The following is a 144179-nucleotide window of genomic DNA, read 5'->3' as shown; positions in this document are numbered from 1 at the left end:
TTGTTTGGATGTCGAGTGTTAGTATTTTGTGGATTCTTCATTTGCCGAGTCATATGTGTGCAGTTTCCCATTGAGGTCAATCTTTGCATTTAATTTAGTGTTAGTTGTTTGCTATGAGTAAACTTGTGGCTTAGCCTAGCATTTAATATGAGAGTTTATTTAATGTTATTTGCAACAAGCTAACTTATGGTCATGCATTTATTTCAGAGACCTTGGTTAGAGTCTTAAAAAAAATTCATTTTAGAGAGGAAGAAAAATGTGAAGTTTTCATCAAAGATTGTAATTGAATTGATATATGTGGTCGTAACCCAAAAGGCCTTACAATTGGGCATGTAATTTATCTTTGGATGAATATATGAATGAAGGCTTTTATTTCCTCTATCTACCAAGTTGTTTGTATTTGTTTTTGTTTCTACAGTGTTGACTATGTGCAGGTGGCTTGAATAGTTGGGTGTGTCTTTGGCCCTAGTTCTTCATCTCTCTTTGCGTTAGATCTACTCAGTGGAATTAGTGCTTAGTGATGCTTATGGGAGCTCAATGGACATTCTTTCTCAGTAGGCCCGATGTATACTTGGTGTACTCAGTGGCTGCAGCTGACACTCAGTGGTATGGTTCATTGAATGGGTGTTCTAGGAGATTTGATTGGGTGACCTAGTGCATTTAATATATGTTGCACATGATCATGGTGTGGATCAATTGTGGGATGTGTGAGGACCTCTTTAGGGTTTTGGTTATTTGTTCTATGAGCATTTAATGATTATTGTAAGTCAACTAAGGCATATTATGTTTATTCGGGTTCTCTGTTATTCTATTTGTAACATGATGAGTTGTGGTCATGCAAGTATGAAATGATGAGGTGTTGAGTAGAGTTTTAGGCATGCATTAAGTGACAAAGATTCAAGAAGGGATCTAGAGCTATGAATTTGAGAGAAAAGCTAGTAGTTGAGTGTGAGCTTAGGCAAAAAGATGATTATTTAGTGGCTTGCGAGAACAAGTTTATATCTCTCTTGGAGTTTCTACCAAATTGTTGTGTTGTTACATATCTAGACTAGCTAGGTTTGGTTGGGTCCTGTTAGATCTTGCAAAATTATTACTATAACAGCTTTTGTATTTGGTCATAACTAGTAAGGCATTATAGTCCAACACATTGCATGTAATCATTTGTTTATAAATACAAGATTTTTTGATTAGATCTTGGTTGTGTGTTGTGGTTCTCTTATTGGGGACTTGGTCACCTCCATTTGGGGTTCACTCGGCCTTGCATTGCATCACCTCAGTAGACCCCCCATTTATTATGAGACTTGAGAACCATTCCTTGTTTCCTTGGAAGTCTATTCTTCTTCCTCTTGACCACTTTCCATCCTTCTTCCAATCTAACAACCATGACCTATCTCAAGACTAAAAGCTCACCAGGGTCAATCCCACATTCCTCCACCCCTAACCCTACCTCATTCATCAAAGGATCTTCCTATGCTACTTTGTCCAATAATTTTTATTCTATCATTCTTGATTTTTTACTTCTAGCCAATGTCTCCACCTCCACTTGAGTTACCTTCCCAACATCATTATTTATATTATAATTATCCTTCAACTTTGGTGAAGATAGATCCTGCGCAAGGGGCACCTCACAACCACCCTTTGTAGGCCCAACCTAAGAGAAACTATGATGTTTCTCAAATTTCTTCTCCACTAAATAATGTTGGGTCAATACATCCTTCCACCATGTAGGGTCTCAATGACTCTCCCCTATTCACATTTTGTAACCACATGACTTATTTGAAAGCATCCTTTGCATATCAGGGGAATCCCCTCATGATCCATTGATTGAATCCAACAATCCTTTGAAAATTTAATTGTGACTTCAAGAAGGAAATTATCGACAAAATCCATTTCAACTAGTATATGGGAAAAGGTAGAATGAAGAAGATTTGAAGAGCCATCATCAATCATTAGTAACACACCTAAAGTATTACGAATAGCCTCCAACATAGAATCAAACCAAAGATGGAGTAGATTTCGAAGCTTACCCAAAACATAACCTTATCAATTTTTTTAGTTTTTGAACATAAATATGGGTGCCATGGCTTCAACATCAATGGAAACTTATCTTGCCAACACTAAAAACCTTTACACAGAACCCTATTTTTATCATGAACATTTTTAAAAACAACAATAATTTTTTTTGTCATTGGGTAAATTTGAACACCTTGAGACTAATTTTACTTATCATTTCAATTTATCTCATATAAAGTTAAACATTTAAAATTTTTAAAGAAAAATTAAATTACAAAATACACACACACACACACACACACACACACACACACACACACACACACACACACACACACACACACACACACACACACACACACACACACACACACACACACACACACACACACACACACACACACACACACACACACACACACATATATATATATATATATATATATATATATATATATATATATATATATATATATATATATATATATATATATAGTTTTTGATAAGGAAAATGGGTTTTGAAGGGCTCGTGAAACCCTATACATAGCAAGAAATATATTCAATAAAAGCCTAGATCAATAGAAAGACAACGGATAAAAAGTCTAGCAAAAAAGGCCTATTGATCTAGGCTTTTATTGAATATATTTCGTGCTATGTATAGGGTTTCACGAGCCCTTCAAAATCCATTTTCCTTATCAGTTTTTGATAAGGAAAATGGGTTTTGAAGGGCTCGTGAAACCCTATACATAGCACGAAATATATTCAATAAAAGCCTAGATCAATAGAAAGACAACGGATAAAAAGTCCAGCAAAAAAGGCCATTAATAGAAGAATAGCCAAAAACAATAAAACAAAAACTAACAAAGCAAAGAGAACATTAATCCATATTCATAAGGAAATTCACAACCTCATTCTCCAACATGTCCATCTTCCCAACAATCTCTTTGATCTTTGTGAGCTCGTTGTTGTATTTTGAGGCTTTCTTCTTCTTGCTAGCTCTTGTCCTTTCCCCCGAGCCTTTAGTCTCTACCCTAGCACCACCTTCCTCTACAATGATCATCACCTTTTCCATTCCAATATCTTTCGATCTACTAAGAAGAGCCTTGAGGTTTTCATTGAACACCTTTAGAATTTGGTAGCTTTGATTAGCTATGTCCCTTAGAGTAGACTATGTAGCTTCAACTTCATTGGTAAGGTTCAATACCTTAGCTTCCAATCCATAGAAGGCAACCAGGTTCACATACTAGTTGGAATCAACACTCTCCCCCTCCCATGCTACCTTCTTTCCTTCCAACAGATTCATTCTTTCGTTCGACCCAACAATCTGGTGGAAAAGCCATTTTATGAACCTAAAATTGTCCATAATGTTGTTCTTAGCATTACTGAGAACATTAATGTTGTCTTCTTTACTAAATTCACTCATGATTATCATTGTAGGGTCAATAAGCTTCTGAAGATCAACCTTCCCTTTTAGATCCTAATGAATTTGGAGGTTGATTTTTTCTCTTGTTATTCCAAGTTAAATGCTCTCCATGGTCATATTTTTCCAAGTATTCACCCTCCCTTGAGCAGAGGTAGTGATAAAATTTGTTTGGTCTTTCATCATATCATCCATGGGATTAATAGGGCTTTCATTCCCCTATTGGTCTTCTAGACCCATTTCATTGATTGGGCTATGCTCCCTACCCTCTTTTGTTGTAATTGCCTCCTCTTAAATGGACCACTTCTCCTTTTGTTTAGGGGTCTTTCTTTTAACAATAGTGTCTTCCCGCACTTCCATATCCATCTCTTCTCCTTCATCATCCTCATCCTCAGAGGAGGACTCCCTCCCTTTTTTTTTTTCTTCAAGGGTTGCTTGGGATTACCTCTTTTCCTCTATCTTTTTATGGAGCTCATCTTCTCTGTAGTGTCCAACTCCTCCATATCTGTGTCCATGTCCTCATCACTAGCACTAAGCTTATTGTCATACTCACTAGGGTGGTTGAAATGTTTGCCCAGTGAAACTTTGGTAGTCCCTTTTTGTAGCTGGGCTTTGGAAGCTTTCCCCTTGGATATTTTCTTCTTTCTCTTATTTGGTTCAAAGTCCTCATTAGATTCAAGACCTTCACTGCCGTCCTCCTCTAAGGAGTCCTCATATTCTTAAAACTCATCCCCTTCTCCCTTAACATGTTTGGTCTCTATGAACTTCCCCATAATGTTGGCTTTGATATCCTCACAAATAAGGAGCATGAGGTCATTGTGAAGTGGGGGGTTGGTGATGTTGTGATCTCTTACTCCATTAATGTTATTGTTCAGCAAGGAGTAAAGATAAAAAGGAATATAGATCTTCACATTATGCCTAAAGTGATTTTTAAAGGACAAAATGATACAAATAAACCCTAGAAAATGTGCCATCAAGGGTGATGTAACAAAAATATCCCTAAGGATAAACCTCCAAATTTTCTTCAAACAATTGGGCTGGAAGTAAGTAATACCTTTTTTCTTGACCAGTTTCTTCCTCTCCTTGGGCGTCTTCAAGAAGGTTTCAACAATAGAGTCATAGATCTTCCTATCTCTGTAAAAATTCTTCCCTGCTATTAGAATGCCAATGATCTTGGAAATATACTCCTCTGTGATAGAGAAATTTCTTCCATTCACCGTCAAGAAGCCCTCATTCCAATTCTGCAAAAATAGTTGGGTGACTTGAGAATTTCCCTCGTGTAGCCTCTCCAAAAAGGTCAAAATGCCCCCTTTTCCCATCACATCCCAAATACACATTCTCATCCTCCATTTGTCACAGTTTGTTGGCTTCCATTGCCTTCTTTGACCCCCCATTCTCTTTGAAAAATTTGCAGAGCTAACTAAAATTCTTAAAGTGAAGGGAGAAGCAATGAATAAAACCAAAAGGACCCAAAATCTATGTGGAATAATAGCAGAGTGATTGTGAGTACCATCGCCAGCTCTCCCACACCTCGTGATAAAAAAATAAATCATGCTTAACATACATCACTGTCTTTAATAATGACCCCTTTAGTGCCTACCATCACATCATAATTGATCCTTGAAATGACAGGATCATACAAGCTTTCATTCCATTTTTTCAAATTGTGACACATCACAGCCATGTTGGCCATTACATTAGTGGCCACATTGGCTTCTTGATAGGTATGGCTTATAAAATAGTCCTCAAAGGTATTAAGGATAGAGATATTTTCCTTAATAATATTATATATGTTCCAAGAGGGAGTGAATAGGCCTTCAAGGCAATTGAAAATGTTGAGTGGGTCTCCCTCTAGCTAAAGCTTGGAAACACCCCTCTTTGGACAACTTAGCCAACCTAGGATTGCCCTTAGCTATCTCATCGAAATTCTCTTTACTCCACCCCGAAGAGGGAAAGGTCCACCGGTACTTAGCCCTTCCCTTAGTAGAGCCAAGCCCATTTCGTTTCTCTTGTAGAATCTACTGCCATCTTGAACAAGACACCTTTCCTGATTTGGCATTTTCCACAATGGCACTCATTACCTTAGAGGACACCACACCTAAGGGGAGGAGGAATCATGAAAGATCTTTTTGTTTCTTTCTTTCCAAAGTCCCCAAATAATATGAGGAAAGGAAAAGCCCCAGACATAGGAGAACAAGGGAGAAACAAAAGGGGGAGGGGCCCAATGGATAAAGTAGTCAGAGATGTTCCTCAAGAAGGACAAAAACACCCTAACTTTGGAAAAGAAATCAGACTAGACATATGAAGCAAAGGGATAATGGAGGAGCAAATGATCAACAGATTATGCTTCAACTTTACAAAGACAACACATATTAGGGACCATCATTCCCCTCTTGCACATATTATCCACTATAAGGATTCTATTATGCAACACCAACCAGAGAAGAACATTGATTTTAGGAGTGAGGTTGGAGTTCTACAATTTGTTCCAATTATAGGATCCATTCTACTCTCCAAGGCTAGCAAGATAGGTAGAGGCCACCAAGAATAATATCGAAGCATTGCCTTCCCAGATGATTGTTCTAGCTGATTGCTAATTGAAATAAAGTTCAAGAGCATCATAATCTAGTTTAAAGAGGGATCTATCTCTTCCAAATTAACCCAGGCCCCATCCACCCAATAGTCCTCCACTTTTGTTCCAAATCTTGCTTCACAAATGTCCTTCCAATCTTGCAAATTTTCAAAAGAATTGAGGGGGGCTCCAAGAAGCAAGTCATCCTCCCAGAACCTTATGAGGTTTCCCTTTCTAGATTTCAATTTACCGTCATGGTTCTCCTAACTTTCAAAAGGTTATTCCATATATGGATCCATTTGGGATCTCTTCAGAGTGAAGAAAATCAGTCAAACTTGGGGAGTTAAAAAGGTATTTAGACCTTAACACCCTAGACCATTCATCATCACCTGGAAAAATTCTCTAGGTCTACTTAGCAAGGAGTGCATTATTGAAAGGCCTTAATTTCCTAATCCCTAGTTCCCCCTCCTCTTAGGAAGGCACACTTTTTTTTCCAAGATATAAGGGGGATTATTTTATGGTCTTCAGCCCTTGACCAGAAGAACCTCTTTTGAATTTTTTCAATTGCTTCTACATATTTATTTGGAATTCAAAATAGACTTAGAGTATTAGTTGGGAGATTTTTAAGACTAGACTTTATCAATTGAATCTTTCGAGCTTGACTTAGGATAACTCCTTTCCACCCAGCTAGCTTCTTATTGAACCTATCCACTAGTTCTTCCCAAAATAAATCCAGGAGTTTAGCTCCTAGGGGAATTCCTAGATATATTGATGATAACTCTTTAACATCACATGACAAAATATCAGCATTGCTTCTTTGCCTACCTTGAGGTGTGTTGACAAAGAACAAGGCACTTTTATCCTAGTTGATGAGCTGACCTGAGGCCTTGCAGTAGCTATTTAAGAAATACTTTAAAATTATAGCTTCTTTGATGGAAGTCACACCCCCCAGGATAGTGTCATCTACAAATCGTTGATGGAAGAACACTTCAGAACTAGAGGAGGGTTGAATGCCTTCCAAAAAATTGTTGTTGATCTTATCTAAGATCATTCTCCCTAGGCCTTTCTCAAGTATGAAGAAGAGGATCAGGGATAGGGAATCCCCCTACCTAAGACCACATAATGGTTTAAAGAAGGAGGACAAGGATCCATTCACCAAGACCACTATGGAGGCAGAGGACACCAACTGGAGAACCAACTGACAGACATTGTCGTTGAACCCAAAAGAAGAGAGGACCTGCAAGAGGAGATCCAAATCCACCCTGTCATAAGCCTTAGAAAGGTCTAGCTTCAGAAGAAATATTTTCTTATTAACAACCATCATGGAATGGATGACTTCATGGATAAGAGAAATCGAGTCCAGAATCTACCTACCAAGGGTAAAGCCAAATTGTTGAGGAGAGATAATCAGAGGGAAGACTTTCAAGAACTTGGAAGTAAGAACCTTGAGATGATCTTATAGAAAGCATTATAAAGGTTGATGGGCCTAAATTTTTCCATGGACTTAGCTCCAACAACTTTCAGAACCAGAACCAAAAAGGTGGCATTAAGTTCTTTGAGAAGATTCCTCGATCCAAAGAGTTCTTACATTGGTTTCACCACATCCTCCCTAACAATGTCCCATAAATATTGAAAGAAGACCAAGGGGAAACCATTTAGACTAGGGGCATTATCACCATCAAAGGAAAATATCACCTCAACCACCTTCTTCTCCTTAGGAATAGCTTGTAAAGACATGTTAGCCTCATGATCAATAAGAGAATGAATGTTCCTTATAAGAAAATCCTGGTCATACATTGAGAGAGATAAATATGTAGATAGTAATGATTGGAAGAAACTCTTCACAACCATTCTGATGCCTTCCTCCTCCTTTAAGCTTCTACCATTACTCAACAACAAAGAAATGTGATTAGTTGCCTTGTGTTTAAGGGTAGTTAGATGAAAGAATCTCAAATTCTTGTCCCCCTCTGTAAGCCATTTGGTTCTTGATCTTTGCCTCCAAAACATCTCCTCCTTGATGACAATATCATGATAGTCAGAGAGAAGAGCCTTTTCCTTGGCCAAAGAATTATAATCGTACCCTTCTTTTTTGCACCGTTATCTAGATCTTGCTTATTTCATTCTATAATCTAGCCTTAGCTTCAAAGATATTTCCAAAGTCCATCCTGTTCTATACCTTGATATTTTCCTTTATATTCCTCAATTTTTTGGCAACTCAAAACATGGTTGATCCCTTGGTGTTGATAGAACACCATTCCATAATTTCATTTTTGAGACAAGGATGCTCCAACCACATTTTCTCAAATCTGAATAGGAATCTCTTTCTTCTGATAAGAGCTTCTATTCCTAGAGAAATTGGGGAATGATCTAAACCAATCTTGGTCATAGCTAAGAGAGAATAGGAAGAATCTGATAGCTAGTCGAGAGAGATAAGAACTCTATCAAGTCTACCCTGAGTACACTCCTTCCTAGATCTTTTATTAGTCCAAGTAAAATTTGCTTCTTGAAGATCCACATCCAAAAGAGCAAGATCATTTATAAAGCTCAAAAGGTCCATTTAGCTAGCAAGATTGCTTTCAGACCCCCTGCTTCTCATGATTTTTTAAAGGGGTATTAAAATCCCCCATCAAAATACACCTTCCTTCGTCCAAGTTCCCAAGAAGGCCCCTTAACTTATCCCAGTATCTAGCTCTTCCTCTTTTAGAGTTTGGAGCATAAATATTCAAAATAAATCAGCTATCCCTATCCCAAGAATTAACAAATTTCATCAATATGATAATGTACCCTCTAAAAGTAACATCACCATTAACTCAAAAAGAGTTCCAAAGGATAGCCAAGCCTCCTGAGGCTCCATCAAAGTTTGAGCCTAAACAAAAATAGTTCTTGCAGAGATTTAATCTCTCTAGTTTTTCCTTCTACATTTAGTTTTTTGTATCAAACAAACATCTGAATTATGGTCCCTAATAAGGTTCCTTAATATATCATGTTTATGTGGTCCATTCAAACCATGAATGTTCCAAGATATGATCTTCATTTCTTTTTTTGAGAGCAAGCCTCATGGATGGTGATTTGAATCCCATCTGCAATATTCCTATGTGCTTCCTTTTCTCTAATTAGACTGACCCTCTTTCTACCCAAGTGTCTTAGATCTAGCTCCCACATCAGCCTTATTTTTTCTCCTAGTGGTAGCTATTTAGACAAGGGAAGGGTCTCTATTACTTTTCTTCTTATGTTTCTTGGATGTTGCTATTTTCTAATAATTTGAAGGAAATGCCCCTCCCTCACTTTGGATATCACCGAAAACAACATCCTAGCTCAACCATGTATCTCCCAAGACATTACATCCCTGACCCTCCTAAAGCATGGACTGGGCATATCCACTCTCAATCATATCATCTTGGCCCCTGATCTCACCTTCTTCAGAGGTTTTCTCCCCAAGAGAATTTGGGACCACCGAGGGAGTGGCCTCTCCCATTGGGTTGGGAGACCCAACAGTACCCTCCCCTTCAACATTTTTACTGAAGGCATCATTGTCTTTCATAGCCTAGTCCATTATGATATGGTCTAGAATGTCCTTCTCAGGATGAGCAGGGTAGCCTGGAACTGACATTTCCTCAGTTTGATCCAACCCAGTCTCCTTGTAGGCTACCTTCTCCTTAATCCTCCATTCCTTCTTCTGAGCTCTTTTACTCTTCTTAATTTTCTTAATAAAGGGGTAGGCCTTAGCCATATGTCCAACTTTCTTCCAATGGAAGAAAGCAAAAGGAACACTCTCAAAGTCCACCTTCTAAATCCTCTTACCTAGCCTAGACTGGATCTCTACTGCTTTCGACATGTCCTTGCCTTGGTCTACCCCCACACAGATTCTTGCATACATAAGCCTTCTCCTAGAGGTAGTGATTGGGTCAATGGAGAGCAATTCCCCAAACGAGTATGTAATGCCTTTGAAGACATCCTCATACCAAAACTCCATTAGAAGTCCTGGAAATCAAACCCAAACAAGAGCTTGTTTAAAGAAAGAGTCATTAAGATCAAGATTAGTCATACACATTTGGAGTGAGAGGGAGGCCCTCCCTATCACCTAGGGACCCCCACACAATTTTTTGTCTAGATCTTCCTGGTAGGAAAAGTAGAAAGATAGGAACCCTTTTTCCATAGTTGAGATATCGACATTACCCTTAAGGTCTCATTTCTTCTTAGCAAAGATACAAATAACATCTATATTTTTCTTGGGCCTCAAAAATTTTCCTACCAAGGTTAGCTCCATTAAAGTGATATTAGGATCAATGAGCTCGTCAAGGCCTGCAATAACACACATTCCTTTATCAACTTCAAAAATGACCTTGACCTGGGGAAAGGATGACTTACCTATAGGTTTAACCCCCAAAAAGAGAAGACCATGGTTGAGAGCACACTCGCTCATCTCAAGAACATAATGGTCCCTTCTCTTCCCAATAGAATCAGTGTGCACCATGCCAGCACTAGGAATCTTATTAGGTATAGAGTTATCATCTTTTTCTAGGTCAAACTGTTGTAACTGATGGACCCCATCCACTGTTGTCTCCCTTGGTCCAGCTAACTCTGATCTAGTTGCATTCCCATCTCAACATCCTCTTGAATACTCACCTGCAACAATCATGCTCAAACTAGAATTCAAATTTCCATCCGCCATTATTCTTGGGTTGTTGCTATGATCACTATTTTTAACCAAAAAATTGTATTTAACATATATTCAAAATATTTTAGTATAAACATTATATTTCACTTAATTAAAAAATTGAACATTTTAATTTGTAATATTAATTTCATACTAATTTTTTAGTTATAAATATTAATTTGTCATACATATTATTTTTTTTCACTTTAATATTTTAGTTTAGAATGTAATAAAATATTTAATAACTTATTTAAACTAACTTTAAATAAAATTTTAGAAATAAAATGATTATAATAATATTTCATATTTATTTAATATATTTTCTCGATTGTATGCCTGTCATCATCCTTGTGCAGGGTCATGTTCATCTTCTCTCTGTTGTTTGAATTTTATGGGATGCCAAGTGAGATAATTTTAATATATTTTTATTTAAATCATAATATTTTTATAAAGAAAAAATAATAGCTATAAGTAAATAAAATCGTATGATTTTTTTTTTGATAGGTAAATGGTCAAAGCCTAGGTTATTTATTATTATTATTAAGATTAATTATTATTATGTGTTAATCACGAGTAGATTTGAACCCAAGACCTCCACGACAAGAGGCTCGCAATTTACGGATGCATTGTAGGCTCTTGCCTAAAATCATATGATTTTTTTACTATTTGTTAATATATAATTATTATATAATTAAAAATTAATTAAAAAATTAAAATATATATTATAGCATCATATATTTGTATTCAAATTCTAATATTCTCTTAAAATCAATAGTATAAATTAAAATAGAAAATTTTCATGAGAACTTGACAAAATTATTTTAAACAATAAATCTTTAAAAAAGAATTTCTAAATAATTCCTAGAAAGTTATTCATGTCTTTTTTTTTTAAATAAATAAATAAAATAAGATATGCTCTAAATTATAATTGGTGCAAATAATTTTCTTCAATCCTAGTTAAAATGTAATAATTGTTGGAACTATACTTGGAACAATTGTTATGTTGTCATTGATGTCAAATCTTATTGGTAAGACAGTTGCTATCTGAGTGGAGTGCCATATCAAGATGATTGATGAAGAGGATTTGAGAAGAAGAGATAACAAAAGGACCTAGAGGAAAAGTTATGAGAAACTCCAATGAGCACTTATTTAGTTAGACCTTGACAAGATAATGTGATTTTTTAATCATAACCTAAGTGGAGAAGATGGTTGTATTCAATCCTAGAAGGAATGATCAAAGAAAGACCAAATGCATAGGCTTGACTGAAAAAATAGCAGAAGATTAAGGAACTAGAAGTATATGCAAAGTGATGTTAGTATTGACTAAGCGATAGTACAAGCCAAGTAAAATATAGTGTCAATCGAGCATCAATATCGATAGTGTATTAGAAAGTGTGCTAAGAAGAATAGCCAATATTGACTTGGTAATTTAGTAACGACCAAGTGTTAGAAGACAATGTTGACCGAGTGACAACATTTGACAGTTTGTGAGGAAATCATGATTTCTAGCTAACACAATTGAATTCTTGGAGTATGTAAAATGTGTAGAAGATAAGGATGGATGACCTAAAGCATTTAATACATAATAAACTGTGTTTGAGTGTTTCTAGGCATGGATTTGAAGAGAGATTTGGAGAAGTTTCTAGAAGAGAAGGGAGGAAATGAAAAGATGGAAGGATTTGAAACCCCAAGATCAACGGTGGTGTTTAAGTGACAAAATATTAGGTCTACCTATTTAAGGAGGCATATGGGTAACCTAATCAAGGTGGAAAAGTAGATATTTTGTTGATGCTATTGACTGGCAAACTTAAGTAGGAGGCTGAGAAGTGAATTGTGATCGCTTGAAGGATTGCCAAGCATATCAGAGACAAATGATAATGGAGATCAATTAGTGGATCAACATATGAGCTACATTGTGATCTATATTTGCAAAAGTGGGTTGTATTTATTAGATCAACCTGCTATTACTTTCTAACCATTGTATTAGTATTAAAATCCTTTAATCAAGGTTGACCTAACAATCATTTATAAATCCTTTAATCAAGGTGACTTTCTAATGAAATGTTCTAAAGCCCTCTAACCAGGCCACTCCTAATAGGTGTGATTAAATCATTTAACAAGGTTACATTTAACAGTGTGTTTTGCAATCTTTAACGGGGTTGGTTCCTCACGGGGCTCACTTTAGAAGAGTGAAAATTGGTAGCATGTTACTGGTGAGTTTTTCCTAATTGGGTTTCCATGTTAAATCCTAGTGTCATACTTATGTATGTGGGTGTTATTTAAGATGTTTTATTGTTAATGTTTTACATTCTACAAAGTTTGTTATTACTAGGACAGTGGACTACAAGTTTTATATTGCTGATTATTTTCTATAGAGACCAAGCTACTTAATGATTATATTTGAAGTATTTGAAGTGATTAACAATTGAATTGATACATCCAGACCTAACGATAACTAATTGAACCCCCCCCCCCGTTATTCTAAATCATTCTAACAATTGGTATCAAAGCAAATAATCAAATATCGCATTTGTAGTTGAGATTTTTGCAAGATTTTTCTGCAAATCCTAAGGAGAATTACATTATGGCAGTGAAAAGAATACTAAGATATCTGAAAGGAACATGAGATTATGGACTATATTACAAAAAAGAATGACAAGTTTGAACTGAAAGTGTAAACATATGTCGATTGGGTAGGAAATGTTGATGACAAAAAAAGTACAAGTGGTGTAGCTTTCTTTCTAAGAAAGAGATTGGTTTCATGGACAAGCAAGAAGTAGAACTGTATTACACGATCAACATCAAAAGCTGAATATATAGCAGTAGTAGTCAATTATTCTAACATTGTATGGATCAAGCAATTTTTGAAAGGAATAAAGGAAGAGATCACTGATCTAGTCGTTATCTATTGTGATAACACAAGTGCTATAAATATATCAAAGAACCTTGTGATGCACACAGAGACCAAGCATATTGCTATCAAGTATCATTGCTTGAGGGAACTAGTTCAAGATAAAGAAGTAAGATTGGAGTATGTGAACACTAAGGAGAAAATAGTTGATATTTTCACTAAGGCTTTTTTTCTAAGGATGCACATAAGTATCTAAGAGGTAAATAGTGATTCCCCTAGCTGAGACTATTTAAAAGATGGAGCTCTGCATCAAATGTGTTGATCAAAATATCTTACAAGTTGATGCAAAAAGTCATACTTTAGGCGATGCCTGAAGTAGTGAAGAAAGATGAGAGATGAAGAACCAAAATTCAGAACACAAACACAAAGATATCTACATGGTGAAGATGTATGAGAAAGATGAAGTGTATTTGGAATTATTGTCAAACAGGGAGATATTATACAATTACCATATGAAGAAGAAAATAGAAAGAGATGTTGCAAAAAGAGAGAAAATATAAGTTACCATATAAAAGGAGAATGTATTAACAAAGCCAAATCAATGAATGGTGTTACCAACAATCAAAGAACTCAGAAGTTTAGGAGTTATATACCAAAGAGGGAGTTGATTGATTTCATGATCTAATATAATAGGAGTATGTGTGTTGCATATCAAAGCTAAATGGATGAGAATCAAAATGGAACTAAAAGAGAGATTATTAGACACTGAGATGATAATCAGAATGAAATTAAGGATATTAATGAAGATCTGATACTAAATATAGAGGGAGCTTCTTGGAGCAATTACATGTTTTGGATTGCATGGTAACTAGAGGTATTGCCATCAATGCCAAAAAGGGAGATTATTGGAACTACAATTGGAACAATTGTTATGTTGTCATTGATGTCAAACCTTATTGGTAAGATAGTTGCTATCTGAGTAGAGTACCGTATCAAGATAATTGATGAAGATGATTTGAGAAGAAGAGATAACAAAAGGACCTAGAGGATAGGTTGAGTTATGAGAAATTGTAATAAGAACTTAATTAGTTAGACCTTGACAAGATAATGTGATTGTTTGATCATAATCTAAGTGTAGAAGATAGTTGTATTGAAGTCTAGAAGGAATGATCAAAGAAAGACCAAATGCATAGGCTTGACTGAGCAAAGAGCAAATAATTAAGGAACTCAAAGTATACGTCGAATGATGCTAGCATTGACCAAGAGACAGTATAAGCCAAGTAGAATACAATGTCAACCAAGCATCAATATCAACCATGTATCAAAAAGTATGCTGAGAAAAATAGTTAGTATTGACAGAGTAATTTAGTAATGATTGAGTGTCAGAAGATAGTGTTGGCTGAGTGACAACATTTAGTTTGTGAGGAAGTATTTATTTCCAGCCAACATAATTGAATTCTTGGAGTATGTAAAATGTGTTGAAGACAAGGATGGATGACCTGGAGCATTTAATACATAACAAACCATTTTTGAGTGTTTCCAGGCATGGATTCAAAGAGAAGTTTGGAGAAGAATCTAGAAGAGAAACGAGGAAATGAAAAGATGGAAGGATTCAATGAATCTAACCAAACCCTAAGATCAATAGTGGTATTTAAGCAACAAAAGATCATATCTACCTATTTAAGGAGGCATAAGGGTAACCTAATCAAGGTGGACAAGTAAATTTTTTGTTGATGCTATTGATTGATGAACTTAAGCAGGGAACTGAGAAGAATTATGAATTAGTGAAGTATGATTGCTTGAAGGATAACCAAGCATATCAAAGACAAAGATGATAATGGAGGCCAGTCAGTGGATCAACATATGAGCTACATTGTGATATATATTTGCAAAAGTGAGTTGTATTTACCATATCAAACTATTGTTACATTCTAACCATTTTATCAATATTGAAATCCTTTAATCAAGGTTGACCTAACAGTCATTTGTAAATCCCATAATCAAGGTGACACTGTAATGGAATGTTTTAAATCCCTCTAACCATAGCACTCCTAACATGGTGATTAAATCCTTTAAGAAGGTCATATTTAACAGTGTGTTTTGTAACCTTTAACAAGGTTGACTCCTCACAGGTCTCACTTGAAGAGTGAAAATCGGTAGTATGTTACTGGTGGTTTTTCCCAAATTGGGTTTCTATGTTAAGTCCTTGTGTCATACTTGTGTGGATGTTATTTGAGATGTTTTACTATTAATGTTTTACATTCTTCGAAGTTTGTTATTACTAGGACAATGGACTGCAAGTTTTATGTTGTTAATTATTTTCTATAGAGACCAAGTTGCTTAATGATTAGATATGAAGTATTTGAAGTGATTAAAAGTTGAATTGGTACATCTAGACCTAAGGATAACTGGGTCACCCCTCCCCTCTCAGTTATTCTAAATCATTCTAACAATAATACTTGCTTAACTTAGTTTAACCACAACTACTAAACAAGTTTATCCACAATTACTAAACAAATTTATGTTTTATTTATTTATCTCAATCTTGTTTAACTAAATAAATTCTTTAATTTATTTATTTTTGAAAGAAAATAAAGTCTTTTAAAAATAAATAAAATCTTTATTTTCTTTATTTATCTGAGTTTTTTATAATTAAATATATTCTTTAATTTATTTAATTATTTAATTTTTCCATATAAAATAAAATCTCTTCTAAAAATTAAAAAATCTATCTTATATTTGTCTCATATCTTATCTAAATAAAAAAATAAGTTTTAAGAAAACAACTTCCTTAAAAATAAATAATTTTCATAATTAATAATTTTATTATTATTTAATGTTAATAATTCTATCACTTTCTCAAATAAAATAGTCAACTTTATTTGCTCTACCATTATCAAATATTGTCTTGTCAAAATAAATCAGTCTTCTAATCTTGTTGTCTATAGCCTGGAATTATAAAAGGGAGGTGATTCTTAATTATTGTGAAAAAAACCACATACATACCTTGAATTCGTATGCTATCAAACCAAGCGCTGAGAGCCCACAAATTGCATCAAAAGAAGAACTAGGTAGAATAAAAATCCTGTCATGTCTCCATATCATTGTTCTGAATTGAATTCATTTATTAGTTCCATGCAGAAATACTTATGCATCCATTATTTATGCTTATACATTATTAAATTGACCAATATAATTTTACTATTTTTTTCAGTTCAATAGTTTATTATGAAGTCTATTATTTTTAGCATATTTTTAAAATAGTAAAAATACTATTTATCTATGATTTCATTGGCTCCAAACAATAAAGGGAAGAAGAAAAATATTTTTTGCAACCAGAAATTAGGAAAAAAAAAAAAGATCAAACCCTGAGCAATTAAATTTGTATCGATTTTATTTAATGAAAGCATATTAGTTGTCCACCATGTACCATTACATTAACTATAGCTTTTGTTGGAAATTTTTTTAGTGCTCCCCTTGGTATTCATGACAAGGGCTTAATCATTTCTTGTGTACTATAAGTTGAGTGGTTGTATCGTGCATTAACAGATTAGTCTTTTGGTGCAACAACAACCCCATTCTAACAAGTGGTATCAAAGCTTGGTCACAGGTTCAAATCCTCAAACACTTGAGTAACGCTGAGGGGGAGATTGTTGAAAATTTGTTCAACGCTACCCTCAGGATTCTTGACAAGGGCTTAATCACCTCCTAGTTACTATAAGTTGAGTGGTTGTATCAGGCATTGATAGATTGGTCTTTTAGTGCAATGACAACCCCATTCTAAAAACTTTATGTTCTTTTTATTAAAAAGATCTTGTTTTTCTTTGTTATTTATGCTTTGAGGCTATGTGGGTAGCCTTTTGCAAGGTTTTGAATTTTTTTTATAAAATTATTAGTTACTACCCATAGGCAGGATATTATAGCATCTGATGAGATGCTTTTTCTTAACTTTTATTCAACCAATCAAATGCTTTAATTTTTATATGTTCCTATTCAAATATTATGTTTGTTTATATAGATGTTTTTCTTTATTTTTATGAAAATCTATTTATATGTAATTATATAAGTTTGTATAGTGAAGAGTCGTTGCTCAATTTTGTTTAAAGTTTTAATTGGTCAAATGATGAAATATTTATTCTCAATTTTTTTGTGCCTAGGTATCGCATAATGCATCCTCCTAATGGCATTGTAAATTACATAAACTCTAGCATCTCGAACATTCATGTACTGTGTTTAGTCTTCTCTATTCTCACCGTCTCTTATGTCAAGCTTTGTATATTATGCCATATCCATTTCCTAACAAAGATTGAGGTAAAAATTTCATACTTTCTCTCTATAGTTTTCTCTTTGAAGTATTTGGAATTTCAGAGCCATGGCTATGAAGGATTGTTTCAGAATACCATTTTTATTGTTACCAACTGTTGTGAGTGAAGGAAAAACATAAAAACAGAACAAATATTGTGGTAAGAAATTTGTGACACTTGAAGTTTTTTTCTTGATCTTCTTCTAATTTTTTAAAATTAGCATAGGAGTTGTTCATTCTTTTTTAAATGGTATTTTCTCATTTTCCTACTAACCAACTTAATATGCTCTATGTAGTTTTACCTCTTAAATATTTTAGATTTCAGAGAGATGGTTGCAATTATGATTACCAACTATTGTGGGGAATCCCAGATTAAAAAATAGTGTTATTGTACCAACAACTCAAAATTTTGTGCATATATTGGATTCTATCTCTTTATCATTGTTTATTGTTTGTTTTTGTTTTAGCTTGGTATAATTGTTATTACAAGACTGTGTAAATCATTTTCATAATTTGTAATAGTCTTTAGGTGAAATTTTAGAATATTTTCAAGGACTTTTTGAATTGGGTGATACATAATAAGGTGAGAAGCTCTTTTTTAAAAATTCCCTACAAGTTTTCGTGCAGTTAACTATAAAGTCTCAGGCATTTGTTGAATAGATGATCATTCTTTATCTATGTTTTTGAGGTGTCATACTTTTTTCAGCATTGGTGTCACAAAAAGCTCTAATTTCCCCTCTCCTTGCTCGGACGGTTTGCAATGTCATTTTCATTCAAATTCACAAGTTCTCAAAATTATTATATTCAATGTTTACAAAGCATCAAAATAGAAATCATTAAAGAACTATCTTAATTCACTCTTATTTCTTTAATTTTTATTTATCATTTTCAGTATAAATTATTCTAAAGAAATTGAATTCATAATTTTAAATGAAGCACAAGCACAAGCATTATTTCTCGAGTTGGTCTTGGCAAAACAAGTTAGCTTTCACAACATTCAGGTGGAAGGGCATTCCATGGTAATAATCACTGCTTGTATTAAAAGAGTATCCCATAGTTGGAAATTGGCTTATATCCTTCAACAAATTTGGCTCCTGTTAGACTCATTTGTCAAAGTCCTTATCTCACGTACCCTTCATGAAGGAACTGGTTTGGCTATTTTTTTAGCTAACAAGGGTTGTGACAGTTTTCATCAAGAAAGGACCATTCCACTTGGCAATACTATTCTTGATGAAGAATTTGATAAAGTGGTTACATCATATTTAAAAACTTGTAAGTAAGTGGGCTAATTTGACATTGAGTTCATTGCTAGTTGCAAATTTTATGTGACATGAGTTCTTATAGTGTATAGATCTAGAGGATTTTGTTTTGAGATGTTGTTGTTGGTTTTCTTGTAGCCAATATTGTAATGGGTGAATACTTTCTAACTCTTTTTATGTAATGTAATGCTTACCCCTAGTTGAATTTTCTTGTCATATTGTCAGATTCTTTTGGGCCTATTTTCTTATTATGTTTTATGATTATCGGTACTTGGTTACCAAATTAGATTAAATGTATTTCATACTCAATTGATTTATGCGATGAGTTATTTAGTTATTTCAGTTATTTCAGGATTATTTCGATGAGGATATGTTCATTTAGTGACTTTCAATTATTTCATGATGTTAGTTAGATGAATGATTTATATGCAGTTTTATGTATACTTACCCCATACTTGCATGTGTATGGTGAATGTGTATGTTTTAATTATGATTGACATTCTTGATGTGGTTGAGGAAGGGAGTCATAATCACCTGCTAGTCAGGATCTACATGATGTACCACTTCCTATCATTGCCTATTTAGTTTAGAATATATGTTTTTGTACATGTGTGGATTTTATGCAAATTGCAGGTATTGGGTATTGACTTCCTTGAATTGCCAGGATGAGTGTAACCTATCGCAGTATTTCAATGGTATAAGTGGGGAGATAATTCTTGAGTCTGAATCCTAAAACATAAGCCAATTGTCTTAGGAAGTAGGACAAGTATCTGAGTTGTTTACCCATTTGAATTCATCAAGTGACATAAATTCATGATTTTGACCCTTGAGTTGATTTAGTGTTATTTACTTTATTTTGGGTTTTTGTATTTAGTTGTGTGGGTGTGTGATGATTTTCAGTTATAATTAAATCAAATTAAAAGATAATTTAATGATTTAATTTAATGAATTTTTTATAAAGAAAATGTAATATTTAATTATATTTAATTAATTAAAAAATTAATTAAATAAAAGAATTAAATTTAAAAGATTATATTAAAGTTCTAATTTTGGTGTAATTATATTTATTTAATTTAATGATAATTATTTAAGAGTTTTATTTTAATAAAAAACTCTAAATAATGTTATTAATTTTATATCTATATATATATATATATATATATATATATATATATATATATATATATATATATATATTTGGATTGGTAAGAGGCCAAAGCCAAGATTAATTATTATGTGTTGTAATTAATTATTATTATTATTTATTAAGTGTGATTGCAAGTAGATTTGAACCCAAGACCTCTTCGATAAGAGGCTCACAATTTACCATTGTGTTGTAGGCTCTTGCCTAATTAATAAATATATTATTAAAAACATCTCGCAAATTAATTAAAGAGAGAAAGGAATTAATTTGATAAAGATATTTTAATTAAATTGCATAAAGGTTGTGCATGAAATTTAAAATATAATAAAATAATAAAAGATAAAGATCAACAAGTCTTCTCGTGTGATTACACAATCAAAGCCCTAAATTTAGGGGAGAACTCTTTATTAGAGATCTAGAGCTCATTTTGTAGGAATCAAAGGGGATTTGGAGGAGCAATTTCCAAAAAGAGGGTTTCGAAAAGAAAGGGAATTATTTTGCGAGTTTTGTGTGTCCGTCATTTAGCATCAGATCTAGGTAGGATCTTGTGGTTTTGTTCAGTAGTTGTTCGCTCTTTGATTTCTTTGTCTTCTCCATGTTTTCCAACCTATTTTCAAAATCGAATTGAATTTGAAACCCTTGTACGCGATTCTTATCATTCTTCATTCGAGAAACCCCTGTATATTGGAAGGATTGAAACCCTTGTTTGTGATATTATTGTTCTTCATTTTAAGATCATTTGTATGTAAATTAGAGATTTGAAACCCTCGTGTTGAAATTATTGCTTTTCGTGTCTTTAAGACATTTATGAATGAGATTAGTTATAAATACTTAGTTTGTTAATATGAGGATTTGTATATGGATTGTTAAAATCAGGTTATGGGGTTTGAATAGAATTAAAAAAATTGGTTATTTCGGTAGTTTATCTCAGGTTTATATATCATATCTAATTAGGAGATTCATTATATATATATCACAGCAATTTATAATTACTGTGATAATTATAAATATAATAAATTGTGAAATTTCTTTTGTGTGGGGGTTATGTTTGGTTATTGTTTATAAAATTAAATTTTAAAAAATTAAATTGTTTTGTGGAGGTAGGTCCCCAACCCCACCTTCCTTCTTTCTTTTTGGCAGTGACTTTGGATTTAAAAAAAGGTGTGTGTTTTGGTGGGCGGGGGCCACCAACCCCCCACCCACCTTCCTCCTTTTTCTCCCCCTACCTACAACATACAAGGCTACGCACGACAGGCCTATTGCCATTGCAGTAGGTACTACTAATGCAGGCCTGATGCGGTAGTAGCAGGGCTATCATGGCACTTGTGCCAAGTCTACGGGCTTTAAACTTGCACTGGGTAGGTTTTGAATTTAGTTTTTTTTTTTTTTTTAATATATTTAAAATTATTAAATTTTAAATATTTTAATAAATGGTTTTATTAATATAATTGTTGTTAATTAATTTAATTTTTTTAATATATTTTAAAATAAAAGGGGTAAAAACTTTATTAAACATTAGAACAAAGCATTACAAAACAAGAAAGGGCCAAAGCCCCAGGAACCAACAAAAACCACAAGAAAAGACAAGAATTAAATCAACCTCCCCAATACCACTCACATCCTCTGCAAGAATCCTCTCCAAATCCTGACATAACTCGTAGGACATCTACTTCCACCCATCAATCTTCCCACCATCTATATTCTCTGATGCCCATTTGGCCAGATAATCAGCCGCCCTATTCCATTCCCTTGGAATATGGACATAAGACACTGACTCCATCAAAGAGCTAAACTGTAATATGTGCTTCACCATCGTAGCCAACTACCAGCTAACATCAGAAGTCTTCCTCTCATGGATTGGATTGACCAAAACCAAAGAATCAGACTCACAAATCACCTTACGCCACCCTAAAGCATAAGCTCGCTTCAATGCATATAGAATAGCCAAGCCTTCCATCCTATTAATCATTTGTATCCCTTCATTAGCAGAAAAAATAAAAACTGTTGATCCAGAAGATTCCCTACCAATCCCGCCAATCCCAGAAGGTCCTAGATTACCTCTAGATGAGCCATCCATATTAATCTTCAAAAAATTAGCAAGAAGGGGCAGTCACCTCCCCACCCTTTAAACTTTTTGCCTCACACATCTACCTCTCCTAACGTAAGCAGAAGCCAAATATAGCCCCTGAATTCCAAACTGATCAACCATCTTAGCATCTTTTTTCTCTAATAGCAACACAATCTCACTTTTAGCTTCGATAGTTTTCTAGATCATTGTTGAGATAATGGGTGTTGCACACATTGCATAATATTGTTATTTTATTATGTTATTTTTATTATGTAATGTTGTACCTAGATGGACGTGCAACATGTAAAGATTTCCATGAAATATTCTTGATGAGTTGTATTGTACATTGTAAAAATATTTTATGTAATTATTTAATATTGGGGGAAAAGAATTAAATGCCCAATATTAAATGTGAGGTTAGTGGGATAGGTAGCACATGGTTTTAGCACATGGTTTATGTAATACCACTTGGTGGTTTTGTGGGACTTGCTACTATATAAGCATCCACAAGGGTAGTTGTTGTAAAGAGAGTGAGAGTGACAAAGAGAAGACAAAAGGCAAGAGTCGAGCGGGACAAGGCTTGACAGGTTAGCCAAAGGAGCATTTGTGAAGGTTGAAAGCATGGCATGGGATGTGTGGATTCATGCTTGTTCACATAGTTTGCTCGGTTGTGGCTATGGCCATGAAGGCTTCCATGGGTGTATGGCAATGGTATTTTTGCTGAATAATACATGATGATGGATGCTTTTGGAGGCTGGGTTTTTCCCTCAATGAGGGTTTCCCAGGGTATATCTTGTGTCACAATTTTGTGGGTATGTTGTCTATTCTCTTGCATGTGGATTTTAATTTCGTGTTTATTTCAGATCTATTATGGGTTATGTGGAAACGATTATATTCTTTGTTGCCAAGTTTCCTTACAAGTGGTATCAGAGCTATGGTTTTATTATTGTAACCCTAGATTGAATCCATGGGAATGCATGAGAGGATAAAAGAAAGGGCAAGATATATGAATGATTTATTGCAGATTTGAGGGTTTTGGATTTGTTGTTATGATGGGATGGTAAAAGATTTGGGCATGTGAAATTGTTGGACAAAAGAGTTTTTCGGATGTTTCATTTAAATAAGGGTTTTGGGTGGTACCTTGTAGAAATGACCTCCTGGGTAAAAATAGACCTCACCATTGGATCCGAATCGACATTTCCATAAATTTTGATATATAATATGCCCTAGTTTGGCCATGTTCAGAGGAAATGAAAGAGCTTTTTGGTTTTAGCCCATGATGGCCGTCAAATTTAATCACGTCAAAATTTTCGTCACTGAAAAAAAATAAAAAATGAAAAATTGTACTGAAAATGGTAAAAAGATTGTCTTAGTAAAACGGCCATAACTTTCTCTCAGAATATCGGATTTTAGAGTTTTTATAGGCGTTGGAAAGCTAATTTAGAGCACTACAACATGGTGTAGGTTTGGTTTTGTGATTTTGAGATTTTGTCAGGTTTTAAGAGCCCTAAAGTTAGATGTTGTTTATTTTGAGCACGGATTAGGGCATAACTTGGGCATATGGAGTCGGATTTTGGACTTCGAGTAGTCAACGGAAAGCTCTTGGAGAGCTCTACACATTGATTCAGATTTGGTGTAGGTTTGGCATGATTTATTTGTTGATATATTGATCTAAATAGTTTATAAATATATTTTGACTATGGTAACATTGTGAGTTTATGGCATTGGAGATTTAAGTTTTGATGTCATTGTATACTCAGCTCATATTTCAGATTGGTCTCATGATGATATCATTATTAGTGTTTGGTTTGGATATGCATGATGACTTGTTGGATCTACAAGTTGTGTAGTGTTGTAAGCGGTCTATACTTACAGGTTGCATTTATAGCTTGGTTATGGGTTGTCTTTACCCATTGATCTTTCATTATTGATGCATATTCAGATTGGTGACTTGGATTTGGGTTGTCTATGCCCTAAGTCACATGATTTTATCTTCATGTAGAAGGGATGAGATGTTGTTACCAAGTACAGTCATAGCAGAGGATTGTGGTTGACTATGCTGGCAGGTTGGACATATTGAGAGACAGATGCTCAGTTCATGGATGTGATCATGGTGTCATGGATTTTGGCATGACATGATTGGATATACAAATACATCCTTGATGTTCATTGGCTTGGATTTCTGATTTGGTTATGGTGGTATATCTTCTTGGTTGAGGATCATGGTTATTTGGTTTCTTTTGAGGAGCTCATGATGTGCACTTTGAGTTCTTTGATGGTTTGATGCCTTGGTTGATTCTCATGGTTAGAGGATGGTTTTTCATCATGATGTCATGGATAGCTCGGATACACGGTTTAGTGGGAGCTTGTGATAGTGATGGGGTGACAGTGCAGGATTAGTTCCTAGTTTGGTTTATATCTTCTTGGTTTGGAGAGGATGGATTTTATGATGCCATAGGCGACTTGGTACCACAGTTGAGTGGGAGTTGTTGGCATTGATATATTTATTGAGTGTTTGTAGATGTTGGAAGTTTGTCTTAGATCCTGTTGCTGCAGAAGCATCTTTGACATTTGCATGGTGCACTTGTTATCTTCATGGTGTATGAAGATGGTTAGATCTTGAGGACTCATGGAGTTCTTGGTTATCTTCATGGTATGTGGAGATGGTTCTTCCTGGTATGTGGAGATGGTTTTCTTCATGGTGTGTGGAGATGGTTGCATCTTGAGGACTCACAGGGTTCTTGGCAAAGGTGTGGTTTATATTTTTATTTGGCATGTTATCCTTGGTGTGAGGATGGTTTCATTATTATGTCATGGTATACTCTTGATACGCATTTAGAGTTGTGACATGTTATGGTGTGTTCATGTGGAGCATATTATCTCTTTAGTTGAGATGGTAAGATCATGTTGTAATGTTTATGTTCATGAGGCCATGGTTGGAACTTTGACATTGATCTTGGTTTAGTTTCTTGGTATTGAGTACATTGATCATAAGATGGATACTTCATGATATTGCTATGTTGCATTTGGAGTTGGCATGGATTGATTGGTTACAGGTGCTCATGGATACTTAGAGACGGTGGTGATGCTGATTTCTCTTGGATTAGAGAAGTATTTGTTGGGATGGTTGATGGTTTCAACAGGAAGTCCGAGGGGCAGTCACCTGATATGGACTTGAGAGGAGATTGTTCCTAGATGAGTCTTGGTTGGAGACTTGGGTATCTTGATGAGCATTGTCATTCCCCACTCTTGGTCTACTCGACAGTTTGCTACTTGAGAGGTATAGCCCATTATTTCTCTCAGTTGCATTATATTTATGCTTTTCTTTCATGGATATGGATCTTGAGCTATGGTACATGATTTAGTTCTGGAGGGTTCATTTGAGAGATGATTTAGCATTGGTTATCTCCATGTGCATATGTTGTTATGCTGGTTGAGTTTGGGAGATGGTTTTATATTGGGCATATTCCTTGGATTAGGAATGGTTATTCCTTGGTTTAGGAATGGTTTTATTGAGTTTGATCTTCTTGTGAGATGCTTACATCCATGATTAGTTATATGATATGGTTTGGGTGTTGTTGAGGCTTATTGTTGGGGTTTTATGGAGGAGATCATACTTGCACAGTTTACATCTAGAGGCATGTGTAGAAAGACATGATATAGATTATGATTTGCATGGTTTCTCTGGTCTTGGTTATCTTCCTGGATGTTTAGTTTTTGCCTACATTGGATTTGAGATTGGTTAGAGATTGTGATCACTGGTTTGTGCTCATGTATGTCATGTGAGAGATGACATGGTTATTCCTTTATCTCATTCCTCTGTTGGTTGTGGTGAACTTGGGAGAGCATTGGAGACTTGTTATGAGAGTTGTTCTTGCAGGATATTAGTTTATGTATGGTGGATGTCCTTGATACTACATGGATTCACTTCTTTGAGATGTGTTGAGTGGATTGGTCATAGATTTGACATTATCTTTTGTAGTGGGAGCTTCTTGGTATATATGTGGTAGGTATTGCTCTTGAGGCTTGTGATTGCAGGTTATAGATTGGATATGTCGGTGATATGAGATTCACTTGTTATACCTTCGAGGTATGGATAGTTGGATGGGTTTGACACTTGCTATGGGTGCTATTTTCAACTATGGATATTTTTGACAACTACGGATACATGTGATTACCTTTGGATCAGGTTATTTGTGCTTGGAATTTCAGTTGGTATAGAATTTTATGATCTTCTAATGCGACAGGTTGGGTGGCTTTCTCTTTGGATGGCTTCTATGTATGTCCAGTGGGAGTGGCATAATAGGAGGTGAGATCATTCATGTTCGAGATGCTGGATACTTTGATTTTGTTGCGGGTACCAGGATGGAGCACTTGATGTATTTTGATCCATGATGGTGGATGTGCTGGGAGGGATTGTTCCCTTGTTCATTTATGTGGCTACGGATTGACCCTATGCAATGTATACAACAAGTGGGAGATTGTTGAGATAATGGGTGTTGTACACATTGCATAATATTGTTATTTTATTATGTTATTTTTATTATGTAATGTTGTACCTAGATGGACGTGCAACATGTAAAGATTCCCATGAAATATTCTTGATGAGTTGTATTGTACATTGTAAAAATATTTTATGTAATTATTTAATATTGGGGGAAAAGAATTAAATGCCCAATATTAAATGTGGGGTTAGTGGGATAGGTAGCACATGGTTTTAGCACATGGTTTATGTAATACCACTTGGTGGTTTTGTGGGACTTGCTACTATATAAGCATCCACAAGGGTAGTTGTTGTAAAGAGAGTGAGAGTGACAAAGAGAAGACAAAAGGCAAGAGTCGAGTGGGACAAGGCTTGACAGGTTAGCCAAGGGAGCATTTGTGAAGGTTGAAAGCATGGCATGGGATGTGTGGATTCATGCTTGTTCACATAGTTTGCTCGGTTGTGGCTATGGCCATGAAGGCTTCCATGGGTGTATGGCAATGGTATTTTTGCTGAATAATACATGATGATGGATGCTTTTGGAGGCTGGGTTTTTCCCTCAATGAGGGTTTCCCAGGGTATATCTTGTGTCACAATTTTGTGGGTATGTTGTCTATTCTCTTGCATGTGGATTTTAATTCCGTGTTTATTTCAGATCTATTATGGGTTATGTGGAAACGGTTATATTCTTTGTTGCCAAGTTTCCTTACAATCATTCCCATAATTCTAAGCCAAACCTATTGAATCCCCAAATTTTCACCTCGAAAGATTCTCTGATTCCTTTCCAACCAAACTTGCTAGAGCAAAAAGATGGGTCCTACATGCCAAACATCTTGCAAGAAAGGGGTCAAGGAGGTGGGCCTCCCCAATCTAGTCTAAAACTCAACTAGGGAGGAGGAATAAATGCATGGGCTTTTCCAAACACCCCACAAAAAATGCTAGAGCTGTAGAGTGAAAGGACAAAGGAAGAAAAAGTGCAGAGAGTCCTCCTCCCCACAACCACAAAGAACACACCTTGATGGGCCAGAAAAACCCCTTTTCTAGATATTATCCTAAGTCAAACACCTATTCCAAGCCAAAGTCCAAATAAAGCAATTAGACTTTGGCGAAGAAACATTATTCCAAACTTTCTTCCACCAATGAACCCCCTCCCCCCCCCACAAGTTGCTAGGAAAGTAACTCCTGATACCCTGAAGAAACATTAATGTAAGTACCCTTGGGATTAGGAGACCAAGTCTACACATAATCATCCATAAGGGTGCTACAACTTCTATAGGAAAAAATTTAATGAAGCTCATTTCACTCCACCTCTACCGAGCCCTTCCCTATCAAGCTATAGCAAGGGATATCACTCTAAGGGATCCCTGGAAAGTACTTTTGAGTCAAAATTCTGGCCCACACTTGGTCCTATTCCACACACCATCGCCAATACAATTTAGCTACTAGAGTCGTGCCAGATAGCAATGACTGCCTTAATCCAAGACCACCAAACTATTTTGGGCTACATTCAACATCCCATTTAACAAGGCTCCACTTGGAAGATAATAAACTACTAGCCCATAAAATTTGTCTTGTTGAGGAATCAAGATCCCTAATAAAGCCCATCAGTGCAACCTGAATCATACACCTATAGAGAGGGAGAGCCTAAACCACAGATTAGAGTAGTTGCACCGATTCGCAAAAGATAACCAACGATGGATCCAATGAATGACTTTGACACAAAACTTTTCTAGAATAGCCTACCAAGAATCCCTAGACTACCTACCAACTGAAATAGGAAACCTAAGGTAGGTCAACGAGAGATCCCCAATCTAGAATCTAAGAATACGAGCAATTCTCCTCTATATGGAGGGTGGAGTGTTGAAGAAAAAAATGGAAGACTTGCCCTCGTTAATTAACTGGCCTGGAGTATTAAGATAAACATCCAACACCTTGCACATGTTTGAAGCCTCCCTCATGGTAGCCATACCCATCAAAGTCGTGTCATCCACAAACTGTAAGTGAGATTGCACAGGTAGGCCACCTCCCCATTGCCATTCCTGAATGGAACCCTCGTCCACATTCCTTTTTATTAGTTGACCCAAACTTTCCACCAAAAGAAGAAACAAGTAAGGAGAGAGGGGTTCATCTTGCTGTAAACCCCTAGAAGCACCAAAGAGTTTAGAGTGCTCCCCATTAATCAAAATTGAGAAAGAAACTGAAGTCACACAACTCATAATCCAACAAACCCATTCCTCCTCAAAACCAAAGGCCCCCAGGACCTTTTGGAGGAAGGACCATTGAACTCTGTCATAAGCCTTAGCCATGTCTAGCTTGATGAACATAACCTTATCTTTGGAATTGGCCATTTAATGAATGGTCTCAGTAGCTATAATTGCCCCATCCAAAATTTGGCAGCCCACCATAAAACCACTCTGCTCCTCAGAAATCAGTAGCATAAGCCACTTTTTTAACCTATTAGCAATCAACTTAGAGATAATTTTATAAATAACATTGCAAAGAGAGATAGGGTGAAATTGACTTAACCAATCAACCCCCTCACCCTTGGGGATGAGAGCAAGGAAGGTAGAGTTTAGGGCCCATAGCATTTGCTTATTCTTTTGAGATTCTTGAACAACTACCAATAAATCCATCTTGATAATCTGCCAAAATTCCTGGAAGAACTCAATCGGGAAGCCATCTGGACCAGGAGCTTTTCCTTTCTTCATCTAGAAAACAATCTTCTCCAACTCCTCCAAAGAAATGACACTCATAAGATGCTCCTTCATCTCCCAAGAAACTAAAGAAGAAATACAAGAGAGGACCTGAGTCTCTTCAAACGAGTCCCCCTGTGAGTCCTCCCTAAATAAAGAGGTAGAATACTAACCAACTTCATTTGAGATATCCTAAGTAGAAGAAAGAACCTCTCCCTTGCTAGTCACCAAAGTCGATATGGAATTACCATGTCGTCTAACCTTCACCAAATTGAAGAAAGCAATATTCTTATCTCCCTCCTAAAGCCACTCAATTTGAGATTTTTATTTCCAATAGATTTCCTCTCTCAACTCCCACTCCTCTAGAGTTTTTAGTGCCCTAGCCTCCTCCCGCAACAAATTCTCAGACACCCCATCCTCCCCAATCAACCTGATAATATCATTCAACTTAGCTTGTGCAACATGCTTCGCATGGTAAATGTTTCCAAAGCAATGTTGATTCCACTATTTAAGCTAATACTTAACATATTGAAGGAGCTTAGCAAAATTATACATTGTTGTACTATAAACAAGCCTACCATCCCTCTATCATTCAACAATACATCCATAAAGGTCAGGGTCACAAAGCCACATGAGTTGGAATTTGAAGGGTGGCTTCTGAGGCAACTAGGTAGAAGAAATATCTAGCTTTATAGGCCAGTGATTCAAACTTCTCTAGTCTAATATCTCAGAACTAGAGGACCAAAATCCCCCAACCCAAGCAATGCAATTGTCTCCCACCCTTTTGTTGTTCCAAGTAAATTGGCCATTGCTAGGTTTGATATCCACAAGATTGAGAGTTGATATATTACCCCAGAGTAACAATGAAGAGGGCTCAAGTCTTGCATTACCACCCCATTTTTTAGATAAATCAATAATAGCATTAAAGTCCCCAGCAATGATCCATTACAAATAAGAAAATAGGCTATGAATGAAATAAATATTATTCCATACAAGAAGTTTACTTTGGAACTCAATAAGAGCATAGACATTGGAGAAAAGAATAGACTCTCCTAACTTAGGACACAAAGAAACCATGGATAAGGAGGTCTTAAAGGATAACCACCGCAAAGGTTGAATCTTCTGAGGATTCCAAAGACAAGCCACACCCCCCGAAGATCCTTGAGCCCCAATGCACTGGCATTGACCATTCTGCCACAATTTAGGCACTAAACCCATCATGTATTCAATAGATACCTTGGTCTCCTAAAGAGAAAGAACATCAGGTGAATGACTTCTTACCAACTCTCGAATAACTTTTTGCCTAGGGCCGTTGTTCAAGCCCCTTATATTCCATGATATAATGATCATTCAAAGGAGTCAAAAAATGAGAATCCATAGTCTTAATAGACCCTAATTCCACCAAATTCTCCCCTATCATCTTAATCTTTTCCAAATATTTATTTCTGCCAGTTTTAACACCTTTCTTTGAAACCCCCTTCTTGTCATCCTTTTGCAGAATGCCTAGTTGAGGAGAAGACTTGCCACTCTTAGCCATATTTGAAACAACAAACCGTACAGGAAGAAAAGTGCCTCCATCTCCCTATCCCAATTCAACATTTGGACCCAATATCATTTATGCCTCAATCTACACATCCATGACCATAGGCATGGCAAATTCCTTCTATGAAGTAGGAGGAGGAATGGAAGTGTTATCCTCCAGGCCAGAACCCACCACACTCTAATCCACACTAATTAATCCTAGATTAACTTCTTGTTGACCCAAGTCATCCAGGACCTCAAACCTGTTAAAAGTATCCTCATCTTCTCTCTCCATTAAAGTCCTCTTATGACCTCTATTTTGATTTCGAGCCTTAACCAAAACAAAACCCTCAACATCCTTCCCCTCACCAAATACAAGATTCTTCCCTTTATCAACACCAGGAGTGTTATGAGGAGAAAGTGAAGGTTGTGGCTCCATAGTCTTAGCCTTCAAGCATCTATGCAACAGGTGGCCATATTCATGACAGAGGTGACACCAGAAAGGAAGGGTCTTGTAATCCAATTGTTGCACCCAAGAATGTGATTCGCACACATATTCACATCATTTGACAAAGGTCTTCTCAAGTCAAGCTCCACACAAATCCGAGAAAAAGTCATTACTTTCTTACCTAGGGTTTGAGTTGAAGACCCCACTAGCTTTCCAAGCATCAAAGCAAGCATGTGTAAAACATCCTCATGATAGTATTCAATTGGAAATTTGGGTAATCAAACCCACACTAGAACATGATTTGGAAGTTATTTTTAAATTATATTATTAATATTGTTAATTAATATTTTATTAATAAGATTGGTAATTATTTTATTAATAATTTAAAATAAGTTATTTCATTAATAGATGATTATAATCATTAATAATTTAATGATTTTTGATTAAATTTTAATAATATTTGATTAAATTTTTTAATTAATTTATTATTAAAATATATGTGTACAAGTTTATTGTGAATTGTAAATTGGGAAAAATGGTTATCTTTAGTAAACTTGGGTTGTGTTTGATGATTTGCTTTTATATGAAAATGATTTATATTTCTAGGGAAATTTTCTTATTTGAAACCCTTCATAATCAACATACTTTAAAAAGACGAAAATTGTTATGTTTATGTTTACTGAACTCTTATGTTTTGATAATGAATTGAACTATGAAACAGTGTTTAAACAACTTTATATGAATTGTTGAATCTTCTAGGATTCTAGTGAACTTGGAAACCTTAGTGAATCTGGCAACTAGAGAAATGGAAATTGAAATCCTGATTGAGACCGAAAACATTATGAATTGTAATATTTGGAAATGATAATGAAATTTTAAAACCATAGTGAAAATTAAACCTTGGTGTTTTCAAAACCTAACGAACTGAGAAGTTACATTGTATGTATTGTATGTGATGTGTGATTTACTGATGTTGGGGTTGACTTAGCTTTGGCTAGTCAGGATGTTTGCCAGAGGCTCGGGAGTCTTGTTCTATGATGTCATGATGATGTTTTATTACGATCTTTTATTCTTGACCATGGTGATGTGTCATGTGTGTGATATGATGAGTTTGACAGATATTTTGATGTGCTTTCCAGTTCTTGTGTGGAACTAAGGTGGATGGTGTGTCTTTCCTGATATAACTTTTGAGTCTTTAATCAGTTATCCTTGATTGCTTCCTAGTTGTTTGTATAGGATTAAGGTGATTAAATGATTTGTTTTTGGTGATGTCATGTTATGAAATGGATTTGGTTTATGTGTACTTGATTTTGGATCAGTCTTGTTAGGATGATCATATTGGTGGAATTTGTGATTATGATCAGTAATATTTTAGTACTTTCTAGTTGCTCATTTAAGAACTGATGTGTGGTTTATGGTCATTTGAGATCTTTTGCTTTTCCTAAGCTTAGGGTAGGTTATCTGTATGTCATGTTGGGAATTGACATGCAATGGAGGCTGAGGCCCTAAAGAGGGTGGTGGATAACCCATTGTAGGTTATTTTAATAAGTGATAACATTTCATTAAATGGGTTTAAAATGAATTAATAAGATATTGGTACCACAAAAAGTCACTAGGGGGCCAGAGTATTAAAAAACTACCAAGGTAACCTTAGAGCTAACTTGTTACTATGCCTTCTCCGTACGAAAGGATACTGATGCCACATAAAGACACTAGGGGGTCCGAAGTTCGTAGTGGTTGCCAGGGTAACCTTAGAGTTGGCTCATGCGATGACACTTGCCCACTTGCATAGTAGATTTCCTATGTGTCTGTGTTGCCTCTGGGATTAGTTGATTCTTGTGTCTTGGCACCCTTTGAGATAGTTTTCTTTTAGGTAATTCCTTGAACCTAGATGTTGGTTTTGACTTTTGTGTTTGTTATTTGTATGGGACTTGCGTTTATATAATTCACTTTCAGGTGATTCCTTGAACTTAGATGTTGGTTTTGAATTTTATGTTTGTTATCCATATGGGACTTCAGTTTATCTCCTCAACATGGTGGGAGTGGGCCATTCATGTTCCACAAGGTTGGGTGGTAGTGCATTTTCTTATACCATTAAGATCTGATAGTTCAATGTTGTTGTTGGAGTTCCATGTTCTATTTTATCTTTCATTCTATTCTTGTGTTCTATGATGGATGGTTATACCTGTGTGCTAAAATGTTGTCACACTTCTATGAATCATTACATATAAGAAAACTCAAGAATGAGCCCTCACAAATCGATCCATAGCTCTCTACTCATAGAGTGCAAGGGTTTGCAATGGAGGCCCTCAATTTGACCTATTTTTGTGCCCATGCAAGTACACCATGAGATGAGAGATTCAAAGAGGAAAAGCAAGAATGCTAGTCTCCATGATCTTCAAATATGCATGAAAATAAGATCTAATCTATGAAATCAAAATCTAATCTATAAATGCAAGATCTACGCTAAAAGCCCATGATGGGTGCAAGAGAGAAAAAGACTAGAAAATAGAAGTTCTCCACAAAAAGCTTTTGTATTCAAACTCTTTCAAAAATTGGTCTTCAAACCTGCAGCATAACGATAGCATAATCATGGGTGTCTAACATGAGGAGAGGGCTCTCCCTTATAAAGGAAATTATGGAGGTGAGAGGCTTCTCACAACCAATATGGGATAATAGAGCTTGATCCATGTGAGACAAAATTCCACCAATGAGAAAAGAGGAGTGGTTGAGAAGAAAGTGGTGATCCATGTGAGACAAGATTCCACCAATTAGAAAAGAGGAGTGGTTGAGAAGAAAGTGGTGATCCATGTGAGACAAGATTCCACCAATTAGGAAAGAGGAGTGGTTGAGGAGAAAGTGGAAAGATAAATCCCACTTAGATCACATTTTTAAGTGTAGAGAAATTAAATAAAAAGAATTTATTTTATTTCCTTTTGCCATCAAAAGAGATATTTAAGTGGGATTTTTATTTAATTAAAAGGGAGCAAGTTCTTTTTAATTAAATAGAAGATATTTAATTAAATTAAAAGAGAGGTTTTTCTCTTAATTAATTAAATGTGGATGAACTGTTTAATTAAAAGAGATGTTTTCTTTTAATTAAATGGGGATTTTATTTTATTTAATTAAAAGAGAAGATTTTCTTTTAATTAAATAAGAATTGGAATAAAATGATCAATCTTAGAAATTAAATAAATCGAATTTGATCAAGGAAATTGATTTGAATATATTACAAACCATTGATTCAGAAAATTTGATAAATTGATAAATTGAATAATGGGGGCCCATAGTCTAGGCGACCATTTTTGGGTGCATACAATACCTATTGTATTGTATTTTATTTCATGGATCTTAAGAGATGATGTAATTTATTATATGATGTATATTCTTTCAGCCTTTCATACCCTATGACCTGTACAGTGGATGATTGTGCATTTTGATTATTGTCAAGTGGCATTTGAGATAATTGTATATTATTTAAATGGATTCGTACGTATAATTATTCTTTAATGTGGTTGTGTTTTACATTGGTTTTAGTAATTATTAAACTTAAATGTGATTCAACGTCATGGGACCCTTAGGAGATGTAATTTGTTTATGATTGTTGTTATGTATGTGAGTTAATGCTTCTGCTATATTTTATCTTTTGTTGTTATTGTTTCTGCTATTTTATATCTATTGTTGTTAAGTTAGTATCTTTGAAAAAAATTGTTTGGCAAACTTAGTGAAACTTTAGGTTAATTTATTTTGGGTTCCCTAGAGGGGCATTATATGTAACATCAATGATGTTGGATTTTCTTTCCTGATTCTTTCCCAGTTAAGACTCTGAATTAGGTTTTATTATATATATATGTATATATATGTGTATATATATGTATATGTATATGTATATGTATATACATATACATATACATATGTGTATATACATATGTACATATACATATACATATGTGCATATACATATACATATATACATATATGTATATGTATATGTGTATATACATATGTATATATACATATGTATATGTGTATATACATATATGTATATGTGTATATACATATGTATATATACATATACATATATGTATATATATATATATGTATATACATACATATATATACATATATACATATATACATATATATATACATACATATATATACATATATACATATATATACATATATATATACATATATATATATATATACATACATACATACATATGTATATAGATATGTATATATATGTATACATATATACATATACATATACATATACATGTATATGTATATATATACGTATATATATGTATATATATATGTAGACATATATACATATACATATACATATATATATATACATATATATATATATATACATACATACATATATATATGTATATATATATACATATATACATACATACATATGTATACATATACATATATATACATACATATATATATATATGCCAGTCCACTTTTCTTTTAAAAAAAATTAAATATAGAAATAAGAATTCTTAATAGTTATGACTAAATTATATAACTTTTTTTTTTTTGATAAGTAACATTACATATATTATATTGATATAGAAGAGAGAAAATATAATTGAAAGTATGGCCATAAATCTTACTGCCTAGTTTCTACCCATCCCCTTGGCCATACACATTTCATTACAAAGTAACAGTGTATAAACACTTTTGCAAAAAGCACTAACCACCCAACCCAAGAACATAAAACACCATAGAGAAAACTACGCACATACGCTCAATGACCTCCACCACCAATTTTCTGAGACTAATCTTTAATCTTTAAACTAGTAGGTTGCCTCCTCATGAGTGAATGTTGGCGTAGAGTGGTTGTCCTGCATAGAGCTTGGCCTTGAAATACCCTGCTTAGCCTAATGACGCTTACTGCAGCCGCCTCCCTCTTCTTCAAGCAATGAGACATCCACTCACATTCCTTGTGTCAAGGATGCTCCCCCCTCCTGCTTCTTATTCTTTTCAAGTTGATGATGCAGGGCCTGCCCTGGAGCTAGCGTGCTCTTGTGTGGTGTAACCTTCATGAAACCTCATCTGCTCTCCTCCAAAACCCAGATTCTCCCTTGCAGAAAGTCCACAATTTTTTTCTAGCCTTGCTTTACAATTGGGACATGCACTTCCTTAGGACTTGTAGAGGATCATACAACCAGGGGTTGAACCGACGATTCCCCTCCACCGATCAATCTCCAAGGCTCCTCACCCATCTCAATGTCCACGCCCAAAATAACTCTTTCCAGAATTTCTTCCAACCCTTGTAGCCACTATCTATCCACACACGTCACAACTACTCGACAAATTTCCTCCTTTGTCTCAGTTACCATTAGTGCTAGTGCCACAAACAAAGACATCATATCCAAATTTGAGCACCTTTTCCAGTAATCATCCAAGTAATCCAACCCAAACATCTGCAGAACACCCTCCATGAAATCTGACTCTTTAAAAATAAATATGGTCTTAAGACACTAAATAGTGATCTTCCCATCATATGATTGTGTCTGGTTCTTAGAGCCTAAAGCAAAATTTGCCTCCATATCCATTGCCTTTGAAAAATTTCTATGCATTGCCTTGGCTTTCTCCTGAATTTAACTTGTTTCGAACCCTCTGGAAACAAGCAAGTGTTGGGGATGTTGATGAATGATTTAACAATTAGACACGTACTAAAGATTGGGATCTCTGCATGTGGTAGAATGATAAATGCCATCAAGGTTGGAGTCATGATGCCTTCCTCAATTGCTTGATGAGGATGAAAAATCATTGTTTTAATGTTTTCAAAACATAATATTTCTCTCTTTAACCTAACATGACAAATCTGAGGTCCTCAATATTTCATTCTAAGTTCCCATAGCAGCATGTGCGACCATGTTTCCAACATGTCCGCCACCTTATTTGCTTCTTGATAGGTGTGGGAGACCTTGAAATATTCAAATTCCAATAGCAATCCTTTGATCTGTTGAATATATTTATCGAGTTGCCATGCTTCTAATCTCCCTTTCTTGATGCCATTAATGATGATCTCCAAGTCTCCTTCCATATGGAGTTTTTGAATGCCTAGTTTAGCTCCTAATATGAGAACCTCTTTTGTTGCACAACATTCTACCACATTGTTCTTTCAAAAATCATTTAGATGTTTGGCCATGAATGCAAGAGTGTTGCCCTTGTAATCTCTTGCAACACAACCACACCTTGAGACCTTGAGATTTCCTCTAGCAGCTCCGTCAAAACTTATTTTGACCCATCCTTCCTCTTGGTGGCGACCATCATACCTTTCCCTCTTTGAAATAGGATAAACCCTACTAGTCCCATAAATGGGCCTAAGTTATATAACTATTATCAACATTTATATTTTTAAGCTCAAATATTAATATAATAATTTTGATATTTATAATTCAATAATATTTAATAAATTTTATTAAAATAAGAAATCTAATGTTTATTTTTAGAAGAGTTTTAAAGTATGATTGATGAATTATAGAACAAAGGTAACATCATCAAATATCATTTAAAATGTTATTTTTCTAAAAATTAATTTAAAAACAATAAGATATAATATTTCCTCACTCAAAAAATATTTTTTTCTTAAAACAATTTGACAGTTAACATATTGTATTACCTCAATTTCAAAAAAATACTATTGTAAAATTAAAAAAATTATTTTTACTTACGACTTAAGGATACAATATATTTTTATAAGATACCATTACTCTTTGGGGACATTTTGTAAATATTGTATTCAATGTTTAAGTTACATAGATACTTAGCACTTTAAGACTTGATCATGTATTTTCTTAATTATTATTATTTAAATTTTATATTAATTATTTAATATTATATTATTGTTTTAAGCTATAAATAATTTCAATCTATTCACAATTAATAATTAGTTTTATTTTTAAATTTTTAAAGTTATTTGTGATTTAATTTAAAAATAAATTATATGTATGTATATTTGTTTATATGTAGTTTATAAATTTTTATTATTATTTAAAAAACATTTTATGTAAATGATATAATAAAATAATATCTAAAAATACCTTTTAAATTTATAGAAACTTTAATTTTTTATTTTTTTGTCGGTAATAAGTTTATATATTATTGATATAATAAGATTTACAAAGATAACAAAAAGGTCCAAAATCTCTATCTTATAGGACCATTATATACAATATGCTTTTTTCCTCCTCTACGTCCATTACATAAACACCTCTTTATCCGACTTGTTACCTTTAATAATCACACTTAACAACTATATATTTACTAAATCTACTTACAAGGTCATGCTGACCTTAGCATTACTGAATCTAGCAAACTTTCACCATTTCAAACAATAAAAAATGATTTTTCTTTGTTTGCCTTCTGTTGCTCAGGTTTTTATGCCATGTACAGAGCCATTAATCCTACCTTTGCTCTACCTTCTGCTCCAAATGACCTTTTGATCCTGGCAAAACATGGTGTGTTCTTAAAACCACATTCCTTCATTGCCCTCAAAAATAATATCCCTCATTATCTTCCTTCCTGCAAAAAGGGGTTGCACTATCTTCAACAAAATTGTGTGTCCACCATTTTTTTTAGACTCTGCAAAATTTCCTTGCAAATCTCTTTTTCCTTGGGAAAGCTATAGGAAAAGTAGCCTTCCTCAATCGTTCATAATGAGATCGAATTGCAGTCTTTAGGCTTTCCCATGCCTAATGGCGTTCATTTATGTAAGCATCTCTGTGAACCTGCCCCCGTGGCTAGTTAACAAAGGGGAAAATCCCTTTCTCCCTCCCTTTGTTGTCATCTTCATAACCTTTGTTGAAATCAAAGGTCCACCCAAGGTGTGTCCACTCCAAAAGCGACTCCATTTATGGAATTAAGGCCTTTTCAAAAAGAGCCTCCTTTACCTAGGCCACATTCTGCTCGTGGTCACCCACATGTAGACCCCAAGCCATCAAAATCATCATAATATCCACTTGAACCTTCCATCGATGGTCTACCTATTGGAAGAGGGGACCCAAGGTTTCTTGCATTGTGCGAATGACTTCTTCTGATGGGCATTTCACCATCTGTTTCAATAGTCAATCTACCACCCTTCCAAAGAAACTTTCTGCTGCTTCTCTGTTTTGAAGGTAAATTTTGGCTCCATTGACACTTCACAATTGCTCTTTCTTAATTCAGAAGTGTGCTTTAATTAACTACCCTCCCTTCTTATTAAAAGAGCTCTTCACACGCTTTGCTGATGCAACTCTGTCAAGATTTAATGCATCGACGATCATTTCTAGGATTCACCTCTACTGCCGCACATTTTTCATTGCCCACACAAGCCAAAAAGGACCAATTTCACTTTTGAAATCTGCCTTTATTATCCTTTTCTGACTAAACCATCCTTTGAGAGCATTTCAATTAATATTTCCAATATTCCAAATTATTGCATCAATTGATTCCAATCCACCCCACACATTGGATACTCAATCCACACCATTCCATCATTTAAGGATGTTGCCCATTTTGATAGAGTGTTTGCCTCTATATTTCCTTCACGTTTGATATGAGTAATTTTAAAATCTTCAAAATTGCTCAATTCTTCTACAATTAAATCAATTACCATTTGGAGATGCCATGCGATAATTTGCATTTTTGAAATTGCCTACACTGCTATTAGAGAATCACCTTCTAGATGCAGCTTTTTCATCCCCTCCTTTCTTGCTAACAAAGCTACTTGACACTCTATTGCGTTATTGGTGCCTATGGGTAGCTTTTTTGCTCCTTTCAATAAAATGTGGCCTGCACTATCTTTCAAAACAATCCCAACACCTGAAGCTCTTGGATTGCCACTCGCAACTCCATCAAATTTCGATTTTACCCACCCTTCCATTGGAGCTTTCCATTCTATCTTGTTAGTCTTTAACTTTTTCTTATTGGTTACCAGTGCACTTGAGGGTGATTTAAATCTTATCCTTGGCCATGAAGATTGTAACACACTATCCTCTTTTGTATAAGGTATCTGCATTGCTTGCCTTTTTGTGGCCAAGGCACTTACTATCTCCTCTATAACATAAATAATTCTATTTAAACATCTTCTCAAATTCTCCTTTTCTCCTTGAAAAATTCTTCTATTACATTCTTTCCACAATTCCCATATAATTAGTGAGGGAGCAACTAACCAAATGCTTTAGAGAGTTGTTTTACTCTGCTCCCTTGGCCATCCATCAAAAGCCTCCTTGACATTTTGGGCTCTTGGCCCCTGCCATCTCAATTTAAATCGAACCAAATCCCAACATTTCCTTGCATACTTACATTGAACCAACATGTGATCTAATTTTTCCTCATTCTTCTCACACAAAGGGCGTCTTGATGGTCCTATTATGCCTATTTTCCTTAGCCTTTCCGTAGTTAGAATTTGACCATTGTAAGCTAACCATGCAAAGGCTTCTGCCTTAGGTAGTATATCCTTATTCCAGCATAGATCTTTTGAGATAAAAGCTTCACTATTTGTTTCACAAAATATTGTAGCCTAATTTGATTGAGTAATTACCTGATAGAGACCCACACCAAATCGTTTTATCCTTCTTTGTGCTCAAGAGCAATCTTCTTTCCTTTAAGATACTCTCCATTTGTTGCTTCTATTGTTTTGTCAGCTCCTCCCTTGAGACATCTTTCTAGCACCATTCCTCTCCTTCCAAACCCTCCTTTTATGCCACATAATCAGACACAAAATCCCCCCATCTATCTTTAAAGTAGGCTTTTAGCTCATTACAGTTTTCATCATTCCCCAAAACTTTAAGTCCATTCCAAGAGTCCTCACAAAATTTTGCTTGTTTCCCATCCCCTATACGCCAAGAAATATGTTTCATAATAATCTGTCTGCAAGAGAGCATGAAATTCCATATTGCTGACCCTTTCAATGGATCTCGCACTGTAAAAATCCTTTGATCCTCATCTCAATCTAAATATTTTCCTTTTAGAACTCTCACCTAGTAGAGTTGTGGGTTTTCATACATTGCCCATATTAGTTTAGCTCCCAATGCTTTATTCATGAATTGCTAGTTTCTAATCCCCGCTCCTCCCTTATCCTTTGGTCTACAAATCTTCTCCCATGCTAGTAAGGGAATTTTATCTCCTTCATTGGACCCATTTTAAAAGAATTTTCTCATCTTTCGCTCCAAAATGCGAACAACTTTCTTGGGAATATCTAAACACATCATTGTAAATACTAGCATGGCTGAGATTGCTGTTTGGAGCATACGAATTCGACCTATTGAAGACAACCATTTTCCTTTCCATCCTTCCATCTTCTTCTAGCATTTATCAATCAGATTATTTCATAGGTTTGCTTTATTTTTGCCTTCAAAAAATGTATCGCTAAATACTTACTTGGCATCAATCCAATTTTTATATTTATGATCTTGCAGATTCTAACTTTAACACATTGTGGGGTGTTAAAAAAGAAGAACTCTGATTTATTCCAATTAATGAACTGCCCTGATATTCTTCCATAAAGTTCTAGAGCATGCTTCATAGCCTTTGCTTCCTCAACATGTGTTATTCCTTCTAAAAAGGTGTCATCTAGAAATTGCAAATGAGTTTGGGTTTCTACTACCTCTGTTATTTTGATCCCTTTCCACCTCCCTTGTTCCCGTTGTCTATGAATTAACCTTCCCATTACCTCAACCATAATGATAAAGAGAAAAGGGGATAGGGGGTCCCCTTATCTGATGCCTTTTCCTTGTTCAAAGAATCCTTGAGGGCTTCCATTTATCAATACCAAGAAACGAGGGGTAAATATGCAACTTTCCACCCATTGCACCCATTCCTATCCAAACCCAAACCTCCGTAGCGCACTTAGCAAGAAACCTCTGTCAACTTCATCATAGGCATGTTTTATGTCTAATTTAACCATCATATTTTGCATTTTTGAGGCTCGAATTGTGTGGACTGCTTCATGTGCAACAACAACACCTTCAAAGATAGATCTTCCTGGTAAGAATCCACTCCGTTCTTTCGAAATGATTGAGCTTAAAACCAGTTTAAGTCTATTAGCCATGACCTTTGAAATAATCTTATATATTGTGTTACATAAAGATATTGTTCTAAATTCCTCAAAGGTCAATTGTGTGGCTTTTTTTGGCACTAGAGCTATGAAAGCGTCGTTGAAATCTTTAAGAATGAAGCCCCCCTTGTCTTGATTCCTCGATCACTTCCCACAATTCTTTTTGAAAAATAAACCCCAATTTCTAAAAGAACATTGCAGGAAATCCATCTAGGCCTGGTGTTTTATCCCCTCCTAAACCTTTTAAAGCTTCTGTGACTTCACACTCTGAGACTAGGGCCATCAGTGCTTTGTTCTGAGACCCAGTAATCAAAGTTAGGATCACACCCAAGACCTCTTCCACCTCATTCAAGTTCTGTTCTTCTTTTTGTCTCCTTTGAGAGAAGAAATTGACTGCCTCTAAATTGATCCCCTCACTATCTTGGATAAGATCCCCTTCTAGATTTTGAATCTCAAAAATTTTATTTTTGCCCTCCTAGTTTTTACCGAATTATGAAAATAAGGGTATTTCTATCACCCTCTTTTAACCATATTTCCCTTGATTTTTGCCTCCAGAAAGTTTCTTCTTTAGCTAGACACTTATCTAATTCCTTTCTCAGAACTTTCTCTTCCTTACAGTCCTCTTCAAACATGCCATTTTCAATGACTCTAAGGCTTAAAGTTTTTAGTTTCTCCTCTATGTCCTTTTTCTTTTCAAAAATATTTTCAAAGTGCTCTCTATTCCAAATCTTTAACTGATCCTTAAGATATTGAAGTTTTTTGAAAAAAATGAAAGCTTTGTTACCTTTTCTTGCTGGAGTTCTATTCCACCATTTAGTGATCAAATCAACAAAGCCAAGATGTTTTGAGCCACATAGCTTCAAATTTGAAAGGACATCTATCCGATGTTTTTTCATCTTGAATTCTCAGAAAGATGGGGAAATGATCAGATCCTTGAAAAGGGAGAATTTCTGCAGAGCAAGACCAATTTGCTTTCGCCTAATTGCCTACCACAAAAAATCTATCTAGCTTTTCAGCTATATGCACAAAACCTTCTCTTCTATTAGTCCATGTGAATTCACCTTCCTTGAAAAGGATTTCCACTAATCCACTATCATTAACAAAATTACTAAAATCTCATTAGCTCTATGAGCTCCACCCTTTCCCACCTTTTTTGTCTTCCGAGTTCAAAATAGCATTAAAGTCCCCTCCTAGAATTGCCACCTCATTATCTAAACCTTGCAATTTATCAATTATTGTCTGCCATAAGGTCCTCTTCTGAGCATTATTATTTGGATCATATATATTTATCACAGAAAAGGAACAGTGTAACTGTTTAACAATAACTTTAATCCATTGCCAATTTGTGTCAAGATGGGTAACTGTTACCTCTAGAAGATCTAATCTCCATAAAATAACCATACCCCCCGAAGCACCCTGAGCCCCTATCAACAAGCATTCTCATCTTCTAAATTTACTTTGAAACCTACAAAATCCTCTTCCTTAATCTTTGTTTCTTGTAAAAACACCAAATCGGGTTTCAATTGATTAAGACATCTTTTGATCAATCAAATCTTGTCAAGGGCATTGCAGCCCCCGACATTCCATGATAGTGTTTTCATGGCTCCTGGGAAAAGGCTAAACCCTTTCCCAATCTTAAATTTTTTGATTTACTAGCTGCATTGCCTGCCAATTCCAGTTTTAACTTGATAGATTTGGGAACTCTTTTCTTTTTGCTCCCTACATTTGGTTTCTGCTTTTTAGAGCTTGTTTTCTCTAGAGATCTTTCATCCAAAATACCTGGGTATTCCAGTAAACCTAAATCATTTAGGTTTTCCTCCCCTTCTAGCTCCTCCTGGGTTGATTCACTTGCATCTTTTGTGCTACTACTGTCCATTGTTTCCCCAAAGGAGTCACAAAGGTTTTGGCTTGGGGAGACCTCTATATCCTTATAGACTTTGTTTTCCTCTCCTTGCACTAGTCTCTTCCCTTTGATCTTGCATCATCAAGGGTGTCCCCATTATTGTTCCTAAAGTTCCTTTGGAATATGCATCTGTGTTTAAAGGCGAACTCTTATCTATTAGATTGCCAAACACCATGATTTTAGGGGGGGTTTCAATGACCTTTTCTGGCATATATGTTTTCTCCTCCATGCATTCTTTGCAGATCACCTCCCTTTTTTCCTTGCCATTGTTCTATAGGAGTTTCTTTAACCACTTGGGTTGAGACCTCATTGTCCTCTTGATTTCTCACCTCTGTTACCAAAACAACATTCTCCATAGCTACTGTCCTTATATTTCTTAAGCTTTCCTATTGTTTGTTGAGTTATTTAAAGTGGTTTTGTTTATTTAAGCTTTTCTCCATCTCTCTCTGGCATTCCCTCATTTTCAGCTCATCCAAAAGTTTGTCAGCTTCTAGTCCCTTCCCCCTTTGACATTCTACCATTCTGGATAACCTCTACCAGGATTGGGTTTTCCTCCCCTTCCCATACTTCTATAGGTTGTTTCCAAACTCCAAATTATCTGTGCATAAAGTGATATAGTCCGGGACAGGGTTTCCTTCCTTAAAATTAATTAGAACTCTTGGGTGTGAGGATGAGTCTTTTAAGTTTAGAACTTCCTTTGCTTTGATAAAAGATCTTATCACATTCCCAATCTGTGCTAAAACCTCCTCCCCCCAATATTCCGCTGGTAAATTATAGAGATTTATCCATATAGGATAAACCTGCATCTTTTCTTTACTTGGATCAAAATTTGGCTCCCAATCCTTTAGATAGATTCCTTGACCTTCTAAAAGGTAAGGGCCATTGTTTAAGATGTCATTTTTATCTTCTTTGCTAGGAGCAATCCCCATATAAAAACCATTTTTTAGGGTTTTTAGTCTACATTCCTTACCTCATATCGCCTTACACCCCATTCTTATCGTTACTACAGAAGGCCATGGACCTAGCCATTTGAGAAAGAAAGCTTTCTCTTGTAACTCTCCTATAGTTTCTTGCCATTTTACATTATCAATTTGAATGGAAGACATTACCTCATAGGTGATGTGATCAACTAGTTTTTGGGGAGGAACACTGATTGTCTCTACCATAGTTGCCTTGGCCTATTGATGTTGCTTAAGTCTATAGAACTTGTGAGTGATTCTTGTAAAGTCAAATCTATCAGACTTTGTGTAGATTGACTTTTTCCTTCATGCATGTTTTCCCCATTTCCTCTCATTCCCCCATTTTTGTTCGTAAATGCTTTGTGGTGGAATGAAATGATCACAATTCTGCTGATAGGGCTGAGCTCTCTGGTTTCTTGTTTGTTCATATCTCTTCAAAGACCATTGATTTCTGATCTGCTGCTCATAAGACCGTCCTTCATGCTATCTAAAGTCCAAGCGTGCATATGCTTGCCATCCATATTTTCTTGCCCCAGTTGCAAGTAACTGTTGCTGTCCTCGCCCTCGCCCAAATCACTCCCGCTCCTGCTCCATTCACTTTATTAAAAACTTTTAAATTACCATAAACAATTTTTTAACAATTTTATTTATTTGATTTAAAATTAAACATAATTTATATTTATATTTTATTTTTTATTTTATGGTAGATTTTATATTTATTATTAATTTTTAAAATAAATGAAAAGAAAAAATAATAGGTTTAAACAATTGATTTTAAAGTTTATATTTATTGAAAAATCTTTAAATAATATTTAGAAGTTTATTGAACTTTAATAATATTAAATTTAATTTTGTTAATTTTTTTATTTCAATTTTTTCAAAAGCTTTCATCAATATTTTGAAATAATTTCAATAATATTATATATTTAAAACATGCTATTTTAATACAAACTTTACCATTTATACTATCAAGTAATGATACAAGTATTAAATAATCAAAATTTAAAACTATTTTTATATTTACTAATAATGTATCATTTTATTTTTTAATTTATAAATTGGTGACTATTAAGTAGCAACTAAAACTTCAGCTTTAACAATTTTAATATATATCTCTTATAATAATTTGCTTCAAGTATGCTTTTAGTTTACACGACATCATTAGATAGACGATCAATATCTTTAATTTTTATAACAAGTAATTACCTCTATCATAACATAACATAACAAGCCACAAAGTGATTTGAATAGCTATTTTAATTCTCTCTCCAACATATATTTCAATTCATTTTAACACTCCATATTTCCTTTGGCTCCTCATTTTCCTTTTTCCATTGGGAGGAACTTTGATGCATTGTGTCTCTTGTGTCAATTACTGTGTATCCATTTCTTTTATTATGTGCTTTCTCTTTGAATCTCAAGAATTATTTAATTCATTTAAATTTAGTAAGTATCATACCTTTATTATTACTCTAATCCCTAAGCTATTATAATTATTGCTTAGTTGATTGCATCAATCAGCCTATAGATAGCTATGTAAAATGCATTTAATGAAACAAAAACAAAAACAAATGATGTTAATGGGTGGTTACTTTTTGCAAAGGATAAGGGCTTATGGACGAAAGGCCTAGGAATTAGGGTTTTAATTGTTTAGTGCGGGGAGCATGGAATAAGAATAACGTGTAAAAGAGAGTGGGCGACTACCTTTCCGAATTTAATACTTAAAATTCTACTTCATTTCTTCCTCCCATGGGAAGTCGATTTATGCTGCTGCAATCGCCCAGAACTTCTACATCATCATATTGCCTTGCGAAATCTCCCCCACTATCATTTGGTAAGCTCATTGATCCAGAATTGTTGAGATTTTATCATTTTTGCACTGAAACGCAAACATTTTTCATATTTTCAATTTGCAGTTCTGTTAATTCTTGAAATTTGCAGTCATATTCTCAGCGCACTCTTCCATGGTGATTGTCTCTTTGTAAGTAAACTGCAGTAATATCTTAGCGCACTCTTCAATGGTGCTTTTCTCCATTGCATCAAGCAGCTTCAGCTTGCCATACTGCGTGGCTTTGATGGAATAGACTTCATTTTCCTCAAACTCAGCACCTCCGATTCTAGTATCTGGAGTGCTTTTACTCAGAATAACTTTGTTCCCATCAATAACAAATTGCCGTATTTGATGGCTCAATACACCCGCAGCAATTTACAATCATATGCCGCTGCAACTCTTTGTATATGTATTTCAACGGAGATAACTTCTGTGTTCAGTCCAGTTGGTCCAAATTTGACGCTTGTGTCTGGGTGCAACACTTCAGCCTCAACACGTTCCACAGGCATTGTTCCAATGCCTTCAAATGCCTTGCAGGGCACAGACAAATTTTGCCTGATAACTTTCCTTAGGGCACAACTGTCCGTTCTCCAATTTGTCATCCACAAGCAGGGAATCACTTGAAACCGCAGCAACCTTTTCTTTAGCCACGATATTTGTAAAGGGCGATTTTTCAGTATTGGGCAGCCAAATAAGCTCCACAGAGCTCGATTTATGGTCTTCTTTCGTGTTTTCTCTATCATCTTTTGTATGCTCGGCAACGAACTCCATGGCCATCTCTGCGTCCTCAGCCTCTTCCATGGCTGTCGCCATGGGCTCTGCCTTCACCTCTGTTTCTACGGTAGTGACAGATTCTTGGGCCCTGGCTGCCTGGTTTAGCTTCTCTGCGGCCTTCTTTGGAGCCGATGAATCTGTGGCCTTCTTTGACAAGGGATTGCAGTTAGACTGACTCACAACCTCTACGCCACTATCAAAACCCTCTTGATCATTTCCATACCGCCCCCAAAACTGTGGGTCATTAGAATACTGCCACGAGTAAGAAATTTCGGCGGTATGAGTGGGAGCATTTCCTTGTTCACCATCCACTTTATCAATCACAGAGGGCGTCCTTCACTGCCCTTCAACAGCGGGCTTTAATTTATTCCAAACAGATAAATCTTCAGCAGGCTGCAAAACCTTGGCATTAGCATTGCCAAATCTCTCAAACATTAATGGCTTTTCCTCTGCAGTCAAGCTATCTGCAGCATCTCCTACTCCTCCATCGTCTGCACTTCTGCTAGACTCATAGCAAATAATAGTAATAGTCTCTGCAAATGACACCTTCTTTTGTTTCCAATTATCTACTATCTGAGGTGCAATATCCTTAAACCAGTGCTCATCAGAAGCCCCCTCAATCCCTCTACCGCTATCACTACTAGATTCTAACATGCCTATGAATTCCTCTATAACAGAATTAACTTCACTGCCTAATTCATAAAATAAATTCATCCGAGCAAAAAGTTCATCATCACTTTCTTGACAACCATAGGACATAGACATGAGAGCTCGAGCCCAATCAGGCAATTTTGATTCATCCATTTTCTTGAATTTTTTTTCTTTCACAATTTTCAACACTGAGATTCATTTCCCAGCTCTGATACCAATTGTTGATTAAGGAAAACAAAATAAAATAAAACCAGAGTTAACAAAGCACAAACACAAAGATACAAAAGACAATGAATTTTATAGTGGTTTACCTGTAAACAGGCTACCTCCACTCTCAACCTGGGATTTTCAGTTTTATGAATTTCTCAGAGTGCAATACAGCTGTTCATGGTCTATTTAACCAAATCTGGAATTAGTCTCCAGAAACGGAATGTGGAAGATGAAAAGGTTTTCAGCCCTAATATTTGCTTCAATGTAGTTGAACATATTTTGACTCAATCTAAAAATATTTTTATCCAAATCTTAAAGTTGAGCATTTGACTCTTTGATTTACTCTAATTCATCAACCAGTTTAAAATGGTCTTACTTTTACTGTCAAGGAAGCAAGATCGCTGCATCCCACTATGGAAAAATCTAATTTGTGCAGAATTTTTGATAAATACAAATAACTTGAATTAGTTTATATCTGAAATTAAGATATATACACCCAAACAGGGAAAATTCAGAGTTGCGCAGCATTTTTACAAATGTAAATAATTCTCAAATATATTAGTATTTCAAAATAAGAGATATACATGCTACAGTTGATATTTTAGAAAAAAACATCACATGCAGTACTCATATTTAAGTGTTTTTTTGCAATTCAAAAACATGAAAAGTACAGGTTATGTTTTTATGAAACTTTACTAAATGCTGAAAGGCTATTTAAATCCTTGTTGCCTATCTATAATTGAATGTTATAGGAGTCAGCAAACTCTCTTTGTATTCCATGTTTGTTATGTGCATTACCTAGAGTTTCCACAAGGTTTTGGTAAGATTTTTCACATGATGTTGACAATTTTGCTCTGGGGTTATAGGCATTGAAATTAGGCTGGGAAGTGATTCTCCTTGTATGCCTTTTTCATTTTTTGCAGTTTGTGGGTCATACATTTCTGGGAGGCCAGTGTTTGGACTCTATTCTTCATTGAGACAGGAAATTCCATGCAAAGGAGTAGCGGGTTTAGCCTCATTTCTGCCTCCAAAATACTCTATATTTGTGGATTCTGATTCTGTGGTTTCTGTTTTTTCTAACTTCAGCTTGCATTTCCAAGACTTGCATTGGAATCCTATCTGGAGGAGGACTGGTTGGAAGGGATCAAGAAGAGCAATTTTATCAAAGGCTATAACAACATCGGGTACTATGTCGGAGGAAATGGCATCTACAGATTCTGACCAAGGAGGAAACATTAATAATGTAAGTTTACAGTCAATATATTTCAAACTCTATAAGCATTTTTGGATTGTTGATAAACATATTGATGAATCTTTAGAATGAAATATCAATAATGTTTTCATCAAGATTTTTGTTATCTGTCATTAGCTATGTTTCGTTTACTGTGTAGTGCACTCTAGACATGTTAAATGGAACAAAGTGTTCCGAACATTACAAAAATATGATATTCATCAAGAGATAATGATTATCCAACCAATTCTGATGAAAACTGGCATCGAAATTTTAACAACCCTTAAAATGAGATCCAATTTTTTTTTTTTTAACAATTTCAATAAATTGTTGGAGACTTGTGAAGAATTACTTGTTCATTGAACTAACGTAAATGTTTGTTTGATTTAGGCTTAATTCTGTTTTCAAATTCTTTGTGTACAGTCATATTTACTTCCCTTATGAGCTGCATGATAAAATCAGACAACATAAACTTTTTTTGAATCAAAATAAGCTTTTAGAGCAACAGACATAAACTTTACTTAGATTTGATTAATTTGATTCTCACATTAATTAGCAAATTTCCTTTATCTCTATTAGATTGTAATGTAGCCTATGACAATTCAAATTAACTTAATTCAATTGTTTAACTTCTGAAAAGAGCACTTATAAAATAATTTTAACAGCTGCATTTGAACTATCCATTTACCAATTGTTTGTACTAAACTATGATTAATATATTCATATAAAACATATGAGGAGCCGATAGTTCACAACTAGGGAATATTGCTTTCCTTGTCTTATGTTTGAACAATAATTAATTGATCAGATTTGTATTTCTCCATTATAAGTACATTATTACAAGTTACATGTATAGACAACAACGATATAAATAGGACAATGTCAAATTCCTGTCCTTACAAATAGATAATAATGATGCCACATCAATATGTCCTACTTGAATGCTGTGCATCCATTCTCTGTATCTGCTAGTTGGAAGGAGATTGGTGGAAGACTGGCCTCAACCATTGGTGGCCTTTACCACATCTCAACCATAAGGCAGTCCTGAATAGAATCATAAGCTCCTATTTCGTTTAACCTCAAACTATGTTTCACACCTAGACATATATGCCAAATCTTGGCCATGGTGGTTAAAACTATTCATCAATAAAGTCGGAAGTCGCTTTGATATAGATCCTCCAGACCGAGCCCCTAATTAAGTAGGTGATTGACAGTAAGATTCTTATTTCTTGTACTAGAGGATATATAATAAAAGTAACTTCAAAATTGGATTCTTTATGATTGCCTTTGAACTTTTACCACTGGAGTCCTTTGTTTTTCGTCATGATGCTAACAATGATTAAAGAAACTCCTTCCACATCAATATCATGCCACAAGATTTGAATTGCTGGGTGCGGTACCATGATCATTTAGTAGCTCATTAAGATAGAGGCTAAACCCTCAATCATCTTTGCTTCATGATTTTGGAAGAGACCATTTGCCTTTGCAGGGATTGGTTTGCCTGCACTGGTCCATTAGCGTTAATTTGAAATAAAATAGTTTTGTTTATGTTTATTAAAACCCAATAGGATTGATGGGTTGAGAAAAGGAAAAGATTTAGAAAAACGAATCCAAGTTTTTTGCATCTAAATCAACATTTGCTTCTAGCTTATCATAAATTTTTACACTATTCCTATTCATTTCAATTCTTGATTTTGGAAGACATCCTTATTATTTACATGGAAAACTTTTTAAACTTTCTAAAACATTCATTCATCATCCTTAGTGAGTTCTCCTGCCTGGTTGCTCATACATATGACAATGCAACATCACATGCCTTATTTGTTGTATGCACCACAAGACTGAGAGTGGGCGGGGGGGTGGCAGGGGTGTTGAATTAGTCTTAAGCAAATCCTTAGCCTTTTTCAATCACTGACCTTTATCAATTATCTTTGACCAAGTAACCATCAGTGAAAGACAAAGCAATGAACACCAAACACATGAACACCATATTTCTGCATGGAAAACCCAATGTGGAGAATCACACTTGCTAAATGAATAACTAAATACAATGTATTAGGCAAAAGGCTAAGGTGCACAACCTTTGGGAAAGATACAATGGACTTGCAGGTTGAGATAAATCCCAAGACAAGATACAGAGGGACTTGAAAACTGAAGCTCACTACTCCGGGACAAGATATAGATCTGCACAAATTGCCAAAAGGACTCGCTATCCTCCAGCAGGCATAGAGAAATGATGAATTGAAATGACTAGGATCTCCCGATCGTGAAACTGCCCTTGAATCACTGAGTCAAGTGACCAATATCATGGCAAATGCAACACATACATCTGCTGCCTCAAAACTCAGACATACTGAAAATTTGATCATTGATGTGCATTACAAACTGATAAACACTTCTTTTTCATCACATACACCTCCACATCATTCACAATCTAGGTTACCAAATTCGCTCTGCAAACCCCAGAGTCGCAATTCAGTTTGCACTGAAGTCGGATGCAGTTCGTATTCCCAGGAAATTTATTTTTAAGTGATGAATTCACTTAAATTTACTATGTGAAACCCTGGACGAATTTCAGAAGAATGTGAGCTACTTTTCTTTCTAACACACAAGCCTAGAATAAATTCCACCGAATTTGGGTCCACGTCAGCTTTTTGTTGTCTTTTAATATTGTTTTTTTTTTTTTTGTCTTTTTAGGTCTATTCGACCTTTCAGACCTAAAACAGCTTGTCTATAAAGTTTTTTTCCCATGGCACTCTATAATAGAGACAGTGGAATGCAGCCTATAACAGAAACAATGACAACAAAACTATTAGTTGTTCGTCGGGCTCAAAATAGTTATCGGGCTCTTTAAAATGGCTTGAGTCCTGTCTGGATGTATGCTTTGAGAAGTCTTTTGTGTTTTCTGAGTAAGCTTCTTGCTTTCCTGTCAGCCCAATAAAGTTTGTATTCATTATACAGAGAAGGGAATTAATTTTTTGTCTCCAAGCTTTGTGTTTCGACAGAAGTTGAGTAATTAAACTGTCTCCAGATCTTCAAAATGTTTCTAGGAAATAGACAAACTCATTCTAATGAGACATTTGGTGAATGAGCAGTTAAAAAAAGTCCGGAGATGCCACGTAAAAAGTGGCTCATACTGTTTATTATGATTACCGTTTGTTTATTAAGGATTAATTGCACTTTTGATTTGAAAAAGTTGAAACTAACTTGAACTATCACCTGACATATATATATATATATATATATATAATTCTTTTACGGACAAAAACCCAAAACGAAACTGAACCTAGCCCAAAACATTTTGAGCGAATGTTGAACCCGCATCTGAACTGGCAATTTAGTTCACAATCAATCCACACACCAAATCAAATATTTGCTCATCTTTATATTAACTTATTCATTGAGGCTCATCTAGGTTGGCCACACATTGAATAAACATAATATACCCAAAGTCGTCCAGCATAGGAAATAAGGGAATTCAAATACATTAAAACACGTATTCTCAAGTGGATTCCAGTGAACCACACACAACAACACATCCTCCAAAGTCGGCATCTTCACACACCATGGTAGGACCCATAACCACCTCTTAAGTTGATCGCCAAATCTAGACTAAAGAAATGTAATCTAATCGAGATAACCAAGCCAGCTAGGGACCAACACAGACAACAGTGCCGGCACCAAACAATAGAACAAAATAACTTCTCTTGTGGATCAAACTAACACTTGAGTTCTGAATTGAAACACCACAGGAACCTTTGGAACATGTCCTCCAAGCCGCAACACTTGAAACAACATAGTGGAGCAGTGGAGAGCATTCTCCCATAAAGACTTCAAATACTCTTTGTTTCATATTCAAGCTTCCTGTACCATCACCCTTTAGAAATTCCAGAAATTTACTCAATATCACTATTAGACATCATAACAATATTTAAACACTTATTTATGGACTTCTATCAGTTACCATTCATCAGGTAGCAAACCACTCAATCAGGTTGACATTAATGACAACGCTGAACTCATATTGCTAACATTCTCTCCTCAACCTTTGCAAACATGGATGTTCTTTGCAGTTTATATTTTCCATCTGCTTGTTTCAACTGCAATATGGTGAGAACTTGGTCTAAATTGATTGATTACAAGCCTTTTGCTTTGATATTTTATTTTCAAAGGCTTTTTATTCTTAATTTCTTTGTAAAATAGCAGGCCTATTTGTTTCAACCTTGATAATTAATCTAGATATAATATGATGGTTAATGAATAAATGAATTGCACCATCGAGGCATAATTGTACTGTTAATTAATCAACTTTTTAATTTTTTATCCTCATAACTACAATTGAAGGAAGTGTGGTTGAATGAAGTGAGTGGATAACAAAAACACCATATCATAAAATTGATGCCATTTATTAGTGAAATATTTGTAACATCCAATTATATGTACATCTATTTAGAAGGCTTATAAACTAGCATAGATATGCTAAATACATCTATATAGATATCAGTGACTAGACTTCATTAAGTTCTATCTTAGAAGCATTAACAAAATGTTATTAGAAGATTACCACAATTTTATGTGGTGATTGTTAGCATACTTTTAGATTTCAAATAAGGTTTTATTTGCTTGAATTATCTGTTGTCTTTGTACAGGTTGTTATCGGAAATGGAAGTGTCAGGCAACAGTTATCAGGACTGGTGAAGGAAGCTCTAAAGGCAACAGTGCCTAATGACTCAAGTTTGGAGCCAATAATTACCATTTGTGGAGCAAAGTTTGGTGACTACCAGTGGTATGATTAAATTCTGTTTACTTATTGCAAATGAACAATTGGTAATATTGTTTTCCTTAAGAATATTTGGAAACCCCTGAAAAACTTTATATCTTGTAGTCTCTGGTGGTCCTGAACATGGCATGGGAAGTGGAAAAGATAAAATTTCCTTGTTTTTTTTCTACATTACTGTATCCACTAAAAAAAAGAAAATTCTGGCCATCTTTTAGTTATGACCTTTCTATTGCTGTTTATGGTCCATTCTTCCTGGTCTTCATTATTCTATATGAGGATGATAATGCTTTGTGATAGCCATTGAGATTTCTAAAATTTACCATGCAGCAATAATGCAATGGGAATATGGTCCAAGATTAAAGGACAAACAACTGAATTTAAGAATCCAAACTCTGTTGGGCAGGTACGTTTCAGTTTACTAACCACCAAAATCTTTGAATCTTTTTAAAGCATTTCATGTTTTTTTGAATAATAAATCGTGGATACTTTATTTTGTTTGAAAACATTGTTTTATGTTCTAGTAATTGTTTTGTCTAGAAGCATATGAACCAAGGTTGCATGGTTATGCATACCCAGACCCCTGAAACGTGTATCGGGTACTGGTACAAGTATCCCGTACAGGGTACTTGCTTGGGTACATACCCTGCAGCCAGAAATGCCATGTCAGCTCACAATTTTTTCCTCCCTTGCAAAACGTTAATAAAACTGCCAAGTAGATTAAGATGTCTGATTTTTTTGTTTCAGTTTTTCATTTGCATATCAGCTTAATTCAATATGTTATCAGTGTGAAACTTTGATACAATATTGATTAACAGTAAACTACCAATTTTTTTCTGATTTTTCCATTCAAGTTGGAACTAGATAATTATCTTTTGCAGTATGTCATCATATGATTTGTGATCTTCTTGATCATATTTAAAATTTGCCCTCTTTGGTATGCATCTAAAATTAAAGTTTAAACATTCAACATGTATATTACGAGTCATGAGTCATGAGTCATATTTTCAGATTTCTTGTTTTGAAAGCTCAATGTAATGACTCATGACTGATATTTTCAGATTTTCTATAAAATAAAAATATCAAAATTATATTAAAAAAATTAGGCCTACCCACGTACCCCAGCCCCTTGTTTTGAAAAATAGTTCTACCCGTACCCAAAGTACCCCCATACCCCTGCAACTGTGATATGAACATATGTGCTGAATTGGATATACGTGCTTAACATTTATGCTACATTAGTATGTGGCCAACTTGCCAAGAACTATATATGTTTTATTGTAATAATATTCATTATATATATATATTGTTGATATGAGATTGTTTTGAAGTGAAGAATCTGTAATGGAACAATCATTATTTTGTCACTGATGTCAAACTACTACTTGTTGGTAAGACAACTACTTAGTTGATGTGAGTACTATCATTTATTTGATTGATGGAGAGGATTTGATCAAATAAGATAACAAGAGCACCTAGAGGAAAGCTTGAGTTATGGTATGTAAAAGGAGTACAAAGATAAGTTAAAAAAATGATGACATAGTGTATTGTTTATCTACTTAAGGCTTCAAATGATGGATACATTGATTAAGTCTAAAAGAACAAGTAAGAAGAATTGAGTCTGCTAAGCTTGACTGAGTGGACAGTAGGTGTTGAGCAAAGTTAGTGCAAGCTGAGCAGAAAATCAGTTGGAGCTGAGCAAAGTGAAGATTTAGCGTGTGCCGAGTGAACTTAGTGTAAGCAAAGTAGAGTTTAGTTGATGCCAAGCACTAGTAAACTTTAGTGTTTGCTGAGTTAACTAGTGGAAGACGAGTGGAATAACAGTATGGAAGCCAAGTGACAACATATTGATGCCGAGTGCCAGTATTCATGTTAAATCATAGATTTGATGAATCTGAGTCAATTGTATTGTTTTCTTGAATTATGTGAAGCGTGTGGAAGATGACTATGATGAGCTGGTGGCATAGAATTCAAGGTAAACCGTTTTGTGGCGAATTCAAAGAGGATTGAGGAAGAAGTTTTTAGAGGAACCAAATGGAAAAGTGGGTAGATTCATTGTATCCTACCTAATCCTACTTAACCCTAAAATGAACGATTGATGTTAAACGACAAAAGATCTTAAATCTCTATTTATAGAGAGAGCTGGTCAGAAGCAAAGGTTGTCATGTGCGAAAATCTAAGAAAGACAAGGAGTCGAGGGTATTTGCTTCATTCAGTGGCCGAACATAAGTGATTGCAATTGGCATGCAAAGCAAGAAGGCGTAAGAGTATGAATGCTTGAAGGGTGAAGACTTAAGAGTATGAATGACATCAAGGATTGTGATTCTGCAAAAAAGATATGGGATACTCTGTGCACCATTTATGGAGGAGACACAAATGTCTTAAGAGACAAGTCTGAAAGTCTTAGAGGTAAGTTCGATGATATGAGGATGCAAGAAGGTGAGAATATTGCTCAATATTGCTCTAGAATATAAGAGGAGCTAATGGTATTATTGATGATGATACTGTATTGAGTAAAGTACTAAGAACATTGCTGCCCATCTATGCTATTAGAGTTTCTGCCATACAAGAACTGAGATGTATACCAGATTCAAATTTGCTTCTGGAAGGTTTGGTAAGTAGACTCATTGCCTTTGAGCTTTCTCTCTAATTTTGATAATTTTAAACCTGATAATGTTGAATCTGCTTTCAAAGCTAAGCCGTTATTGAAGGAACCTAAAGAGAATAAGAAAAAGGTCAAATATGTTTCTAGTGTCAGTGACAGATGAGGAGGATGTAGAACAACTTGAAGCACTACTAGCAAAGAGATTTCGCAGAGGCAAAGGAAAATTTAAAGTTAAGTCACCTATCATGTGTTTCAATTGCAACAAAGTTGGTCATATTGTTGTTAGATGTCTAGAGAAGAAGAACAATAGAAGTGGAGACAAATACAAAAGTAAAAGAGACGAGGACAACAAAGATTCCAAATACAAAGGCCAAAAGTTTTGCTACATTGCAGAAGAGGAAACCAAAGATGGATCTGATGAGCATGACGATGAAGTGGTGTATGTTACAATGAAGGATGATTTTGATGAGGATGAGGCAACTGCACTGGTATCTTATGTGAACAAGAGTGACAGATGGATCATTGAGAGTGGGTGTTCACATCACATGACTGGAGATAAAAGTAAGTTCATTACACTGAATTATTATGATGGAAATAGTGTAAGGTTTGGTAATGATGCACCCTGTCTAATAAAAGGAAAAGGTTCTATCAAACTCACAGAAAAGATTATGTGTGACAATGGTTACTATGTTGAAGGACTTAACTATAATTTGTTGAGTGTGTCAGAACTGAATAGTTGAGGTTGCAAGGTTGAGTTTGAGAACAAGATAGCTAAGATCTATGATATTGATGGGAAACTAATTGGAAAAGGTGATCAAACTAGAGGTAATCTATTTTCGCTTGATATGAATGATGCTACTTGTCTTGTTGTAGAATTTGATGATGTGTGGTTATGGCACAAGAGGTTATGTCATGTTAATTTTGATAACTTGGTTAGTATCAGTAAAATGAGGAGAGTCAGAGGTTTGCAAGATGACAAAATTTAGGTTTTAAGAGTGAGACTCACCCCTCTAAAGGAATTTTGGAGATTGTTCATACTGACTTGTGTGGACGAATCAATGTGCAAAGTTACAAGGGTGACAAGTACATTATGCTATTTGTTAATGATTATTCTAGGATGATAACAGTTATGTTTCTGAAACAAAAGTCTAATGCTTTTCAAACGCTTAAGTGGTATTTAGCAAGAGTTGAGAAGGAAATAGGTAAAAGCCTGAAATGTTTGAGATCTGACGGAGGAGAATTTACATCAAATGAGTTTGAGATGTTGTGTAATGATAGAGGAATCAAATGACAGACATCTGCACCTAGGACCCCTCCAGAAAATGGAATTGTTGAAATGACGAACAAATTGGTAATGGACTGAGCTACGACACTCATGATGGAGAAGAATGTTGCTTTGAAATACTGGAGAGAGGTTTTAAGTACAACTATCTATACCTTGAATCATGTGCAAGTCAAGAAAGGTACTCATTCAACACCTTTTGAATTACGGTAAGGATACTCACCCAATGTAAAATATTTTAAGGTATTTGGAAGCAAGTGCTACATGCTTAAGGATTTAAGGAATGGAAAATTAGATGCTAAAAGTGAAGAAGGTATATTCCTTGGTTATTCCACAAGAAGTAAAGTTTGTAAGTGTTTAAATACTAACACTAACAAAATTGTGGAAAGTGCAAATGTGAAGTTTGATGAATATATAGAGGTACATGAAGCTGAACCTATGAAGGAACCCAGGAAGAGTACAAATTTTTTGTATATTTTAATGAAGGTATGCTTGCTGATGAAGATGCTGTAAATCAAGTTGCAAATCAACAAGAAGTTTTAGTGACTGTCGAGTCACATACAATGAATGCCGAGCTCCATTCAGGAATCGAGCTGCAACCAGGTGTTGAGTTGCAGACTGAAGCTGAGACACATTCTAATTTTGAGATTAGTTTATATGAAAGAAATGTTGAATTACTTGATAGAGAAGTACATAGTGATTCAGAAGTTGACAAACCTAATGAGGAAGTTAGAGTAGAACCAAGATTGTCAAAGTATGTCAAGGGACATCACCCTTCTGAACAAATTATTGGAGATAAAGATGCTAGATTAATGCCAAGGAACGGGTTAAGAAGTGATGCATGTTTGTTGAGCATGCATGAGCCTAAGTCAGTGAAAGATGCCTTAGGAAATGTGGATTGGAGCAAAGCCATGAAAGAAGAAATTGAACAGATTGAGAAGAACAAAACATGGACTCTAGTTCCTAGACCAGAGGACAAAAATGTGATTGAAACCAAGTGGGTGTTTAGAAACAAGTTAGATGAAAATAGTGAAGTCACAAGAAATAAAGCAAGATAAGTTTGCAAGGGGTATGCACAAGAGGAAGGGCTAGACTATGGAGAAACATTTGCCCCTGTTGCAAGATTGGAAGGAGTAAGAACTGTACTTGCTTATTTTGCATACAAATGTTTCAAAGTTTATCAAATGGATGTGAAGTTAATATTTCTGAATAACATATTAGAAGAAGAGGTCTATATAGAACAACTAGAAGGATTTGTTGATGCTAATAATAAGAACATGGTATGTGGACTACACAAAACTTTATATGGTTTAAAGAAAACCCCAAGAGCATGGTATGAAAGGCTTCACAATTATCTTGTGAAGAGTGGATTTGAGAAGACTGATGATAACAACAATCTGTACTTGAAAACAAAAGGAGGTAAAGGTATTTTACTAGCTAAATTTTTTGTTGATGATATCATATTTGGAGGTCAAGATGGATTATGTAAAACATTTGCAAATGAGATGAAGAAAGAATTTGAGATGTCTATGTTTGGAGAGATCAAGTTCTTTGTTGGTTTGCAAGTATATCAGATGAAATATGGTACATATATCACTTAGTCTAAGTATGTAAAGGAAATATTGAAAACTTTTGGATTGGAAGATTCCAAACCAATTAGCACACCTATGGTGACAAGACACAAGTTGTCAAAGAATGATGATTCAGCTGATGTGAATCAAACATTGTACAGGTCTATGAATGGCAAATTGCAATATGTAGTGCATAGCAGAACTGACATTGCATTATTTGTTGGGATTGTTGCAAGATTCTTTGCTAATCCTAAGGAGAATCATTTGATGATTGTTAAGAGAATTATGAGAAATCTGAAAGGAATAGAGGACTATGGCCTATACAACAAGAAAAATCAGAAGTTTGAGTTAAATGCCTAAGCTGATGTTGATTGGGCTGGTAACATTGATGACAGGAAGAACACTAATTGAGGAGCATTTTGCTTAGGAAAGAGGTTGGTTACTTAGACCAGCAAGAAACAAAATTGCATATCTCAATCTACTGTTGAAGCTGAATATGTGGCTGTTGCAGTAATTGTACAAACATTATATGGTTCAAACAACTACTCAAAGGTATGAAGGAAGAAATCATTGAACTTATGATACTTTATTGTGATAATACAAGTGCTATAAATATATCAAAGAACTCTGTGATGCACACAAAGACTAAGTCACTAAGCACATTGAAATCAAGTATCAGTATTTGAGAGAGTTAGTTCAAGACAAAGAGGTGAAGATGAAATATTTGGATACAAAAAAGCAGATAGCTGATATCTTCACAAAAACATCATCTAAGGATGCTCATGAGTATCTAAGAGGTAAATTAGGGGTGATACTCCTATCTAAAGTTACTATCCAAAGCTACTTAAGAAGCATGAGTAGTGCCTTGCATCAACCAAGCTGAATGTTGTATCTTACAACTTGATGCAGTGGATATTATTTCGGGAGCTACCTAAAGTAATCAAAGAGCTGAAATAGAAGATTAGCCACAAGTAAGGTGACAGAGGAAGAAACTGAAATTGATTTTATCTGCATGTTGAGATGACAAGTCTTTAGCATGGTTGTCAAAGAGGGAGAGTTAACAGAAGGGAGAAGAGATAGCAAAGGGAGAAATAAAAGATATCAAACAAAGTGAGAAAGAATGAGAAATACTTGTCATATCTACTAAGAGGGAGATAGTGTACTTGATGTTTACTAAAGAGGGAGTAATGACAAAAAGCAATACATCTGCCTAGTAAGAGGGGGAAAGTACTAAGGGAGATATAAGAACAGGAAGAGTTGATTGTTTGTTGATAAGGACAGAATTTTGTAGCCTATACAGAAGATGAAAGTTGCTGATAGAGGGAGAGATTTCAATACAAGGAATTTTTTTCTTTTTAGTATTGTTTGTTGATATAGTTTGCCATCAATTCCAAAGAGGGAGATTGTTGATATGAGATTGTTTTGAAATGAAGAATTTGTAATGGAACAATCATTATTTTGTCACTAATGTCAAACTTGTTACTTGCTAGTAAGACAACTGCTTAGTTGATGTGAGTACTATCATTTGTTTGATTGATGGAGAGGATTTGATCAAATAAGATAATAAGAGCACCTAGAGGAAAGGTTGAGTTATGGTATGTAAAAGGAGTACAAAGATCAGTTAAGATAGTGATGGTATAGTGTATTATTTATCTACTTAAGGTTGCAAAGGATGGATACATTGATTAAGTTTAGAAGAACAAGTAAGAAGAATTGAGTCTGCCAAGCTTGACCAAATGGACATTAGGGGCCGAGCAAAGTTAGTGCAAGCCGAGCAGAAAATCAGTTGGAGCCGAGCAAAGTGAAGATTCAGTGTATGCCAAGTGAACTTAGTGTAAGCCAAGTAAAGTTTCACCAAAAAACTTTAGTGTTTGCTGAGTTAACTAGTGGAAGATGAGTGGAATAACAGTATGGAGGCCGAGTGACAACATATTGATGCCGAGTGCCAGTATTCATGTTAAATCGTAGATTTGACAAATCTGAGCCGACTATTTTGTTTTCTTGATTTGTGTGAAGCGTGTGGAAGATAACTATGATGAGCTGGTGACACGAAATTCAAGGTAAATTGTTTTGTGGCGAATTCAAAGAGGATTGAGGAAGAAATTTCTAGAGGAACCAAATGGAAACATGGGTAGATTCATTGTATCCTACCTATTCCTACCTAACCCTAAAATGGATGATTGAGGATAAATGGCAAAATATCTTAAATCTCTATTTATAGAGAGAGCTGGTCAGAAGAAAAAGGTTGTCATGTGCAAGAACCTAAGAAAGACAAGGAGTTTAGGGTATTTGCTTCATTCAGTGGCCGAATAGAAGTGACTGCAATTGGCATGCAAAGCAAGAAGGCTTAAGAGTATGAATGCTCGAAGGGTGAACAAGCTATCAGAGCTGAAGTGTGTGAATGCCAAATAGAATGAAGGACTGAAACAAAGATCTGTAATCTGCAAGTGAGTTGTAATTTGTTATCAGATCAAGCCTTACTATTACTTTCTAATCATTGTATTACTCTAGGGTAAATCCTTTGGATTAAGGTTGACCTAACAGTCATTTGTAAATCCTTTAACTGGGTGACATTCCAAGTGAATGATTTAAAGTCCTCTAACAAGGCTCACTCCTAATGGGGTGATTGAAATCCTTTAACCAGGTCACATTTAATAGTGTATATTGTAAGCTTTAACAGGGTTGGCCTTTCATAGGGCATCGCTTTAGAAGAGCGAGACTTATTAGCATGTTACTGGTGGTTTTCCCCAAATTGGGTTTCCACGTAAAATCCATGTGTCAAATGTGTTATTGAATCTATTATGTTTCATGTTTACATTTCTGCGAATTTGTTTTGACCTAGGATAGTAACCTACAAAGTTTAAGTATTGTATGATTTAATGGATGTATGCATAATAAGGTTTTATGGATATGGGTTAACTAAGCTGTGAAATTTTTTATTTGTACCTCTGGACCTTGGATAACTGATTCACCCCCCCCTCTCAATTATTCTAAAGAATTCAACATATATATATATATATATATATATATATATATATATATATATATATATATAATTTTACAATGAATTTCGTATTTTTCATATCTATGTGATTCATGTAATTAGTCCAGTAGTTTTCAATTGTGTTACATCCCAATATTTTGACCTAATTTTAAACTAATTCATAACCTTTGGATTTAACAAATTATTCTTTCATGATCATATGAAATTAGGTAGTTATTTATATACGTCGTAAATTGTTAATGAAGATGGTCGTTAACCAATAATTGTTATTAGGTGATTAGCAGTTGTTTGATTTAAAATAATGGTTAATATGTTTTTATGAATTATTATGAAATTATTATTATGGCGAAAGTGTTTTTCATGGGTGATTGCAGGAGAAGATGAAGAGGGGGGAAGCATTGCTAAACAGAATCATCGAAATGAGATGTTCGCTTAGTTTAGTCATCAGGATTGGCAGGTATGACCTTAAACTTCCTTGGAAAGGATGCGATGACTTGATTACAGGATACATTTATGGGACCCGCATGAGCTATTAAGAAAATGATCAAGGAAAAACATAAAATAATCTAACTTAAAATATGATACATACCTCAAGAGATTTTTAATTAATCTCCATCATATTATTATAATAAATACTTACATACGTACACATAAATATAAAAATGAAATGGCACCAATAAATTATAATAACGTAATTTAATGATGTCACCCCATTGATATACTCATATGTACGTATATAAGAACATATTATAATAATAAATGAAAATTATAATCTTTCCAACTCCTCTTTTCAACTTTTTATTTAAATTCTGTCTTCCCTCTCTTTTCATAATCGATTTATTACTTGGTAAATCGAAATTACATATGTTACATAATCGGTGGAAGCCAAGAAGGCACGACCTTCCTTTTAATTTAGCCGTGAATGGAGTCCGACACCTTTTCCTTATATATTTGTCTACCTCGTCGTATAAAGGCATTCAACTTAGCATCCGCGTTACCATCAACCTTCCTTTACCACTATGAACTTTGCTGTAATAACCTCTCTAGCATTCGAATCCACAAGAGCCGTGAGCCAAGGTTTCATTTTATACTACCAGGCTGAGCATCCAATACAATAGCAATTCTGCTGTAAGAACCCAGCCTGGAGGGATCTGCATTTGGGATGTCTACAATTAAAGAGGACAGATTCCAAATTTGGGTTGCAAGGATTCTAGCATATCCAATGATACATCAGGTCATGATATGACTTTTCCAGTATCATTCTTATTTCTTCCAAAGCAGCTAATTAGGTATCTAGAAGTTTTATCATTTCAGACTTTATTTTTTTTGCAATATGAATTGCTACTTACTCAATGTCCTTATTATCAGTCCTCTTTCCTTAAATTTCTTTAAGTCAATTGGATACAATCCCATGTGTAAGAATATTAAAATCTGAATTATTGTCCAAAGAGTAATGCTGATCTCAAAAGGAACTATGTTTTATGTTGTTGCAATTTGTGATAGAGGATATAAAGAGTAGAATGCTCATGAATTTTCTAACACTTGGGATTCACCGGCAATGTAGCCATGAAATGGTGAAGAGGTGTAAATAAAAGACAGAGTGCTCATAATCTTTCAAGCACTTGGAAATCACCGGCTATAAAGCCATATATGGTGAAGAGGTGGAATGAACTTGCAAGGATACAGAAAAGAAATCAGACATGAATAACTTAAATAATGAAATACTTAATAGCTCATGCTTATTCTTGTAATGGAACCTGTTGTCAAGTCGAGCGGTGGTGATCGGGTCAATGTACCCATCGAAAATCCTTGGCCAAGGTAGTTTATAGGCATATGTGCCATCTAATGATCATTTGATGTGTGTAACGTCAGTTATATAGGTATAATTGAATGGGCACTCAAAACACTCGGATGCTCAGATGGGTGGATTAAAGAACATCCCAAGCCCGATCCTGAGGTGGGGAGGGCCATTCTAATATAATAGAATGTGTGGGGATAAGTATAGTCTGAGGTTGGGAGGTTAAGCCTATGACAATGCTTCTCCTCTCACCAATGCCGAGGCTTGCACAACCAGATAAAAGATTCTCCGATGATGCTTGTATGTTCCTTTCTTTCTTGTTAAGCAATTACTTGTTAATCATTTATCATGAATACATATGTGTTAGTCGTTTTATTTCAATTGAACATGACTACAGTTAGGAATAGTTAATTGTTATTTCAATTGAATAAGAATATGTTTATTTTCAGTTGATCATGATTACAGTTATGATGGATAGTCATTATTCTATTTATTTCAGCTGAACATGACTACAGTTAGGAATAGTTAATTGTTATTTCAATTGAATATGATTATTTTATTTTTAGTTGATCATGATTATAGTTATGATAGATAGTCATTGTTCTATTTATTTCAGCCGACCATGAAGTTACAATTATGAATAGTTAATAGTCGATCTTGAATACGATTATAGTTATTTTTTGTTAATTGTTAAAAGTAGTCTCTGACATGTGAAAAGGATCTAGTTAATTATATATATGTTGGAAGGTTTTAGTATAAAACGTCTTGAATAGATATGAAAATCCGTTTGTCACAAGTTGACATAAGAGAACAAAAAATAATTTTGCTACAAAAATATACCAAAAGAGTAAAATAATGAAATCAATTTTATGAAAACAGAAAATGTCAAATCAAGTTAAGTCATACAAAGGCTATGGACAAAGAGAATAAAATAAAGAAATCAATTTTATGAAAACAGAAAATGACAAATCAAGTTAAGTCATGCAAAGGCTATGGACCAAGAGAATAAAATAAAGAAATCAATTTTATGAAAACAGAAAATGACAAATCAAGTTAAGTCATGCAAAGGCTATGGAACTTTGTGTTGAAAGAAAAAATTAAAAATATAACTGCATTCCACGGCCAATCACCTTGCTGCTAAGTTACTATGGACTAGCTCTTGCACCTATAGGAGGTACAAGGGATATGCTGATAGGAAATGAAAGATAAAATTTGAAATGTATTTTAATTTATATAAATATTTAGATAACAATATAAATCTATACACATGTTGAGTACCAATGTGAATGTTAGTTTGAACAAATAATCGTTGTACCATCTAATTAGATATAGATCTTACTCAATTGTTTTTAAATGCTTTCCTTATTTTGGGAAACGATTAGATTCTTTTGAAGAAATATTTCATCACATTTTCTATTGCTAATAATGCTTATCATCGAATAGATAAGCATACAGACAATGAACGCTTATTTTGGGAAACAATTAGATTCTTTTGAAGAAACATTTCATCACATTTTCTATTGCTAATAATGCTTATCATTGAATAGATAAGCATACGAACAGAGAAGAGAAGCAATGCTGTAAAGTCGCCTGCTAGGTTTAGGCCTGTTATAACCAGAATTTTCAGTTACCCCATATTTAATATAACTATGTCCTAAGCTGAATCGACAAAGAACTAATGATTAAGATCTATGTTATTTCATGGTTCAAGGTAAAGAAAAAATGTTCATTTATCAAAACATATTAAGTGAGCTGATTTCTTTTACTAGTTATAATCCTTAAATGTCAATGATGATCTTACTACTACCTCAGTTTGAGAAGGAAAAAGATATGGATGTAATCAAAGTGCTTATAGACCAGACACATTTAGGCACCCTCAAAGTTTACAGATCCAAAACTTTAACCTAAGGTTTGAGGGATGGTTATTCCCACCCTATCCTGGGAACCAACCTATTAGCCTGATTTAGACTACCCCTCATTGGAAACACTTCAATTCCTCTTCAGGTACTGAGTAGTTGCAGGAATCAATCATTCAGGTACTGAGTAGTAGCAGGAATCAATCATGGATGTGTGTGTGTATGTGTATGTGTATGTGTATATTCTAACCATTTACCTTTTTTTGATAAACCACACATACCTTGTTTATTCATTACTATACTTCTTAAATATTAAAATACTGAAGATACCAGGCTACAGTAATAGTTGATAGTTTTAATGTGGTAATCCTTACTGCCACCACATCTTAGACTATCAGTCTGAACTGAATATATTTTTAAATCTTTATTATTAAATAATCTTCACTCTTTCATGCTAGGTAGACATAATTATTAATCTGATTCTCCAATTCTTCCATTTATATCTCTTAATTATTTCTGTTCCATAGTTTTGAATGTGAGGGAGAGGTCACACCTTTTCATCATAAATGTCCTTTGGCAAGAGACACAACCTTTCACCATTAGCATCCTTTGGAAGAGTGCAAATCTTCATTATTCCCATCCCTTTGAAAGGGATAAAAGCTTCACAATCCGATTTGCAGTTCCTATATAAATCAGATCTGTATTCTCATTCCCTACTACCCTTTTCAAAATGAAGTTCTTTTTCTCCCTTCTATACTTCATTTTTTGAGGGACTCACAACTTATGATGCAATGGCTTTTGATCATTCATTAACTTTAATCAGATTTTAATTATATGTAGGGGAGAGTAGCCAATAGGTGAGCAGGGTCCAAAAGGTGATATGTTAGGTGTACACTTTAGACCAATGCATGAATGAAATAGACCTATAGTGGTGCACTACAAATGTCCCATTAATGCATATCCCAAAAAAGATGCCTTTAATTTAAAAAAACAACTCCTCATCTGATGCCACATCAGCTTACCATTAAACGTGGTTTAGTGCATACCTGTGAGTCTTAACTTTTTTTGGGACCATTTTGGACAATTTCATAAAAAGTATGCTGATGAGGCATCATATTTGATCATGTGGATTTGAAATTTTATTTTTAAATAAGGCTTCTTGACAAATAAGCTGCTGTAAAAAATCAAGAGTAATTTGAAATTTCCACATAGCATTTTGAAAAGTGTGAAGCTAGGTGAGCACCTAACGGTACCTCTCCCTTAATTATATTCTTTATGTTTTAACTTTAATTTTATATTCTTTTATGTTTTAAACTTAATAATTATTTATTATTAAAATAATAGCTCAAGGTGGCAACATTACAAATGTTAGCATTCCTTGTATTGAGAAAACAAACTTGTCCATAAAACATTTATTATCATGATATGAGGGCTGCCCAATGACGTGTTTTTGGAAGTGCTTGCAAAAAGTTAAGCTTTATGATTGACCATGATTTTCAGCTAGTTTTGACAGTGGTTTTGAGCTAGTCTTTGTTGGTTTAATTAAGTATTCACTAATTACACTCTTACTTAGGATAATGTATACATAGTAGTTTGCAATTAAGACACTTGAAGTTTGCACCTTTATGAGCACATGGTGTAGGAGAAATTCCACTTTAGATGGTGATAGTTGTTATCATATTCCACTTTATGTGTTGTCTACGCCTTTAGTGCACTTATCACATTATCATCCTCCACATGTTGCACATTTTTCAATGGAGGATGATGCACCTTTGGTGGACATGTGATTCCACCTTGTGCAAGTGATAACCTCTCATCTTCTCATCATGGCATCTTATTCCCTTGTCTATATAAGCAGACACTTCTACATTGTATTCATCAGTTGAGTTTAGTTACTCATCCATTATCTTATGTACTGCAGTTTAATTATTGCCTATTGAGGGGAATACAGTTTATGTTTTTCCATTTTGTCTCTTTTGTTTTTCTGCCACTTATTGGCCTTCACATCTTGGGTGCTTGTTGCTTCTATTGACAAATTCTTACATGGTATCAAAGCAATTTATAGTTTCAATTGTATCTTTCTTTTTTGTAGGCTGCAATCTTACAATTAACATCATAAATATTGAGAGCGAATTTGTAATTAAGTGGTGGATTTTCAGCATCTAGTTTGAATTTGGTACATAGTGAAGTTCAAATCTAATATTTGTTTTCTTGTAACCATCATCTGCATTTATTTCTGATATTTATTTATTAAGCAAAGAAAGACTAATTAGTGTAAAAGTTTGAAATTTCAATATTGAAGTTAGAAACATATTGGATCTTTTTCCTAATATATTAGAGACCAACCCAAATTTATTTTAACTTAGTACTGTAGAGACCTAAACATTATCATCTTCTGTGTTTGCCTAGGTTTAGTCTCTATTTTTGCATATGCATAAAAAAACCAAAATATATTATGTCATACAATAGGTAAACTAATTATGAAAAGAAAAATTGCACCTTTAAATTGTTGATGTTTGATAACTTCTGTCGGATAAACAAATATATAATTATATGAGATATAAATATATGGGAGAAATTAATATTATATATAAATGATTAAATATAATATTTTTATTAATTATTTGATTTATGAATGGACACGTCCAAGCACATGTCTATTCATGGCTTATACTCAATATAAATGTAAGTGATTGATTGCATTTGGAAAATACATGCCAAAAAAATGTGGCAGTGCTATTACATATGCAAATGATCTTAATAAAATAACATGGTATTAGAGCCTAATTGCAGATGTAACTCAAATACGCTAAGTTACCAATTCGGATGTGGATTTTGAAGTGGATTCCGGAAGCAGATATAGGATGCGCAATTTTTTTTCTTTTGGATGCGGATGAGGGGGAAACGTGTGTATATATATATATATATATATATATATATATATATATATATATATATATATATATATATATATATATATATATATATATATATATATATACAAAAACAAATCATTTGATAGTATGACTATGATACTTAACCCTTAATCAAAATTCAAGGTATTTCAAAATTCATATGATATATCATTATGTGCTTGTCCAACATAAAATTTGAACAAAATTACATTAAAGTTTTGGCTTTCCTGGTTCACTATTTAGCATAACTTTCTTGAAGTCTGAATATGGAATTTATTGGTCATTATTAATTACAATTTTTTATAATCTGTTCTTCTATTTTTGCTTGAGAGGTGCAGCATGAATATGATCCCTTCTTTCCATATACTTGCTGTGGTCTTAAAGTTGATTCTAATGTAACTCTATGATTGGCTTTTTCCAGAATTATACTCTTATTGACACAATGCTACTGCTTTATACACTTTGATTATCTTGATGCAAGTTCTGATTTAATTTAAAAGGTTGTGCTTTAATCATATGGAACGTTTATCCAATGCCTTGGAGTTTGGGTCAGACAAACTATACTAAGTATTAATAACTATAAAAGAAATCAATCTGATGGTGTGTAATGTTCTGTAATTGCAAAGAGACATGATGCCAAAGTGGCTTTTGTACATCCATCATACTTTTAGCACGTATAAGATCATTTGTAACATATTAGGATGCTGTGATCAGTCTTTGTGTTTTGGCTACTGGGCTTGCAGATGCTCCTGAATGCACTTGAAAGTCCTGTGGAAGCTGGCCAGAAGCTAGCCACAGGCTTCCAGCCAGCTTCCACGGGGCTTGCGGATGCATTCGGAACCCATCCGCATCAGAATCCACACTCGAGGGTTTCTAAGAATAATCGGTAACTAAGAATAGACATTTAAAAGACATAATGTTCTATGCATGTCATCATTAACAGATACAAGGCAAATGTTTTGAAATCACTTTGGCGTACTATCTATTGGACAAGAAGGGATAGAGAGGAAGTGACTGTTAAAGTCCAACCACAAAATTATTTTTACCTTACTCCATTTACAAACTTTAATGCTTTGCGTTGATGTTTGATGCACGAAGATATGTTAGAGAGTAACCACGTATTATTTTTTGTGGGTATAATCACAATCGTACTAGTTTTAGCGGGAGATGACCCAAAGAATACCATGTCAGTTCTAATTGCAGCATGAGTGTAAACATGACTTACAACAATGTTACTACATTTCATAGCAATCAAGACGCTGTTTTCAAATCGCTAGCTTGCCTCATCTCTGTCTTCAAATGGATCCCTTTTTGCTACTTCGGTCATCGACAAGTATGGCTCCACTGATCAGTATATAGACTTGCTCAATGCAGAGAATATCTCACACTCAATCAGTGCTTTCAATGCTCGCTGTAGCCAAGGCTAAAGTGAAAGAGGTTTGCCCTAGATCTAATGGAGCAAATTTTTTTTCTCAATGGCTGTTTTTTGTGTTTTGAGAATGGCACTTTCTTTGACCAGGAAGTAGACGGTGTAAGTAGTGAGAATTGTCCCTCTAACACCTAGATTCTAGGGTTCTCAACTAGCGCAAGAGTGAACAAACTACTAACTAGGCTCATACAAAACGCTTCATGAAATGATGGCTATGTTGCTGGCTCTCTCAAATGCTTCCTACATTGTTGTTCAGTGCGTCAAAACCCCTAACAACGACACATGTCAAGACCGTCTTGGGAAGGCTCAGGAGAAATTAATATAATTTTTGCTCGATTTGCATTTTGACAATTCATAATACCAAGCAGCTGATTGGGAGAATCAACATGGGAATTAGAGCTATATTGCAATGGCAATATTAATAATGTATATGCTATTTTTGAAATGCGGTCTGCACATTCAGGGCTCGAGTCCTACAAAAATGACGAGTGGGTCAAATACAGATATATGCCACTCGATAACAATAAGAAGCACTTACATATTACTCAAAAAGGGAAGAAAGCAAGGGACTTAGACCAGAAAAAGATCCAAGGCAGAATTGATAGAAACTTCAGTGCCAAATCAAATAAAGTTACAAAGGGCCCACTGAAACGTTAGCGCTAGTTTAGATAGAACCAAGGGAAATAGCACATATATGAAAGGTGCCTAACACATACAATGCCAATGCACACACCAAAGAGAGGTATGTATGTGGCAAGAGACTCGCCAACTCCATGGGAAAAGGTACAGGTCACACCTACAAGTGACCCATTGGGAATGGAAGAATGGATCATTTTTAAGTTGACCCATTAGGAGGAGTCATTACATATATGCAATCTACATTTTGGAAGGAAGAGAGGTAAAGTTCACATGAAAGGATATAAGAGGAAAAAGAAGGAGATTGAGATTCAGAGGGAGACTGATATTTTAGAGCCTTGAAAGAGAGGGAGCAGATAGAGGATTGATTCAGTCAACCTTCGGTGATCTCGATCATATTGATTTAGAGGGAGTAAACCATATTGTAATGGATTCTCCAATTATCAATAAATTGTAGCAGTCAAGAGGACTGTGATTCATGAATGTAGCTTGTGACTTTGTGATTTTAATGGGCCTATCCCCTATGTATACCACGAGGAAGTGACAACCTCCAAATGATGTCACTTGTATTTGCAGAAGTTATTGAAAGGTGACGATCTTATGTTAACTTAATTTTCTATTATGATGGATATCTTACATGTTTATGCCGATCATGATAGATTATGTAGAAGTTGATGAAAGCCAACTTCATAGCTTGCCAAGATCACCTACATGCAAATAACTTGTCAAAGAGAAACCAAAGAAGGAAGAGGTAGAGCTTGGAAAAACTAAACGGACTGAGAGAGAAGATATTGCAAACAAAGAAAAATGTATTGCTATACAATATGTCTTGAAAATGAGTTATGAAATACAATGAGAGAGCCCGAATATAAAGGCCTCAAAGAGACTTCTAGAACAAGCTAGAAGGCGCTAGGAGATAAGTATGACAACTAAGCATACGTTCACAAAAGTTGGGATATCCTCGATCAAGGTGAGAGGATAAGTATGACTTTAAATAGGAACAAACTCCTGTGTTGTCAACAACTCCTAAACTACAACTAATAAATAAATGCATTAACCTAAGTAAACTTAAGTAAAAGAATAAATAATTAATAAACAATTATTTACTCTAATAGATTATACTTTGCATAGTGGATGTTTATATGGTAAGCATTATGAGAATGCGTGTGTACATACCTTATAAACATTTTTTGAGTACATGGTGAATGTAATGCATATTGATATTTTGGAAGGCCATTACATAGAGTACTTGGTGAATATCATGCGTCTTGATGTTCTAGAAGGCCATTACTCATAGAGTATTGGTGAATATCACACTACTTGATGTTCTGGGAGGCCATTACTTACAGTATTTGGTGAATATCTTGCATCTCAACATTCTGGAAGGCCATTACTCAAAGAGTATTTGGTGAATATCATTGATATTCTGGGAGGCCAATACTCATGATATCAAACATTTTTGAGTAATTGGTGAATATCATGTATTCTGGGAGATCAATACTCATGATATCGGATGTGATATTAAACCTATTGAGTATTTGGTGAATATCATATGTTGATATTCTGGGAGACAAATACTCTTGATATCAAATGCAATATCAAAATGATGGATATCTTCTGATCAAAGATATCCTTAACCTTGCTAACTTGATATTATTTTGAGGTAATACATGTGTTTATCCTCCCTAGCTAAGAGGGAGTGTTGATGTTTGATAGCTTCTGTTGGATAAACACACATGCACGCACGCGCACGCACACACACACATATGATATATATATATATATATATATATATATATATATATGATTAAATATATTATTATATTAATTATCTGATTAACGAATAGACATGTCCCATGAAGGGACATGTCTATTCATGGCTTATACTCAATATTAATGTAATTGATTGATCGCATTTGGAAAACACATACCAAAAAGATGGCAATGCAATTACATCTGCCAACGATCTTAATAAAATAATATAAATAACATAAAGTTGTAATATACCATAATTTTCCATTCCTGAATCCATTTCACTGGTTTTGGTTGGTGAGTTGGGATGCCAAAATTCTTCAGACAAGGTATACAGTCTGAACTCTTTTGAAAAGTCCAGCATATGCAATGTAACCTGGTTTATGCAGCTGTTCACTGTATCAAACACTAACTACAACACTTACAAGTTTACGTTTATGGTTCTATGTCAATTGAACAACATATTTCTTACCACATTGAATACAATTATAACCTAAAAAGACACATGAATGAATTTTAAGAAAAATTTCCCAAAGCATTTTCAAAATAGTCAAGGGTGAGCTTTGCCATGTCTGAGAAAGCAAATGGTCAATTCACCTAAAATATTTTTCCCAATATATGCAACCAAGAGCATCCTATCAAACTTTCATTGGCATTATCTTTTTAGAAGGAACTCTGGATGCTAAAAAGCTTTGCTTTTACCAGCTGCTCGTGCTCCCTTAAATTATGGCTTGATCAGTGGCATGAACAAGTTTTTTTCTTTTTAAAGTATGAAAGTGGCTCATTTGCAACCTCCTTTTGCTTGGTCTTCTGCAAATTTCTAATGATTGCTAGTGTCTGACTTAGGTGACAGCTCCTGAAAGCAATAAAAGGATTTTTTTATAAGATTAATTAAAGCAAGGTTAGCTCTCTTCAGCGCTCTTAATATTTAAATTTAAATGCTTTTTCATTTTACCTGTTAAGAATTTCTCAACCATTTTGATGTGAAGATTTGAATTTAAATGTGGGATAAATTAGTTGCAACTTCACTTCTGGAATCAAATATATATGTTTCTCAATTGACATTCCCACACACGTTTAATCATTCATCATCAGAATGATCTGAAACATCAACTATATCATCATCCTTACTAAAATGCTTATTACCATTTTTTCTGAATTCCTTTCATTTCTTTTTACAGTTTTAAAATCCAGAACATGGCAGTTCAAAAAGCTGAAAAATATAAGATTCAGACCATGCATGGACAATGTTTGGCAATGTTTAGCTATAAATATGATGGGAACATAGAAAAATCATAATTAAAAGCATTTTACAGAGCTACAAAGCGAACATTCTCTATTAATGTACAAGGAGACCTGAATTTCATGTGTATTCTTCTCCACTGTATTATTATAGCTAGAGCCATACACTTGCAAATATTCTTAGGGATTGTGGCTTGCTCTTCCTTAATACTTTTGTTTTATTTAGCAAACAGCCCTCAAAAGCAACATAGAAAAACAAAAGACCCAATTTTCTGAATTAATAAATCTGACTAATCCACGATGCTTGTTACAAAGCAGCAAGCATTTCACACCATTTAGGAACATTGGATAACCAAATATGCCGGTCTTAAAGTTTTCATAATTTTTTTGTATAATCTTTAAAGAAACTGACCTATAAATTTTCAAACATCAGGAGTTATTAGGTGGGTGATACCTGATAATTTAACTAATATATGAAAAAGGTAATGCTAATTTTCCTTACAGATTGTCAAGTCCCAGCCAAGGTAATAGACCACATCTCTGAAAGCGCTTCCTTAGTAGATGACCATGAAAACAGACAAAGAAAAATATGTAGAAGTACAGCAGCTTATAGCACCTAATGTAGAGACCGGGATGTGGGTAAAGAAATGAATCCTCCCAAAAAAAATTCTTGAAACCACGGCATTGTATTTACTTGGAGATTCTTCTTCAATGAGCAGATGAGAAGATATGGAAGAGCTTAGAGGAAAAATATTAAGAAACCCTAGCTAAGCAATTTTTAAAAAAATGATTAGATAACGTGTCTTCTTTTTACTTGCAACAACATATGTTCCAACTGTTAAGAATGGATTCTATGTAAATTAATTGCCCATCAAATTTTTAACATCAAGAAAATTATACATGTAGGTGTGAGCACTCACCTCTAGCACCAGCATATGAGCCAAAAAACATAGTGTCAAATACATAGCTCATGAGAAGCTTGGCAGAATACCTCAATATTATGTGGTCTCATAGACTTTGCCTGCATCATCCCTGCCTGTGCCAAAAATGGGAGCTCTGGAATGAAGTGTAAAATTGTCCATAAATGTAGGAGAATTTTGTCTGATGCTGTTGTTGCACCAGTGCTGATAGATATGTACGCAAAACATTGAAGCTCAGTCCCTGTTTGTGCCCTGTTTTATGGAGTGCCTAAAAGAAATGTGGTCTCATTGGCCCTGATTGACGGATTTGTGCAAAATTAATCTGTTAAAATAACTTGAGACTTTTCAGAAACACAGCAAAAAATGGTTTCGTTGAACAGGCTTCAGGATGTTTCATGGAAATGCATGTAGTGGGTGTAAGGCAGATTTACCAACATTTGCCCACATCTTCCCTTGCTGTGGTAAATGGGAGCTTTGGAACCAAGTATGAACATTCATCCAGCATAATGAGGGTTTGGTAGACACCTGTACAAAATGTGACCTTGAAAGCAAGGTATGTGAACTGATTTTATATGATATAGTTGTCTTATGGAATGCAGTGATCACAAGATTTACGGAGAGTGGATTTAATGAAAAGACTTTAGAAACTATAAGCGAATGCAAAAATTTGAACCAATATACAAGGCATGATGCTTCAGAAGAAATGTTACTCTGAAATAAATCTACACTGTTTAAACTCCTGAAAAAATCCATTGAGTTGTGCAATGTATTTCAGATGTAATTCCGAAAGTGCCCTAGGGAATCTTTAAGAAACAAATTCCATTACATTATTTGAGGAAATTCTCAATTACATTTTTTATAAATGAATACAGTTGATGAGAAGGTTGTCATGAACATTTAATGATTTAACAAAGAAAAAAAATCTCTAAAACAAAGGAAAAAAACTCTGCATATTTAACAATAAAAAAATCTCTAAATATTTCTGAATGTAAAATTTTAAAGGAACAAGAACACTGTTAACACTTAATATGTATACTGTTAATCTATGTCTATGCCGTTGTCATAGCCCTAAAAGCAGACATTGCAGATGAATACAATTCAATCCATAGCAAAGAGCAAGAAGGCAATCTCATTAACATTCTTGAATTAAAAAATGTCTGTAACCCCAATCTATGAAAAATTATTTTGTAACCCAAATTTTCAAGAATGATATCTGTAATCCAATTTTGAAAAATGATAGCTGTACCCATTTTTGAGGATTGATAGCTGTTAGCCAATTTGTATATACTTGAATCAATTTACTATTTTTGTGAAATTAAAAGAAAAAAAAAGATTACCACAAGGGGTTAGTGGCAGTGATGGGGCTTCTGAGGTGAGAAGCCCATACAATAAGGGCACCACTGAAGCGATTCTGAGAACAGAGTTTATAACAAGGCCTTCTCCATTTTCGCAGAGAGCAGGCTATGGAGTTTTCCTTTCCTTTGGGAAAAGCCAAGCAAAGAAGACCTACTAAAATGGGTATTGCAGATGCCTGGCTGATTGCAATGAGACTGTGTCTTTGCTAAAGCATCATATGCACGCCCTGGCTGTTTTTGCTCATCATCAACCAGAAGTTTCACCAGGAATGGAACAGCACTGGCTTCTACCCCTCCGAGGGCATTGTCTTTGAAAATGGCAAAATTGAAGAGTGCTGAGATTGCATCTCATTTGCTCCCAAGGTTTCTGTGCACAGCAGATCTGCGGTTGACAGAATGGCTTCTGGTTTCTTGTCTATCATCTTCGTGTGGTCCTAAATGGTGGAAAGGCTGAGGGTTGCTGCTGTTGCGTGTTCCATGGCTATGATGCTAAGACCTGCTCTGAGGATATTGATAATTGAATCAATGAAGTCTGTGGCTTCAAAGATGACCTTGTTGTTAGTTTAAATGGAGAGATTTAACAGTGATGTTACCACGTTTTTCTTTGTTTTCCGAGGAGAGAAGAGGGATCAGTAATGGAACCTCCCCCCTGCCCCCGACTTCTGCAATGCTTTAGAAACTTCCTGCCATTGCCATTGCCAACAACTCCAACTCCCCCATCTTGAATTCCTATGACAATAACTATTATGAGGGACAGAAATTGGTGCATCTGAAGCTAGCTTACCATACCTTGTGTATGGCAGAAGATGTGATGTGAAATGCTACATGAAAATGGAAATGGTTTGACATTGTTGATAAATGGTTTATTGATGGGCGTGATACAAGTAGTGTGGCATGAGACAAATTTATCAGCTGTCCTCACTCAAGCAAGCTCACAATGATCTTGCCTATTGGTAAATGTGAATTCGTGGGATTGTTTCTTTTTCAAAATAAAATATGGGTGCTTCAAGATTATAGGAACTTCTTGTCTTATGCTCAACTGAGTGTCAATTCTTATACTTGGAAGTCTTTAAACAACCACATAGTTTAAAGTATTGTGTTTTTTTTTTTTTGGTAAAGTTAACCTGTGAGCACGGTAACCCAGTAGGGGCATATATCCTGCGAGAACACCAGCCCAGAAAAGGTGGCCCAAACCGGCATTAACACTGTTTATTTGGGCTATGTGGGGATTCAATCATTTGAACCATGGGTGCACCATTAACAATGCAACCATTTAAGTGTTCCACCACAAGATGCTCCCCATAGTTTAAAGCATTGTTAGCTGCAGTCTAAAAAGTTTCTTTTGCTCTCATCTTGAATGAGTAGGGTCTAGTAGTTCATAAATGATTTACATATTTGTTGATTTTGTCAGTGGATTCATTCTTCTCTCCTTTTGCCATTCTCCCACTTCTACCCATTAGCCATTACAAAACTGAATATAAATCTTTTTTCATGCAATTCAATTTTTATAATTTTTTCTATCCTCACAACATTATTGGAATTGTTTATACATGCAGGCAATAATGAAAAACTTGCCCAAATCTGATATGATAGAGAGGAGCTCTGTTGCTGGTCCTGGTTTTGTAAATATTGTTTTGTCAGATATATGGATTGCAGAGGTAATTTAATATCTTTATGTTTCTTGTAGCTATAAAGATTCACCTTTTTGTGCTGTGAATGTGCTTTTTGGCCTTAAAACATGCACAATAATTAGATTGAGTATCATATTAATCTTAGTTGTTGTTTTATTTATGTTCAAACATATTTTTGTAATGCAGAGAATTCGACAAATGTTACAAGCTGGCATCAGTACTTGGGCTCCTGTTCTTCCAATAACAAAAGCAGTTGTAGACTTCTCCTCTCCTAATATTGCTAAAGAAATGCACGTTGGCCATTTAAGGTCAACGATAATTGGTGATTGCCTTGCTCGAATGCTAGAGTTTTGTAAGGTTGAAGTTCTACGTCGAAATCATGTGGGTGACTGGGGTACTCAGGTATGTTGCAACAAGTTGTGAAAAATCAGAAGCAAAAAGCTTTTATTTGAAAGGAAAGAACCTTTGTGAAAGCAACACACCTTTGCTGTAGTAGCTTGCTCTTTTCTTGCAACTGTCTTTCGTAACTTTTGTTTGCGATCACTCACTTTTTATTGTTTTATGGACATTCACATGTTGCTCTGTTTGATAATTCCTAGTTAATAATGGGACTTCTCAATATATATGCATCTAAGTTAGATGCATGCCTTGCCACCATTTAGAAAGTTATCCAATAGCTGCACAGATCCTTAATATTTTAGCTATTTGTATAGATATGCTTAAGTTTTATAGAACACACACATACACTAAGTCTACGACTCTGCATACATTCATATATATTTTCATAGTTGGGAAACTTAGACTGCAGATGAAAATTTCAACTTTGATTTGGGACTGCCAAAAATGTAGAAAATCAGTTAACACAAAAAACCAGAAAGTAATGTTTTTTTAGAGAATGCGTCTTTTTTTGATTATCAATTCGTCACAGTTCAAAGACTACATGTCATGTTATCTTCAAATGCACAAAATATGAAATTTCAAAATTTTGAAGTCAGCAATACATTGTATGAGAATAAAATTATAAATAATTGTACAATGATAGTATAATTGTAATTGCTTACATATTTCAAAAAACAGCTAAACATAATCTAAATCCTTTACTCTCTCCTAGTGTAGCTTGAACTTTCAAGCATTGAACAAAAGTAAGATGATATCAACATAAGGACTGATTGTTTCCTCAATGCCTGCCTTCCTCTGATGATCCACTATTGTTGATGCTGTTGCTGCTCCTTCAAAACCTGTGATGTGCCCACAGTGAACATGATATTGTTTTGTTCGTATTCGATGGTCCTATCGCGAAATGGATCAATGCTATCCAAGTCAATCGCATCATGAGGACTTCCGCGTTATTGGCTTGTAGGTGAAGCTTGTACTAGACAAAGACAAGGTCAATGGGGCACTTTTGGGTTAGCTTGCTTCTCTTCCTGATGTGAATTTTCTCAAATAGGCTTTAATTCGCATCCAGGAGCACTTCAAGATTGGGCCAGAACATAGATTGCTAGCTTCTGAAGATTTGGCATACCAACAACATAATTCTCACACGTATTAATGATATAAGAATTAAGTAAAAGTTTTGTAAACTGAGTATTTTCAAGTTTATAATCTCTACTTTCTAGTATTAAATTAAAAATTAAAGGATTATTTTTTTACCTATCTATTATTTTCTGTTCCTTTGAATGGCTTGAGTTGAAGAAGAGAGCCTCCCCTTCGCACTCTTGTGGACCTTGCACTTGTTAAGAATGGTCTCTAATTTTATCATTTGTTGTTATCCTCTTGATGCATAAAACAGTTCCTGTCGTGATCTCCTCATTAACCGTAATTGTATTAGAAAAGTATAATTTCAGTTTAGGTAGTAGGCCAAGGCATGTGTTGGCTAAAGGAGTTGGTTTGTCCATTCACAATCGAGTATGTGGCATATCCTCTTATATTTTTTTAAGTTACCACCTTAGTATTGCAAAATGGCTTCTTTGGTTCTATCCGCGGCCTCATAAAAGCAACCCATCAACATGCTATCACCTTCCACCAAATGCAGAATATTGATTAGAGGTTTTGTTGTGAAATACATTGAAAATAAATTTTAATTGTGATATTGCTATCAGGATTTAACTGTGTGATTTTGAGTCAAACCCATTGACCCACGTTTCATGAGTAGTGATTCAACATGAATCCATCTCTAATGAGAATAAATGGAACACTTAGCACTCATTGGATCTAGGTGATGCTCACAGGGGTGAAGCACCGAGACTTCTCGGGAGGTCACCCATCCCAGTACTACTCCAGCCTGAGCACGCTCAACTACGGAGTTTCCTCCATGGTTAAACCCAAAGCTTGCAACCCCATTTGCAAAACCTTCACCAAGTGTTGTGCATTATGAACCATTCATTAGAAAGCCCCTTAAGCTCATCAATTGATAAGTAGGAGATAATTTCCACAGCAAGTCAAATTGTGATATTGCTATCAGGATTTAACTGTGTGACTTTGAGTCAAACTCATTGATCCACGTTTCATGATTAGTGATTTACAGAGAATCCTTCTCTGTGAATCACTAATCATGAAACGTAGATTCTCTGTGAATCACTAATCATGAAACATGGGTCAGTGAGTTTGACTCAAAATCACACTATTAAATCCTGATAGCAATATCACAATTTGACTTCTTGTGGAAATTATCTCCTACTTATCAATTGATGAGCTTCAGGGGCTTTCTAATGAATGGTTCATAAGGCACAACATTGGTGAAGGTTTTGCAAATGCGGTTGCAAGCTTTGGGTTTAACCATGGAGGAAACTCCGTAGTTAAGCGCGCTCAGGCTGGAGTAGTACTGGAATGGGTGACCTCTTGGGAAGTCCTGATGGTTCACCCCTGCGAGCATCACCTAGATCCAATGAGTGCTAAGTGTTCCATTTTTATTCTCATGAGAGATGGATTCATGTTGAATCACTACTCATGAAACGTAGGTCAATGAGTTTGACTCAAAATCACACAGTTAAATCCTGATAGCAACATCACAATTTGACTTGCTGTGGAAATTATCTCCTTCTTAGCAATTGATGAGCTTAAGGGGCTTTCTAATGAATGGTTCATAAGGCACAACACTTGGTGAAGGTTTTGCAAATGGGGTTGCAAGCTTTGGGTTTAACCATGGAGGAAACTCCGTAGTTAAATGCGCTCAGGCTGGATTAGTATTGGGATGGGTGACCTCCCGGGAAGTCCCGGTGCTTCACCCCTGTGAGCATCACCTAGAGCCAATGAGTGCTAAGTGTTCCATTTATTCTCATGAGAGATGGATTCATGTTGAATCACTACTCATGAAACGTGGGTCAATGAGTTTGACTCAAAATCACACAGTTAAATCCTGATAGCAATATCACAATTTGACTTGCTGTGGAAATTATCTCCTACTTATCAATAAATTTTAATTTATAAGAAATTAACAAACTATAGCAAAAATGCTTCCCTATAAAAGTTATGTTTATAATTGTTAGACCTTTTCTAGTAACTCTTATATTTTTGATGATCAACTTATCAAAATTAGTTCTTGTAGCCTTCTCCCTTATTTTCATTTGGAGCATGGAAATTCCATCCAAGCAATTACTCACAAACATCCCTTTGAGAGAAAGAATTGTGGTTACAATGCTCTTGAAAGTGAGGATTTTTTTGGCAAATTATCACCCTTGGTTGTACAAGATCCTTGACATTTATGTGATCTCTTATTAAATAAAACTTAGAAAAGATTCAAGAATGGTTGTAGATAAACTTGATTATTCCTTTAGTGTTTTCTACCACATTTTTGATCCATCCAACATTCCAATGTTCTCAATCATCAGATCTATGCAATTTGCAATATGAGGACCTCAATCAATAGTGGGATGTTTCTCCATAATAATTATTCCTATGTATTTGTGGCATTGTTTGCGACAATTCATACAACACTACCAACCTATTGGATAACCACTTCCAACATATTGCATTAAACTTCATCATTTTTGACATAGCATGAGGTATCCACAAACTTAAAGATCATGAACATGCCACGTGGAAAACTAAAAATTTACAAGCTTTCCCCATCACCTGTCCATCCATCTGATAAGATGCTACAGCCCTTTCTTTGGCATAGTTTTTTGATCATCAACTACAAGATATGTATTTTTTGAAGGCCTACTCTAGAAATGGTCCTTTGGAATCCTTAGCTGTTGGAGTTATAAACTACAATCACCAATTGTCAATTTTCATTCCGATATGGGCCGTTTGCCACATGGAAGGGTGTTTTATAGTGGTATCATAAGTTTTCTGCTGCTATTTCGGCTCCATGATGTTTCTTTGTTTTAAATGTTGCTATCAATGAAAGGTCATTGCCTTGTAATATTGCGAGGAATAAAGAAATTTGGTGAAGAGTGAAGACAATTGTAACTCTTCTCAGTCTTAGTAGTAGAGGAAAGTGGTTGATAAAGCCATGGGCCAATAAAAGAATGTCTTGATGAATTCCATGAATTTGGATTAGAATTCAACATTACTGCCACTACTGTTAATGTTCGGTAGCTTCTATCGGATAACTCTATTGATATACATGTAATTATATATGAGATATAATTCTATGTGAGATATAAACTTATTTTATGTGAGAAATAGAAATATATATATATATATATATATATATATATATATATATATATATATATATATATATATATATATATATATATATATATATATATATATATATATATATATATATATATATATATATATATATATATATAACAATAATTAAGTTTATATAAATTAATTATTTGATTATTGAATAGACATGTCTATTCAATAACTTATGCTCAATTTAAATGAGAGGATGTTGCATATGGAAAACATATACCTCAACAGGCAATGCCATTACGTTTGCAGCAGATCCAGAAAACTCTAACATGGTATCAGAGCTGGTTACTGCAAATTATGATAACTGCAATTCCTAAATGTAGAAAGGATCTCACTCATCCCTGATAACTATAAAATATGGGCCTGCTAACATGAAAGGCCAAAGGTGGAGAGATTATAAACAACGATGATCTGCAATGAGTGGAGGAAACTGTCATTCTAAATGAGGAGTGACCTTCCAACATCATTTGCAAGTTGTTTTGTCATCAAGCGAGCAATACAATCATCTATGCAATAAGAAATATGTATCGTACCACTCGATCGTCTCTAAGACACTCCATTAAACAATCTGGGTTCCTTATTTAATATTGCATGTTTGGTATGCATTGAGACCTATCTTTGCGTTATTCTGTCAAACATGTTTCATATGTACCGTGCTTTCTTCATATTGGCACATACACGGTCACCACGAGCATTTCAAAGCACAATGTAAGTCTGAAGATAATGTTTGACATTAACAGAGGATACAAAATACTCTTCAATATCTTATATTTCCTGCTAGCGGAGAATCTGCAGCCATTGTCACAGAAATTAACCATTAGTGTCAATAATGAAAAATTGGGTGATTAAAGAAGGGAAGAATCATCATGGGAAGTAAAAGAAAAATAAAGGAAGTAGAATCTGCGAGTCCATACACAACATTGAGAATCACAATATAAAGGTGGCATTAAATATGATTCGATAATAAGTATGGGTAACAAGAACATATTAATACCGATCAGTTTAGGTGCCATATAACTACGCCTGAATAGGTAGGAAAGAAGCCAATGGAACTACCACCTAGGCGACTGACGAGTTCTTTGATATCTTACAAAGAAAAGCGAAGAAGGGGACCGTTCTTGGAAGAAATTTTAGGCATGCAACACCCACTGTGTCCGTGCAGCTTTAGCTGACCTAAAATAGGAATAATATATTTTAAATCAGTTCTCTAAGTAATACGGTTGAATGGAAAGAGGAAAAGTACCAAATAAATTCTTGGTGAAGGTATGATATATTTTATGTTTTATTCTAATGTTAAAATTCAATCAATTCATACTATATATATCTGATATTCTATATGTTATATGTTATGAATTAATTCATAATATATATTTGATATGTGATATCAAATGAATTGATTATTATTAAGTATTATATTATGAATAAAATTTAGTATTATGTTATCTTAATTTTTGAAAATATAAAATAAAAAGTGATGGTATAATCATTTATGTTGTTGTTAGTAATATGCATGAGTTAAATTGCTAAACATCAAACTAATGTTATCATTCTTATTTTATATCTCTATATGAGCTATTTGCCTTGATCTTTTCCTCCGAGAATGTTCGTGCAGGAAAAAGAGGGAGATTCAGATTCAGAGGGAGAAGACTGAGGATGCTATTTGGTTAACCTTCAGTGAACTCGATTTTATTGATTAAGAGGGAGTAAACCATGCTGAGATGGTTTCTATATGTACAGTTCTGCAAATTCTGAGTCTGAATCAGAGTTAAAAATCAGAACCCAGAATGGCTGAGAGTGAACTTCTTTAATATACTAAATATTCAGTGTGTTGACTGAAAGTATAAATTAACTTGAGCATAAATCCACTGTATTATTCTGATCTGAAAATATATATTTTGCAGACTCATCAAATGCTGGAAATGAAATGCATAGAGGAGCAGACTATTGTATTTTTGTGTGTCCTCTAATTCTACATCCACAACTGATCATATACCTTGCTAAAGGGGTGTCTCCTTCAAGGAGTATAACCCTTCAAAAGACATTAATAAAACCTTTTCCTAAGTCGGCGACTTCTAGTAACTTTAGTTTAGAACTTAACTAACTAATCAATAGTTTAGTCAAATATTAACAAAGGCACCTCCAAGAAGATAGCTGGCACCTATAGGATAGATAGGTATAAATAACAAATGCCATTCTTAAGATATATTATCATTTAGGAGAGGTACGGTTTGTACTGTAAGACCTGTAGGATTATTTAGGTTAGGATTTAACACTATAATGATCTATAAGTTGTCACGGTCAAGAGGACTGTGACCATGGGCCTTTTATATGGGCCTATCCCCTGTGTACATCATGAGTAAGTGACGACTTCCAAATGATCATCACTTGTATTTGGAGAAGTTGTTGTAAGGTGACGATCTTACAATAAACTCATATTATGATATAAAATAAATTGAGTAAATGGTTAATGTCTTGTATCTCAACATTCTGGGAGGCCATTACTCTTAGAGTACTTGGTGAATATCGTTGATATTTTGGGAGGCCAATATTCATGATATCAAATGTGATATCTAAACGTTTTGAGTAATTGGTGAATATCATTGATATTCTAGGAGCCCAATACTCTTGATATCAAATGTGATATCTAAATGTTTTGAGTAAGTGGTGAATATCATTAATATTTTGGGAGGCCAGTACTCTTGATATCAAATGTGATATCAAACCTTATTTTCGAGCACTTGATGAATATCGGATGTTGATATTTTGGGAGATCAAGACTCTTGATATCGTATGCTATATTAAATGGTGGAAAACTTCTGAGATATTCTTAATATTACCAATGGTGTAATATTTGTCTTGTGTTTATCCTCCCTTGCTAAGAGGGAGTGTTAATGTTTGGTAGCTTCTGTCGGATAACTCTATGGATATATATGTAATTATATATGAGATATAATTCTATGTGAGATATAAACTTATTATTTATATATATAGCAATAATTAAGTTTATATAAATTAATTATTTGATTATTGAATAGACATGTCTATTCAATAACTTATGCTCAATATAAATGAGAGGATGTTGCATATGGAAAACATATACCTCAACAGACAATGCCATTACATTTGCAGCAGATCCAGAAAACTCAACAACTACTTCCACTGTTTTATATCTTTCTGTTTTCTTCATATCAAAACTGGTAAGTAGCACCTTCATTTCTCTCTTGAGCTCATCAGGCATGTTAGGACATGCCTTCACATCATGTTCAGGTGTTCAAGCAAGGTGGCATTTTAATCTATTGATTCCTCTTGTTATAGGATGCTCAAAAGAATCACAGCTTGCCTTGCCTTTGGCATAACTCACCGTGCTATGCTTCTACGTAGGGTATTTTCTGCGAATCCCTTACATTGAACATGCAATTGCTGAATTGAATGTAGGAAAAAAGACAGTAGCATTTTGTAAAAAAGGAAATTTCTATAATATAAAATAGAATGGAAAATTACAAGGGACGGTTGGAATTGGAAAATAGAAAAACAATGGCCAGGCTAACACAGGATTTCAGCATTTGACATTTGAACTTTTGTAAAATGAAAATAGATATTTAACTTTCTCAAACCACTGTAAACTCAATTAAATCTTCAGACATGCTTTCCAAAAAGTACTCTTGATTCCAATTCCTTTTCTTAAGTTGTTTTGCACCCTTTGAAGACAAAAACAACAAAAAAAGAAAGAAAGAAAAAGTAAACCTGGTTGCACCTGTTTTTTTGTCTTGGCTGCAGCAGAATCCTATGTGAAACTTACAAGTTTGATGATGAGATTCAGACACATTTATTTGAAGAACTTCTGTGGTTTTGGTGCAACTGATTCCATCTTAGCGCACAAGTGTTGGATTATTGGTGCATTTTCGAAGTGGTTTTGCAGGTCATGTTGAATTTGCACCACATCTACTTCTTCAAGCTATATAACCCTTCCAATTAGAGACAGGACTAAACACAGGTTTAAGATAAATTGTAATATCCCCTTCATTAAATAAAAATAAAATAACTACTTTATTTGGGATCCCAATTGATTTATCTATATCTTGGGCCCATCTTTAATTTTACGTAGGTCTAGGTGTTTTCCATGTAATGTGTCAGTGCATTGTTTCTCCCCTGGGAGTTTTCCTCCGACGGGGTATATATGCCCGTCGGGTTAGTTGTTGTAGTTAAGTGACTTGGTTTATTTTATTGTATTTGCGAATTCTGCTATTGTTTTCCATTTCGGAAGTGAAAGATCTTCCCTACTTTGCTATCACGGTTTCGGTGGGATTCAACCCTCACCCTATTCCCTCTCTGACTTTGGCACATTTGCAATTTCAAATTGATACTGTGGTGAACATAATCAGAAATTGTCTCTTAGCTTTCTACTTGTGTGCATCCATTAAATTACAATGGCAATTAATCTATGAAGATGTATATGATCATTAGTATCGACAAACGTACATAGGGTGATTGCTCTTTATTTTGCCACTAACATCCTTTATCGTATGACATTAGCTTCGTGATATTCGACAACTGCTACTAGTAGGTGATGGCCCAAATATACCTACGTATAGTCTCCAGCCGTATGGCCCCTACATTAGCATTGTACGGCCTATGCCTCACCATGTATCCTTTCACTTGCACCTACAGTACGACAATCACACTTGATTTCTACCACTATCATCCTTTATTGCAAGACATCAACTTCGCGACATTCAGTGAATGCTACTTGTAGGCATTTGCCCAAATACACCTACATACAGTCTCCAGCGTTATGACCCCTACATTAGCACGATATGACCTATGCCTCATCGTCTATCCTTCCAGTTACACCCACAATACGACAATCTCCTCACGCCATTCTTCCCAGCTTACCTTATGGTCTACAATTGTACGACCAACTTAGGCCCTCCCTCCATCCCTCGTGCCGACTCACCGTATGGACCCACACGTGTCCGCCATATAGGCCTAGACTGTACGACATTGAAAAATTCATACATGCATTGACCCTCCTTATTTGTATCGTACGACCATTACTGATATGTTTGGGTCAAAATTTGAAACTTAGATATTGAAGTGGTGGTCATTCTAGGATCGAGATCATTACAGTGGTATCAAAGCTAGTGATTCTGCCAACCTGGAAGTGAATGCAAGTTTATACCCGAAGTTTAAAGCGAGATCACTTCATTGGTAGAATGAGGGATCCACATGATCCTATGAAAAAACTCACGAATCTTCTAAAAGAGCTCAACAAAAAACAAATTCAGATTAACAAAACCCAACGACTTATGTAGGAAACATTATTGAAATTGGCCACGGGGAAAGCAATTGGAGAACAAAATGGGCGTAGCGACAACTCTGTTACGACTCAACCCTCTTGCTCTTGACCTTCAAAACCAATCTTCCTTGCAAGGATGAAAGCACCACGCAAAGAATGAGAGCCCACCTTCCAAGAAATGCAAGAACAACTTCAAGAAGATTGGAGGAATGCAAATATGGAAGGCGGTATATCCTACAAAGACTATGTTGATCTAAGAATGAGATATTCAGGCGGGGGAAATTGTGTTTAAGGGACTCATCGAGCATTTTGATGGGAAGGATCCTGAACTAAACTTCAAAGATCTGGTGCAGCTGAGACAAATAGGCACGGTAGACAGTTACATCACAGAGTTCCAAAGGCTATCAGTACTAGTCACGAATGTCTTAGAGAGACCTCAAATCGTGTTATTCATGGATGGACTAAGGGAGCCCTTGAACGACTGGATCAAAGGCTTCAACCTATGCACACCCAACGAAACTATTAAGCAGGTGTGCAACATGGCCACATCTTCTTCCAAAACCCACATAGCTACTCCAATGCCTCCCCACAAGAAGACAAAGATAATGAGACAATTTAGAAAAAAACCTTGACTCGATAAAGACTCTCGACAGGAGCTTTGAAGAAGGTAACTTTGCTTCAATTACATGGAACCATGGGGACTGGGTCACCATTGTCTTGGTAAGGGAAAGATTCACTACATTGAGGTATTACTTGAGAATGAAGAAGAAAGTCCAGTCTCTGAAGGGAGAGGTGACGAAAATACTATTGAGGTAGACATAATTGCCATCCTTGTGCAAAAGGGGGCTCCAGGGGTTCCATTGCTACCTTCACTACGACTGTAAGTAGTATCTTTAGGGTACATGACACACTTTGTGGAAAACAAGTGATAATCATGATCGATAGTGGCACTGCACTGAATTTCATCAATTCACCTTTGGTCTCTAATAAGGCTTTGCATGCAGTAGAGCATGGAGGATTCATGGTTAAGGTTGTCAGAGGAACTTTGTTACCCTGCACTCATGTGATTCGATGAATCAACATTACTATGGGAAACTATACCTTGACAAATGATTTCTTTGTCATAGATTTGGTTGACGTTGTTATTGTACTGGGCGTCCAGTGGATGCAGACCCTTGATCAGTATACCCAAAGCTTCGAGAGGATGGACTTTTCATTTGAGATAGAGGGCAAGAAGGTGTTGCCTAGAGTAATGTCGAATAAAGGATTGAGAGAAGTCACAATCAAGAAGATGGAGGCAATTTTAAACAAAATATGATCCCAGAATCTAACTTCCACATGGCAAAGGAAAGTAAAAACGTGTTAGTCAATGCTACTTCATTCCTTGAATGATTGGCAAGCTCATTTGTTGGTCGAGTACACAAAAAAACACTTTTTCATGTTAGTTGATGGATGGCTATAGACAAGATGATAGATACAACGTGATTGATGATATCATTTACTCTGGTGATAAGATATACTTGATGCCTTTTTCCGAATTGAAGAAGTTGATCACCGAAGGTCTTCCATAATTGGGTGTGTAATTGCTTGAGGGCAAGCAATTTTTGGGATGGGAGGACTCTAATATCCATGTCACTAAATAAAAATAAAATAACAACTTTATTTGGAGTCCTAATTGATTTATGTATATCTCATGTCCATCTTTAATTTCCATATGTGTAGGTGTTTGCTATGTCATGTGTCGGCACGTTGTTTCTACCTAGGGAGTTTCCCTCCAACAGGGTATATATGTCCATCGGGTTGGTTGTAGTTGTGCGACTTGGTTTATTTAATTGTATTTGCGAATTCTGTGGAATCTTGCTTTTTTTTGCCATTTCAGGAGTGAAAGATCTTCCCAACTTGGCTATCATAGGTTTGGTGTGATTTAACCCTCACCTTATTCTGTCTCTATATTACTTTGCTTTGGGTTTGGCACATTTGGAGCGCCATCATTGTTTGCAATTATAAATTGATACTGTGGTGAACGTAGTCAACAATCATCTCTCAGCTTCCTACTTGTGTGCATCCATTAAAGTGCATTGGCAATTATTCTAAGAAGGCGTACATGGTCATTAGCATCAACAAACCCACACAGGTTGCTCACACTTTATTCTGCCATTAACATATTTTACTGTATGACATCAACTTTGTGACGTTCGATGAATGCTGCTTGTAGGCACTGGCCCAAATACACCTACGTATTGTCTCTAGCCATACAGCCCCTACATTAGCATAGTACAGCCTATGCCCCACCATCTATCCTTTCACTTACACCCATAATATGACAATCTCTCCCTCACGCCATTCTCCCCAACTTATTGTACAGTTTGCAACTGTATGACCAACTTAGGCCCTCCATCCATCCGCCATGCAGACTACCAGCAAGGAGCTACACTTGTCCGTCAGGTACGCCCAGACTGTACGACATTGAAAACATTCGTACGGGCATTTCTTAGCCGCCAACCGACTAACCGCACATGACCCTCCCTATTTGCACCCTACAGCCATCATAGATCTGTCTGGGTCCAAATTTGGAACTCAGATATTAAAATCCCGGTCATTCCAGGATCAGAAACATTACATAAATTAAGACTTATTTTTTTGTGTTTAAATACTTCTTTTAGGGCAGAAAGAAATTATTAATTAACTTGTTGTTTAAGATACCTGGTTAAAATTTTTTTATTGGAACTTTGATGGAGCTCTAAACTACACTGTGAAACAAAGATTAGCATTGGTCTGTTTGAAAAATTTCTTGGTTCTGATCTTTTTTAATATAGTGCTCTATGTAGGTCATCATGGTTTTGATTTTTACGTGTACACTTTCTCATGCTGATGAGTTACTGCTTTTGTGTAGTTTGGTATGTTGATTGAGTACCTGTTTGAAGAGTTACCTAATTGGGAGGAACTTGGTGAACAAGCAATTGGTGATTTGCAGGTGAGGTTGTGGATTATTAATTCTTTCTTGTATGATGCTTTTTCTCTTGTTTTGCCTTTATAGATTGGTGAATTATATCCTTTTATTTTGTGCAATATTTCACTTATTTGAAGGGCAAAACATGAATTTTTTTGAAAACTTAGGAAATGTCAAAGTTCCTATCTGATTTTGGCTGTTTAAGTGGTAGTATGTTTCATTTACTTTTAGAGAATTTTTTTTCTTTTTTTTTTCATATTTATTGTATCTTATCTTTATTTATTTATTTATAATAAATTATAATATTGAGGTTCTATTATGGAGCGAACCCTAGCTAGGATGTCAGTCACAAAAAAACCATGGCTAGCAAATAGGTACACATAATGATAAAGATAATATCTTTGACACCGTACTGTCTACATTGAGCGACATACAACCAAACAACACCAACCGAGGAACACCAACAACAAAAGCATGAGCTAAATACAGCAGCACAACACCCAAAAAATAACATCCTTTCACAGCAATAAGAAAGCGTCAGAAATTATTCGCCCTATCTAACTGACACAGAAATGGAAAGTTGCTAAGTAAACTAATTAGACAAATTAAGAGATTTAAATGACCCATATAAGCTAAATATTACAATATTATTATAATAGACTAGAGAAACGGGAGATGACTTCAAACCAGCAAGCTGAATATCATTTATTAGGTTTGCTTGTTGAGCTGCTCTAGACAATTTTTCATTAGCAAAAGTTGGAAGGGGGTACATACTTGTTTACTTTGAGAACTCCATAGTGAGGAGAAATCAATTAGTGTTTGATTACCAGCTTAATATCTGGAAGTAGATCCAAGAGCATGCCAACATGCTTCTTAAGAGTGTTAAAATACACCACCACCACCTCATTTATAGCTTCCAGCCTACCATAAGTATAAACTTTCTGGAAGTTTGAACTGCTGGGCTGAATATTTGCCTTAATATAATAGATATATAGATAACTATTTATTGGATGTTCTAATATATGTTTGTTAGATAACTCTTTCTTGTTTTATTTTTAGATCTATTTGTTCAATGCTTTGTTTGCATCTTAATCTCACTTGTGTAAACGTTGAGTGTCGAGAGTAGTTCTTATTCCCATAGTTCAAAATATTGTTATCAGCAACTTATCACTGAGGGCATAAAAAAATATCGGCAAATATCGGAGATAAGTAACGAACTTCTTGGGAAATATCATGAACTTTAACAATAGCTAAAATTTTACTTAGAAATGTATTTTTATTTTTTTGCAAAATTTAATAAATAGATGAATCTAATGAGTTAGTAAGTGAGTAAACAAACCAAACAAGTTGATCTAGATATATATAAATGCAAATAGGATACAAAATCGCATCCTTATGTGGAATGTTGATGGCTCGTAACCGTAGTATGATAGTCTGGGCTCTAAACAAACTAAAAATAGAAAATTGTCTTTGTAAAACTTTAAAAAAATATGTGTGTAAGTACAATATCAAAATAGTCTACATCTTCCTCTTCCCCTTCCTAGCAGCTCTAGTAAAAGCTACTAGAATGGGAGGGGGTCTAGCCCTAGAAGTTTTCTGTGGCTGCGGCTGTGACTTGAACTCTATCTTGGATGTGGATTGTGGTGACACTGGCAATGACTCCTCATCATCTGTATCCTCCTCACTGTCAGTGCCGTCATCCTTACATGAATGTCAACCAATCCTGGTGCGAATCCACCCTCCATAGCTTGCCTCTTCAGATTGTAGATCTCATTCTCTGTGAACAATGGAGGCTGTTCCTGTGATGTCTAATCATAGTAAGGATCTACATCATTCAATTCAAGTGGACCAGCTGGTGCTAACTTTACCTTTCTTATGCGTAACTTAAAGGTTGTATTGCACAAAGACAAGGTCATTGAGGTGTTTTTGTGTGAGTTTGTTCCTCTTCTTTGTGTGAATGGCCTTGAATAAACTCCAATTACGCTCACAGCTGGATGAGCTACAATGCTGACATAGGATGTGAAGGGCAAGTTTTTGCAGATTTGGATAACGTTCAAGGCTGATATAGGATCCTCCAATCCCGCTCTCCTGTCCAAAACTATTTTTCCAATAAAAAAAATATGTTTTCCCCTTTTCTGGGCGTCACAGTCAAATGCCAGGCCGCAGGCAATAAGTTTTCTTCTTATTGGGATAATTAAGCAATTTATTGACAATAAATACCAAAAATCTCGGCGATATTTTGTGAACTTATCTGCAATATTTATACAGGTTTTATTGCCCAGCGGATAACATTGCATTAAGTTGTTTTATTGCAGATATATCTGGGATATTTTGATCTGTGCTTATTAGCAGTGTTTCATTGTCTGGTCAACTCACATGTTCCTCTTCCTTTGGTTTATATGTTTCTGTGGCTTTCTTGGTTGTTTGCAACTATGAAATGTATTTTTGATTGACACTGTAGAGATTCCGAATACTATTTATAGACTATTTATTTTGGGTGAAATATTTAACAGTTTTAAATATACCTTAGTTATGAATGTGGCAGTCTCTAGTAACATGCATTTTACATACATGATAATTAACTTGCTGTATTTGTCTATATATTGCTTTGTTATTGGAGCAATTTTAATGCTTCTTTTCACATAACATACTTCTATCCACCTTGTATTCTATAGACATTTTACAAGGCTTCTAAGCAAAAGTTTGATGAAGACACCAACTTCAAAGAGAGAGCACAACAAGCTGTTGTTCGTCTTCAGGTGTGAACCTTACTATAAGGCTTGAAAGAGTTAAATATTTCCTGATTTGAAAATTTCTTTGTATGCTGCCTTTTTAGTCTTATAGTATTTGAAGTAATAGAAACTCCTATGTTAATGTATGATTTTTAGCTCTTTAGTATTTAAAATATAATATACTATGATTTCCTTAGCACATTAAGAAGTTCAGAACTGTGATCCTTGATACAAGGGTGGCGAAGATAAATATCGTAAAGCTTGGAATGAAATCTGTGATGTCAGTCGCAAGGAGTTTGATCAAGTCTATAAAAGACTTCAAGTTCAAATAGAAGAAAAGGTACAAATATGATTTCATATGCTTTGTTTATTTGTTCTCACTGCATCTTTTAGCAGTATTTTTATCTACAATTATAATCCAAGCTCAATGATAACATGGTTTTCTTCTTTTATGTTGTTCATAGCATATTTAGTATTTAGCAATGGTCATGAATCCTAACTCTAATGATCTTATCTGCCAATTGTATTTTGGTGAACCTTCATGCACTTTTAAATATAATATATGGTGTTTATACTTCTGTTGTACTAGTTTGGTCATTGTACCCCCATATACAAATCCCTTATATCATAACCCTCCCATCCTTCAATATTGGAAATAATCAACTGGGCTGTACAAGCTTCTATTAGAGTGGGAGTTTTATTTAGTTATGTTGCTTTTTCATCAACAAACTTTTTATAACTAATCACAGTTGCATTTACAAGGTAGGGATAGATTGACTCAACTTATGCTCTTGCTTTCTCTATCTTTTCTACCCATATCAGGGAGAAAGCTTTTATAATCCATATATACCAAAGGTTCTGAATGAGCTGGATGAGAAGGGGCTTATCAAGGAAAGTGAGGGTGCCAAAGTTATATTTATTGAAGGTCAAAAAATTCCGTTAATAGTTGTGAAAAGAGATGGCGGCTTCAATTATGCATCAACTGATATGGCAGCACTCAAGTAAGTTTAGCTCAGTCTTATGCAAAGTTTTAAAATGATTTGAGTGTTTATTGCTTGGCATGTTTGGGCACACCAGTATTTTGTTTAAAATTATGATATAATGATGTAGTAATCTGTCTTTTCAGATATATTATGACTTGAAAAATTATTAAACAATTAAGCTATCATATATGAATCTTCTCGTATGTCAAATGCACAATAACAGAACAACTATGCCACTGTTCTTTTATAGCTCTATTTTTCTTATAAATTGATATGATTTTTGGTTCTTGATCTTTTTTTCTGTTTTATCAGTCGCTTCAAATAAGAGTAAATTGAGCTGTATTATGAACATTCTTTTCTCATTATGAAATACATTGCAAATATCAAATTCGATTTCCTGTTGCCTGATTAGTTCAAAGGTGTATCAAAATGGCCTATATGTTCTAATGATTGCAGTTGTAAATGCTTTTGGTACACACCCTATGTTTTTTAATATCGGAACTTGTTTTCTTTAATCTTTGATAGGTACCGACTCAATGAAGAGAATGCCCAGTGGATTGTTTATGTGACAGATGTGGGCCAATCATTGCATTTTGAGATGGTCTTTAGTGTATGTGACCATCTTTTAATTCCATTGCATTTTTTGAATACCATGTCTTCTCATTTTAATGGGTTACCTTGTAGAATGTTTAGTTGAAAAATGGATAATTGTCAAAATAAATGAACTATAGCTGGGATCCATTTAAGTCAGTAACTAAATTTACTGGTTTATAAATTAAGAGTGTTGTCACGATGTCAACAAATTTCTTGCTCGGATTTCGTTTTGAAGTGAAATTCCATTTTGCCTAAAATTCCTTTAAATTTCATCATCTAATACTTGAGAGAAGTTGAGACGATCTATATATTTTAAAATCTGACTATTTAAATAATCTTATTGTTTTTTGGGGGACAACACATTGACAGATGACTGATGACTTGAAAAATTTGAACATTGAATGAATATAGGCATGTTTGAAGAATAATTATTCATTAGGGCTTTTAATGAAACACTATTCTTTGGAATATCACTGAAAAAACAGTCTAGTGGAATGGAGGAAAGCTCATATAGTTCGTTATTAAGCAAAGTGCTAAGCTATATCTTTTTTACATGTCTTTATAATATTGACAATATTGTCACCACATTTTCCTACCTACATTTGAGGAACATTTACAATGTTCATTGTAAATGTGGTTGTATTTTTGTTTTACTTGTTTTAATTGTGGAGAATTGCTGATCTGTCAAATTATTCTCATTTTTTGAAGGCTGCGAAGCGAGCTGGATGGCTTCCTATTACCAATGATGTTCCATATCCAAAGGCAAGACATGTTGGATTTGGCTTGGTTCTTGGTGCAGATGGGAAACGTTTCCGGACACGTAGTACTGAAGTTGTTCGTCTTGTTGATTTGCTTGATGAGGCCAAGCACCGAAGCAAAGAGGAACTCATCAAGCGTGGTTAGTGGCATGCTTTCAGAATTTATTGATTGTGGCTTGTAGAAAATCACCTCCAAATCTGCAATATTGAGAAATGATGTTAAATTTTCCAGGTTTAAATGTTAATAGTATGTACATGACAACATGTGGACATTAATCCATACCAACATGTAAACATTAACCCATGTGTGTGATTGGCATGCAAGGTTAATTAATGTATCAGGGTATTGATGTTTGTGCTTATTAATGTTAAGGTTTTATATTGCCTTTTTTAATGTGTTTTTACTTTCCACATGCTGTTCAACAGGCAAGGAAGATGAATGGACACCAGAAGAACTAGAAAATGCAGCTGAAGCAATTGGATATGGAGCAATAAAGTATGTAATCTGCATGGTAGTTCTCACTTGATGCATTTCAATTTGGTTTTTTATGTTTAGGAAATTTTCATGTGCTTTTAGTGACAATTCTTAGTTTGTTGGGTTATGTTTGCCTAAGCACTGCTGTTAATTCTAGAGTTTGGAGAGAATTTGTAGATTTCCATAAGTTACCATGATGGAAGCTGTTATTCATGATGTCTCATATATTGTTTTCATTAGGCCATCTTTCTGGTTTGTTTTGTTTTATTTTTTATTTTCATTGTGATAACTCATTCTATTGGTAATTCTGTGATGACACATTATATTTCTAGATGATGCAGGGGACTAATGTAGTCCTCTTTGTGTGAAATTTCTTGATCTTATTCAATAGAATGTGTTGAAGTTTTCTGGAGCTATATTTTCAGTTTTCCATATGAGGTCATGCATTATGGTTGGAGTATGGAAACCTAAAGATCTTTAACCAAGTCAACCATTCCCTCTTATTGACTGATTAATTCATATTTTAGCTTCCTGGAAGATATCTTTGGATAGATATTTAGATTTCCTTGGATGGGATTCAAAGGTTCTGGGATCTACATTGTACAAGTTGGTTTAAAAACCGTTTTAACAAAAAGCTTGGAAGTTAAGAACTGTAAACTTTGGTAAAGATTTGGCAAGGAAATGTTGGCCAAAGGTTAACGCTTTCATGCAACCAGCAAGTTTATAAGTTTCTTCATATGCCAATCTCTGGAGACGTGGGGTAGTTGGCCCAAATAGATGTATCTGCTGCCTTCAAAATGAAGAGTCTAGAGGTTTTCTTCTTTCAGCCTATCCCTTGGCATTTTTCATCGCTGTTTATTGTCTGATTTGTTGTGGAACTGATGGAATAGTTATGATTCTGTCTAGGACTATCTTGTGAAACAGCCAAACTCATTTTTCAACCTAAAAGCTTTTAACTATTTCATGTCATTGTTCTTGGATTGATTTGCTAGATTATTTGGTTGGAATGTAATCGAAGGATTTCCAATGATTTAACTAGGCAGACAAGTCACATATGGTATAAAATTATGGTCATTTAAAAAGAAAGCTCCCAAGATTGGGTTCAAGATTATCAAGTGTGTTCTTTATGGGAATTTGGAGTTTTGATTAGGCTTTGTATTCTTCTGGCTTCCCTCATTTGCTATTTCTAATAATAATCTTGAGGCAGGTCAGCATTACTATCAGGAATTCCCCCCTTTGGGCTTGGTTAAAATTGATGTTGACGGAGTTCAAAAAAGCCTTCCTCGAAATGTTGGCTTATAATGTGTTTGTCATGATTATAATGGGAGGGTTAAGTTTTTGTTTGGTGGCAGTCTTCCAGTTGGCTCTAAAAAATTTACTGAGTGCATGGCCATTTGCCAAGCACTTTTCAAAGTTAGGCTAAAATATTTTATCAATATTATTAGAATCTAACTTTAGAATCATATTTGATCATTGCTAAAGGAAATCCTCCTCTCATTTCAGCTGTGACAATTGAATATATGTAAGAAAGATATCAACATTCTCATTTGTGCTTTCAAAGCTATTTTTTGAAACCATATAACTAGGTTGCTGTTTGTTTAGCTAAATCAACTTCTAGTCGGAAATGACAGCGAGGTTGATACTAGAAATAATTAGTATTGCCCTATTTGGGACTTGAGCAGGGATGTAGAGTTCTTGAACTACAACAGCTCTAGGGATTCTTGATAACTATTGGTGTGTTTTGTGTTGGTTCTTATGGGGATTTTTGTGCCTGGCTAGTTTATTTTAACATATGGGAAGATTTTTCTTTTAATACTTGGAGGATGTTCAACTTCAAGTAAACAGGTGCCTATGCTTTGGCTATTGGGTTTGAAGGGCTTTGGTTAATATTATGTCATTGATGTCAAAGGTTGATGATCAAGGTCATATAAATTTTGGAGGATTACCCAAAGTAATAGAAAAATGATTAATTTTGGAGGATTACTCAAAGGTCGATGATCAAGGTCATATAAATTCATACCTTGTGGTACAGTGACACAAAGGGTATTTGTTTAATTTGTCTCCACTTTGAAATCTGGATATCTCTATTTTAAGTGTGATATTGCACCTATATAAAAGGGATAATTATTAATTCTCACCTAAGAAGCTACCTTGACTTGAGTTACACAAGTGACACTATTGCTTCATCAATCCTTGACTGGTGGTGGTTAGCTGCTACCTTTGATTGGTCAGACATCTCTTTCGTTTGTCAAGTGAATATATCTATGTTGGCGTAACTGATGCAGATTTTATTAAGAAGTGTTGTGATGTAGGTTTGATGCTAAGGTTATCAAGTATTGTGTTGTCATTGATGTTGTAACATCCCCATTTTCTGGGTCTTAGCTAACAACTAGCAAATCAAGGAAATACAGTTATTAATTCACCTTCATGAGAAGGCAGTTATAACAGTTATTAAACATGTTCATACGAAAGAGATTAACAATTACATTCAGTTTAACTGAAATATCATAGCTAACAATTGAAGGCATCATCAATAAATCTAGATAGAGGATTTCAGTTTTCCATACGCTGAACCCGGAATCCGCCTAGGGCAACATCTGCAAAAACCCAAGTTAGTTCACATATACCACTTAGGGCACAAATAGTTATACCACTATATCGTAATGACAAATACCATTTAGGGCATCAAATACCATCGTATCATGATGACAAATACCATTTAGGGCATCAAATGCCACTGTATCATCCCTTTTCTTCCTATTGCTAACTATAGCAATAACATATAGTTAGAAGATATGTTCATATTCATTATTCACATAAATGAAAGACAAAAATAACAACCATTAGATAAGCCTGTCTCATGCATACAGATACATTTCATGTTCAATTGAAAAATCAACTAATTTAACTGCCTACCAATTACATTGAAGAGGAAAAGCTGATTTTATTGAAGGGAATAACTGATTCAACGATATTAATCAATCTAACATATCCTCAACTTGTAATATCAAATATCATAAAAGTAAAATACTCGTTACTAGAAGGTATTGAATGTAGATTGTATCTTTATCTCGTGCAAGCCTTGGCATCACAAGAAGAGGAGAAGCATTATCAGGGGCTTAACCTCCTAACCGCGGACCCTTAAATATCCCCACACAACCTCATCCGAGAAAGATCCTCCCTACCCAGAAATAGACATGGGACACCTTGTCCAACCACTGAGCGTCATGGTATTTAGAGTATCCACCCACCGCTTGACTAGACAACAAGACGTAAGATCTTGGACCTCCATGAGCTGACTCAGTTTTCTTTATGCAGTTTTATAATTTAAACACTTTCTTTTCTGACTTTTTTTTGTTCTTTCAGGGATGTCCCTCCTCCACCCATTAATTGTTTGACCCTTCTGGTCTTGGGTGCATCCCAAGAGATCCTAAGATCATGTATAAAACAAGTAACTGGATTGTGTAATCAATATCTTTCTAACATCTTGAGTTGATCTTATCTCAGAGACATATAGTCAACATCTCTGTATAAGTCAGATCGAATATTATGCACAATAGTAAATCAGTGCCTGCGTATAAGATATTTCGTGCATCAAAATGGCAAGGAAAGTAGACACGAAAAATATTCACAATGATTTCAAATTAATTTAGGGTATCTGCAGAACTGTATTTCCAGCAACATTCTATAACATGACATCAAAGATGTTCGGGAATTACGTAATAGCTCATACCACAAACATTCTATGGCAAGTTAACAAGACCATTGTTTGTGTCAATCAATATCATCAATGGACAACATATATATAGCAACTAAATTTAAGCATTGCTTGCATCAATCAATATCATCATTGAACAATGTATATACAACAAATAAGCAAGGACGATGGTTGCACAACTTGAAGTAGAATTAGTACGCTGCCTTGTGTGGCTTGGGAATACTGATTGTGATATGATGAGACACTGATTAGAATTATTTGCAACAAGGAATGGCAAGGCTGAAGCCATTGCTAGCTTCTTGTTATTGCACAGATTTCCAAAGATCCCAGATATGATTTCAGATCCAACTTGAGGGCGTAAGAATAATTGTTTAGACTAAAAGAAATGGAAAACAACAACAGAGGAAGCCCTTGCATAATGACGGAAAGAGCAAAATAAATAAGACCATCCACCAACGTATTCTTAGTTGCAAGATGGAAGCCAAGGTGGCGGAGTATGGCCAGCTATTGGTCAAAATAAATGACTTTCAATTCAAGAAGAGTAACTCCATCGGTTGATAAATTTAAAAGAAATAAAAGCTCGATAAAAGATGGCCAATTGCTGAAAAATAATGAGGAGCAAAATACTAAAGATAATTATAAAGGTTCTCCTACCACATGATATAGAATATATTGGCATCATGGTATCTCTGTCACCTCTATTTGTAAGTACACATATACGTACATGTGCATAAATTTAATATTAATTTCTTTTGTATCATTATATTGATTTACGCATATGTATATATACATGTATGTGCAAGTATAGATGTCATGATATCATGGCGTCAATATGTGAAGTATAGCAGGAGGCTCTATAATCCTCTCTGATAGAAAAGGTAACATTTATATTATTATTTAAATGCTTGGTTTTTTTCTTGATAAGTGTTATGAATTGACTGGTTAGCTATGGTCTCCCAAGTTACTGTCTTGCTTGCCTAGCCATTTACCCTTAGCCTTAGTGGTTCAGGACTTGAACCTATTTGCCGAGTGATAGGGGGTACCCTCATACCCAATTCCTTTCTGGCAATGCTTTCCCCCCTTCGATGTGCTCCTGCAAGGAAAAGAATTCTCCATGATTGAATTGTATTCCTCAATATAATCACAATTTCGATAATAAGTTATTATTCATATACCAACACAACGACTAACCACCATATCACTTCCCATGAATTTATAGTGAATAACCATTTTCCAAGTTTTCAAGATAATGATATAATAACATCATAACGGTTAACTAACATGCCAACTTCACATGAATTGTAACTAATTTTACCTATCAACTGACTTCACATGCAACCTCAATGACTATATAAACAATATTAAATTGAGCCAAAAATTAAGATGTAAAAAATGTCAACTTAGTATTATGTCGGTTGACAATTTATCGGGAGAGCTGATTAAGTGCAAAAGTAGTTGAATAGTTGTGACAAGAGTTAGAATTGAATTGGAGTTTGCAACTCAAATGGGAGACTCAAAGATGTCTCGAGATGCTATGTGTTGGATCACATATAGGCTAGCAACATGTTTGGAGAGAGCTATGATCGATTGAAGGTTGATAGAGAAATCGGGAAGACAGTCAATGACAAATGGTGAATGATTTGATCAGTTAATCAAATTTGTGAGGAGTTAGGGGTTTTGGTTCGGTCTACATTATCTAGACTAAGCTATGCGATTGATTGCTGTTGCAATCACATGATGATTGATGTACCGAGAGATAGAGTTTCAATGGATTGAAGATTGCTCTGTGAAGAGTTGACATAGTATTTAGAACAATTGATGTTAGATCTTTACTTGTGATGATATGATTGGTACGGGTGAATCTTTTCATGATCCAGGCCTTGTGGTGATGTGGTAAAGTGATGTATAATGGTGAGATGGCCTCACATCGATTATGATGATCGAATTTCTCGAAGTCATGAAAGCATGTTGGGAGAAAAGACAAGGTTTGGGTGTTCTTGATTAGATTGATGTGCAATTACATTTGGTAGCCGACAGATTTTGGAAAATGTTTGATTAGGGTTTAGTAATACATTTTAGTGATTTGGATGAAGCAGGAAGTAAAATTCAAATGTAATACATTTTGTTTAAGATTGTGGATGCCCTAGTCAGTAAAAAATGTAATTATAATTTGTTTGATGAATTGTTGAAGTTGTAGATTGTGATTGTTGAGTGCGATCGAGTAGTGTGTTGGTTGTTTGCAAGAGAAGCAGAGATTGTGCTGAACCTAGATTTGGACAAGCAGGAGATTAGTGCTATTCTTAGATCACTTTCACTTGTCAAATCCTATCAGGTTCTCCAAGAAAATCCCTTAATCAAGTCACTCCTAACAGGGTGAGCAGGATCCTAACAGCTTTAAAGTTGAAGCCCCTTAATAGGTAGGCTCTTTAATTAGAGTTTTAAATCTTTTAACAAGGTTACTTCTAACAGGGTATAGCTCCTAACAAGGCTAGAGGTAAATCACTTAACTGGGTGACTCCTAACAAGGCATTTTGTAAAGCTCCTAACAGGGTTAGGCCTTTAACTGGGCGTACTTTAGAAGGGTGCAAATACATGTGGGTACTAATTTCCACCATGGCATTTCCCTCTAACCAAGGGTTTCCAGTGAAAAATCTTGGTGTTCTTGTGTTACTTGTGTGGATAGTTTCATTGGTTATTGCTTCACAAGTTAAAAGTTAGTGAGTTTTGTTGCACGGTCAATAAAAGTTTAGATTTGGAAGATTACTTATTCACCCCCCCTTTCAATAATCTTGAACCTTATAATACTTACAATCTATTGATCGACAGTTTAATACTTGATTCAAAGTTAGATTGAGTAACTAAATTATTAATTGACAGTTAAACTCATGACTGCTCGATATGTCATCTCCTTGAGTCATGCATCTAAGTGGCCTATTTACGCATTTCATCCATTCATTTGATGGTTTATTTGATTTGATTATTGATTTTCTCTAGATTGGAATAACTTGTTTTCTTGCATATTGCATCATTTATTTTGTACTTGCATCTATTGTAATTTTCTTCACTTACCTAGATTTAGGCTTGTTGAATTGGATTTCCCTTGAAATTTATAGGTTTGTAGGAAGCATAGTAACACGGTTATGTGTCCCTAGCCCTTTTTGCCCCATGTCTCGGAGACTTGGATGTCCCCTCGTCCCCAGTAGCACCACCAAATTCCACCACCTCTGTCAAGGATGCGGGATGTCCTGATGTTGACTATTTGCTAATTCAACTATTTATGTTCAATGTTCGATGTTCCAATTCCATCCAATGTTCAAATATTTACTCTTTTACATTTTTATATCTTATATTACAATACATCTTTCATAACTAGCATTTAAAGTACCATATGTATACACACACACACCCCCTTCTATCCCCTACCACCGTCCCCCCGCCATCCCCCCACTGTCCCCAAATTAAGGCCCCTCTATTCCCCCATCCTGGAAACTTGTCCCCTCGTTCCGTCGCCGCCCCGGCCCCCAGTGTGGTGTAACTATGGTAGGAAGAAACTAAAATGATAATGGAAACATTACTATTATTAAAATGAAGAAAGGGAATGCCATAGTGGTTATGCTTAGGGTTAACTGCAAGACAAAAATGTTTGACCTTTGAAAAAACAATTGAAGCTAGAAAAGCTTAAACAATGATTCTATATCCATTATCATAAAAGAGTGAAAACGTAACCACACAATTAGAAATCTTGTGTGAAAACATTATAACACCATCAAAGATATTACTTAGAGATTAAGATTCACAAAATTATACTCCATCGAGATCAGTTTTTGACATAGTTAATTCACTTACATGTGAATTGGCATCATAAGTTGCCCAGAGTTTATATATGTTGGTGTGGAGGACTTGCTCTTACATCAAAGATATTATGAATCTGGTGATGGGAAAAGATGAAATCCTCATGATCCTTGATGTGGCGTTCTTTTTTCTACAGAATAATCAATTTTGAGGTTATGGAGGCTGTCAGCTAAAAAACTAATGCATAGACAATTTCATTTGTTTTATTTGTACCTGAAATCATTTTATGCATTTTTAGGCAATAAAAAAGGGTCGTAATGGGCCTTCGCTATCCTTGATGGCTGCAAAAATGCTTATGGAGTATTATAGAGGCAAAACTTTTGATTCTTCTTTCATTAAAACTAGGTGATAATAGTGTTTTGTTTATGATACAAACTTAAGTCAGAAACGTGCTTTGGACAGCTTGGAGGATTTCCATTCCCAGGTTTACAACTAAGTTGGGAAGTGAAGGAAAAATCTCCCATCTTGATCTTCTCTTTAATCAAACATATAGGAAAGCTACTCCATAATTTTTTATCTATATGTTCCATCTCATCGCTAACTTGCACAGAAACCTATTACTCTTGAGACATTAATTACTAGATTTTGATTTGTAATGATAGGCATATTGGACATGATATTGCTCACTTGGACTTAAAAACAATAAAGAGAAGGTAAATAAACAACTGGATTTTTCAAGAAGGTATATAATTTGTTGATTTTAAAATTATTCTCCCCAGATCCTTTAGCTTCTTTTCCTTTATATTGAGGGTATGCCCAATATGATACCAAAATATTGAAAAAAAGTGAACTAAGCTAACATTTACACTTCATCTCAAACTGAGAAAATTGCTCAGATTTTCCAAAGGTTGAAGGTAGCCATCTCATATTTGTTGGCTACATAAATTTGATGTTACAAATGAGATATTAGTAATTGTTGTAGTTATACAAGGATAAAGGAACATGTAGGCTTGATAACTATGTTCCATGACATTTCTTGGACAGGGACAGTTGGATGACAGGGGATGTGTTTCAGGGATGTTTTCTAAAGAGCCGAAAAAAGACAACAATATACAAATTTTTAATGTGTGTGTGCGCGTGTGAATTTCTCAAAATATATTAAGATATTATAGACTTAGAGGGAAAGAGAGAGAGAGATATGTCAATAATTGATTATTTACAAATCAATATGCAAATAAATCACTCAGTCATGAGTTACAACAGTAGTTTAACAACATAAATGATAATAGAAGCAGTATAAATTAGTATAACAACATTATAACAATATTCTGAAACATCAAACCATGGTCTATCAATATAAATATCCAAATCAAAATGTCTCAAACATGTATTCAAAAGTCTTAAACATCAAAATATAATAGGCTACAAGCACAACCTATGAACTAAGCCTCACTCTAGCTATCAAATATCTGAAGACTTAGAATCATCCGAGTTACTATCTCCCTCTGGCAAAAGTGGATCATCTAATGATAACCCAACTAGTCTTGGTTGCGCCTCATCAATCTGCCTAACATCTTTAGGATCAACATCCCAGCATGCCGCCTGTCTCTGTTGATACTCTGTAGTTTCTCGGTCCTAAAGTCACAAAACACTATGAACTGCAATAAGTTTTTCCAATAATTACTTAATTGTTTTTCATTCTACTAATTAAATGTTAATTTTAATATATTTTTTGTTTAATTTATATTAATTATTAGATTTATTATTTTAATATTTATGATTTAATATATAAAATTTTAAACATTTAATAAGCGATTTTATTTTTGAATATTTAATCACAAATATTTTCATTTGCAGGCACGAATACAAACCTTGTGGGCTCTCTACATTGTCAATATGGCAAAAATAATTTTAAAAAGTGTTTTTATTTAATTATTCCAAAAATCAATTAAATATTTTCTGGATGCCTTTTTGTTTCGGGGACAGATCAGGGACGTTTTTGGCATCCCCTAGGCTTTTCAGGGACAGATTTCCCTCCCCAAATGTCAGGCGACATCTCCTACGGTCTCCTACTATTTTCTGAATTTGGATATGACTGGGGGACGTTTCCTTTTTTGTCCCACCATCCCTGAAACGTTTCAGTTTAACGTAGCATGTTAATGACTGTATTACCAATTTTTTGTTGATCGAGCTTTCTTTCAGTACAAATCATCATATTCACAAGGAAAACTTGAAGTTCTTAGCTGTGGAACACAACTAGTTTAGAAGGTTCTTGAGGGAGGCTATTTAAATAGAAATAAGGGATCAAATTTTTGTTCATAACCCTATATAAAAATCAATTAAATCATACTTATATTTTTTTAAAGATGAATTTTCTTTCTATTAATTACTGTTTGATTTCCAAGAATACAGAGGAGCTGTTGACTTTCAAGTATGCTATAAATCAGTCAAATGAAAGGACTAACTGAACATTTGAAACTTCATGGATCAGACCACTCATCCCAAAGAGGTCCGTTTTACCATGACTGTTGGCTTAGACTTAGATGATGCTTATTCCTTTATAATTTTGTTCTCTATACTCTGAGAAGAGAAGCTTACAATTCATGAAGCCTTCTTCTAGAGACATTTCTCTTCCAGACTTCACTCATTGCAGAAACTTCCTGTCCGCTTTGAATTAAGGCCACTTGTTAGATCTATTATTAACTTAATCAAAAGATCCATATTTTGAAGACACAAAAGATTCTTATTTTCTGAATTAGTCATAAAACTATTATATCCATTGGTGGCTTTTATTCATAGAGTTATCATCCACAATCCTTATAATGGATGACAGAGTGTGATCTGAAACATCATTGCAATTTTAAGAAAAAATTTTTTCCCAAATTTTTTGTGGTCATCTTTCCTGGACTTAAAATCATATATTCTTAATTTTATGTATTGCTAACTACATTTTACTGTTTGTGTGATGCTTTATACTGCTATTTTGATGGAATAATAGTTTTGGTTGGAGTAAAATCTTGGAGGCATACAGATATTCATCTCCTTTGACAGTGCTAGGATTTTATCTATTGTAAATGATGACTCCAAGTTATATTTATTCAAATAAAAAGTTCCAGGTTTTAGATATTTGTAATAAAGTTTTAACCTTTATATTGATTTCAGGTATGCTGATTTGAAGAATAACAGGCTAACAAACTACACATTTAATTTTGATCAAATGCTGGATGTTCGGGTATGTTGTCATTTTTTCTAGAGGAATTTTATTGGCGGAGTTCTATCAATTTGACTTATTAATTGTTGATGATTTTATTTTCTTAACAAATATTGCATGCATGCAGGTTTGTGTTGATTTCTATTATCTTCTAGGTTGCATTGTCTGGCATATGGATGTAATAGTGTTACATAGCTTGTGAAGCAATATTACATTAATTATTGAAAGGTGCACAAACTTATTAAACACAACAATTTCGGTGAATGAGAGATAGTGCACAAACATAACACACATGTATTGACTCATTTTCTCACATTATGATGCTAGAACTTCTATACCACAAATTGACCTTTTATATGACAACCCTTAGTGTGTAACTTGTTTCATTCTTTTGAATCCATTGAACTCATTTTTTCTCATCAGCCTGTTTTCTTATTGTTTAAACTTTGACATTAGTTTTCATTCTTTCGAATCTATTGGACTCTCAATTTGGTTTGTCACCTTCTAATCCATTGAACTCATAATTTATCATTAATTCTTTTTATTATTTAAACTTTGACATTGATATGATTAACATTGATCCTTCTACACTACCAAAATTTTGTATGATTGTCATCTTTTGAAGGAGTGTGTTTGGTGCCCTGTACCCAAGGGTATGCTATGAGAATGTATTAGGCATTAATAAGTAACTAGGTAATTGAATTGACTTGGTATCGAATTAGTATACTTGTAATATCTGTTGTAGTTCTATTTAGCATATGTATGATATCGTAATGCCCACTTTTGAAACATGAGCTAATAATAAAATTAAAATATGAAAGATAAAAATAAAACCTAATGTATAAATATAAAAGAATAAAATTGAACTTAACTAAAATTTAGTTAAGTTTAATAAATGGTCAAAAGGCATGATGACTTAACCTATTTAATTTTTTCAGGAGTTTTGGGATATTGTTAATCTGAATCTTTTGGAGGTGGTTAGCGAATCTCTTTGCAAAAAATAGATGCTTCATGCCTTGAATTTTATGGTTTACCTTATCGACTCTCATTCCCGAAAAGGAAGGTGCAAACAAAGTTGAGTTTTTTTGACCCATTGCTCTCTGTAATGTGGCGTACAAGATTATCGCTAAATTGATTGCAAAAAGGCTCAAAACTTGTCTTCCTATGCTGATCTCTGAGGAACAAGGGGGTTTTATGGCTGGTAAACAAATTTTGGATGGGGTAGTGGTGGCTTTCAATGTTATGCATCCTATGGAAGCTTCAAAGGAGAGTTCTGTGTTAATTAGATTGGATATTGGTAAGGCTTACGACATAGTCATTCAGAAAATTCTCTTAGACTTTGGTTTTAGTGCACACTTGGTGAGTTGGACTATGAGCTGTGTTACCTCTTCTTCCTTTTCAATTGTAGTGAATGGTGAATCTTCATAGCCTTTTGGTGCTTCTCAAGGTCTTTTCCAAAGGGACACTCTTACCCCTTATTTGTTTATTATTTGGCTAAGGGTCTAGGCCGCTTCCTTCGATTTCTTGTTTCCCAAGGCTTGATTCATGGGTGGCACTGGGGCAATGGTTTGCCTCCTCTCTCACATCATTAGTTTTGGCTGATATGTCTCTTATGGGTTTGGCTTGACTTGGTGAAGTTGACTCTTTTCGGATTGCCTTGGATGTATACCGTGCTACTTCAAGTCAGAAGATCAATGAGCATAAGTCTTCTATTTTCTTCTTGAATGTCCTTGTTACCATTCAGAGACGTATTGCTAACATTTTTCATTTTTGGATTGGTTCTCTTCCCTTTGTTTATTTGGGCATTCCTCTTACTATTGGTAGACATCCTAGGTCCTCTTGGCAAATTTTGCTTGACAAGCTGCGTCAGAAAGTTAAACATTGCACCCATCGTTGGTTATCTTTCGTTGCTTGCATTACTCTTCTTAAGTCAGTTATTGAAGTTCTCCACATTTACAGATGTTTTGTTAAGGTTGCTCCTATATATTTTCTTCAGGAATTTGATACCCTCTCTCGTTAAATTCCATTGGAATGGGAACTTATCGGCTTAAAAACTAAGCCTTGTTAAGTGGGAAACTGTATGCATACCTAAGAATGAAGGTGGCCTTGGTTTGCCATTTGCTATTTTGAATGCGAAAGTTCTTGCTGCTAAGTTATAGTGGCGTTGGTGCACTAGCCAACATCAACCGTGGGCTCGTATTCTCACTTATATGTATCTTCCAAGTCTTAACAAGTTTGATGTTCCATGCTTTCCTTTGTTGGTTAGAGGGTCTATGATTTGGAATACTTTGAAATTAGGGTCTCATTTGGTTGAAAAGGGACTCTTTTGGATCTCAAGCTCTTTTTTGGACATATTCTTGGGATGACTGCTCCTCAATTCTTTCTACTCATCCCTACCTTTAGGCCCTCTATGATATGTTTATAGTGACTGGCTTGGATACTATTGATTACTATAGGTCAGGTTATAATTGTGGTTTGGTAGTACATTACTGCATGAAATTATTGTCTAAAACACATCCAAGAGGATTTGAGGTCGATAGACAAGAGCTGGTTTAGATTCTAGCGTCCAGGGAGTGCACTCCCTTGGTTCGAAATGATGTTCTTGCTTGGGCTAGCAACAGTTTGTCTAGCAAGTTTTCGGTTATTGTAGGCTATGTTGAGTTAGTGCGATAGACTTTTGGGGCATTCAAATTCCTTGGTGGAAACATGTTTGGTATAAGTTCTCTTGGCCTAAGTGCAATTTTTTCATGTGGTTGGTGGTCCAAAATCGGTGTGTTACTTGGAATAATCTTTGTAAGCGTGGATTTCAAGGCCCCTCGCTGTGTGTTGTAATATAGTGAAGAAGTTGTATCTCATCTCTTTATCTAGTGCTCCTTCAGTAGACATATTTGGCATTGTCGGTGGAATGTTTGGAATGAAGCATGTCGGCTTGTGTCGTCATTGCACAAGTTCTTCAATCAACAGGGTAAGGTTCCTGTCAAGATTTATTTTCTTCAAGTTGCTTGGACTCTTGGCTCTTTGTCTATTGTTTGGCATATCTGGTTGGAAAGGAATTGTCGAATATTTCAGTATGTGTTGCTAGAGAATCACCACATGTGGTGGAAAATTATACATTCTTTGAGAGAAACTGTATCAACTAAATGTGATTTTGTCTGAAGCTGTGGATCCTAGTGATGATATCTATTATAACCGTCTTCATATTCCTCCTCCACAGAGGCCACTCTTGAGGAATAGATGCAAACACCTTGTTGAAAAATTAATAGGGTGGGGAGATGGAGTCCGCCTTCGCAGGGAATTTTAAAAATCAACACAGATGGGTCTTCTCAGAGAAACTCAAGTCCTGCTGGCATTAGTGGAGCCGGTAGAAATGGTCTGGAAATTGCCCAATCTATGTTTTCTGTTTATAAAGGTCATTATACAAATAATTTGAAGGAGGCTACAACTATTTTGTATGCTGTGGAACATGATAATTTGTGAGACTGATTTGCAGGTGTTGGTGCATATGCTGACTCGACAACATTATAAGAATGTTTGTTGTTAGTTAGCTTTTGTTGTTAATCAGATTCTTGATTTGTGCGCCTCTTTGGATTCTATTATTGTTACATCCCCATTTTGTTGATTTTGAAAATTACTTAGTAGTTGATATTTCAAGCTAATCCAAAAATGGTTGGTTAAATTAGTTACTCATATTGAGTTCATACGAATGGTAATATTGGTTATTCGTTATGTTTCATGTGGAATGGAAAATGTTGGTTAATTATAAACTATTACACTAATGGAGAATGGTTAGTTAATATGGTTATGATACATAATTTTCATTTGAATGATGTGGAAGTATGCTTTCACCAAGTTAAATTCTTTTTATAGAAAATTGACAATAGGGGGAAGCATTGGCAGAGAGGGTATAGGGCAAGAGGGCACCAACCTACTCGCGAGCTAACAGGTATGAGTCTAAACCACCATGGTTAGAGGAAAATAGGCTAGGACAAACAAGACAATGCCGAAGTGTTTACCATAAGCTAATCGGGTCATCAATTGCACATACATATTTATACTCCACAGTGTTGGTTAAAGTTTGTTCTCCCACTTTTCTCAACATAAATCTTAACTCTTTCTTACCCAATGGTGTGAATAATAGTTGGCTATTGACAGACGAGAAGTTACCTTAGTTCTTCTTCTCCCTTTACTTCCCTCTGAATTTTAAAGGTACAACTCCCTTTTAAGTGTTGTGCAATGAATTTTTCTTAATCCTAATCTAATGATGGGTACACTCTTAACCAGAGAGCAAAAGAGGCTATTACTGGGTTTCCTGTCACCACGAAAGACCTAGGCTAGGTTTGATTTTGCAGTTTGACTACTCCCATGACCGTGAAAGAAAATGAACCTACAACTCTACTCCTACATGCATCTACTTGACTAACAAAATGATTGTGTTGGCCTACTCCTAAATGCAATTACGAAACAAGGGTGGTTAGGGATATATCCAACACTAAATTAGCTTTGAGACCACAAAGAAAACATTAAAATCCAAAAAGCATATTGAATTTAATGATTTCCTAGTTTTGCAACTACCAAACACAGAATGAAACATGCACTTATAAAAAGAGAAAAGAAATACACATAAAACCACGACAATTCTCAGATGACCAAAACCATTAAATCCCAATAACCCATTGTAAACTTAATGACTTCTGATTCTATTATGATTCAGTTCTCCAAGATAGGAGAAATATGCAATGCAATGAACAACAATTGTGATGAAACTTTCGAGTCTCACACAGTGGTCTCGACCATAGGGGGAAAATTGACACCAAAATTTGCTCATCCTTCATTAATTATCGAATTGTTACATATATAAGCCCTTCATCTTCTCGCCTTACAAAGATAACATTTATGAGAAGATAAAAGAGAGAGGCTAGAAACAGAAGGATACGACACTTGTCATCCCAAAAATAGAGCAATGACTAGGCTCGGGGAACAGGAACATTTCAATTTCCACTGTCGGTTGCCTTGGCTCAACTTATGTCCCTTCATTGCCCCAATGATGGTTGCAAGATTGTCCATGTTGGGAATTTACACGTCTGATTAGACCATCCAGACGTCGTGATCGATTGCCAGACCTTCCACGATATCGACCTGGGTTTGGAGTTTTTCGACACTTTCATCAGCATTCCATCTATGGCAGTTAAAGTGTGGAGATCAGAATTCTGGAGTTTATTAGGGCGCACCAATCCATCAATGAAGTCTTGATAGGTAGTCTTCATGTGCTCGACATCAACTACTTAGCCTCTTTTGCTCACATGAGAATCTGTATGCAGCTCTTGGAGATAGACAAAAATTGTTTCCCCTTCTTTACTGATTCATATACTTTTTTCATTTGCTTCTCAGCTTTTACCATGCTTTCCCTCTTGTATTCGAGAGACCTCATCCAATGGGAAAGGGGCTTGTCCCCATTCTTTAGAATGCCCACACTGTTTGCATTCTCTACCTTCATGTTCATGACCTCATACAACACGGATATGGAATCCTTATACTTCTCTATATCTGTCTTGAGAGAATCAAGGTTGTTGTACATGATCTATTTTAATTTTTCGACCCTTAAACAAAGGGCACCCAACTTTTCAATTAAGGGTAGACCCCTTACCTTCATATCTTCTAGCTACCCATGCACAATCTGACCGAAGTGCCTTTCTTCCTGCAACTTACCAAGTAGGGCCTTGTTTTCTTTTACAAATGGGTCAAAAGGTTTGATGATTCTCTTGCCTAGGCAGAGAGTGGGGCAAACAATTTCCTAAGGCACTTGGATAATTCCTTGTTTGCGGGCTTGAGATGAGCCTTCGATATCTTGAGCTCCTCCAACTCTTTGTCTACTTCTTGATTTAGAAATCTCTACATTGTGCGCTTAGTATCATGTCTCGGCAACCCCATGTCGTACTGCTAAATATTGAAAACCATTGGGCCTAGATCAACCAACTTTCCATCTATTTGGGCTTGGGCAACCTCCATAATGTAGTTGCATGTGTTAGCATCCTTACCCAAGGCAGCCAGTGTGGGAGCTTTCTTCACCTTCTTGGTAGCTGGTGTTTGCTTTATAGTTTGAGTGATCAAGTCTTTCGGAGGCGCCCCTTCCACTGTTCTTTTCTGCTTTCTCTCGAGTGTGTTCTCCAACCAAGACTCCAAGGTGAGCACATTGAGTGAGGGTTGGAGTGTAGTGGCACCAAAAAGCTTCCTCGCCGCAGGAGGAGTGCTAGTTTTCCTTGCAGAAAAAGAAAAAACTATTGTTTTAGTGGAAGAAGCGGTGGCGGGAATGTTACCTTGGGTATTCGGTGCTTGAGGTGTGTCCTGTAGTGGTGGCCCTCTGTCATGTCCATCGTCTTGTTGGGCTCCATCAGAGCTGTCTAAGTTAATCATATGGATAGGTGCATCTTTGTCCTTCGCGCCTTCGGACTCTGTCCCTTTCTCTTTCTCCTTCTTATCTTTCTTAGGTCCTCTGTTGAGCCTATAATTGGGACTGACCCTCCTCCACAGGTAGGGGTGATGGGAATATTTTTCTCGGGTGGCTTGTCTCGTCCACCTCCACCTTCAACAGTCTGGGAAAGTCCCACATATGTGGTTGCTGTAGTTTCAACTGTGCTAGTGAGGGTCGCGACAAAAGTTTGTGTTGTTTGAGATCCCGATGGCAAACCACCAGTCCTTTTTCCCCGACCCTTTGTCTACTCCACCCATTTATTTTTCCTTTTGATTACCCCATTTGTCAATTCCTCTAGATTGTCAATGACAAGATCTAGGGGAGGCGTCGAATCAATGGGAGTGTTTTTAATTTTCCTCAGATATGTGGAGGACTGCATGTATTGACCATCATCCTCAACTCCCTCCACATCTATAACGTCATTGTATAATTTACTTGTTCTAGTGTCATTTTGGAGAAAAACCTTTCTTTGCTCTTGAGCTCGTCTGTGCAGTTGGCCCAATAGTCCTCCAATGCGGGTACATGCCTGAATCCTGACCCTAACTACAAATTGTTCTTGATACAGTCTACAAGGATTTAATTTGATTACCTCGTCTGACTTTGGCTTGTACTTCTCAAAAGCCTTTAACATGTTTCTAGCATTAGAATGGAGGCACAGGAATACGCTTCTATTGCGATCGGAAAAGGAATGCCTGGTTTCTTAGCATCACATCTCAACTGGAACAATATGTTCATTCGGATACTTGGGAAGCTTCCATGGGAAAACATCAAATCTTGCAATCCTTATATATGAAAATGCCATGAATTGAATGAAATAGCTTCCGAATTGGGTTACGAAAGCTATTGCTTCAGGAGAGAGACACCATTCTGGACGCCCTTGCAGCATCCGACAAATCCTCATGTTGAAGGCGTCGTTAACCCTCATAAGCTTTGCATAATTTTATTGGAGTTGTAGGCAAGGGTGAAAATCGTAAACTTGAACGTCTTCGTCAAACTCCTCAACATGCGGCAACTTGGGCCATAAGTGGATGGTGGCAAGAGCATGGATTAAGTATGAGGACAAAAAAATTTGCTTTTGAGCTTTTGTAGCCTAGAGCCAACAGTTAGATTATCACTCGTTATTTGTGCCCAATATACGTGTTCCCCTTCAGCGCATACTACTTGGACCAAATAAAAGTAATGCTCCACAAGTTGAGGGCATCTTTGTTTCCTTTCACCCTGTGCAGGAGGACCATAATATCAGCAATCTCTCTCTTTAAATTGGCACCGTAAGGATCTTGGGCACCTTGTTCTTATGGCCCCGAGGGGTCTGGAACTACGTCGCCATAAATCTCCTCCCCTTGTCAATTTCTTCTCATTATACATAGAGGCAAAGTTCCAAAAGTTCATATCATTGTATATCTCTCTCGTCGGCAATCGGAAACAATTCTGTAGCACATCTCGATCGAGAGAAAGGAGCACTTTGTTGTCCGACATCTTGATCTGGCAGGCATCTGGGTCGTAATGTGAAATGCATTCTAAGGATCAATTCTAGGGCCTTCACCGCCATCGAGAAACCCGCCGCTTTAACTAGGCCACTTTCCTTTAACTTCTTGGTGACTAGATGTATGGGATCTGCCTGCAATCTTCTATACAAGTCACCAAGGTCATAGAATCGCAATTGGGTATCACTTATATTTTTCAAAGTGCAACCAATTCTATTTAAACTGTCATTACCAATGAACTTAGCAGCAATGGCGGAGAACTTATAAACACTGGAGCACTTAGCTTAGTTGCAGAAATCGAAAATGGTTGTTGATAGAGATGATGGGAAAATGTATGCAAAATCTTACTTTATAGAGATGCCTTTATGGTCGTTAGCTGGAGTTTCTCGTGCCACACGAGTGATCTAATTAGCATTAATTCAGAGGAGCATTTTGAGCTTAGCGATCGGATTTTCATTAAATGCCAGGGATTAACGGGCAAAAATGACATCAAACATGTCTTATTTGTACGACCTTTCCTTTCGTATATTAGATTTCCTTCATAACCTGTTGCCTTAATTGAGAGAAGCAAAAACTTCGATTTTCCATGTTCAATTTTTGGCTAAGGCAAATGGTGGCTTCTGTTATACTTAGAGATCCGGCTCCCGCATAGTAGACCCTCTGCTTGGTGCCCTGGAGAAGCATTTTCACTACCTTTCCATATGTTTTGATTTCATGCACTTCTCCTTCATTGCAGGAATCTTTAGAATGAAGTTATTCCCGAAGATATGCCTTGGTAGGTTTTCTGTTGGAATACTCTTCAGATTTTGGACTGTAACATCCACTTTTCCCGGGTCTTAAATTAACAACTAACATACTCAAAGAAGTACAGATATTACTTCAATTTCATAGGAAGTTAGTTAAGTTAGTTTCATTCATATGAATGAGATTGACGATTAAAATCAATTAAACAAAATTTCTTAACTAAAAATTGAAATACCATAAATGAATTTTCTATGGAAGTTTAAATCTACATACCATGGAATTTGAACCAATAATCATTATAACAATGCTTCTACAATCACCCAGATTAGTCCACAAATACCACTATAATAATATCATATAATGACTAGTCGACTACCATTCAATACTACTATATCAAAATCAAATGACGATTACTTTTAAATACCACTATATAAAATTAGGGCATCACATACCACTGTATCAATTTGGGCATCGATTACCATTGGATCATTTAGGGCTTCAGATACCACTGTATCACTTAGGGCTTTAGTTACCACTGGATCATTTAGGGGATCAAAGACCATTGAATCAATTAGGGCTTCAGATACCACTGAATCAATTAGGGTTTCAGATACCACTATATCATTTAAGGCTCCAGATATCACTGTATCATTCCTTTCCTTCCGATTGCTTAACTGTGGCAATGACTAAAGATTAGAAGCTATGCTCATATTCGTTATTCATATAAATGAAAAGCAATCCATAAATCTATCTCTCGCATCTAGGTGTAAAGTAAATGTAACGATGAAATAACTCAATTAATCTTACCCTAGTCTTGCATTTACATCATGGGAACTCTATGAAATTCGCAAGAGGCCATCAGCAAAGCAACATATAATAATCTCAGTCCTAATATTTGATTTCTATGCCTAGCCGGCTGTAGTTGGACTTACATTCAGAGAAGATGAAAGTATTAACTTCGATGGAAAAACATTCATAACCTGATATGTATGCGAATGAAGATTTGAATTGAATTTGGCATCCTTCCATCCTCTAGCCGGAACTCTTACTTGGCTTAGTTATATCACCCAAATTCCATTATTGCTTGATTCGGAAATTTGCAAGGTATTGGCGGAAGTAAGAAGAAAATAGTGAGCACATGGAACTCAACTTAATTAGACGGGTATATGGTAAACGTAGTAGAAAAGGATGGAAAGCTGGGGATAGAGGTGTCCGACTCCTATCACGACTTCGTAAAGGACAAGCCATGGCTTCTCGGCTTCCATCGGTTTAAAGAAAGAAATCCATTCAAATTCCAATTATTAATTCGATTTATCATGTCAAATGTCAATCGGTTAAAAGCAAGAATATTAAAAAGAAAAGAATAGAGTTGGAAGATTATAATTCGAATATTATAATAATTCGAATGTTATTATATCTGGTATATTATTATAATCTTATAGATGTACATGTAAATATTAATGGGGTGACATCACTTTATGAAATTATTATAATATAATGTTGCTATCTCATTTTATATCTATATGTACGTATATAGATATATCTATTATAAGAATATGGTAAAAGATCATATTAAATCTTTTGAGGTATGTTTTATATTTTAACCCAATTATTTACATTTCTCAAATTATTATTTAAATAGCTCATGTGGGTCCCACTGATGTATCTATTTCAAGTCGTTAGGTCCTCAACCCATTTGCTTAGTGATGGTGATGCTCCTATGCCTAATTCTTTTTTGACAATGCTTCCACCCTTTCCACATGTTTCTTGTTAATGTATAACATCAATAGAAGTAATGATGCTCATTTGATTCATATATCGATCTGTGTTTTTGTTTCTCAGATAAATTGTTATTAATGTTTTATGTGTGTGTGTGTGTGTTTGGATTAATACGCACACAATGTGAAAAATATAACTATTGCAGTCACTGATTATTAATCTCCTATCGTAAATGATTATTAAACTACTGAAAACAAATTTCCAGCTAATATCGAAAAATAACACAACTGCAACTTCACTTATATAATACAGAAAGAAATGAACAACACAATGAACACAATATTTTCGGACAAATTGTCCCTGGAAAAACCCCTAAGGGAAAACCAGTTCTACAGATGAGGAATTATATTAAACTTCAGCAAAACAAGAGATACAACCTCCTAATTTCTCCCGCTGATATTCTCCATTGCTATCCCCACGCTAACACTGCGCCCTTGCTAACACTGCAAGACAATTTGCTATCACTGCAAAATGCTTCTCCAAAACTTGTATCTCCAAATGACCCAATGAACCCTTTTTATACTACCCTATTGGAAAAACCAACGATCGAGATTAAATCAAACCAACGACTAAGATTAAGACAACTCGACGGCCAATAATAGAATTGGTTGCAAGGTGTCCAAAAGGGAATCACTAAAATTAGTAAATAATAATCCTTGCAATAACCATTTACTAATTCTTGGCAAGTGGACAAACAACTGTCCAAACTACCCATAAGTAATGCTGCTATACATAGATAAGGACGAACAGCTGTCCAAGCTACCCATAAATACTACTGCTATTTCCGGGTCAGAAATAACAGCTGTCCAACTAACAATAATTAACACACAATGCAATTATCGGGAGACAAACAATGCCTATCGACAGTCCCTATTTGAATCGGCATGCTCTTACTGCATTTGTTATCAGGAGCACTACTTATATTGAGATTACTTAAACTAACAGTTTGTTAGTCATGCCACCATAGAGGCAGGAGGTCATGTAGAGTCATGAGTCTACGGGGATCATGACCCTTTGTATCTATATTTAAGGGAGGGCAGATCGCTGAGGAATGACATCTATCTACGGCATCTCAGACCTAGCGATTTGCATGTAAATCATTGTTAATATTTTTTAGGATATTTCTTATAAAGTCTAACCTACTGGAGCATCAGAACATTTGGCATACAATCCATATTATCAGCGATCTGCAAGAAAGAATATTCTGATCTCAAGCCATATACAAGTTACCATTAATTGAAGAAATACTCAGCACTACTGCAATACAAGTAAGAGTACATATTGTTCTCATATTTATTGTAATCGTTTAATCTAGCAGAGATCCATAAAATTTAACATGGTATCAAAGCCATTCTGATAAGAAAAACCATTACTAAGAATAAAATCTAAAATCTTAGATTTTAAGAAAAGGGGCTAAATTATATCATTAAAATGGTGAATCATGTGAGACTAGAAGATAGGCTTGAGGGTGCATCTAATTTCTCTTCATGGAAAATTAGAGTAGTGATAATATTAAGAGAAATGGAGTTAGAGGAATATATTGAATCAAACATATCCATGCTTGAAAATGCACCAAAAAAAGTAACATGGAAAAGACATAATAATAAAGCAATGAAAATCATAATAGATTCTGTAAAAGATCATATTCTTCCATCCATATCTAGTCTCAAGACAACATTTGAGATGTTCTCCACTATTCGAGAAACATTTGAAATCAACAATACTAGTAGATTATTAACTTTAAAGCAAGATCTATAATATATGAAGATGAAAAATGGAGAATCTATATCTTCATATTTTCTAAGGATTTTTGAACTAAAAGACCAACTTGCAACAATGGAAAATCGAGTTGATGACAAAGAACTCAGCATGATCGCTCTAAGAGGTCTTCCTTTATCATGGGAAACATTTATCCGATGTTTAAGCTCTCAACCCGAACTCCCTAAATTTGATTTATTAAAGAATAAATGCACACAAGAAGAATCTAGATTAGTCTCAAGAGGACAAACTACAAATCAAGAGAGAGGAATTCAAGCACTACATGTGAAATCAAACAAGAAAAGAAAATTCAAAAACAACAAAAGGGAATCTAACAAATCATACAAGCAACGTGATTGGTCTAAAGATGTTTTAAATGTGATAAAATTGGTCACTCCCATATAGCTTTTGCCCCGAAAAGAAGAAAATTCAAGCAGCCTTAGCTGAAATCAAAGGAGAGGATGTATAAAGAGAAAACTGTGGTTTTTACTTAGCTCTTTCAAGTGAATTAAACTCTAACCACAACACTTGGATCATAGACAGTGGTGCATCTTGGCACATCACCGGTTTTAAAGAAAAATTTGAAACCTTCTCTGAACAAGCCTCAGAAGAAGTTACCATTGGAGATAATTCTACTCATCCTATTAAAGGAATTGGTTCCTGTTTAATACAATTAAATTCAGGAATTATACTACAACTCAAATGTTTAATATGTACCAGGAATAAAAAGAAACCTAGTCTCTATTTCTGGTCTTGCTAATCAAGGATTCAAAATCACATTTCAAGAGGACAAAATTTTATCATAGCCCAAGAACTCTAATATTAAGAAAGCCATTTCCATCGGATTTAGAGATAGAAGTCTTTATAAACTTTGTAATTATCAAAACCTAGCTCTTAGTCATGAAACTTCAAATTCCACCGAAATTTGGCATAGGAGGCTAGGTTACCTTCACTATCGTGCATTATCATCTATAGGAAAAATTGTAAAAGGTTTACCTAGTCTTAAAACTGATCACTTAAGTATTTGCAAAGGATGTGCTTTAGGTAAAAACTTTAAACAATCATTTCCTAAAAGTATTCACAAATCTAAATCCATTCTTGAATTGATCCACACTAATCTTTGCGGTCCTATGTCTGTACCTTCTCTCAATGGGTGCTTCTTTTATATAATTTTCATAGATGATTACTCTAGAAGAACTTGGATCTATTTTCTAAAGTAGAAAGAATCAGCTGAAGTTTTATCAAAATTCAAAGAGTTCAAAACCTTAGTTGAAAATCAGTCAGGACAGAAAATTAAAACACTAAGGTTAGACAATGGAGGTGAATACATCTTTGATATGTTTAAGAATTTTTGCATTGCTTTTGGGATTAAGAGGGAGTTTTCTGTACCTTATAATTCTCAACAAAATGGAATTGCTGAACATAAAAATAGATCAACTGTGGAATCTGCTAGAGCAATGATGCACGATCAAAACCTTCATGCTTCCTTTTGGGCTGAAGCATCTAACACTGCAGTTTACATTCAAAACAAATGTCCACACTCAATATTAGAGAACAACACTGTAGAAGAACTGGCATTAAACCTGATCTAAGCCATCTAAAAATATTTGGATGTCCAGTGTATATCCACATTTCTAAAGAGAAAAGAATTAAACTAGAACCTTCTAGGAAAAAGGGGATATTTATTGGATGTAGTGAAACTACAAAATGATACAAGGTCTTCATTCCAGGTCAAAGAACAATTGAGATTAGCAAAGATGTGAAATTTGAAGAAGATATTGCATTTAATATTTCTAGAAACAGTGATGAATCCATTACTGAATCTATTCCAGACGTAGATGAAAATCAACAAGCAGAAATTGAGAGGGAGAATGATATTGAACCATCCTCTTCCACTATGTCTAATCATGAAGATTCTGAAAATGTCAATAATAAAAAGAGGCCACTTTGGGCTAGGAAAATGATAGAAGAAAATCAGGTTGAACCTAATGAAGTGATACAAGAGAGAAAAATAACAAGAAACCAATCATGTTATGTTGCATTGTTAACTGAACTTATAAAAACAAAACCTTCTAGTGTCAAAGAAGCACTTTCAAATCAGTCTTGGAAAGAAGCAATGATTGAAGAATATAACTCTATATTAAAAAATGATGTATGGGATGTTGTACCCAGACCTAACAACAAATCAGTTGTTTCTTCCAAATGACTGTTTAAAATTAAAAATGCATCTGATGGCAGCATTGAAGAGTACAAAGCTAGGTTTGTAGCATGGGGCTTCCCACAGAAAGAAGGCATTGATTATGAAGAAACATTTGCTCCCGTTGCTAGATATACTTTGGTCAAAACCATCTTGGCTATTGCAGCATCCAAGGGATGCTTCGAAGGTTCATCAAATGGATGTCAAAACAATGTTCCTTAATGGCAAGATTGAAGAAGTCTATATCGAGCAATCAAAAGGATTCAATACTCATGACAACAAAACTCATGTTTATAAATTAAAGAAAGCACTTTATGGTCTCAAATAGGCTCCAAGAGCGTGGTATGAAATGATAGACAACTATCTAATGAAGTTAGGATATTCCAAAAATGAAGCTGATCCCAACTTATACTTCAAAATAGATTTTGATGACATGATTATGCTTGTGTTATATGTTGATGATTTGTTGATAACAGGTGAGGAACATCTCATAAAGAAATGCAAAGAACTCACAACAGAGTTTGAAATGAAAGACTTAGGTCTACTTCACTACTTTCTTGGATTAGAAGTCTGGCAACAAGGTAACTACATTCTTTTGAATCAAGGAAAATATATAGTTGACATTTTAACAAAATTTGGAATGATGGAATGTAAACCCGCGGCTACTCCTATGGAAGTAAATCTACACAAGTTGAAGGATGATATGATCAAATCAGAACTTACAGATTCTACTTACCATAGGCAGATTATTGGATCTTTAATGTATTTGGATAATACTTGTCCTGACATATGCTATGCTACTGACACCTTGAGTCAGATTATGTGTGCACCAAAGACGATACATCTACATGTAGCTAAATACATTTTGAGATATGTAAAAGGTACTATTGGAACGAGAATCAAATATGATAAAGTCAACATCGAACTTCATGGATATTCAAATTTTGATTGGGCAGGCAATCCTATTGAACAGAAGAGTACTTTTGGATATTGCTTTTGTTTAGGATTTGATATGGTTTCTTGGTCCAGTAGAAAACAAACTTCAGTTGCATTAAGTGCCACTGAAGCAGAATACATTGCATCTACTTTGGGTGCTAGAGAAGCAGTATGTCTACATAAGTTGTTAGCAGATCTGTTCAAAAGACCTTTGAAGCCCACTGTGATTCATCGTGATAATCAAAGTTGCATCAAGCTTTCAACCAATCCGGTTTTCCACAATCGCCCCAAACATATTGAAATTCATTATCACTGCATTCGAGATATGGTGAATCGAGGAATCATTCAACTAGAGTACATATGTACTAATGAGCAAACAGCTGATAAATTTACCTAGCCTCTTGCTAAAGTGAAGTTGAAATACTTTAGAGAAAAACTTGGTATGATTAATTTGTAATATTGAATACTTAATTAAAATTTTTAATTCATGTGAGTTTATGCTTCTATTGTTGTTTAGTTGCATCAGATATGTAATGAAAGGTGATGATCTTTCATGGACATATTTATTCAGAAGGTAATTATTTACAAGGTGACGATTTTGTAAATGATAGGTCTATTATCATGGACATCTCTAGGCATTGCTTTTGGCAATTAGGGATCATAGATAACGAACTCATGTTATTATCATGGACATCTCTAGACCTTGCTTCAGGCAATTAGAGATCATGAGTAACAAATCTTCATGTTATTATGGACATCTCTAGACATTGTTTCGGGCAATTAGAGATCATAGATAACATTTTCATTATTACTCTAGATATTGTTCGAACAATTAGAGATCATAACATACTTTATAATGGTATTTATAACTTGGAAATCTTTATCTGACTAGTCACTGTTTCTAAGTGTTAAGTTCAGACAATGTGATCAGATTTTTCATTTGTGTATTACTTCTCCCTTGCTAAGAGGGAGTGTTAATGTATAGCATCAGTAGAAGTAATGATGCTCATCTGATTCATAAATCGATCTGTGTTTTTGTTTCTCAGATAAATTGTTATTAATGTTTTATGTGTGTGTGTGTTTGGATTAATACACTCACAATGCAATTATCGGGAGACAAACAATGCCTATCGACTCTGTGTGTGTGTGTGTGTGTGTGTGTGTGTGTTTGGATTAATACACTCACAATGCAATTATCGGGAGACAAACAATGCCTATCAGCAGTCCCTATTTGAATCGGCATGCTCTTACTGCATTTGTTATCGGGAGCACTGCTTATATTGAGATTACTTAAACTAACAGTTTGTTAGTCATGCCCCTGTAGAGGCATGAATCTATGTGGCCAAAGGTCACATAGAGTCGTGACTCTATGGGGGTCATGACCCTTCGTATCTATACTTAAGGGAGGGTAGATCACTGAGGGATGATATCTATTTACGACATCTTAGACCAACGATCTGCAACTAAATCATTGTTAATATTTTTCAGGATATTTCTTATAAAGTCTAACCTGCAGGAGCATCAAAATATTGGCATACAATCCATATTATCAGTGATTTGCAAGAAAGAAGATTTTGATCTCAAGCCATATACAAGTCACCATTAATTGAAGAAATACTCGACACTACTGCAATACAAGTAAGAGTACATATTGTTCTATTTATTGTAATCATTTTATCTATCAGAGATCCATAAAATTTAACATTTCCTGCAAGGAAATTCTCCGCAATTAAATCATATTATCATAACAAGTTATAAATAATCATAATGGCTAGTTGCCTTTTCAATTCCATGAATTCATGATAAATAATCAACTAGCATGTTATCTTCACATGAAATTATAACGACTAACCATCTTATCATTTCACAGGATTATAACCAATTAAACTACCAACTAACTTCATGTGAACTTTAATGGCTATATTTTGAATTAGGTCAAAAATTGGGATGTAACACGGACTTTTGCCTTGCTGTAGGAGTTGAATGTATAGTTATGTGGGGTCTTACTAAAATCACGTCTACTCGGGGTGACAGAGAAGTGAAGTAGAGGGAACTTCGAACTCTACATACTTGAAGCAAGGGCAAAGGACTTAGGAAATTTTCTTCTCATCAGGGGAAAACTTAGACTCTTCTAAGGGAAAGACATAGTTTGGACACAACTTCCCATGCGCACTCAACTTGAGTATTTTTCGCACAAAGCAAGTAGGAGATAAGTGAAAGCACTATGATACCGAAACCCTGACCAAAGGGGGGAAAAGGAAAAAAACGATGAGAAGTAGCTCAGACCCAAACCCGACTATGGACTTGGACAATTTTGAGGCATGAGCCTGGGTAAAAACAACTTGCTTGGGGCCACTAAGGCAAGCTCGAAAAGGGGGTGACTTGAAATAGGGAAACACACAAAAACTATTAAAGAGAGAAAATTGTTACCTTCATTTATCACTTGGAAGTCTATTTCATTTGATGGCGAATTATACATTATTATAGTTAATATCCATGGTACCTAGGTATAATTGTAGATAATACAATACACATACATATGTATGTATGTAGATATCTTGAAGTAACACATATGTACATGTGTATTTTTTAATTTTTTTTCGCTTGTACATACACGTGTGCTCAATTTCATTATATATAAATATATCGCATGTTTACATATGTATATGTATAGCATTACATTATGAATGCTAACTATAATAGCGGTGGGTGTTTGAAAAATGGCCAAGAAATTAAATTATCTCTTGAGACTAGTGGCCTCTTGACTCTTTAGTAATTTGGCCTCCAAGATTTCTTGAATATTTCAACTCCTTGCATTTTCAAAATATATCAAGAATTGTAACTCATCGACCACCTTGCATTTCCTTCATGCACGTAACTCTTTCTTGATCATACTTACTTCCTTTGTAACCAAGCGTTGCTCTATAAGATGAAATATCTCAGCCACTCAGGAGCTTGCTACCAAATCGCACTTGCATTCCACACTCCTTGTTTTTGCTATAATTCAAATCAGGACAATTTCATTCATTCTAGTGGTAGCAACTAGGGATAACCGACATTGGAGCTCACAGCTTGGAGCCTCAGAATAAGCAATATTTTGCATCACAGTTCTGTCAGGTTGTAATTTGGAATGCTCATGATATCCATATCGAATATTATCCCTACACATGTCAATATGGTTTATATGTATACTTTCTTGAAAGCCTCTGTCAGTCGATGGTAGAAATTATGATTAAGTATTTTGATTTCATAATTGGGACGGCCTTGCATTGAGCCGTAGCTTGGTGTAATCTTTAGTTTTAGTTTAACATAGAAACAAAATCCAATGAGTTCTACGTACCGGAATTAAGAGAATAATTTGTATGCCCTCGTACAGAGACATTAAAATTCACATGTCTCTAAGACTAGGAGTTGTACCTCTCAGCAGTGTAACATTGAATTCTCTTGAAAAATACGAATTGCTCTTACATTCACATGTGGAATCCCTTTAAAAGGCAAGGGACTTATTCCTCAATAAACAACGTGCAAGTACCACGAAGAATGCATAAATTATACCAATGATCATCAAGGACAACCAAGCAAGGTTGAGCTGAAGGGTGTAATCCATGAACTATGGTTGTGGGGATGCCCTGCAAAATAGAGGATTGTATCAGTAATAAAATGAAATGAAAGAAAAGTAAAATAAAGTCTGAAACTATAGACCTTGTCAGCTTGTGGTGGGAAGTTTGAGTAATGTCTTATTTGTCAAGTTGAGTAGTGGGTGATCGGGCACACAATGTCCATGTAAAATCCTTGGCTAGGGTAGGTGTAGTGGCAAATGATGCTACTGTGATCACTAGAGGTTAGGATAACTACCAGTCGGATGGATAGGCTGTTGGGAGGGAATTTCACGGCCTAGCCGGCTGTGTAGTTGACACTTTAACACTAGGATGCTCAGTTGGTAGGACGAGATGGTGCTCCCATGCCTTATCCCGTGCAGGGTAGGGCCATTCTCAATTGAGAGTGCGAGGGGGATACACTAGATCCGTGGTTGGCTGGTTAAGCCTCTGACAATACTTTTCCTCTCCACCAATGCCAAGACTTGCACGAGACATAACGGGTTTGCATTCTTAGCCTGATATGAATTAAGAGGCATGTGTATTTTCTTTTATGTTTCATTTTAAGTTTTAAGTTCAGCTACATATGTATCTATATATGCATGCAGTTCACATTTATTCTTTTCAGTTATATGAAGTGATATTTAAATGTAACAATTAGTTAATGATCTCTTTTTTCGTACAATTTATTCTTTGTTATGATTAAATAAAGGAAGTTAATCTCCATTTGTTAGATAAGACATTTCACGAGAATCAGTTAATCTGTTATAATTGTTAATTCCATGCATGTGAATATGTAGATAGCTTATTTGATTATTAATATATATAGAATCTAAGGGTTAGGAAAATTGGTTGTTATAGTTATTTTCACTCATAACCCTAGGGAGTGGAATGGCATAGCTGATTGGCTGGCTAAATGAGCTACTGATCACATGCAAAATTGGAATATTGTTGATAAGGGTCAGTTACCTCTGGGTTTGGCCCATCATTTTGACCACTAGGTGGATCTTGATAGGGCTTTAGATGCCCCTAATCTGTATTTCTTCTGGTTTGAATAAATTTTAACCCCTCTTTTATTAAAAATAAGGCATGAGACGAAATTTTGATTCCATCAAATGTGGCATATAAATGGAAGAAGAGAACTTCATTTGAAAGGTGGAGAGGAAGAAAGAGAAAAGGGAAGGTGCAAAGGAAGTAAGAATTAATAAAGAAGAAAATAAGGACGTGACTCCTTTAAAAGCCAATGTTATGAAAGTTATTCTTTTAAAAAGGTTGAAATAATCAATATATGTGATTCTCTGAAAGGGCAGAACTGATGAAGAGTTGACTCTTTCAAAGACAAAAGGTTGTAATAATCAATATACGTGACTCTCTCAAAGGGCAGAACTGATAAATAGTTGACTCTTTCAAAGATTGATAATTTTGAAAGATTGTGACTCATGTAAAGCGCAGACATGATGAAGAGGTGTGATTCCTTTCACACGTTGGAAGATATAAAGGGGAGGTGGTCTCATTGACGAGGATGTAAGGGAGATTAATGTGGGGAATAATATATTATTTTCAAAGGCAACAATGAAAAGCGGTGACTCAATTGTTCAATTATAACCACACAACAAATATACTTGAACAATTTTCACTCCATTGGAATCAAGATGTGTGGTGTGAGTCCTTTTCACTATTTAGCTAATAGCAATAACAGTAAGACTATGTTAAAAAGACTCTTTCAATGTGACTTCCTTCTTGGGTGAGTTTGAGTTGATGAATACAGATTTTTTTTTGTCTGTACTTGTTTGAATTCAGGATGCCCTTTGTGAGAGGATATATTTATACTTTGGTGTCATAACATCAAAGTTCTTATATACAGAGAAATGACAGGGTTACTGTTTACAGTCACCTCTTATTTATCTGCTGTCTCACAGGCACAGAAAATGCAGGGTTGTAGTTAACAATAACCTTGAATTCAGTTTGTTTTGCCTCAAAAATTTATTTCCCTTCATATAGTTAGGTGAGTCAAAGCATTTTGTTTGAGTCTTTTTGACAATGTCAACACTTGCATTGCATTTTATATCTATCATCATGTAATCAGTTCTGATCTTTTCTTGAGATTGCTCATTTAAGATTTGATTTGTTACATTTTACATGTCATTGATTTTATTAAACAAAGTTAACTTTCAAAGTTTTGTTCATGCAATACAAAACTTCTCTTGTTTCCAAAACATGATACTCAAACACAAACTCAGTTGACTGTGCAAAGGCTTTCCACTTTCTATTTGAACTCGCAGTCACAGAGTAAGATTGCAACATACTGGAATACACTCATCATTTAATTAAACTCTCAACAATAACAATACCATATTATAAAAATGGCCTTCTGCTCTCTCTCATATTTCTCTGTTCTACACAATCCTCTACTGCTGTTCAAAGTATCAAGCTGTCTTTTTTCTTTATGCAGTGTCACACAGTTTTTCTTGGTTTCTTCAACCCCTATGTCCCCTCTCCTCTTCTACTTGGCTGATGCCTCTTTTGGCCAATGTCCACATCATTTGGCTGTTTCTTCCTTCTATGAGGTCCCTTTGCAATCTGTTGAAGCCAAAGTTATTGTTTTCTGGTTGCACTACTAAAGTCTTCTCCTCTTGGCTGATTCCCCACTTTTCTTCCCTTCGAGCACCATACTACGCAGACCTTTTACTTCGCAACACATACACCTTTACTCACACAGGGGTCCCTTTTTTTCTTGTGTGCAGGTATTCATTGTCACCAGCTTTCCCATGATGTTTCTTCTATCTCCTCTATGCAGCAGTATATCTTTCCTTTACCACTGGGGCTTGTGTATGCACTCCCATTTCCTCTTGTTCTGCATGGTGCCTCTCCTCACGTAAGGATCTCTCTGTTCTATTATGCCCCTCCCTCCTCGCAATGGGAAATCCACACCTTTTGATTTATGCAGCTGTCTATCTTTGAACCGTTTCAATATTTGTTGCTTCTTGGTGGAGGGCATTGTGATTTCTCTTGATATCTATCCGATGGGATTGAATTAATGCCTTTTCAAAAGTGTTTTTGGCCTGCCATTTGGTTGTCTATTGTCTTCAACTTTTTTGTGGTCTTTCCAACACCCTGCCTTCACAAATTCTCTTGTCCAGTTCTACCTTCATATTTTGCCAATTCCATCAAGCTTTTGTCTTCTTGCTTGGTCATTTCAAACAACGGCTTGCCATTCAATGGAACCATTTTTGACGATCTCTTCTTTGCTGATCAATGGAGACTGAATTGACAGATTTTGATAAAGTGAAAGACTTTGAAATGTCTTTTGAGAAATATTTTTTATGCATATTATGTGTTCATGGCAAAGCATGAGGCAGTATTTCATTGAGGCATTCCGCCAAACACTTTTATGTACCTGATCTATGCTTTTCCATATTTTGCATATATGTCTGCCAGTTCAGTCACAAGTTGCATCTGACAAAATTCCATATCCTTTATAATTTGATGGATGTTCATTGCCTTCAACCAAATGTCCTTTAATAGACCAACATAAGAAATCTAACCTTATATTTTATCTTGCTTATCACAGTTATTAGAAGAGAGAGTCATCAACTAAGACCGCGATGAATCAACATAGTTTTTTTAATAATTTTTTGGTTGGCTCTGATTGCCAGTGTGCCTGCATGCTCCTGCACCATATGTTCTAAACTAACGTGACATGTTGCTTTTGCATATGATGTCAGGGTAATACGGCTGTTTATCTTTTATATGCGCATGCTCGTATATGTTCTATCATTAGGAAATCAGGGAAAGACATAGAGGAACTAAAGAAGGCAAGTGTCTTCTACAACCATGGTTACTACTAGGAATCTTCTCACTTTTTTTTTTTGGATATTTATTTGTTTAGAACAGCTTTAAATGAGGATTACTTTTGGTGATGATTCCAGTGGTGTTTTAGAATGCATACTTGTAGTTTGACTGGTTGTGGACTTGATTATTTACAGGCAGGAAGAATTCAGCTGATTCATGAGAATGAGCGGCTGCTAGGAGTGCATCTCATTCAATTTTCAGAGGTACTCAAGTTAACGTTGGAACAAAATTTTAACATATTAAAAATGGATTATAGTGTATTACCACATAGATATTCACTGACTCGGTAAATATTCACTGACTCTGTAGATGTACAGATTATCCAAAGAGAATTACTTTGGAAGTTTTACAATAATATGTTTTATCTGTACAAAACATATTCTCTGTGTTTTATCCCACCCATGCTATGTTAGTGTACTTACATCTTCGTGCTCTTTGCACAGATTGTGGAGGATGCTTGCACTGAACTGTTGCCAAATACATTATGCGAGTACCTTTACAACTTATCTGAAAACTTTTCTAAGTTCTATCAAAATTGCAAGGTATGTTCTAGCTCAGGCATATACTTTTCAAAATTGAAGTCAATTTGCATGTTATTTTGTAATTCATAATTTGAATTTAGTAGTACTTAATAAATTATCCAAAGAAATGATATTTTCCTTATCTCATTGTAATTGTTTTTTACGGTTATTATGACCCTCCCCCTGGATAGAGCAAAGTGGGTGGTAAATGGTTCTTGAAAGTAAATAGTTTAAATTTATACCCACTTCATGATTGGTACAGATTACAAAATTTAAGCTCCCCCAAAAAACATTGTAGCACATATGTAATGTTAGTTTTTACTGTTGGTTTAGAGATTGAGTATCAAAATATTGCCGAAAATAACTTTTCGGACTATTATAGAATTTTTTTCATGATAATGAAGAAATTATTTCATATGATACTGAGAAAAGAAAAGTGTGTCCATAAAATCAACATGTCTGGAATGTTATACATGTTCTGCACGTGCTGCATGTTGAATGTGGCCAAAAGGCTGCTAGTAACCTGGATTCAAAGAAAATTAGTTGATATTTGAAATTGCCACAATGGAATATGAATCACTTTTCTTTCCCATGGATATTTCCACAGGTCCTGTTGCAAATTAGAAATTTCATCTTCCAACATAATCAGTAAATAATCTTTTGTTTTTGGTTTTTAGATAAGGACCATAGAACAAATATTTTTTAGTACCCTGCCTGGCAAATTAATACCTTAAAGAAAGGAGCCATGATCGTATTAATGAAAGGAACTGGTTTTGAATTTAGAGGTTGGTTATGTTAATAAGCATTCATCTTATTGGTTGCTATCTTAACAAGTTTTTAGACTGAAGTTTGTCTTCTATCTATCATTATAAATACTTTTCCTCAATTTAGTTTCACCAAACCTTAATCAGATCTGGCAGTCTATTGACCAATACTGTTTCCTTTGACCACAATCCTTATTAGCAAAATTAAACTTTATTTGACAGTAAAAAAATATCCTTGAAACAGTATTTTGTCATAATGAAAACATTTAATCTTGTAGTACTCATTTTCATTTTCTCCTAATGGAATAGAGTTGTCTAGTTAAACGTTGAAGGGTAGGAAAGAAATGGATTTAAGGTGGAAAGTCTTTAGTTCTCTAATGAGAAAACAACAAAATCACTTATTAAGTGTTGTAAAAATACACAATTTCAGAAATTTTAGAACATATACTGCACACTATTTTATGAGTTGTCTTGTTAAACATTGATTGGTAGGAAATAAATGGATTTACGGGCGAAGTCTTTAGTTTTCTAACTAGGAAACAACAAAATCACTTATTATGTGTTGTAAGAAAAGTCAACTCCAGAAATTTAAGGAACATATACTTCACACTATTTTGTTGGCTAAATTTTATTGGGAACACCTTCAATTTGTGAAGGGGAAAAACTATTAACTTATTCAAAGCTATCGTGCTCTTTTCTTTGATATCAACATTTTGTTTGCGTAGTTGTTTGTCCAGTTATATTGAGCTAGTAGTCAGATTTGAGTTGTATTCATCGTGTCCAATGTTTATAAATGAAAAATTCTTCATTTTAGTTCTCTTTGAGCTGTGGTATGTGTGAATCCATTATTCCCTAATTACAGTTAATGTTCTGTTTTGTAGGTTGTTGGATCTGAGGAAGAGACAAGTAGGTTATTGCTATGCGAAGCTACAGCAATTGTCATCAGAGAATGTTTTAAGTTACTGGGCATTACACCTCTTTATAAATTGTAGTTTGAAAATGCGTTTTAGTTTTAGGTTTATCTCTATGTGAGGCTACAACAATTGTCGTAAGAGAAGGGGATTGCACCTCTTTACAATTGTAGTTTGAAAATGATTCTTAGTTTTAGGTCTTACGAATCATTGTTCAATTGGAAAATATTTAAATATAAGGTGGGTATCACTTTATAGTGTGCTTTTGATGTATATTTGGAAGGTAGTTCCTGATTAAAAGTTTAACTTAATTTTAAAAAATATTTAAAGAATTTACAGAATTTTGAATCATGCCAGCTACTAGTATAGATACAAGTCTCAAGCTAATTTCTTTAGCTAAAGAGTTATTTAAACTCAATTAAGAGTTTTTAAATTTAGTGCATGCATACAAGACACATGCATTTGAATTTGAATTTAGGAATTATTTTATTTTGTTTTGTTTATTTTTATTTGAACAGCTATTTTGTCCGTGCAGGAGTTTACTTGAGTTTCAGTCAATTAAATTCAATCTGCGCCTCATGATGGAGTCTTAGACCTTCAACAACTAACCACATAACCTGTAAAAATACAAAGTAAATAAGGTTAGCAATTAAGAGTTGATCATATCTCAAAAACAACTGTCTTTTCATTAGATGATTCATTTTTTGTGACTCAAGGATCAAAATCAGTTCCTTTGTTAGTCAACAAATTTGTCCCTCCATTCTTTAGAAAGGGAAAAATAAATGAGAGCTTCCATAAGGAGTGGCTTGAATAAGAAATCTAGTAAACATTTTTATCTAATTAGAAGCTCTACATAAATCAAATACATTTGTCATAATTGACATTTTGCAATGAATAGAGATGGTTGGTTAAATGTTTTAAATTGTTGCTTCCCATTTTTGCTTCTTTAGTAAACTTTTGGCCTATAGTAGAGGTAATTTTTATGAAAAATAATTTAGGAAAATACTAAGCAACAAAATATTATGTAAGTTTCACTTGGGAAATGCACAAAAGCTACATGATCGATAGCATACTTAGCATGTAAATAGGTCCACTTTATGAATATACAATTTTACTAGCACTTGTACCAAAAGGAGGTGCAATGGTTGCACTGATAGTAATATATACTCTATGATTTGTTGTAGAAGAAATACAAGGAAAGTGAATTCTAAATCTTAATGGGGCAACTTGAATATGTTTTTGGAATGAACATCTCGAGGGTAAATAGAAAATTTGAGGGATGACACTACCAAATCCCAATCCTTGCAGATAGATTCTTAGCATTGATTTTAAAAGCAAATTGTCATTAGGTATTGAGTAGATACAATGTTAACTTAGAACAACTTAACCTTGTTGAGAATTATTTTTCAATTACTTGCAGTTTGAGTCTACGTGGTCAAGGAGGGTTGAATTTGTGCATTTCCTTTAATCATTGCATTCCATAAGACAATATCTCCTTAGGGCATGATGTCAAGTGGTACATATACCTTATAGTGTATAGTAGAAGGAAAAGATGTTTGAAGAGTGTTTGCTGATTTTGAAGTTCATGATCCTCTAGATGATGATGCAAGGCGAAGAGTGTTTGAAGATCTTGAAGTACATGATCCTCTAGATGATGATGCAGGGCAAATATTGTTTGCAAATCTTGAAGTACATGATCCTCTAGATGATGATGTAGGGCTTCCATCATATTGTAAATTAGAGCTTGTAAGAGAAGATGCTCAACCAAGTTGGTGAGAGGTAGGGGGCATGGGAGGCTTTGTAGAAACATAAACAATGACATTGTTGTTTTTTGTAGGACCATTGCAAATGTAATAGCAGTGGCGTAATGTTTGGTTTGTGTATTCCATTTTGCAACAATCTCTTATTCATATTGATAATAAATCAAGAGAAGACATGTCCCTTCATGAGACATGTCTCTTTGAAATGGTAACAACATAATTACATATATAATATATCATATATATGATTTATTATTTAATTAGCCACACACACATGTAACATGTATGTAACTTCAATTTAGTCTCAAAGTTGGACAACTAAAGCTACCAAACATTAGCGTCCTCTTAGCTGGGGAGGATAAACACGACATATTACACCATTGTTAATATTAGGAATGACAAACTTTAAGGATATATTTGGTTAGAAGATATCCACCATTTTGATATCACATTTGATATCATGAGTATTGGTCTCCCAAAATAATTGATATTCACCAATTACTCAAATGCTTGATATCGCATATGATATCAAGAGTATTGGCCTCCTAGAGTATTACTGATCTTCACCAAGTACTCAAAATAAGGTTTGATATCACATTTGATATCAAGTGTATTGTCCTCCCAGAATATTAATGATATTCACCAAGTACTCAAAATATGGTTTGATATCAAATCTGATATGGGTATTGGCCTCCCAAAATATCAATGATATTCACCAAATACTCAAAATAAGGTTTGATATTTGAAATGTCCCTTTTATGATTTTGTATGATATTGCCAACCTTTAATCAGATCTTTAAGATCAAACAACTAATATCACAAAGATCTTCCAAATTTCTCAAGAAACCCCAAATCGGGTATGCCAGAAATTGTGCGAAAAGCTTCACAGCTTCACCTATTATTAATAAATCTGAAAGTGGACATTTTTACAGAAATTTCAGCAGCATAACAGCCTACAAAATGACATTTCCAGATCCGTATAGCCTTTACACAACAGTTCTCAAATGTAGGACAAAAACTATGCTCATCGGGCTCTTGAAATTAACACAAAAATGTCCAGAAACACCACAAAAACACTAATAATCTATCTTAGAAGTTTAATCACGTCCCAATACATATATTCAGCTCTATTTAACACCTTAAAGTCTGAAATACAGCAGCAACCCAAACTGATATGAAATACTCAACTGAAAACACCAAACTCATACAAAAAACACAACCGAAAACTCACAAATCTGCACTGTTCAGCACAAAGGCAAACTCTGTATGAGCATGCACATGGAATGGCTTCAAACTCCCGTCCTTAGCCTTCCTAGAAACCTGCAAACTCCCGTTCTTGGGTCCCCCTGGAAACCTCCAAACTCCCGTTCTTGAGTCTCCTTCTCCGCAGGTTTGGCAGCCTTTGAAGAATAACAAAGAATGAGCAAAATCAAGTTCTGGTATCTGCCCCAAAATGCCTCCAAACCTCTTAAAAGAGGGCATAATTGTAACTCACGTCCAAGAGAGGTTAATGAAACATATTTTAATAATAATTTTCATTTATTAGTCCAACGGTTTCCAAAGATTAACCCCCTTTTTCTGAAACCTCACTTTCTTGGGCCTGCCTGCCTTAGCAAAGATTATTATTTTTTAATTATTTGAAAAGGGGACATGACAAGTCCTCCCCTCCCAAACATTGCTTGTCCTCAAGCAATGGCTGAACAATAAACCAATCAATCCACCTGGATCCCAAATGTAGTCATGAACTATACTACTACCAATTAACACAGGCTCCTGCAATATCCTCTGCAATATGACCAAGATGAATCCATAATCAAATTGACAATTACAGCTCAAACAAACTCCAAAATCACAGCTTCCACAGTCAGAAACCCATGAGACACAAACTTTTAAAACATCAAAACCCAAGTAAAGTGGACTACCAACACAATAAATACCATCAATGCATTCCACTGGCCTATACGGAATGTACAATCCAACTCTGCAACAATGGTGAATGCTCTCAAATGAAACTATACCAAGTATGGAGAATCCACACACTATACAACTCCTGCAGTCAACATAACTCTGTAGATCATCGGCCACTGTCTCATAACAATAACTCCCATGCACCTCTGATGGTGAAAAGCCATCACAAGATAAAAAATAAGAAATGGAACCCAAACCAAATTTTCCTGCCATCAACTCCTCAACACAAGGATCAATTGCTAACTGATGTAAATACTCTGGAATATAATGTTGATTAAAAAAACCAACCTTAGTCAACAGCTCACTATGAACAAGTGATACAACCCACTGTGACTGATCACTAGCTAAGTCAGGAGATGTCATAGCCAAAGGAGTAGAATCAATAACAACACCTGCTGAAGCATCACTCCAAAACTCCTGCTCTAAGTCATGTATTATCAAGCTATCAACTGTAGGACCTATTGCCATGTCGTGCCCATCACAACTCTCATCCCGAGGCATCAAACTATTCCATAACTGATGATAAGCACTAGGAACCAAAGTACATCTCTTTATCATAATCTCATCAACATGGTCATCAAAGGTAAATTGATGAGCGTACCTCATAGTGTAATGCCGATAGAATGCGCCAATCTTAGTTAGTGGCTCAGACTGTAATCCAGATGAAACTAACTGCAATTGATCATTAACCATGTTGGAATTGACTACTACCTCTGAAGATATCACCAAGGGAGTAGTATTACTAGCAGGAACCATGCCAACCGTCGACTCACCAACATCACACACGATCTTTGATACATCTCTAGTCTGTGTGCCATCAGTACTAGAGGCCACCACCATGTCAGGCATACAACAATCTGCTACAACACCCAACTCAACTGAACCTGACTCTAGTGGGAATGAACCTGATATGCCAATGTTAGTATCAAGGATGGATGCATCCCCATCTCCACTGTCTCTGACAATCTCAGCCATGGACATCCTTGGATCACCAAACACCACAACTTGTGACTGTATAGAATCAAGTAAAGACTGTAGCCACTCTAACTCCATGGTCACCTTAGCCAAATGAAACTGTGACTCCTTGAAAGCCAACTGTGTACTCTCAAGAATCTTAGAAGTCACCTCAAGCTGCTCAGTAAGCTCACTCACCTCATCTTCCTTGGCCAACAATGCATCATATGCTATACTACCCCACTCCATAAGATAATCTCTATCAGCTGCCAACTGCACATAATTTTGTCTCAAAATCCGAATAGCCTCCAATAAAGGGTGGATCTTTGTCAAGGAAAGATAACTGCCTTCCTGCTCATCACTAGTAGGAGAACCCCATCCATAAACTGTTAACAACTGACGAGTAGCATCGAAATGCTGGCAAGTGACAACAATGTCTCGGTCACTAACTCTCAACTGATTAGACACATGATGGCACTGGCTTGACAGTCTCCTACAAACCTCCTCTGATGCACTATCTAAAGGAGTATCCTCAAAGTTACTAGTCTCTAGAGTATTACCATCCATATCCTGTGAATCAAATCTAAAGCTCATATCAACATACGGAGTATCAAAAACATTAGCACTGCTGTCCAACTCTTCTATACCCAAGGAAACTAAGTCTTCAAAACTGCCCACTGCATCCTCCTGGATGTCATCAATGCCAATATGATCCTGGGGCTCATCTGTACACACTACCAAATATGAAATATCATCAACACATTCCAGCAAGTATGGTTGACTGGATATATGAACAAAGCTCAACACCGATGTATAAAAACTAATACCAACATCAGATAAGCTCCTGGCACAGGAAAACACAACACCGTGCAATCTGCTAATCAAATCCATGATAGCACCCAAACAATCACTGCTACCAAAAAGTGTTAAAGATTTCCAGTCAACTGAATCCCAAATGCCAATATAACAATCTCGAGTCCATATCCGCAAACTATAATCAACTGGTAACTCAAGCAAAATCTTCAATTGAGTAATATGACTAATACCAACTAATTTCACATACCTGTCATTATGAGATAATGTAGTCACAATACTATCTTCACTCACCTTCAGCTGGCAGGATAAATCATGTGAAGTACTACTAGCCTCAACCTCATGTGACGAAGCATCTAACTGTGCCTGGTACTCTCTCTCAGAAAAGTCATGAATGCTCAATGTCTGCTCATCTCTACCAAGTATCTCACCATCATGCACAACAACATCCTCATAATCATCATCCTTGAGGTCAAATCTATCTATCACTCTTTGACTAAAATCATCAAATGTAGTTACCTGATCATGACCTTGAGTAGTCATTCCATGATACCACCAATCATAGGCTGCATCTTCCAAGTGTAGACTTGCAATTTGAACAACATCACTCTCCTTCATGGGGTTAAGTGTTAAGAAGGTCTGTAATTTTTGTAGCCATGCTCTAGCTGAAATTTTATTTGTTCCATCAAAAGTGGGTGCTATAAACTTGCTTATTTTATTTTTGAGCTTTCTTCCACTTATGTCATGCTCCCTTCTGTACTCTTTCTTGGGCATCAAAGTGTTCATCATATCCACATATTCTCTAAAAGGAACCGAACTACGAAAGTCATCATCTAAGACATTGTAAGTAGCTCTTAATGTAATCAAGTTACCTGTAACCTCTTCCACAGGATTAATGGCTGGATTTGGTACTGGTGGCTCATCTGCAGGCAAGAAAATAGTTTTGGTTGATTTAGATGGTGTGGATTTGAGATTTCTTGGCTCCTCTAAAGTGCTCCCTTTCTCATTAATAGATGCAACTCCTTGTAGTTTTTCTGTCAATATTCGCAAAGCCTCTCTAGTTTCTGCCAAACTATCCACTGTTTGCTTCTGAGTATTTTGGATGTCTTGGAAGAATTTCTTTGCCATCTCATCTGGATCAGCCATACTTTTCCTTCCTTGTATTTTGTACTTTTACTTTCAACTGGAGGTTTGATCAAAATTTCTTTATTCTTTTCTCGCTGCAAATATCTTTTTTCTCTTTCACTTAGTTGCATGCAACCATAAATTTTGACATGCAGCTGATTAGAAGCAACATGCAACCACCAAATTCACCAAGAACTAACATGCAAATGATTAGAAGTAGAATGCAACCATAAATTTTGACATGCAAGATTTGGGTAGTTATCAAAACTGACATGCAAGATCTGGGTAGTTGTCAAAACTAACATGCAAGATTTGGGTAGTTGTCAAAACTGACATGCAAGATTTGGGTAGTTGTCAAAACTGACATGCAAACTTCTACAACCACCAAATTCATCAAGAACTAACATGCAAATGATTAGAAGTAGAATGCAACCATAAATTTTGACATGCAGCTGATTAGAAGCAACATGCAACCATAAATTATGACATGCAAGATCCGGGTAGTTGTGAAAACTGACATGCAAGATCTGGGTAGTTGTCAAAACTGACATGAAAACTTCTACAAACCCTCAGGCTGGCAAGATCATGGCTCTGATACCACTGAAATGTCCCTTTTCTGATTTTGTATGATATTTCCAACCTTTAATCAGATCTTTAAGATCAAACAACTAATATCACAAAGATCCTCCAAATTTCTCAAGAAACCCCAAATCGGGTATGCCAGAAATTGTGCGAAAAGCTTCACAGCTTCACCTATTATTAATAAATCTGAAAGTGGACATTTTTACAAAAATTTCAGCAGCATAACAGCCTACAAAATGACATTTCCAGATCCGTATAGCCTTTACACAACAGTTCTCAAATGTAGGACAAAAACTATGCTCATCGGGCTCCCGAAATTAACACAAAAATGCCCAGAAACACCACAAAAACACTAATAATCTATCTTAGAAGTTTAATCACATCCCAATACATATATTCAGCTCTATTTTAACACCTTAAAGTCTGAAATACAGCAGCAACCCAAACTGATATGAAATACTCAACTGAAAACACCAAACTCATACAAAAAACACAACCGAAAACTCACAAATCTGCACTGTTCAGCACAAAGGCAAACTCTGTATGAGCATGCACATGGAATGGCTTCAAACTCCCATCCTTAGCCTTCCTAGAAACCTGCAAACTCCCGTTCTTGGGTCTCCTTCTCCACAGGTTTGGCAGCCTCTGAAGAATAACAAAGAATGAGCAAAATCAAGTTCTGGTATCTGCCCCAAAATGCCTCCAAACCTCTTAAAAGAGGGCATAACTGTAACTCACGTCCAAGAGAGGTTAATGAAACATATTTTAATAATAATTTTCATTTATTAGTCCAACGGTTTCCAAAGATTAACCCCCTTTTTCTGAAACTTCACTTTCTTGGGCCTGCCTGCCTTAGCAAAGATTATTATTTTTTAATTATTTGAAAAGGGGACATGACAATATCACATCTAATATCAATAGTATTGGCCTCCTAGAATATCAATGATATTCACCAAATACTTTTTGAGTAATGACCTTCTAGAATGTTGAGATGCAAGACATTCACCATATACTTAATTTGCTTGATGACATAATACAAGTTATTGTAAAAGCGACATCTTACATTAACTTCTGCAAATACAAGTGACATCATTTGAAAGTCGCCATTTCGTTGTGATGTACATAGGGGGTAGGCCCATTAAATTACAGTCATAAGATATATTCATGAATTACAATATTCTTGACTGCTTCAATTTACTGGAGAATCCATCTCAACATCGTTTATTCCCTCTTAATAAACATGACCAAGATCATCGAAGGCTAACTGAATCATATTCTCTATCTGCTCCCTCTCTTTCAATGATGCCTCTAATGAAATGCTAGTCTCCCTCTCAATCTCCTCCTTTTTCTTGCAATAACATTCTCAAAGAAGATCAAGACAAATAACTCATATATAGAAACACAAATAAATAATAGTGATTTTAAGATTTAAAAAAAAAAAACTCTCTCTCTCTCTCTCTCTCTCTCTCTCTCTCTCTCTCTCTCTCTCTCTCTCTCTCTCCTTATCTTAAATTCCACTTGATATTTTCAAAATGATCTCCTTGTATACATATCTTTTCATTCTAGACAAAGAAAAACCTCTCTCCTAGACATTGTCACCTTTAGACTTCAAAAGTTACAAATATAATAAAAATTGTTAATAGAATAAGTCACTTGCTTTTTGTTTATTTCCATTGCCGCCTCATTATCTATGGCTGCTTCCCTACTTACATGTTTTATTATCTCTTTTCAAATCCTTATCTTGCAATCTAATTGAGAATGGGATTTCAATGTGTTAAAGCTTTCTTTATTCTCCTTATATTCAATTTGCCCGTCCTTTGATATTTGTGCTTTGATACGTATCATATGTTTATCTGCCTTTAGGGGTTATCTATATCTTTGCCCATCAATTGTGTTTTGAATATATATGCTTATCTGGCATTAATGATGGTAGTTCTTTCCATTTGATAGCATTTCTTCCCTTGTTGACATACTTTGGGCCATACTTTAAGTGTTCCTAAAAAATATTTTCTTTCTTCTTTTAATGTACACGCGAGTTGACCCCCTATAATTGTCTTCCACTAATCAACTAATTATCACACATATTATATCAATAATCTAACTTTTGAGATATGTATTGGCCGCCACTCAAATATAAAACCAAATTTTATTGCCAAAACTCTCACCCGATTGCAATATGTAGAAACCCAGGACAACTCTAATACACCTTGTGGAAGGTGGATGGACAAAATAAACTAAAATGAAAAATACTCAAAGTGCTGAGACACTAATATAGTTCATTAATCATTTTGTCCATATCAATAACATTACAAGATGCCTTTATTTATAGAGGTCTTTGATTGTTTTTGGAAACATCTAAATTAATTGACATAAGACCAAATAGACTTTTCTAGAACTATCTAAACATAATGACTTCTAGAACTTTACAAACCTAAATATTAATTTCACCTAATCCCATTCGATAATCTAGCTAGAGTTTCTATAATCCTCTAGTATTTCATTTGAGGGGGAAATTACACATTCCAATACTCCCGCCCTAATTTCAACCTCAAATGTTGTTGCATACAAATCCAAATCCTTTCTTTTGCCTGATGCCAAAATGCTATTTTCCAATAATCTTTATATCTGTTAATGGATGAATAGTTTCTTCCAAGGCTGCGACTTTTAATTTCGACAAACATTTTGTCAGCAATTGGCTACCAACGATTTCCTCTTTTCACTAAATTCACTGATAATCTTGCCCCATTTGTCACAAATGTCAATGACAAGGTTTACTAATAACCTTTTGCCTCTTTAATGCCTTGCTCTAATATGTTTCCCAATGCTGTTGCATTCCTTCTTACACTTGAACATTTGTACCTGAATAAACCTTTGATCATTCCTACAATTCTTTGCCAATTTGATCCATACCTCCATCCACAATCCATTTTGAACTCCTCTTTTTAACGTGGCTCTGATACCAATTTGTAGAAACCTTTGACAACTCTAATACACCTTGTGAAAGGTGGATGGAAAAAATAAAGTAAAATGAAAAATACTCAATGTGCTACAAAATTAATATATTTCATTAATCATTTTGTTCATATCAAGAAAATTACAAGATGCCTCTATTTATAGAGGTCTTTGATTGTTTCTGGAAACATCTAAATTAATCGACATAAGACCAAATAGACTTTTCTAGAACTATCTAAACGTAATGACTTCTAGAAATTTACAAACCTTAATATTAATTTTACCTAACCCTATTTGGTAATCCAGCTAGAGTTTCTAGAATCCTCTAGTATTTCATTTGAGGTGGAAATTTACACATTCCAACACAAAAGTAGTAATATTCTAACTTTCTATGTTCATTGAATAATATTGTAGTCACAATAATTTTATACATGCCCTAGTTGTGTAGGAATCAAACCCTACTCACGATTTTCTTCAAATAATAATTTCTCTGTGGTAAAAAATATTTTTATAGTCTTATCAAACAATTTGCTTTTTCAAATTTGGTGGTCCTGCAATGATAATATGTATTTTGACTTCAATATTTCATTCTAAAGTTGATTGAAATATTAATTTGATGTCCAACGACGATAGAGTAAAATATTCAAAGGTGCTTCTTATATTCACGATAGGATAATGATAGTAATTTCTATTCACCACAAATGAATTGAGCCCTCTATATGTCCTCGATCCCAATATAATCATTGATTATTATAAAGCAACTCCCAAGTTTTCATGACCATATCTTATTTAAAAAAAATAAAGGCCCAACTAGAATTTAAAATATCAACCAATGCATAGGTGAAAATAACAATCAAAGGATTCAAAGAATAACATTTCAAACTCTATAGTTTCTTTCTTTCATTGCTGAAATCTCATAGGTTGGTAGGGAACTTGTTCTAATACCATGTTGTTTTTCTTAAGACCACTGCATATGTAATAGCAATGTTATAATGTTTGGTATGTATTTTCCATTTTGCA

At 35.1% G+C, this 144179-nt stretch overlaps 1 protein-coding gene across 3 annotated transcripts; it reads left to right on the top strand.

The window, feature by feature from the left end:
* The first annotated feature begins 47081 nt into the window (after positions 1-47081).
* Positions 47082-133356, top strand: LOC149551976 (arginine--tRNA ligase, cytoplasmic-like). Of its 3 annotated transcripts, none has more exons than XM_089787466.1 (18): positions 47082-47199; positions 49918-50074; positions 54712-54848; positions 55170-55245; positions 78761-78862; positions 79022-79237; positions 91675-91755; positions 94407-94490; positions 94699-94803; positions 95286-95464; positions 95972-96056; positions 96749-96938; positions 97225-97294; positions 107946-108015; positions 130683-130776; positions 130948-131012; positions 131253-131351; positions 132976-133356. In XM_089787466.1, the coding sequence occupies exons 2-18, from the start codon at positions 50021-50023 to the stop codon at positions 133084-133086; spliced, it is 1818 nt and encodes a 605-aa protein (XP_089643592.1). In that variant the 5' UTR covers positions 47082-47199; positions 49918-50020; the 3' UTR covers positions 133087-133356. The 3 variants fall into 3 exon arrangements, with proteins under 3 accessions (XP_089643592.1, XP_089643589.1, XP_089643591.1); XM_089787463.1 differs by having other exon boundaries at positions 49755-50074; XM_089787465.1 differs by having other exon boundaries at positions 47115-47346.
* The last annotated feature ends 10823 nt before the right edge of the window (positions 133357-144179 follow it).

Source organism: Cupressus sempervirens, chromosome 6 (genome assembly GCF_028749045.1).
Source record: "Cupressus sempervirens isolate cs-2001-9-10 chromosome 6, ASM2874904v1, whole genome shotgun sequence".
Classification (NCBI taxonomy): domain Eukaryota; kingdom Viridiplantae; phylum Streptophyta; class Pinopsida; order Cupressales; family Cupressaceae; genus Cupressus; species Cupressus sempervirens.
Note: the sequence above shows the minus strand (reverse complement) of the source record. Positions and strands in the feature narration are given on the sequence as shown.

Excerpts from the sequence above, each read along its gene's own strand:
- LOC149551976 (XM_089787463.1), top strand. The coding sequence starts at position 47,115 with ATGGGAAGTCGATTTATGCTGCTGCAATCGCCCAGAACTTCTACATCA. Across the intron at positions 94,804-95,285 it reads AAGTTCAAATAGAAGAAAAG|GGAGAAAGCTTTTATAATCC; the intron begins GTACAAATATGA and ends TACCCATATCAG. Across the intron at positions 97,295-107,945 it reads ATTGGATATGGAGCAATAAA|GTATGCTGATTTGAAGAATA; the intron begins GTATGTAATCTG and ends TATTGATTTCAG.